General features: G+C 36.1%; 6 protein-coding genes across 19 annotated transcripts; 1 reads left to right on the top strand and 5 right to left on the bottom strand.

The window, feature by feature from the left end:
• Positions 1-30,826: 30,826 nt before the first annotated feature.
• aspg (asparaginase homolog (S. cerevisiae)) lies at positions 30,827-68,308 on the bottom strand. 11 transcript variants are annotated; one of them, XM_067366678.1, is made up of 20 exons: positions 66,117-68,308; positions 52,162-52,312; positions 48,704-48,833; positions 48,296-48,331; positions 44,953-45,064; positions 44,578-44,703; positions 43,024-43,107; positions 42,427-42,553; positions 40,224-40,336; positions 39,880-40,065; positions 39,693-39,806; positions 38,912-39,031; positions 37,747-37,842; positions 37,376-37,539; positions 36,002-36,088; positions 35,574-35,673; positions 34,543-34,608; positions 33,368-33,391; positions 32,916-32,942; positions 30,827-32,514 (listed from the first exon to the last, which is right to left on the bottom strand). In XM_067366678.1, exons 1-20 carry the CDS (start codon positions 66,174-66,176, stop codon positions 32,473-32,475), a joined length of 1,965 nt encoding a protein of 654 aa, XP_067222779.1. In that variant the 5' UTR covers positions 66,177-68,308; the 3' UTR covers positions 30,827-32,472. The 11 variants fall into 11 exon arrangements, 9 of the variants coding, with proteins under 9 accessions (XP_067222779.1, XP_067222782.1, XP_067222774.1 ...); XM_067366681.1 differs by lacking the exon at positions 66,117-68,308 and adding an exon at positions 52,626-54,452; XM_067366673.1 differs by lacking the exon at positions 66,117-68,308 and having other exon boundaries at positions 52,162-52,596.
• On the top strand, positions 55,286-65,247 carry arf6b (ADP-ribosylation factor 6b). Its single transcript, XM_067366687.1, has 2 exons — positions 55,286-55,407; positions 55,599-65,247. Exon 2 carries the CDS (start codon positions 56,211-56,213, stop codon positions 56,736-56,738), a length of 528 nt encoding a protein of 175 aa, XP_067222788.1. The 5' UTR covers positions 55,286-55,407; positions 55,599-56,210; the 3' UTR covers positions 56,739-65,247.
• A 1,014-nt stretch (positions 68,309-69,322) lies between the features above and the next one.
• LOC137006152 (calpain-1 catalytic subunit-like) lies at positions 69,323-84,476 on the bottom strand. Of its 4 annotated transcripts, XM_067366686.1 has the most exons (15): positions 84,374-84,437; positions 83,839-84,097; positions 83,506-83,578; positions 83,250-83,368; positions 83,034-83,167; positions 82,610-82,784; positions 82,329-82,403; positions 79,210-79,295; positions 76,780-76,854; positions 76,536-76,696; positions 75,881-76,047; positions 75,775-75,786; positions 73,903-75,656; positions 72,833-72,955; positions 69,323-69,439 (listed from the first exon to the last, which is right to left on the bottom strand). In XM_067366686.1, exons 2-13 carry the CDS (start codon positions 84,073-84,075, stop codon positions 75,423-75,425), a joined length of 1,548 nt encoding a protein of 515 aa, XP_067222787.1. In that variant the 5' UTR covers positions 84,076-84,097; positions 84,374-84,437; the 3' UTR covers positions 69,323-69,439; positions 72,833-72,955; positions 73,903-75,422. The 4 variants fall into 4 exon arrangements, with proteins under 4 accessions (XP_067222787.1, XP_067222786.1, XP_067222785.1 ...); XM_067366685.1 differs by lacking the exons at positions 69,323-69,439; positions 72,833-72,955 and having other exon boundaries at positions 75,576-75,786; positions 83,839-84,093; positions 84,374-84,476; XM_067366684.1 differs by lacking the exons at positions 69,323-69,439; positions 72,833-72,955 and having other exon boundaries at positions 75,576-75,786; positions 83,839-84,093; positions 84,354-84,466.
• An 8,012-nt stretch (positions 84,477-92,488) lies between these two features.
• On the bottom strand, positions 92,489-96,345 carry vcpkmt (valosin containing protein lysine (K) methyltransferase). The gene is made up of 5 exons (XM_067368127.1): positions 96,079-96,345; positions 95,796-95,909; positions 94,441-94,513; positions 93,197-93,316; positions 92,489-92,829 (listed from the first exon to the last, which is right to left on the bottom strand). Exons 1-5 carry the CDS (start codon positions 96,333-96,335, stop codon positions 92,722-92,724), a joined length of 672 nt encoding a protein of 223 aa, XP_067224228.1. The 5' UTR covers positions 96,336-96,345; the 3' UTR covers positions 92,489-92,721.
• Positions 96,346-103,147: 6,802 nt separating this feature from the next.
• LOC137006154 (calpain-1 catalytic subunit-like) lies at positions 103,148-119,348 on the bottom strand. Its single transcript, XM_067366688.1, has 14 exons — positions 119,283-119,348; positions 109,492-109,746; positions 109,260-109,332; positions 108,477-108,595; positions 108,230-108,363; positions 107,902-108,076; positions 107,372-107,446; positions 106,705-106,790; positions 106,109-106,183; positions 105,739-105,899; positions 104,521-104,687; positions 104,178-104,189; positions 103,864-104,069; positions 103,148-103,788 (listed from the first exon to the last, which is right to left on the bottom strand). Exons 2-14 carry the CDS (start codon positions 109,723-109,725, stop codon positions 103,764-103,766), a joined length of 1,542 nt encoding a protein of 513 aa, XP_067222789.1. The 5' UTR covers positions 109,726-109,746; positions 119,283-119,348; the 3' UTR covers positions 103,148-103,763.
• A 1,453-nt stretch (positions 119,349-120,801) lies between these two features.
• On the bottom strand, positions 120,802-129,138 carry LOC137006288 (calpain-1 catalytic subunit-like). The gene is made up of 12 exons (XM_067366921.1): positions 128,914-129,138; positions 128,510-128,588; positions 125,208-125,350; positions 124,966-125,099; positions 124,301-124,475; positions 123,491-123,559; positions 123,224-123,309; positions 122,709-122,780; positions 122,454-122,614; positions 121,658-121,843; positions 121,095-121,293; positions 120,802-120,829 (listed from the first exon to the last, which is right to left on the bottom strand). Exons 1-12 carry the CDS (start codon positions 129,136-129,138, stop codon positions 120,802-120,804), a joined length of 1,557 nt encoding a protein of 518 aa, XP_067223022.1.
• Between the last annotated feature and the right edge of the window lie 1,384 nt (positions 129,139-130,522).

The following is a 130,522-nucleotide window of genomic DNA, read 5'->3' as shown; positions in this document are numbered from 1 at the left end:
TATGTTATTATACTTTCAAAGCTGCTTATTGGAAAAGAAACATGAGTGTGTGCTTGAGACAATATAATCTTATTAATTTTTAGACATAGATGTAGGCCTCGACATTTCATACAATTATAAATGTATAAATAAATTAATTTGAACCAATTATTTACTGGAAACGCTATCTGTGTTATCTGTGAAAGAAACTTCTGAAACAGTAACATTTATTTGTTTGTTTGTTGTGTAGCAATGAAACACTCATTTTAAAACTTGCCTTTATTTTTGAACGCCAGATCCTTGAACACCAAAGCGGATCCACCAGAAGGCTCCCTGGTGCGTGATTTCTGAGCAGCCGAATGCAAAACCGGGCTGTTATTGAGCAGTTTAAATACGAGGCTTAATACGCTAGATAAAGGCGGTTATTTGCTGTGCTTTGAAAGCCGAACACAGGACATTACTGCTGCCCTCTTAATAAAAAACTCTTATCTCGAGCATACAGAGGAGCATGCTGTAGATAAGCAGGCAGCATTATTGCAATAATATACTCGTTCCTGTGGACTGTCTTTTGAAGGAGCGGGGTTTTGTCGGTCCGATTAAAGGGCATTAGGCAGTTGACTGTTGACAAGTCTGAATGTGAATTAGAAGTGATATTGGCTCATCAGCTTGGCCCAATATACTAAGTCGTAAGTTGCATTGATAGCCAGCGCTCGCGCAAGGAGTGTTTCAGATTAGTTTTTGGATGGGGAAGGGGGTCGCTCATGCATTAGTCCTTTAGGGCCTCATGATTACAATCCATTGTAAAGGTGATTTACCACGTACACAAGCCTTTCTCTCACTGTCCTCTCCGGGATAGCGCAGGGTCATCCCGACACGATGATGAAATTCTGCGGATCGAGTCTCGCGGGAGCGCTGCTCGACATCTGCTGCCCTTGCGCATGTACGCAAATCGCTCCGGGCTCCTCATTAAGACTGTTGAAATATCTTCCACCCGGACTCAATACTGAGCTCCGCCAGTGGGGTGCAAGACGGAGCGTTTAGCGAATATTGCCGCTATTTAGGACGCGCCTCTGAGATCAAGAAGAAAGAAAACGACGAGCGCCTGAGAGGACTGGGATAAACAGAATAACTGATCGGATTGAACGCTCATGAATAATTTATCATTAACAAAGGACACCACTGAAGCATTCGATTGGAGCGAGTTTTTTGAGTGAATTATGAGCTGGGGGTGGTTTGGGGGTGCCATATAAGCTTCAAACAAAAGGTTGTGGTGGATCTTGAAAGTTAGGGTTAATTTGTTTTTGTTTTTTTCCAGTCATCCCTATGGCAAATTCTGTCCCAGTTTACCTGAATTCACTGTACTTTCATTCCTGTCAAAAATTAAATTTAAATATGGCGCTACCCTAAGGTCTATTGGTTCAAAAATCAATTTGATGTGTAGCTGCGACGCTAGGGGGCGCCAAAAAACGACAAATCATTGATTAATTATTTTCCGAAAATTACTTAAAATTCCTTTAAAAATTGACCCTTCGCAAAGACCCGCCCTTACTGTTGCTTTGTCCGACAAGCCATGGTGCTGTCACGCCACACAGTGAAAAATACATCGCGAAGCAAAGAGGACACTGGCAACACGTCGACAGACAAGCAGGTTACTTATGATATTAAACAAAGTCCCAGCTTTCAAACTGTGTAATTTTTAAGAAATTCGAACAATAAAAACCTCTTTAATGTGTCATGACAGATTGCTGTAGTGCCTCAGCTCAAGCGGCTCGTGAACCGATCATCTCTTCCAAATAGTTCATTTATAGCATCAAATAAACATGAATGAACATGAGAAAGAATGTTGTATCAAACGCGGAAAGACATCAGTACACAACATTTTTCAAGTTCAAGTCCACCAATGTTAATCTAACTCCTGACTGCTTTGTCAGACAAAATGGCGGATTCTGCATTATGATTGGTTAGATCGCTTGTCAATCAAACTCCCGGTGAAATTGACTCCATGAATGCATGTTTTTGGGCTAATTAGCCCCGCCTCCACTCATTGGCACAAGCTCAGAGATCCACTTGGTCAGCTTACTGATAGCCTAGGCTAAACGCTGCACAATGGTATTGCTTTTTACAACGTCAGACACATAACAGTAATTAATATGAGTGTTCCTTTTCGCGAGTCGGACAGCTGTCTTCTAAAAATCCGTATCCTTAGAAACGCTTTGAACATCTTAGAACATCAGTGGAAAAGGGCATATCCATCATAACATCGTAATACATCATACACCCCCTATATTGCGAAAAATCTTCATGATTTTTCTTATCAAAAGTAAAATATACCGGGATAACCTGCAGGGTATCTGCAGATATTAACAAGTTAAATTTAAGACTTTTTAAGACCTTTTTAATACCACCTCACATGAAATTTAAGACCAAATCTGTGATGGAAACACACACACACACACACATTATATATATGTGATCAGCTAGAGCCACATCCCGGCACCTTTCTTTTAAAAAAAATATATTTTATCACATTAAAAGATATGTCATATATTGTAATAATACATACTATTGTTCTGTAAAAATAAAAAGCAGCATTTAATAAACATGATAATAATTAATATAATATAATATATTAAATGTATGAATAGAATTGTTATTATTAAAGTACCTGCAAAATGTTTGGAAACAACTATGGATTAATCTTAAAGAGTTCCACTTTAATTTGCAATTCATGCGATGTTTCTCCAGTCCCCTCTATTTTGCCCCTCTTGATTACGAGACACAAGCACAATCGATTTGTCCGCAAACAGTTTGATATGTGTACAGTGGGTGTTAGATGCACAGCTTGGAGCCTCTCTGTACGGTTTAGTCTGACTCTTTAATTAAAAGCAGGGTCACGGGTCGGTCTTTTGCTTGCTTAATGAACTGATGAAACTGTTGAGACGCGATAATTGTGACTATTGATTTGCATGACAGTTTGCGCTCATCTGTGTTTGTTCGCTCTCGTTACCTAGGCGTGCCGTTGTCAAAGCATAAGACAAAGTGTTAAATCTTAAGTCTCGGACAATTTAATCATGTAAGCGACCGAAGGACTAGCAAATGCCGTCAATGGTCCCCAAGAGACTTGGAGGTTCAGCACCACGGACAGCACACCACTGAAGACACACGGTCAGTTTGGTGTGCGAGTGTCCTGTTACCCTTTAGCTGTGAAGAGTGTTTTAGGGTGCACGAAGCTGATATGTTGATACCGAATAGGCAAAATGAAAATACAAGATGAGCAACTAATTAGTAGTCAGTATTAGGAGGATTAGAAGTTCCACAGGGAAACACAAGGGGGCACAAGAGAGAGAGAGTCTTTAAAAGAGAAATTTATTTTAGGTTTTAAATGTCTTTAATGTGTAAGACGGACCTATAGGGTACACATGATGTGTAAAAATACTTAAATAAATAAATAAATAAATAAAAGTCAATTTAAAAAAAGCTGACAACTTAAAAGGGAAACTGTTAAACTGTTCTGGAATAGACTAACCCTATCCCAAACCCAACCCCACCTCAGTTTTTAGGATTTTAAAAGTAGGCTATATATAGGGTAACATGGGGTAAGATCAGATGGGGTAAGATCAGATGTCCCGTCACTTTTAATAAAAAATGCTATGCTATTTTTAATTTTGTAATTTTATCTGAATATTTTTATTTTGAAGTAAAAAGATAAAATTAGACCCTTGGGGTAAGATGACCCCCTATGAATTCCATGTACATTTCAGACATCTTGGCTTTCATTAAAACCTATTGGTTAGTTGGGTAAAATCATCCAATTTGATTTCACTGTTTCTATTATGACATATCTTCAATTAAAATATGGGCAATTGATGCCTATAAATAAGTCATACAATCATTTTACCTTTCAGATTAATCTCTTATACATGTTTTCTGCATTTTCTGTCATTGGTTATTCAATAATTCAACTAAATTGTAAATAAAATTTTAAATAGAATAGTAGTTGATTTAGTATTTTACATTAATTCCACTTTAAAAGTATATACATATTAATGAGAATTATATCAAATTTAATTTATACAGGGGAAGGAGGGGGTCTTCTTACCCCAGGTAGGGGGCCAATTTACCCTAGTAGGGGCCATCTTACCCCTCTTTTAATATCTGACATTTTGTGCTATAACAACTAAATTAGCAAACGTTTCTATGTTTTCCCCTATAATAACACATTGGCTGATGTAACATCATCCTGCACAAGCTAAACATATATGTAAATATATTAGAGTTTAAAAGTAAATCCACATTGTTTTTAAGGGAGGCATCTTCCCCTATGTTACCTTATATATATATATATATATATATATATATATATATATATATATATATATATATATATATATATATATATATATATATATATACAACAAACACACAAACTGTTCTCTAATTTCTCAGGACATTGTTAGCAAATTTGTCCCAGGTTTTAGCTAGATTAGAACAGACACCTCCAATTCCCCTAAAAAAAAAAAAAAAAGACAAAAAAACATTCAGACTTTTTAAACAGAGTGAGTCAAAAGCATACAGTTTACACTATATCCTATACACAGTCAGCAAGTCTTCAGCGTCAACAACCAGCAGCCTACTTTTAACAAAAACACTTTACTCTTTATAACAATGTAAACAGTTTTAGTGGACAAATGATGTCATAACCCCATCTCAAGCGCTGGACTGACACCTGTTTAAATACTTCAAAAATGTTGTTAAACATTTACAAATCGTCCCAAAGCATATCATGACGTGATCTTTGTCCTAGAATCAATGGCAGTGTCTCCCTGATCAAGTGGTCCTAAACATTTCACAATTTTGAGATAGAACTGTTGAACTGTTAAGAACCACTGCACCAGAGAGACCAGGAAAGACCAGCGACGTCCACATCTGAAGCAGTCCAGGACCTCCTCTTCAGCTATAGCGGGGCTGTTCACACAGAACGCGTTCTGCTTTCAAAAACAGCTTCTCAAGACACGTTTCCAGGAGTTGAACTACGTTTAACGTAAAAACGCAACGCTCGCGGTAGGCCTAAAAACAGCGAGACGTACGTAGAATGACGATTAAAAAACTGCGCCGACGGAACCCGAAAACACGTCCTGTGTGAACGGCCTCTTTGCGTAGCTCGCGCCGTAACTTTCGGGAAGGCATTTCTTCTTTTAAAAACAATCTCTTCGATAACAAATATCTGCTTCACATCACCATCCGGCGTAAGCGTTCCAAGACAAGAAACGACTGATTAAAAAGCGCAAGCAGTTCTTCTGGAACGGTCTGGCCTCGGCGATGCAAAACTTGGGTGTGCAGTCTTTTATACTGTGTGGTAGGTGGATAATTCACTCTGGGCTTTTCATTCAGACTGGAATGACGACTCTGCAGGTCCGACCGGCTTTTCTGGGTTCCTGGGCAGAAAGAGCAATCAGCACTGCATCTTACACGTCCGTTTTAACTCATGCATACCGACTGTTCCCTTAAAAGTTAAAGTTTAGTTTATAATCTTCACTCTTTTTATCAGCTTGGTCCAGTCAATATATACAGTGCCCCCCAAAAGAATTTGGACACTTAAGCAGCATTTGAATGTCATGTGTTAAATAACAAAATATATAAGTGTCAGCAAACAAATAATGCAGTAACCACAGATGTATTTAATGGCATGTTACACTAATCTTTGACCACCAGAAATTGTTTAAACACTTTCTATTGTTATATAATAAAAAAGAAATCTGAAATGTTTATTGAAATGTGTTATATCACGTGAAGCCCAAATTATAACATACAATCAGAAAACTTCAATGTCATGATGTCCAGGTCATTTGAGTCTTCAACAGAATTCCATAGGCTGAAATTCTTGTGATCAAAGGAATTTGAAGAAGTTGAAGGTTTAAATCAAATGGTGTCATTGAGAGATCAGAGTTATTTATAGTTTTTCTTCATAATTGGGTTTTGATAAAGCAACACCTAACTTTGCTGATTGTTTTAATGTGAAAGAAGTAAATCATTTCGAAAATCCCTTTAGTCTCTGTGCAAACTGCAATTTGTTGAAGTGTATTGAAGTAAATGATTTTGGCAATAAGTATTTGTGCTTAAAACATGATCTAATAATGTTGAAATTAGAAACAAAAGTTTCACTAGTAAATCATTTTGTGCTTGGCAATTATATTTTTTAGCATCAAATCATATTTATCCTACTCTTGTCTTATACTGACAGTACAAAAGGAACAAGATAGTAGAGATGTGCTGAAACATTGGTATCTTTAAGAGCATTTTATTGATGCAACAATTTAAATTTGGCTCAAACTTCTCCTTTAGTAATCATTTAAACATGACACAGGTGACCACTAAAAAACAACTGACATCACTGAATTTAATGTCAATTCTGGTTTATGAATATATTTTTTTATAGTTACCCAAGGATAATTTGTTATTTTACTTTTTAAGGAAAATCCAAATAATTAATTAAACAAATTTAATATATTAAAACAAATTTAAATTAGTAAATGAAGTATGTAAAAACATACTTTTTTTACTGCAGCAAATGCTGTAAATTTTAAAATTAATAAATACAAATATATTTTTTAATGTAAATGTAAAGCATTTAAAAATACAATAATCTTTTAAATATATTCACATTAGACATCGCTGATTAGCAAACTTTCCCTGAAGAAAAAAACAAAAACAAAAAAAAAACAATACTTTCTCTTATTATTTTACAAAAAAATTCCCAAATATAAACAATATACATTATACATCTAAAATTTTCTTTAGTTCTGCTAAAAATGAGAAACTGGATGGACAATAATGGCAGGAAGTGACAGCAAGCAGGACGGCCTCCTCGAGATCTTGTTGGACAAGCAATAAACTCGATAAACTTGCCGTTCTAGAGAACAGACAGACAAAGAACAAGCGTGGCCACGGGGCTTTATTTATTTGTTAATGTGTTCGTTTTTCCTGAATTTGTTCTTTAAAACTATATATATATATATATATATATATATATATATATATATATATATATATATACAGAGACATTCTACTCATTAACGCTAATAACTTATCAGCTAATCACATGGCAGCATCTCAATGCATTTAGTCAAAACGATCTGCTGAAGTTTAAACTGAGCATCAGAATGGAGAAAGGTGATTTAAGTGACTTTGAATGTGGCATGGTTGTTGTGCCACACGGGCTGGTCTGAGTATTTCAGAAACTGCTGATCTACTAAAAGTTACACACACAGAGAGTGGTCCGAAAAAGAGAAAATATCCAGTAAGCGGCAGTTCTTTGGTGAAAATGCCTTGTTGAGGCCAGAGGTCAGAGCAGAATGGTTGGAGCTGATAGAAAGACAACAGTAACTCAAATAACCACTCGTTACAAACAAGGTTTGCAGAAGAGCATCTCTGAGTGCATAACAGTTGGTTATTTTAGATATGGTTATGTTTTTCATTAACTCAATCAGCATCTTTCCATCATATCCAGACATGGTTGTGACTGGGAGATATGACTGCAACCTCATTTTATAAACGGTTTATTCTGACTGGATGAGCCATGTTCGAAGTCACTGACTTATTCAATTGATGCCACTTATAAATTGTAAACAGCAGATTGTTCAGTAAACTAATAGTGCAATACTATTTGGTGGAAAATTGATCATTATGATTATTATTAATAATACTCTTTGAGCATTCTTGCCTTTTATCATATAGTCATCTGACCACTGTTTGCTTTGATGACACAGTTCAACCATGAGTGCTTTGGTGAGATGTCTTTGGTGACATATTAGTGTTGACTGACTAAAGGTTTGATAGGCCACAACACACTTGTTGTCGTGATTAGAGCCAAATTCCAGAAATATCTTTTTTCAATGTAATGTTGTTTGGGAGCATTTTAAAAGTTCACAAAAGTCCCTGAATGACTGGTCAGACCTGAGTGAATGCTACAGAAGAAGAGGGTAAGAAGAAATGTGTGTGTATTTCTGTGAAAGAGAGAGAAAAAAAAGACAGGCACATCTCTGTTTCAGTATCCTGCAATTCATCACAAGAGAGGTGAGATCCAGCACCTCCACAACATCCTTACTCATACAGACATAGAAATGTGAAATACAGAAAAAGAAATTAATTGTTGAAAGTTTTACAATTTGTCTACGACCCTCTAACGTCCATTTAATTGAATCTCTATAAATTAACTACATTATTACATTATTCAAAGAAAATGTGAGTGGTGCTTGATCATACAAAAGTTGCCACTATGATGCTCGGGTGTTGGTGGTGGTTTTGAGAATTTAGGGTGGGCTCTTTTTGGGTCACCATGAGAGTCAAGGCCCAGTTTTTCAACAAGTTTGGGATAAATCTGGATCAGAATAAACTGGAATTTGGAAATAACTTGTTTTGCTCTCCAGGATTAGGTAATCCATCTTAGTTTTGTGATGGTTTTTCAAACCAAGATTGGATTGGATCAACCTGATCGAGGTTTCCAGATGACTAAATATCACAATGTAGGCTACTAGCTATTTAACTATATATAGCTATGTATTTATATTTGTACATGCGCACACACATATATATATATATATATATATATATATATATATATATATATATATACATACATATATATATATATATATATATATATATATATATATATATATATATATATATATATATATATATATATATTTATTTATTTATTTATTTATTTATACAACAGTGCTGTCTGGTTCTCGAATCTGATTGGCTGATAGCCATGCGATATTTCAGTGATAACAGCACTCCTACTGCCTTTTCACCGTTTGTATCACTCCGCTTGAAGTGACCGTCATGGCGGCCGATCAAATCAACCGTAATTTTTACAAATACTACTTCTTGTACCACGAACTGTAGTTTTAATAGTTTTTTTAGGCGAGAATGTAGTTGTTTAGAACTGAAATATGTGACTCATATTTAATAACAGCGCCTATTTTACAATTTGTTTTGACGTTTTCGGGGATGCGAAATCGGCCGAGTGCCGTAGGTAATCACAGCGTGCTGATATACAGCCATATCGCAGGGCTACTCGTGTTATATTGCTCATTTATATATATATATATATATATATATATATATATATATATATATATATATATATATATATATATATATACACATTCAATAAGGGGTGCAATTATTAGAAACTATTTTGACTGGTTCATCTCTGATGATTGTGTAATGGTGATTAATATACAGTGATAAATGACAGGAAAAAAGAAATGTATTAATTTTGATTGACAGCTGTTTGAGGAATTATTTTTATTATATATTTATTTTTCCCCCCATTTTTTTTTTTTTTTTTTTTTTTTTTTATTATAGCCTACTGAAAGGCTTAATAGTGTCACGGACGTGTGTAGTTTTAATTTCAAGAATGACAATGTATGACACAGAATGACTGAACAAAGAGAACTTTAGGGTGCTTTCACATAAGCACTTTTGGTGCGCACCCGGGTTCGATTGACGTCAGAGTTCGGTACGTTTGGATGTTGCGAACACTGTCTTCTGAACTCGGGTGTGCACCCGTGAACCGTACCCGAGTCCGCTTAAAAAGAGTGGTCTGGGGTGCGGTTTAAGTGAACTCCGGTACGGTTAGCTTCGTTAGCTTCTGATATTGATGCAAACTACCAAATGGCGGAAGTAAACCGCTATTAATGCCGTACTTGATAAAAATGTTTGTTTGTGCGTGTGTTTCACTCACTTTCCCAACGAGCCGTGCTGCAAGCAGAGAGCTGTAGTGTAGCCTTTCTTATTTCTGCTCACCTTCAGCGTACTACAGTCGCGGCAGATAGAGGCAAGTGTCGTTATGAACAAAACCAACGGTTCAAAAACAAAAATGAGGAGAGCAACGTTATGCATTTTGCCGCCTACTCCTGCGCCGTCGTTACTAAGCAACGGAGTAAACAGCTGCTGGTTTGATGACGCAAACGAACCGCGGGTCGGACCCAAAAAATACAATGTGAACACAGTCCAGTGGGGGCAGGGGGAGGGTGGAGCAATCGAACTCGGGTTCGGTCCAGGCAATCGAACCAAGTGTGAAAACACCAGGTGAGAACTCTACACATTCAAATTTACCATTAATGCGAAACGAAGAACAGAGAAAACCGAGGATATAAATACACTAAAAAAAATCAAAATAGGGATAGTGTGCAACTAATCAGAAATAATAAAAACGAACCAGAACTCAGGCAAAGACAGAGGTTGTTACCATTTACAGTTGCAAAATTTGAATATCGCACAAAACATTTGTGAAAAAAACATCTCGTGTTCAAGAGAACAAAATCATCACATCCTGGGAAATTGGCGCAAAATATCTGTAACAAAAATGAAAGTTGCTGCAATCAGGGAAGAAACTGGCTCTTTTTTCATACTTCATAAAGGACTTGGTCTCAGAGCATGCAGACCAAATGCAATAAGCGCAATAATGTGAGACGCTTCTACCAGGTAATTATACCAAATCATTCTGATGACAGACTTTGGCTTACGCATTTCAGAATGATCAAACCAACATTTGAGATGCTGTGCAATGAAATTGGTCAGCTGGTTAGTCCAGTTATCCAATCACATCCACTGTGGTGAAGGAAAGAAATAGGTTACACATGATTTTACAGTGCTGTAGTTGTTGTAATTACTCAAAGAAGTACTGAGTACTATAAATTAACCACACTATAGACTTACAGTTAGGGTTAGGGTTTTGGTTAGATACTGGTAATTATGCATAATTTACTGTTATTACTATAGTAAGTACATGTAGTAACATGTAACTACGGCACTGTAAAATAAAGTGTTACCAAAAAAATTAGATGAGAGGAAAAATGATTTGTCATTGCTTTTGTGTTCTCGTGCAGTTGTTTCGCATTCCCTCGGGATCCTTTGCTTTTGTTTACAAAATGTTTGTGTAACGCAAAGTTTCTTGGGGGAACACAAACATTTTGTGAGAGAACGCAAAGTTTCTCGGGGGAGAAAGCAAGAGCACTGAAATATATTTTTCCTCCAATCTAATATTTATTTCCATCACCATGTCCCTTTAGGGCAGGGGTGGGGAATGTTGATCCTGGAAGGCCATTGTCCTGTAGAGTTTAGCTCCAACCCTAAACACACCTGAAGCTAACCAAGGTCTTCAGGATTACTAAAGTTACAGGCAGGTGAGTGTTTTTTTTTTTTCAGAGTTGGAGCTGAACTCTGCAGAACAATGGCCTTCCAGAATCATCATTCCCCACCCCTACTTTAGGGGCACCATAAATGTCTTCTTATAGGATACAATGTATCTGCCTCAATTGAGAGCTTAATTTTTTTTATGCATATTTTTAGAATTTATGCCTTTTTTAATGCAATACCCCAAAATGTGCATAAAAACTGGTGGATGGAAACATAGCTAATGACAATGAAAACCATGACCTAGAAACTAAAAAGAACATGACAAAGAAACTAAAGAGAAAATAACTATGACATTAAATATGACATTACCATGACAAATGGACTGGCGATTTTTTTTTTTTTTTTAAACATTGATCACATACACACACAGAGTAATACTATATATAGTTATATACTTGGCTTAGTAAACCCACTAATAAACATTGCTAAAGCAGATAACTGCTCAGGTTTTAATGAACTGTTGCCCATCACACACTGGCGGCAAATGTCTAGACACACAGGGACAAGCAAGGACACCTGAGAAATCATTGTTACCTCAGTTTAATTGCATTTAAGTGCCATTTCAATACCAGCCATAGGATAAGGGTGCGGCGCAGAGGTGTAGTCTGCAATTAAGAGAATATTGAAGCATAAATTTATTATGAGATTCCTTGCTGTCATTGGTTGTACAGACTTGATTAGAAACCTATCAATGCAAATATATTTTACATTTTAAAAAGACTATGCATGTAGCTAAGCAATTGCCACAGAGTTTGTTGCAAGGGTGATATTGGTGGTTGCTTAAAATTAAAAAATCCCACTCTAGTTCAGTGTGCCCAATGGTTTGGGTCCCTCCTTCAATGTAAGTATGTCTGCTGGATTTTGTTTTATTGTCCATACGATGAAAGTCTAATTGCTTAGAAATGTCATTAGCAAAGACCACAAATTAGACCTTATATTCATCTTAGTAATATGACTAGGAGTGGCACTTAGTTTGTGCTAATGTGTAATAATGCAGCAGTCTTACGTGGTATCTGGGTGTAGTTGTTCCCTTATCTATTTCAGGTACTTCAGACCTCAGTTTGGCCCTTCCCAGCCAAGCTCTGACAAATCTGGTGGCAGTCACCCTTCCAGTTTGTTCTGTTTCTCTTCACTAGTCAGAGTATCTGCCAGACATGAAACTTGAATCAGGTAGGGCTGGTTTAGAAAACACACCTTTTCTTTCTCTTGTTTCAATTTTTTCAGATTTGTCCTTGTTATTTTATTATCTTTAATAAAAAGATTGGATCCAAACAAATCTTGTGCGCCCAGACAGTACCAACAGGAAGTTGGGTCACCCTATGTCATCCTGTGTCACTGTACATGTAAAGAAAAGGGTTTTCCATCCAATTCCAATGACTCAGAGCGAGATTGAGTGTTGCTCCCAGGTCAGTTGAACCTGTCATTGTTTTTAAAAAGGGGCGACATGTTTGGACTTGCATGGCAAACAGAAAAGACGTAGCGTTCCATTGATGACTTGATATATTACCTACATAACTCGAGCAGCAGAACGCTCATTTTGAGACCTGAACCACAACTAGAATTTTCATGTTTTTTTTGTTTTTTTTTTTCAGCTTCTTTAATGGCTTTGAACACAAAAGAAGGCAATAAAGAAGGCAATAATATAGATTCTAAATGTTCTACCTCATTATTAATCTAATTAAGCATTTCTAGTCACTTGAATCCCAATCTGTCTCTCGACATGAATTTACTGATGGCCCATTCTTAAACTGTCTTAATGAGGTTGACACCACATGCAGTTCTGATCATGTGTTGCTCCACGGAGAGAGACTGAATAAGACATTTACAGGCTGTTGATGGTCCATAGAGAATTTGAGTACAAGGGGGAGATTTTATCCTACTTTCTTGTGTTGTGCCATAATTTGCTTTGCTCGACAGATTACAATATGCTCATTAAGATAAATTCTTATTATCTGAGGAATTAGGCCAGATTTAACATGCATTCAGGAGAGGTTTGTAATTGCAGCGTAGGTCACGGTGTAGTCTAGCTAGCAGTCAAGAGCTAGAAAGATGATGAAGAACACAGTAAAATGAATTACAGGAAGAGCAGGATTTGATTTTTTATTATTATTATTATTATTATTATTATTATTATACCTTTATTTAACCAGGGAAGAAAATCACATTGAGATAGATATCTCATTTACAAGTGATGATCTGTATAAAGCTACAAATAATATTTGAATCTCAAAGAATCTTTGAGTTTGTCATTCTGTGGATGTGCAAAACTACATATTTTTAAAAAATCAACTAAGAGTCATGGCTACATACAGTAAGCATGCACAGCCCTTCAAAAAGTTAACTATGTAGCAAATTATAACTTGTTACAATTAATTATAATTGAGCTAATTTGATAATTGGTTGACACAGGTTAACATAAGGTCAGCAGGTTAAATAACTATTCATTTTTATTGCACAAAACTATGGATTACACATTTTAACAGGAACATTACTCACAGCAGGAGCTTTGAAGAAATTATAAAAGCCAATAAAATCTAGTTTAAAATGTGTCAAGTGTAATCTTTGCATTCATGTTGGTTCCTAATTGTTTAAAAACAAGTTTTATATTTGTCAAGGTAAATGTATTTAATTATTTGGTGGACAAAAAAAAAAAAAATCAAAATGTGTTTTAATTCAGAATTTAAATTAATAATTACATTTAGCATAGAAGAGGTGTATTCAAGTAATAGCTTTGAATTGCATTTTGAATGCATGTTTCAATAGTGTTTGAACCAGATGACTTGAATTGTGTAAGATGTTGAATTTTTACAAAATGGAATTTTAATGGCTGTGACAGTGGTGTGAGTTTTGAATCATTTAGAAAAAAACTGTGGATCAACCAATTATCGATTGAGAAGGAACATATCTTGATTACTCAGAATTACAGGAGATTAGCAGGAAGATTGTGAGTTTCCGCACATGTTCTGAATAAATGTTGTTTCCTGAATACTTCGGGACTTTGTTTTCTTATACCCAGGTGAAAAAAAGGTACATTTCTATAATGTACTTAAAATGCTCTATTTTCGTGCACTAATTTTGTACTTAATATACTAAAAATTCTTCTTTAGTTCTAAATAAGATCATCTTAAGAACATATAAGTGTACTCAACTGTGCTATTTTGAGACCTTGAAATATGAACTTAAATGTGCTTTTAATATACTATCTCTGTATTTAAAAAATGTATTTAGATACCACTTATAGTACATTTGAACCCATAGTGTACTACAAGTGGTAACTAAATATATTTTTTAAATACATAGATAGTATATTAAAAGCACATTTAAGTTCATATTTCAAGGTCTCAAAATAGCACAGTTGAGTACACTTAGATGTTCTTAAGATGATCTTAATTAGTACTAAAGAAGAATTTTTAGTATATTAAGTACAAAATTAGTGCACGAAAATACAGCATTTTAAGTATTGAAATGTACTTTTTTCACCTGGGTATGTAAGAACAAAAGAGAAAGATAAATAAAGAACCATGGAAAATGAATAATTTTATACAGTAATGGACCTATGAGTTATGTTTAAATAAAGCTTTACAAGAAAAGAAATGGCATGGATGCTATCAATGGCTCTATAAATGAGATAAACGAAACTAAAATGGTAATCACGTTTCAGCCCGAATAAAGGGAAGAAATGTGTTACGTGAAAAAGACCTGTCATACAACATGCCCATACACATCTCCACACCCGTGCACTAAGTGAAAACAATGGCATATGCACTTGCAGCATTCAGTTACATGTAAACATTCAGTTACATACACATGTAAAAAAAAAACGTTTAAATGCTTAAGGTACCACACTAATCCATTTAGCCCTATCTGAGGTGAATGCTATTGCGAAGTGACGAAAGCAACTTATTGTATAGACGATGGCCCCTTTACTCAACAGATACTCAACGATGTACGCTGTGGAGGGAAGTGTGGTGATCATAATCTGCCATGCTCAGGTATGAATGAAAATATATCAGTACAATTTTCTATTTATCAAATAGTTGTTACGTTTGCTGGTGTAGAGATGAGGCAGATACGGATTTCCACAATACATTCAATACTTTAATATAAACGAAGGCAGAGAACACCAATAGTCTTGAAAAAAGTATTACTGTCACAGGAGGTTTCTGTTTTCCCTCTGTTAGTTTTTGTTTCCTTTGTCCCTATTCATTAGTTGCCATGGTTACTCATTTGTTAATTGATTAACCCCACCTGTTCCTTGTTTTCTCCTTTCTCTAAGGGGCCGTTTACACGACATTGCTTTTAACTAAAAACAAAAAACTTTTTTATGCGTTTTGGCCGTTCATTTAGTCCTGAAAATTCAAACTTCTGAAAACGGTTTCAAAGTGCACGTTTTTGAAAACGATACCATTATATTATCATCTCTGTGTAAACTACAAAAATGCAAATTTGTGAAAACAGTGACATCATGCGCATGCATATTACATGTTCAGTCTATAGGCGCGTAATGTTTCTTTACAAAGTGACATCGCCAACTACTGGCCTGGTAGCATAATACATCATTTTTAGTAGTTTTCACAGATCCATTTGAACAGGAATTGTGGCCTCTAAATCCTCACTGTATGGATCTCATCTATCAGGTTAGTGTGGTTGTCTGGGGCCTTACAGGTCACCAAAATCACACCCTCCATTTTTTATAAATTCACGTGCCCTCGTAATATTTCATCAAAATATCTTCCCCTCCCTCTTGCAGCATCATCTATTCTTGTCTCGGATTACATGTTTACTGGCATGAGGACGGGACAACCTGTCACTCACATGAGATCACAGCAATAAAGTGCAACAGTTGGGTTCCAGAAGTAAAAATTCCATTCATTTTGAACGCCCTACTGTGAGCTGTGAAGATGTTATTCCATGGTATTTGTTTCTGCTGAAGCCATCAGCCTGAATTATTTCAGCTTATTTTTTTTTAAATAATTATGTTTAACAGCAGAATTCAGGTGGAAAACTACATTACCCATGATGATTTACACCAATCAGAGTCAAAAAATACATCGTTTTTAGTAATTTTCACAGATCCATTTGAACAGGAATTGTTTTTACAACATTGTCGTCTATATGTGAGAATCACAAGTATATTTTTAGTATATCATTGTCGTGTAAACGTATTTACAGCCCACGTTTGCTTTGTTCTTTCTCATCCATGTTAAGTTGGTTGTGTTTCTCGTGCGTTTATCCTGTTCTCCTGTGTGTTTGTTATTTTGTTCATATTGTTAAAGGTGCCCTAGAATTAAAAATTTAATTTATATTGGCATAGTTGAATAACAAGAGTTCAGTACATGGAAATGACATACAGTGAGTCTCAAACATCATTGTTTCCTCCTACTTATATAAATCGCATTTGTTTAAAAGACCTCAGAAGAACAGGCGAATCTCAACATAACACCGACTGTTACGTAACAATCGGGATCATTAATATGTATGACCCCAATATTTGCATATGCCAGCTCATGTTCAAGGCATTACACAAGGGCAGCCAGTATTAACGTCTGGATGTGCACAGTTGAATCATCAGACTAGGTAAGCAAGCAAGAACAATAGCGAAAAATGGCAGATAATAACTGACGTGATCCATGATAACATGATATTTTTAGTGATATTTGTAAACTGTCTTTCTAAATGTTTTGTTAGCATGTTGCTAATGTACTGTTAAATGTGGTTAAAGTTACCATCGTTTATTACTGTATTCACGGACACAAGAGCCGTCGCTATTTTCATTTTGAAACACTTGCAGTCTGTATAATTCATAAACACAACTTCATTCTTTATAAATCTCTCCAACAGTGTAGCATTAGCCGTTAGCCACAGATCACAGCCTCAAATTCATTCAGAATCAAATGTAAACATCCAAATAAATACTATACTCACATAATCCGACGCATGCATGACGAACACATTGTAAAGATCCATTTTGAGGGTTATATTAGCAGTGTAAACTTGTTTATGCTGTTTAAGGCAAGCGCGAGCTCCGTGTGCGGGGAACTTGAGCATTTAAAGGGGCCGCAGCATGAATCGGCGCATTTCTAATTATGCCCCAAAATAGGCAGTTTAAAAAAATCTATGGCGTATTTTGAGCTGAAACTTCACAGACACATTCAGGGGACATGGAAAAAGACAGATGACGATGATAAAAAAGCCAAAAAGATCATTTCAAAACAGGCCTGCCCGTCCCCTGCCTGATGCTTCGCGCACACCACGGCTTCCTCTTCTCCCCGCCCGTTGATTCCTCGAAGTCGCTGTGGGTGTGAATTCCTTGTCGGAGTCCACTGACTCGGTGTCAAAACTCTAGCCGCATAACATACAGATAAAATGTCACACACTGTGCAAAGCAACTATTGAAACTTACTAATTCACTGGCTTGTCATGTTGCTGAAATAATGTACTAGCAAACCTTATTTAGCATTACATATCGATAGAATAATTACTTGCATACTGTAACGTTAGTTACCGTTATATTATCATACTAGCCATTTATTACTTATAGAAATAGTGCAACGTCATATAGTTACATTACATGTATTACAAAATACGTAATGTTTTGTGGACCAAGTTTGTAGTCAAAGTATGGGCAGGCCATAGTCAGTGTAAATCATATTGTTGATGTTTTGTCTGTACCAGTGAATGTGCTATAACTGTTTATCCGCTTTATACTAGCCTGCGCGTTCACGGCAGGCTCCGTTGTGATGGGGAAGGAGCTGTGGAGGGAGGGCTGTAGCGCAGCAGAGAGCAAGGGGGAGTGACCTGTGAGTTGTGCTTGTTCAAATTATCAGGCTAAGTCAACGTTTTCTAAAAACTCCCTACAGCAGCTTTAAAATGATTGTCAGGACAGGTCTTAAAACTCAACTGAAACAGGTATTTGGATATTTGTTTAGAGGAAGTGGCTGTATGACAGACTGACAGTTTGTGTTGCAAGGAAATTTGAAGAATCAGCCCATATGCAAACAACTTCAACAAAGCGTTACATAGTACAGTCATTGCATAGGCATGTTTTGGTTTAATGGTATGTTAACACAAATGCTTACCATTCTCCTTATGGCCTCTAAATCCTCACTGTATGGATCTCATCTATCAGGTTAGTGCAGTTGTCTGGGGCCTTACAGGTCACCAAAATCACACCCTCCATTTTTTTAAATTCACGTGCCCTCATAATATTTCATCAAAATATCTTCCCCTCCCTCTTGCAGCATTATCTATTCTCGTCTCGGATTACATGTTTACTGGCATGAGGACGGGACAACCTGTCACTCACATGAGATCACAGCAATAAAGTGCAACAGTTGGGTTCCGGAAGTAAAAATTCCATTCATTTTGAATGCCCTACTGTGAGCTGTGAAGATGTTATTCCATGGTATGGGTTTCTGCTGAAGCCATCAGCCTGCATTATTTCAGCTTATTTTTTTAAATAATTATGATTAACAGCAGAATTCAGGTGGAAAACTACATTACCCATGATGATTTACCAACGTGATCTCATGAGAATACGTGTGTATTTTTACGTGAAGTGTGGTTCTACCACACGTACATTTACTAACGTTTTCATACACACAAAAACGTACAACATTGACGTATTTATAGCACTAAAGCGTACAAATACTTACGTATTAGCAGCTTAAAAAACGTAAAACATCTAACGTAAAGTGTGAATGTATATGAATTACCATGTATTAATATTAAAATCGTGGCTTTAATGATTCAAATATGTTGTGTTCAATTGTCATTAACGTTACATAATGTTAAACGAGACTACACTTTGAAACCTTAAAATGAATAACATTTCTATAATCGTTTTGTAATATTTTGCTGTGCGATTTTTTTCCTATGCAGTGACTGACAATACAACCATAAGATACACCAAAGCACAACATAAATTTGTTTGCTGTACTACATATCTTTAGAATCCATATGTTTGCGAGGAACAGATTCAAATTCAGCCCTTTATCTGTCGATCTTCACCTTCATTCTCAGCAAAGGCGACCGTCACAGTCAAAGCCCGCGCACGTTATGATTCAAATTTAAAAAATAGCGCCAGTGCGCCTGCGCCACCCTCGATATGGGAAGCCAAACACACCAAAAGTGGTACGAGGCAGCGGGGTGTTACAAAGCTCGCGCCGCGCTGACATGTCATCTGCGCGGATCAATGGGCCGAGCCGCGCGACCGACTCGTCAGCGCAGCGCGGACGTGTTTTCTAGCGCCACCCAATGGGCAGCGCGGCGCGAGCTAATCTCATCCAATAGTATCCAGCTGCAGACCCGCAGGCAGCACCAGTTTCAGAACCGCAGTTTCATGATGTCTACAGTATTTAACAACAATACTTTTAAATAAAGTCATTTTTCTGTTCATATAGGCCTAATATGCATAAGATATCATGATGTACAAAGAGCAAAATTTTAAAACAGCCTATATGCTATGCTATATGTCAATGAATGGATACAAACACAGTCGTGTATAGGCTACTGCGAGAATAGGCTACAACTACGCCGTTTTTATTTTTAAATTATTTTCTCCACGTTTTAAATAGGCTAATACAATGACAGAGTTTGAGAAGATTTATTTATTATTTTTTTAATTAATTCAAACATATTAATACATGTGTAACATCTGACTGTATATTTGATCGTATTATTTCCTTCATGTTCAAATTGTTACACATAATACTTACATTATGTAACGTAGGCTATTTAATGTCAAATAAAAATAACCATTTAAAAAAAAAAGCCTTGAACAAGTAAAACGTGTGTTGAAAACAAATAGGATATAAAACATTTCTAAAATAATAGGATTAAAACATATTTAAACTGCTCATAATAAAATAAAAACAAGCAAAAAACAAATAATCATCTTAAAACACTTAAAGATTATAAGCCCATATCATGGCATTTCTGCAGAAAACCCTGTCTTCATCCCTGAAAACAAAATGAATAAGTTTTATTAATATTTAATATTAACACGATACATCTTTGACAAATGCAAAAAAATCTTTAATGATAAAATGTAAATGATTCAATAGCCTAGCAGACACTTAGTAATACAAATACTTAGTAATATAAATATATAAATATAAATTCGTTCACCACATCATGACAGAAATATCATACACTCACCATATACACCTTCTGATGTCTCATTGGCTTAAATGCATGTTTCACTTGTTCAAGGATTTGGAATGATTAAATACATGTAGGCTTATATTTTGACATTAAATGCCCTCTGTGTCTTTATATTATTTGTCAGAAGTTCACAACATGACCATAAGGAAATAATATCACATACAGTCAAGGGAGACATTTTTCTATATGGTTACACATTTATTAATATATTTTCAAAATTATATGGTTAAAAGTATTTGTTCACAGTTTATACAAATTAGTTCATGCCTTAACAAAACATAGTTTGCATTATCGAATAACTTGGTAATTAAAACTCCTCTTTGTACATCATGATATCTTATGCATATTAGGCCTATATGAACAGAAAAATGACTTTATTTAAAAGTATTGTTGTTAAATACTGTAGACATCATGAAACTGCGGTTCTGAAACTGGTGCTGCCTGCGGGTCTGCAGCTGGATACTATTGGATGAGATTAGCTCGCGCCGCGCTGCCCATTGGGTGGCGCTAGAAAACACGTCCGCGCTGCGCTGACGAGTCGGTCGCGCGGCTCGGTCCATTGATCCGCGCAGATGACATGTCAGCGCGGCGCGAGCTTTGTAACACCCCGCTGCCTCGTACCACTTTTGGTGTGTTTGGCTTCCCATACTCGAGAAGCGTTACGACATGGTTCACGGCACTGATATCGAACGCTCATTGGTTCTCACCTGCTTCGTCGCAGATTGCGATATGCCGTGTTTCAGTGGATTGACATTTGAAATGAGTGCGCGCCTTCACGGAGAGAAGAACAGATTCATAATTTCACGGATTAATAAATTATATTCTGCTCTGTACCCTATAAAAATTATTACGTTACAGCCAGAGAGGACTGCGACTGGAACTCATCATCATTTTAACTTTTGGTACCACTTTTGACATTTGCAAATAATAAATGATTGTAATTAACGTTACGCTTGTTTGTCTGTTTTTCATTTATTAACAGTATGTAGTTTTAAGAAAGTGTTATGGGTAGGTTTAGGGGAAGGTGTAGGATAAGTGGCTCAAAATATCGTTTTAATGTCATATTTTTACTAAAATTGTCAGTTTCCTACACATTTCTGTCCATTATGATTTATTCTTTTAACGTTATGTATAAAATGGGTAGGTTTAGGTTCGGGTGGGGTGGGGTTTAGGGATATTACATTCATCTAAAAATGTTAAAAAGGGAACATTTATATATATTTTATACATATATTTTTATGACATGAAAGATTCGTAAATATTTTACGTTTTATTCGCAGTAAAAACGTAAGTATGTTTACGTTTTGGTGCCATAATTATGTCAGTATTTGTACGTTTTAGCACCATTCAAAACGTACAAATATGTACGTTTTGTGTCTTTTAAAGTTACGTATTAATAGCTACGTATTAACAATGAGACCAGGCTGGATTTACACCAAATTAGTTCCGCCCATTCCCATGAAGCTGCAAATGTCTTAATCAAGCCAATATCCCTATATATATACACATATGCACATTTTGCAATAAACTTAAAAGATTTTGTTTGAATATTTTGTAATGAACATATGCAAATGAGTAGTTTTATATTTCTCCATTTGATTATGCTGTCTGCAATGCTTCATGAAATTCTTTCCCTCACTAAAGCCTTCTACCTTTGTCTTTTTGTCCGATTCTCAAAAACTTGTTTTGCTTCAAATTAAAGGTTGTAGTTTTGTGATTCATCTCATAGCTGATTGGCCTGGTTCATGGCTTATAACTCTTTAAAGACTTTTTTAAAAAAAAATAAATTTAAAATAAATGGAAAAAATGCTTCAGGAACCAGTGCTGCTGAAAAAGGAGGCCGGCACTGTTGAAGTAGCAAACCACAAAGATCCAAGAATCCAATCAATTCCTGATGGATATATTCAAATCCAGCCCTACATTTTTTCTTTTTCAAAAATGAAGCTGTTATACTTAGATATACACCACAAGGCAAATATATAATTATATTATAAAATTCAACATTATTTTAACCAAATAAAGTCAACATGAAACAATAATGAGCAAGAAAAAATGTACAGCGGGATTTGATTGTATCCATAGGGATTGGTTTATTCCAGAGGTTATGCTTCTAAAACGCTTTATTGCCATAATTTTAAGTTTATAAAATTACAGTCATGTTAACACACATTACTTATCTATTCAAAATACATTAAAATGCAATGAATACCTTTTATGGTTGCAGTTTATTTTACAGTATACACTTATTTCCACAAGTGCACTTATGTGTACTTATCTAAGAAAGTACTGGTTAATATAAAAGGCATGGGTTAAGGTTAGGTTTAGGGATAGGTTTAGGGTTACTACCTAGTTATTACCCAGTTATTGTAGTTACTATAATAAGTACATAGTATGTACATGGGGAACAGGACTGTAAAATGAAGTGCTACCCCTTTTATGATAAGCATATTTTATTTCTTAATTAAAATTAATTTTGATTAAAAGAAAAAGTCACGATGGTACAATTGTCTTGACATTCCTGCAGACTGTGTATTAAGGTAAATAAATCTAAAAATGCAGTTATGTTTATATAATATATATATAAATTTATTTTATGAATATAATATGTGTAATATGAAACCTAAATAAATAGTGGCGGTATGTTTCTAAGAAATGTATTTTAAACTACATTAAAAAAAAAATATTTTCCTTTTTTTCATGGACACTCTTATTTGTCATTGATCCACAATAACAAGTAAGGTCAATTTTGATTTCATGCTGACTTTTCATGCTCATTTTATGTAGGATGCATCTATTAACAGACACCACAAGCTTTTTAATGTTTTAATTTTACACTTTCTTGTGAAGTGTCCCATTGGGATGGCTAGCCCATCACGTCGTCACATTGTTATACTTGAGGGTGTGTGTGGCCCAATAGTCCCACCGAGAAAAGAATTAACGACGCTGAAGATTAAATTAAAGCCCCGGCGGACCCCATGCCTGCTATGGCACATCTGGAGCTGCTACCAAACATCAGCATGCTCAAGGACATTTCAGAGACACTGTAGACACAGGTCCTGTGGTTTAAGATCAAATCGAGGATATATCTACTTGATAGCTAAGTTAGTAAGCCAATAATAGTTCACTAAACTCCAGAAATGGCATATATAATCCAATAGGTATCTGTGAATGATTACTGAAGCTTTAGTCAGCACCTAAAGGCATCTAATATGAGGTCATTTACAACATTTCACATGCAGCTTTCTTTGTGTGATAAATTGTTTATACTATATTGTAACAACCAAAAAGACCATATAACCCCAATAAAATGTAAGGATTTCTCCATATTTCCATTGCAGTGCAATATTAGGCTTTGGACTCTAAATGAATGTGAAGTGGAATCAGAAGCATATTTAAAGGATCTGCCATAAAACTGAGGTCATAAAGGAAGATAAAAAAATAAAAAAAACAGAGGCACCGCATGGCAAAAGAGCCAGATTGAGGTAGTAAATACTGTACCTGCTCCTTCCCCCATGCTGCTCTTAATAGAGCTGGTGTAAACCCTAATGCCAACTCCTGGCTTTTTTGTATAGAATTAGACATGCTTCATAACTCTGTCTCATTACATACAGACAAAATAACAACATCTGACCAAATAATCCACTATGGCAAATCTGAAGTGCTCAAAAAGCGGAACGTTTGGCATGCAGCAGATTTCAACTCACTACAGATGTTTTGTCTCTCAATATTATTTTTATCTCACAATTATGTTTTGATATCTCATGTTTTCGACTTTTTATCTCACAATTAAAGGTGCCCTAGAATTAAAAATTTAATTTATCTTGGCATAGTCAACAAGAGTTTAGTACATGGAAATGACATACAGTGAGTCTCAAACTCCATCGTTTCCTCCTTCTTATATAAATCTCATTTGTTTAAAAGACCTCCAAAGAACAGGCAAATCTCAACATAACACCGACTGTTACATAACAGTCGGGGTGTACGCCCCCAATATTTGCATATGCCACCTCATGTTCAAGCATTACACAAGGGCAGCCAGTATTAACGTCTGGAGCAGCACCGCTGAATCATCAGACTAGGTAAGCAAGCAAGGAAAACAGCGAAAAATGGCAGATGGAGCAATAATAACTGACATGATCCATGATAGCATGATATTTTTAGTGATATTTGTAAATTGTCTTTCTAAATGTTTTGTTAGCATGTTGCTAATGTAATGTTAAATGTGGTTAAAGTTACCATTGTTTCTTACTGTATTCAGGGAGACAAGAGCCATCGCTATTTTCATTTTTAAACACTTGCAGACTGCATAACGCATAAACACAACTTCATTCTTTATAAATCTCTCCAACAGTGTAGCATTAGCCGTTAGCCACAGAGCACAGCCTCAAATTCATTCAGAATCAAATGTAAACGATATAACAGTGTACAATACTCACATGATCCGACGCATGTATGCAGCATGCATGACGAACACTTTGTAAAGATCCATTTTGAGGGTTATATTAGCTGTGTGAACTTTGTTTATGCACTGTTTAAGGCAAGCGCGAGCTCTGGGGGCGGAGAACGTGCAATTTAAAGGGACCACAACCTGAATCGCCACATTTCTAATTATGCCCCAAAATAGGCAGTTAAAAAAATTAATTAAAAAAAATCTATGGGGTATTTTGAGCTGAAACTTCACAGACACATTCAGGGGACACCTTAGACTTATATTACATCTTGTAAAAAAAAACATTCGATGGCACCTTTAAGACTTTTTATGTCATGTTTTTTTCTTATGTGGCAGAAATGGGCTTCCATAAAATCCTTTATTTTTATGACCTAATATTAACTGAGAGACTACATGGAATATTTGTACTTTTGTAAATATTTTTTTTTCACTACAGGACTATTTAAGTGAACAGCAATAAATAAATAGAAGGGGAAAAAAATAGTAAAAACCTTAAAAAGTGTTTATCAGTTGAAACACCTATAGGCTTACTGTATATTACATATTTCAACTTGTATTCATATAAATAATAAAATAAAAATAATAAAGGTTAGTTAAGAAGGTATTAAACTGCCCAACAATGATTTTTTGCTATTTATGCTCAGTTTGTATTATATGCATCCAACAAACGTATCTTTGCATTTCACTAGTTGTTGTCAAACATCAGTAACTTAACAGACAGATTTCTGATTGCAAAAGTGCATTAATGGAAAAACTGGAATCACTGTCAATTTTGACTGCATTGGCTAAAAGCTGCAGGTTCGGTGACACAAATGTTTTCAAACTTCCAGAATCCATTTTGGTGACAAAGAGTGAGAGGGCTATTTTCTTCCAAAAATTTTTTTAATAATTGTACAGATCCTTTATTGTGGTCATAGTATTTTCCCATGGATTCTATCATTTCAGTTGTCAGCTTTCATTAGAACACCTTATCATGGGCCGACTGAACTTGTACGGGCTTGTTCGACGAGCTGTGTACAATGTTTGTACTGTCTGTGTTTACAGTACGTCACTCTGAGCAATAGATTTGACAAATCAAACAGTTAAATATGAATGTCATAATCAAAAGTTCAAAATTTGTTGTGTAAATAAAGAGATTTTGGTCTATTTTTGATTTGTCCAACACTGAATAAACTGTTGGGTAAAAAACTTATTTCCTGTGTGTTATGCAAAAAAAAAGAAAAAAAAAAAGTCAGATATTTGCCTGTATATCACATACTGCACCTGCAAATGCCACAAAAACATCTCTGTGAACACACACCTCTCTCACTTCGAGGATGATATACTGTCCTGCGATCAACATCGCCCCCAAGAGGTTGATCCTCCTGTCGCTCCTCATCTGAAAGATGGGCACATGAAAAGAAAATAACACAGAATTTTAATTGCTGTTATGAAAAGTCTTGAAACCCGAATTATTACAGTATATAAAACATTAACTGTACCTACTTCATAAAACATCCAAATCTACCATGCAAAAAAAAAAAAAAGTTTGTTTTGTTAAACACTGCTATAAAGATTTAGTAGGCAGAGGTGGTGTCTGTGCCATGCGGAATGGCAAAGTCATCATATTGCTGATATATTTCTGCAAACAAGAGATTTTTTTATTATTATTTCTCAGCACTGACTTATGGTTTGTTTTGCTGGCTGAATTGTTTACAACAAATGCATACATTCCCTACAATTAGGCTATTATTACACAACTTAGTAATTAGTTATTAAAGGGGACCTATTATGTCCCTTTTCACAAGATGTAATATAAGTCTCTGGTGTCCCCAGAATGTGTCTGTGAAGTTTCAGCTCAAAATACCCCACAGATCATTTAGTATAGCTTGTCAAATTTGCCCCTATTTGGGTGTGAGCAAAAAACATGCCTTTATGTATGTCCCTAAATGCAAATGAGCTGCTGAAGAGGGCGGAGCTTTAACAGCTTACGCTTTGGTTGCTCAACAACAACAAAGCTGGAGAATCTCACGCAGCCAAAATGTAGGATTGTCAGTAACAGTGCCTTACATTGAGTCGGACACGAAGAAGTTACAACTTTTAGAATGCAACTGGAGGTTTCTGAATGGTTAGTGGATAATTTTATGTAGTTTCTGTGGAGTTGATTCAACTCAAACTGCAAATGCAGCGTTGAATTTACCCTCATTTGTGAAGCAGCGTAAAATGACGGCATTGCAACTGCAGTCAACACTCATTTGATATTTGCTTCAAAAGTAAAGCAAGACTCATTTAGTTAAATTAAACCAATTAAACAAACAAACAAAATCCCAATTCTTTTCAAATGGAGTAATGGACATATTGTTTGTAGACGATGAAAAATGGATTAACGTCAGGTTTTTACAAAAAAAAAAAAAAAGAAAGGGGGGAGGTGGGGTTAGTCCATTTCAGGGGCTCATCTGCCTGAGCAGCGGGGCGTCCCCTCAAGTGAAAGGCAAAGTGCAGACATGACAATTACAGGCTTCAGAGAGCGAGAGAGAAGATGAGCAAATGTTGTAAAGATGCAAAATTCTGATTTTTCTGGATGTGCATCGTGTCAGTGGGGGGAGCTCTGAGGGATTTTCCCCATTTAAGCACAAATAGTGGCCAGATTTGCATGACCTCCATGTCCTAATTAAAAACAGACGGCTTATCCTAAAAGCGCATAAATATTCATGTGGCCCCAAAGTGCTGTTACATTGGGCCACCCTTGTTAGGTGCACAGATGAACTAATAGAGTCATGTGGCTGCTTATAGCTTGTTGAAAAGATTGCTTTAATCTCTCCATTTTTAAACAGAAATCCCTCCCAGTGAATAAAGACAGGGAGGAGGGTGCAGTCCAGGCCTTGTTCATTGGATCAATAGAACAGCAGGGGCGAAAGCAGCCCAACACGCACACGCAAGAGGGCCAACTGTTCAAAGCAGCCTCCCCTCAGAAGAGCCCAAACATATGTTAGTGATCATTTAAATGAAAGGGTGCCATAAGAAAAACATACAGTGTGCTTAAAAGTCAGTGTCGTTTACAAACAATGTTGCTATGGGTACGAATGAGACAGTGTGCTGTCTGACATGTCATTCAAAAAATAATTCATCTTTGATTATTAGTCATTTGATCACTTTATAGTCAGTCATCTGATGTGGAAACTCCTATATAACATTAATAATACAATGTAGTCACAATTTACAATTCATTAGCATTAGGTAATGCATAATAGGTGTTATGAATTAAACATTTTGCCATAAGACTTCATTAAAGGTGCCATCAAACATTTTTTTTACAAGATGTAATATAAGTCTAAGGTGTCCCCTGAATGTGTCTGTGAAGTTTCAGCTCAAAATACCCCATAGATTTTTTTTAATTAATTTTTTTAACTGCCTATTTTGGGGCATCATTAACTATGCACCGATTCAGGGTTGCTGGCATTTTAAATCTCATGCTCCCTGCCCATTGAGCTCGCGACTCTATAATACAGTGCATTTATAAAGTTCACACAGCTAATATAACCCTCAAATGGATCTTTACAAGATGTTCGTCATGTATGCTGCATTCATGCTTTGGGTCATGTGAGTATAGTATTTTTTTGGGTGTTTACATTTGATTCTGAATGAGTTTGATTGTGCTCCGTGGCTAAAGCTAACATTACACACTGTTGGAGAGATTTATAAAGAATGAAGTTGTGTTTATGAATTATACAGACTGCAAGTGTTTAAAAATGAAAATAGCGACGGCTCTTTTCTCCGTGAATACAGTAATAAACGATGGTAACTTTAACCACATTTAACATTACATTAGCAACATGCTAATGAAACATTTAGAAAGACAATTTACAAATATCACTAAAAATATCATGATATCATGTTATTATTGCTCCATCTGCCATTTTTCGCTATTGTCCTTGCTTGCTTACCTAGTCTGATGATTCAGCTGTGCACAGATCCAGACGTTAATACTGCCTGCCCTTGTCTAATGCCTTTCATAATGTTAGGAACATGGGCTGGCATATGCAAATATTGGGGGCGTACACCCCGACTGTTACGTAACAGTCAGTGTTATGTTGAGATTCGCCTGTTCTTCGAAGGTCTTTTAAACAAATGAGATTTATATAAGAAGGAGGAAACAACGGAGTTTGAGACTCACTGTATGTATTTTCCATGTACTGAATTCTTGTTATTTAACTATGCCAATATAAATTCAATTTTTAATTCTAGGGCACCTTTAATAATTAATGTATATAAACTTTTCACATCTATTCTGTTCTTAGAGGACTTTGAGTGTCCTGATGTTTGATGGGGAGTGTTGCTCAACTTGTCTCTACAAAATTCCCCACAGGTGCCCAATAGTGTTAAGGAGGGGTGAAATAACAAGTGACAAGGGAAAACAAATGAACATCGAAAAGAGTAAATACAAGAAAGAGTCTGTTAGTCGCAAGCAGCACACCAGCTCCAGACAAACAATAACAGTGCTGTTACTATAGCTAACATTACAACAGCATATCTTGGTTCTGTGAAACAGCAACAAGAGCAGAAACAAGGCAAACTTGGCATCAGTTTTCAGGCCTTCCCGCTTTGATCTCTCCAGCACTGGAAAGTTATATATATATATATATATATATATATTTATACACACCGTTCAAAAGTTTGGGGTCAGTAAAATCTTTTAATGTTTTAAAAGAAGTATCTTCTGCTCACCAAGCCTGCATTTATTTGGTTAAAAATACAAACAAAAACAGTAATAAATATTATTCCAATTTAAAACAGCTGTTTTCTATGTCAATATACAGTAAAGTGTAATTTATTCCTGTGATCAAAGCTGAATTTCCAGCATCATTACTCCAGTCTTCATTGTCACATGATCCTTCAGAAACCAATCTAATACAATTGATTTGATGCTCAAGAAAAATTTATGATTATTATCAATGTTGAAAACAGTTATTTACATTTTTATTTCATGATGCTATGATGAATAGAAAGTTCAAACGAACAGCATTTGTCTGAAATCTAATTCTTTTGTAACATTAAACACTACTGTTCAAAAGTTTGGGGTCAGTAAGAATTTTAATTTTAAATTTTAATTTTAGTTTGGGGGATAGAAATAACATTAATCAATACTTTTATTCATCAAGGATGAGTTAAACTGATCAAAAGTTACAGTAAAGACAATTATAATGTTAGAAAATATTCTATTTTAAATAAATGCTGTTCATTTGAACTTTCTATTCATTGAAGAATTTTGAAAAAAAATTGTACACAACTGTTTTCAACATTGATAATAATAATGAATGTTTCTGAATACATCAAATCATCATATTAGATTGGTTTCTGAAGGATCATGTGAGGACTGAAGTAATGATGCTGAAAATTCAGCTTTGATCACAGGAATAAATTACACTTTACTGTATATTGACATAGAAAACAGCTGTTTTAAATTGGAATAATATTTCACAATATTACTGTTTTTGTTTGTATTTTTAACAAAATAAATGCAGGCTTGGTGAGCAGAAGATACTTACTTTAAAACATTAAAAACTGACCCCAAACTTTTGAATGGTAGTATATAAATATGGTCCTAAGATCTTGCCTGATCATAAACCTTCTTCTTCCAATTACAGTCTCTCAGCTGTCTCTCTTTCTAGAGTCTTTCTTCAAATCTTGAAGAAAGTTGATTTAATAGATACTGCTATAAGTCAACTTTTATTCCATTACTGACTCCTTGTATATATATATATATATATATATATATATAAAAAAACTTTATATCTGTTTAATTTGCTTGTTTTAATCAAAGATCTGAGCTTGTAAAACAACACTGCTCAATAAATTAGAATATTGATAACGATTCTCAGTTTGAGACGTCACCGTTCTAACCGAACAAAGCTGCAAACTGTTCCAAACAGAAAAGGTTTGTACTTCACAAGATTTTTACAGGTTTGTTCCAGTAAATGTGCAGACAGCAGGGAAAAACAAAGCTAAACAATATAAAAAACAACAAAAGTACGTTGTTTTATTCATTCGTTTTATTTGTAATTTCTGGTTTTAATTTATCTTCATTCAAACAAGATCTGTTATAGTTTTTCATAACTTTACTTTGTAATTTATTTATTTTTTTTACATCATTTTCTCTTTGCACATGAGAAGTTAATTTTACATTTTAGCAACACAACACATTTTTTGCCCTTTCCTGTCATAATGACACAAAAAAGAACAGGAAAAGTAAAGGAAGGCATGTGTTAATTTTCATGTTTTCAGTGCTTTTGTATTTTTATTGCTACAACAATTTAAAATGGATAAAAAAAAAAACTATCGACTGAAACTTTTACTGAGGTGAACTAAAACTCAGCAATAACTCTAACAAATACAAAACACAGATTTACTCAAGAACAAAACTAAAGAACAGGAAAAACACTGACATTCCACTACATTTTGGCTTACAAACACTGTTTCTGATAGTCACTCACAGGGCAATTGGTTATTTTAGTTAACCGACAACTCGACATTTATAATTTCTGAAACATCAGACAATTTTTTGGTTTGCTTCTCTGTATATACAGGAGTAAGACCATTCTTACTCTTCATTGCAATTACAACTGTATTTGCAATTAAAAATACATTCACATAAAGTGGACAACATTGAGGTGATACTGAATCTGATATATGTGAACACATGAAGAACACTGGATGAAGACATAACAGTCATTAGTCCTGACAACTTCAAATATATCTAAATTCATTCTACATCTAAATAATAAATATATAATATTCAAATGATTACATATTGTTTGACATCAGTAGTTACAGTATCATTTACTGTAGTGTAGTCTGAATGTGCTTGTACATAAATAGTATGTATGATTGTTTTACTTTCAACATCACAATACATTCATATCTGATTGCTTACTGTTTTAGAAGGAGGGATCTAAAAAAGTATGGCTTGTGCTCTTCATGCTTTTAAAGAGGTCATATGATGCTTTTTAATGTTTAGTGTGCATTTATACAAACAGATACATTTCAGTCTCCCACAAAGCGATTTATTCTATTTAACAGAAAACACTGATCCAGATCTGCCTAAAACGCCTTGATTGATATTTCTAAGACAAGTCATTTCACTCAGTGATTTATTTTATTTATACCACATTCTGTTGAAGTCTTACTTGCAAAGATGGTTTCAATCGATCGGCTTGATCATCTACATTTTCATAACCGGAACCCGAACTGATACGGTAAAGCTGACAACATTATTATAAACTGTTTGTTTATGAATTCTTTAGAAGCTGAAACTCACAGTTATTGTAAGGGGTGTTAAATTTTCAACACACGCTTGAGGTGTCTGTCCAGTCACAATGCACTGGCTCAGCTAGCCAATCACAGCACTCTGTGCTTCTCAGAAGGATGGGTTTTGTAGAAATGAGCGCGTGGGAATAGAGGGGCTGCAATAATGTAAAGTATCAGTATGTGAAAAATAATGTTCTTTAAAAAAAACAAAAAAAAACATTAAAGTACCTATTGTATTACACTAATAATCAAAATAATGAACTTTTAAAATAGCATCATATGACCCTTTTAAGAGTATAATTGTCCAAGCAAGAAAAATCTACTGTACGTCTGCTAAAAATAAGAAACGGGATGTATGATAAGAGCAGGAAAGGACAGCCTCCTCAAGATCTTGGACAAGCAGTAAACTCGATAAACTCTCCATTCTAAAAAACAGACAGAAAGAGAATAATGTAAGCATTACATGATTTTTGCACTTTAACTGCAACAAATTATGCAATGTTTAATATGCAAAATGCAGATTGCAGTCACAAAGTCTATTAATATTATATAGAATGATCTGGATGCACATTTTAATGTTTGACCGGTTCAAGAAACATTCATGCCATTTTCAATACTATCCTTTTTTGTCTAGACCAACATCTGGGAAATTTCAGTATGTCATGATGGCAGCTAATTCACAATCTGTTTCACAATTTATGAACAGATAAAATGGTCAAACCAAAGAACCGTCGAATCGCAGTACAGCACAGCATAAAGTACAACTGCACCTGAACAGATAAGCATCAAGTGTGCTCAATAATATACAGCTCAACACACAATTTACCTCCTCCTCATTCTCCTCAAATACTGGCTGCAAGAAAAAGATGAGGGATTTTTTGTTAACTTAAAGCTGTTGAATTTTGGGAACTACAATTACACACCAATCATGCCACAAAGACTGAACACTTCATGAGCACATTCCCTTACGTGACACAGAAGTGGATGTTTCACTTACAAGACAGGACCATTCACTCACTGTATATCTAAAGGTAACATCAAGATGCCTTTAAAGCGATTATTACTGCATGCCTGAACCAGTATCTTTTTACCATAGGAGATCAACTCACAACCATACTAATATGACATGCACTTCCACCTCATTCTGAAGCATGCACATTTAAAATAAATAAATCATTTATACTATGTACATACATATGGATTTTTTTTTTTTGACATGAAATGATGACAATTGTGTTTTCATTTTACTCTGAGTAAAATGACCTAAACTGTTTTTACCTCATTACCCTCTTCTGTCTGATGCTAGAAAGTGAAGAGCATCAGTAAAGATTAATTATATAAAAATATAGTTATTCTAATATATATATATATATATATATCTTAAATGTTTTATGTAAAGAATACTTTTGAAAGAAAGGATGCATGCACCTCATGAAATACACGCACTTCTAAAGATTCATGTCATACTGCAGAATTGTTTAAAAACAAGGCAAAAACTTGAATAAAAATAGTTAAAAAAAACCCTGTTTCATTCAGTTTTGAAAAATTTGAAAAGTTTCCATGTAATGACATGTGGTGTAACCATTAATAACATCCTTATCACTGGGAGTGTATACATCTATTTTTTTTTAGATGTATTTTTATGGAGGTGTATACATTATTATTTTTTATAGAAGGTTCTCTTTTAAAAGTTAAGTATTTGTATGTAATGTTAAAGTTTTAAAATATTTTATGTAATGTATGTTAAAATGTATTAAAAGTGATAGAGAGGATTTTTTCGTCGACTGAGAATCCAAAGACTGTTACTGAGTTTTTTTAAATGAGCGCATGCGTATGAACAACCCCCCTCCTTCGAAGATACGCCTCCCAAAACTCGTAAACACTCGTATTGGAACACGAGTGTTCACCACCGGCATTCGCTGTATCGTGTTAGTGGATTCATTATGTCGGACTCACCGCAGGTAACTCATAATCTGTAGTTGTTACTCCTGTCTCCTGACAAAAACATTGCATGCAGCGTCTGTGGAGTGTGGAAAGTTACTGGAGCGCGCAGCCACGCTTGTCTCTCACAAGGAACGTCACGGCAGTGATTGACAAGCCAGAGGGCCAATCGTTTATGCGATTGGCTGATGTTTTTAAGGCCCTAGCTCGTGCATAGATGATGTATATTAATATTATTCCTTTCAGTGCACCTAATAAATAGTGTTTTATCAGTTAGTAAAGACAGTTTCAAGTAATATTGCAAAAATGTATAAAACAAAGCATCCTCTTTAGCACCTTTAATTTATAAGTATCTTGAAGTCTTCTAGGAGTTGCGCCACATGACATTTTACATCAAATTCTGCATTTTTTATGTAATTTATTATTTTTGAATAAATTAATAGATATGGAAAAAAGAGTGAAATAATATAGTTACTAACTATAGACCCATATAGTTAGTTTATGTTCCCTACCTGAATTTGGTACTGAGCCATCTGTTTTAAGAACTCAACAGCCTCCTCACATCCAGTGGCTCTTGCCTAAATGTGAGAGAAGCTCATTAATAAAAGTGTACAGCAGGGGTGTCCAATCCTGCTCCTGGAGGACCACTGTCCAGCAAAGTTTAGCTCCAACCCCAATCAAACTCAACTGAATCAGCTAATCAAGGTCTGTGTCCAGAATCGCCCCCTATACCCTTATATAGGTCACCATTTTATTTATTTGTAGTGGTGTCCAAAACCGTAGTGGACAATATCGAGTACACTCATTCAATCCCACAATGCATCAATAATGCAATAACGAGTGTACAAATTATGTACACTCAACAGCCAGAGAATACCCATAATGCACTGTGAGATTCCCGATAAATGAATTCCTGCATCTCGCCAGAAGATGGTGCCAGCAGCTCAATCATCCACCCATCCATTTTCCAAACCACTGGTCCAAAGCTAAAAATCATTCAGGTATTAATTCCTTTTTAATTGATTAGTAAATTGTTACAGTGACAGAGTTAAAGATGAATCTTTTCATTACTACTGGAGCTGCCAGTTTGCCCAGTTTCAAATGATTATTAAACAGCAAGCACAAACTATGCAAAAGCAGCCCCTTCCAGCGCACTCCGTGTCCGAATTCAATCTCTCGTTTTCATGTATTACTATATTAGTGGCGTAATGTAGGGAATAGTGAATAAGGCTATAGGGGCAATTTCGAACACAGCTAAGGTCTCACTAGGCATACCAGGAATTTCCAGGCAGGTGTGTTGAGGCAAGCTGGAGCTAAACTCTGCAGAACAGTGGACCTCTAGGACCAACTTTGGACACCCTTGGTTTACAGCAAGCATCTTTAAAGCATATTACCATTTTTGTCACTGCTTTGACAGTACAGAAGACATTCCTTTTAGCCAATGCAACACTGACTGCAACAAAAAATGTCTTGTATCTCCATTCATACAATTTTAAGAATAAATATTTGGTTACAATTCTGTATTCCACACAGCTCAACTCACCACTTCAATGGGCGTCTGTCCATCATAACTGGTCACGGTCAAATCAGCCCCAGCTAACTGCCAAATCTCCAATCCTTCCAAGTCGCCACTTGCCGCAAGACTGTAAAACACATTGGAATCTCTGAATGAGAAATCATCAACCTTAACACAGAAAGTTCATAAACTGAAGACAAACAGTGTTCAATACACCGATCTGTACATTCATTCAAATTAAAAAAAAAAAAACCCAGATATGCTCATATTTGTGACCGCACATCCGTTGAACTTTATATTAATGTGCCACTTAACAATCCACCCTAAGCTTAACTATACTACTGGAAGAGTTGTAATGAAATAAATCAGTACTAAAAATATTGCTGTGTCCACAAGTTTATAAAAGCAATAAGAGAAGGATGGACTGAGAAGAAAAGTGTGTATGTAAATGAGACCTGCACAACTCCGTTCCAGCATCAACTATTTCATCTCGAGAAAAATGAGCTCCAGTCTTCCTTAGCAACTTCACAACTTCCTTATGCCTACAGAGAGAGAAAAATGACATCCAGTAATGTGTTTAATTACCTTCCAAGTCACATTTTGTGTGAAAGTCATATTCAGAGGCTGCATCTTTCGAAGATGCAGTGGTGAAACAAAGGCTGTCCCACTTCGAAGGCTCCTTTGAATGCGGACAAAAAAAAAAGCATCCTTCTTTCCCTAGCCCATGAAGGATAGAACGAGTGGATCCTTTGCGGCCTAGCCTATCCCAAGATTCACTGCACGCTGGTCACGACTTTTTTTGAGAGAAAATGCTGGATTTCACTTTTAAATGCAAGTATTGGGTTTGAACCTAATATTACACTAACTTACTTGTATCTTCCTACAATTTAGATAGTTTATACTCTTTATTATGTAGATAAATGGACCAAGGTGAACATATTTAAACAGGTTGTAAACCCTGTTTTGTTTTCATACAAATTTAATATAACTTTCAAAAAAGTCCAGTACATACTGGCGTTTGTCAACGGCTAGTTGCTAGGCAGCAAGAGCAATCCTGCATAGGCTAGACTGTCCCATTTAACAACACTCAGTTCGACTTTTGCAAACTTAAGGCATGGCCTTTGAAGTTTGTGTCTTTTGAAGTTTGCAGCCTCTGAACTGGGACATATTGTCATTGTTTTGGAACGAGGTTGAGAAAATGCTATGCTAACTATGAATGATTATATGGCAAGGTGCATTTAGCATTGTTTTTTACCCATCAGAACAGACTCGTGACCCATTTATGGGTTGCAACCAACAGTTTAAAACCAGTGGTCTACTTTGCCTTAAAGAGCAGTGTTGGGGAAAGTTAATTTTAAAAGAAATACATTACAACATTGCGTTACTCCCTAAAAAAGCAACTAATTGCATTACTTAGTTACTTTTTATGGAAAGTAATGTTACGTTACTTTTTCTCATCTGGGCTGGGCTGTTTGTTTGTTTTTATAACAACAACAAAAAAGTTATTTTTGACAAATGTAAAGGCCTTTTCACCAAAAGTGAAATGAAAAAGCATCAGGCTGAAGGAAATGCAAATTCACCCCTTTACAGTAGAGGGCGCAGTTCAAACAAACAAGCCTTTCAGCTGTGCTGTCATTCTGGAATACAGACAAATAGGATGCAGGAGAAGAAGTAAATGAGTAAATATACAATCACAATCAAGTTAGTTGTAATGCATTACCCTAACACTGTTAAAGACTGTCTGTATAAATTAGGCAGCAAATTGTTAAGTCTGTTTGACCTGTTTGAAATTGGCCCAAGAAGTATTTGAACACCTAAATCAGTTCTACCTGAAGCGAACAGCATTGCGAAGTGGTGTATCACCAAAGCGATCTCTGGCATAGACTGTGGCCCCTTTACTCAGCAGATACTCCACCACTTTCAGATGCCCCTCACATGCAGCGATGTGGAGAGGAGTGCGGCCATCATAATCTGCCAAGCTCAAGTCAGAGCCCTATATAGAAAGAAATGAATCATAACCCATATCTTGATTTGCTAGACTGCATTTAATACTGCAAACTGTATGCCTGCAACTTTATATTTATATACCGCTACCGCAAACTGTAAAAAGTTTGAAATAGGCTGCATTTATTTGATTCCACTTTTTACTGGTAGTGTTTGCTTTTCTAAATAGGTTTCCAAACAGGTATCGATATCTTACCATTTCCCTTATGGCCTCTAAAGCTTCAATATCTCCGATCTTAGCAGCAACGCAGACCAGAGTGGGAGTTAGTGCATCCCGTATGGCTTCAAGCTCCTGTGAACATCAGTAATATTATCGTTATATGGTTGTACCGTTATGTAATCATCATAGTTTACACTACAGTGCACCAAACTGGCACAACTGTTTAGTGAATTCGCTCCCAAGTAGGGGTGTACACTATATAGGGGCTTTCACACCGGGTAGTTATAGGAACTAGCCACCAGGGTGATCCCCCGAGAACTAAAGTTTCCCCCAGGACCATTTTCCTGGTTGCATTCGCACCGCCAGTAGGAACTCTGATGTGACGTAAGTCAGCCGACAGCAATGTCATTTAAGCACTGCATTCAATAACATCAATAACTGGAGGATGCCATGATCATAGCTGTTTTTGTTGTGCATCGTGGGTTTTGTGATAACGGAGACAGAATGTGGACATATAAGTTATGCAACTGAAAGAGCAAAAAGGAGGGCTAAAAGACAGTACTACATATGGTATAGCATGTGTTCGGCCAATCAATGTACACTTACATCACTGGTGGATCTTATTGTGCTGGGTTAGATCCTACTCTGAATTAGGAAATAATTTAGTCCCCCCCAAAAGGTGTTTCTATAACTAAAATCCTTCCCAGTTCCTGCAGTGTGAAAACGCAAAAAGCAGGTACTTCCGCCATTAGTTATAAGAACTATGAAAACTTTCCTCCGGTGCGAAAGCCCCTTATGTACATATGTACGAAACACAGCAATTTTGTTACAGAATGATTCAATGGTTTTGAACAAAGCATTAAAGTGAATGACTCAATGACACATTTATAAAGACAGGTGGTGCATCCAAAATCGAATACTACATAGTATATGAAAAACAGTAGGCCAACAGTCAAGTATGTCGGAAATACATAGTATTTGCCGACCCGAATGACCTACTACTTCCGGCGAGATTCTTAAGTATGCATTTGATCAACACTTTACGAACCCGTGAGGCCAGAGGTTAAGATTTATTTGGCAGATGTAGTGCGTCCGAATTTAATTCTTATCACTTTTTTACTCCCCAAACCACCCCACCCCCCCAATATCGTTTAAAGTGCAAACCAAAAGTTAGAAACAGAGAAAGTGCCAGTTACATTACCTCTTTACAGCTAATGCTGAGGGACTTGGCGATAACCTGAATAAAGCGACTGTCGTTGAGAGAAAGCTTTGCCCCGCCCAGGTCAGCTATCATCTCACCACGCAGATTGCGACTCAGCATCTTATGAACAAATAACATGTTTAATTAAAGCGTAAGTTCACCCAAAAGTGAAATTTATGTCATTAATTATTCACCCTCATGTCGTTCCAAACTCGTAAGACCTTTGTTCATCTTCAAAACACAAATTAAGATATTTTTGATGAAATCCGAGGGTTTCTGAACCACACAATGTCATTGCACATTTTGAGGTCCAGAAAGGTAGTAAAGACATTGTTAAAATAGGAACGACATGAGGGTGAGTAATTAATGACAGAATTTTTGGGTAAACTAACCGTTTATTATTATTATTTGAAAAAGTTCAAGTCAAATTCATGTGGTACAACCAACATGCAAAAAAAAAAAAAAAGTGTGAACTTATACCTATACAAAGCAATGTCAGTTCAGTTTTGTAAAATATAATGTAAAATGTAATGTGACTCCCCCATTAATTACATTAGTTACTATAAAATATTAGCTTAATATATTGAAAAACATTTTTATATTTTCAATACTATTTATTTAATGGTTACACCACATGACATTTCTTAAACTTTGCTTGAAAGTGGTGTACAAGTTAAAAATAATATGAAACACACATGAGTACATGAGTATATGGATAAGAACTTGGCATTCTGAATGGTAGTATATATAAATGTATTTTTTAAGAGAAATTTTTCCATACCTTCTTCTTCTCTTCTGTACTGAGGTCTTGTTTTGCCAACACATAGGAGAGTTTCGAAAGAGCAGCTTCTGGGGTCATATCACACCCAGCGACCAAACCGGCATCACTCAGAGCCTGAGAGGGAAAATTACATTACACACTACTGGAATATAACCACATAAGGCCTTTCTTAAGCAAACTCCCATACCTGACCAGTGGCGTATGAGGTTGTGACCGAGCCCCTGAGGCACTGGGTGCAGTTGATCATGATGAGTCCTCTCTCAGTCGCTTTACGGATCTCATTCAGCAGGTCAGCACGGTTGTCAGGCGCATTACCACTGCCGTAGGTCTCCAATACGATCCCATCCATAGGAGGCTGCAAGAAGGCCCTGACCTGACAAGAGAATGGATCTCAATTAAACATCTGAAACTTCCAAATGTTTACATTATTTACTAAAAAATGTAAAAATAGTGAACATGTTCATGCACTGAATGAAGAGATTTGTCAAAGATATGTGGCAAATAAAGGCAGACATTACCACACGGCCTTACTGTATCAGCAGTGATTCCTGGGAAGAGTCGCAGGAGACCCACATTACGGTTCATTTGTGTTTGGACAGTGAATTTGGCAGTTGTATTGGCTCGCCACACAGTGTCCCAGTTAACTAAAGAAGAAGAAATAAAGCATAATACTCAAAATAACATGTCTGAATAAAAAAAAATAACACTGCAGAATCACCAATTAGGGATTTGTCATAAAATTTCAAGCAGTGTCCTGCAATGTGACATAATATACTTCACCAAAAAAAAAAAAAAAAAAAAAAAAAAAAAACTTACTAAAACTAAAACCATAAACAAAAAATAATTTTCATTACTTAAAATAAACATTAACTGAAATAAAATATATATTATATATATATATATTATATATATATATATATATATATTATATATATTATATATATATATATTATATATATTATATATATATATATTATATATATTATATATATTATATATATTATATATATATATATATATATATATATATATATATATATATATATATATATATATATATATATATATATATATATATATATATATATATATATATATATAAATCTTATTTTCATTTAGGTTACCTTGATAAAAGTGATTACATTGACTAAAATAACTAGAACTAAAACTAAAACTGACATTTAATGATTAAAAACTACATAGACATTTTGAAGAAAAGCAAAAACTAGTAAATGACAAAAGGTACTAAAAATGTAACTAAAATTTAAAATAAAATTGAACTGAAATTAAAAATTTATAAAAAAATTAATTTAAAAAAAAAAAGATATATATATATATATATATATATACAGCTATGGAAAAAATTAAGAGACCACTTAACATTGATTTCTGAACTTGGAGTGGTCTCTTAATTTTTTCCATAGCTGTATATTATAATAGTACCTCAATGATACTAAAACAACACTGCCAGTGAATCTTCTTCTATACATTAATATAAATTGTCAACTACCAATGGTGAATCTTTGCAGTTATATGCCAAATATGGGTTGCATTTACTCAACATTTCTTACTCCACATGTTTGTGATTGCTTCTAATACAATTGAGTTATAGTTAAAGTGTCATCAGTGTCTCACTTCAATGTTGTTCCTAACCATGCAATTAGGTTAATGCTCAAAAGCAAATGCAAATGCTCAAAAGCACCAAAGTATCATAAAAGTAGGCTATATGATTTATGATCTATTCCAAATCTTCTGAAATCATATAACAGCTTTAAGCAAGCAACATTCATTTAAGTGATATAAAAATAAATCATATGGACCACTTTTACGATAATTCGATAGTGTTAAAAGCATCAGTCCTAAATCATTGATGAAATCATTCTATAAATGAAATTACATTGAAAAGAGCAACAAGTACATACTGAATTTCTATGGCAGGAAGTAAAAGTGTGAATTTTCATTTTTTAGGAAAACTAATCGATGAATAGACCCAAATTGGAATAAGACTGTGTGTAAGGGTGCGTTCACACTTGTAGTTCGGTTCGTTTGGTTCATTTGGTCCGGACCAAAGAAGAAAAAAAACATTTAGTCTTGGTCCGGTTAGCGTTCACATTGGCAATTTTATCACCGAACCAAAAGATACCGAACCTTAAGGCATAGGGATACATTCACAACCTGATTGGTCGGATTTTATGACGTATTGCCTATTTTGAGACGGAACTTACCGAACATCCAAAACAGTGCTGTTTGCCGAGGTAAATGCGCTCGTTGTGTGTGCGTAGCGGTGCGTAGCCTGCATGCGATGGTATTTTGGCCAGCTGGGAACTCGTGAAGAGCTTATAAAATGTGTAAAGTAGTCAAAACACCGAAAACACACACAAATAATCTGCTGCATGGAGACGCGCATCTGATGCCTGTGGTGGGCAAACTCGCGACTATGACAAGAATAACCGACATGCGTGAGGATTCTGTTTTTGGTTCAGATACATGTCTTTGGTCCGTGTTGTGTTCATATATCATTCGAACCGCACCAGAGTTCGTTTGGAAGCGGACCGAGACCCATATTTCCAGTGGTCTCGCTCCGCTTGTTTGGTGCGCACCAGGGTTCGGATGGCAGCACTCACATATGTTCAAATGAACCGCACTAACCGAGCAATCGCACCAGGGTTCGTTTTAATCTAACCAAACATGATAAGTGTGAACGCACCCTAAATGTTGGCAGAACTGGAATTACTTTTGATGTCGACTTCTGCGTTGGCTAATGGTGGCAGGTTTGGTGAGTTAAATGCGTTAAAGCTTCCAGCATCCACTTTAGTGACACGATTGCCCCTGTACAGCTTATGATGAAAATACAGGCAAACCTGTGAAGAAAGACACAAAGGGTTTTTTTCCTTGTCCTTTACTCAATTTAAACTGTTTTATACCCACTTTTATAACAATAATAATTATTATAAAATATCACAATACATTTATAATAAAGTATCTTTTTTCATTAGCATGGCAAAAACAAAATGTACTGCAAAACATATAATCATCTCAAAGGACACTTAAAACCATATATAATCAAATATTATTTCCTGTATTTTATAAAAAAAAATAAAATAAAAAAAAAATAAAAAAAAAACTATATTCCATATCTTAAAAAAATCATAATTAATTGATAATAAAATTACTACTGTCAACTATTTTATAACTGCAGTCCTAACATCCTCCAAAACATGAGTCTTAAAAACATCATAAATATTGGACGGTATCTTGCACATACTGCATTTATAATGGCTTCAAATGCATTATTCACAGAGAAAAAATAAATAAGTAAATAAAAACTTACCTCAGGGATGACAAACTGCCCTGCTATCAACAAAGCCCCCAATAGGTTATCCCTCCCATCATTCCTCATCTCATAGATGGGCACCTGCAACATACAAAATGGTTGTGCAGCTAATAGGCTTTTTTGATGACCACTAGTTAAATATAAATATTGGAGGTAACTTTTAAGGTAGTTCTCCCAAAAATGCCAATTCTGTCATCATTTACTCACCCTCAAGTTGTTCTAAACCTGTATGAGTTTCTTTGTTCTGCAGAAGAAATAAATTCAAACAGGTTTGGAACAACTTGACAGAGAGTAAATAATGACAGAATTATAATTTTCCAGGTGAAAAATCCTTTAAAGGGGCCCTATTATGCTTTTTTACATTTTCAACTTTCTTTAAAGTGTAATGTTGCAGTTTTAGCATGGAAAAAGTCACTCCAAAGGGAGTTATTCACTATATCAGTAAGCACTGATTCCGATCTCCCTGAAACACCTGGATTGTACTCTTGAGTTTTCTTCAGAGAACAAACACATCACAGTATTTATGCCTCATTTAAGTTGAGTCGCATTAGTAATGTGTTGAAACTTGCAGTTATGTTAAGGGATGTGACATTTGTGACAAAGCGGTTGACCAATCCCAACACACTGGTCCAGCTATCCAATCAGAGCACATTGCGCATTTCAAAAGGAGGGGCTTCATAGAGACAGGAACAAAACAGAGCGTTTCTGACAGACTGGGTGCTGCAACAATGTGAAATGTGTGAAAAATAATGTGAACAAGCATGAAAAACTTATATATATAAACTCATAGAACCCAAACAACAAAAAATTGAGAAAAAAAAAAAAGCATAATAGGTCCCCTTTAAGACACTTCACTGATATTAATGTGGCTGAATAGAATCAAATCTGTATTTAGGCATAAATAACTCTCAGGATGTTTGGTGGGCTGAAAATTGATTGCTAGAAACATCTGAGCCATAAAAACTGTCCTCTTATTAGTCAGAGTTTCTTCTGTGACATTCATTAAGATAGACTGACAAGTTTGCTTGACAAGCTTATTGTGGTTTTATCTGTAGCTGTCGAGACACATGCAAACACTTATATGAATGTAAACATCATTCTGCTCTAACTGATAAATGAAGTAAGGCTTTGTTAGGACAGCATTCTTGCAATGGATGGAAAAGATCAATTACACAACATTTTAAGATGAAGAGGCGCTCTTTGGTTTTCAACTATGATAACTAATGTGCTCACTCACAGAATCAAACACCGCTTGGTTCATTGGTGCGTTGGGTCAGGTTGCTTTCTCACCTCAACCGAAGTACCCCAGAGTTAATTTTCAATCTGACCAAGACCACCTCGTTCAGGCGATCTCGGAGCGATTGTTTTGGCGCGGATTGCCATGTTCATATATGCCTAAACAAACTGAACCAAGGGAGAAAACCCACCAGGTTCTGAAACAAACGGTCTAAACGAGACGAGACAGATGTGAAAATACCCTAATCTATTCATTAAAATGCTCAATTTGTGCAACACAAAGGTGAGTAAAGTGATCCATTAAAAATGTGTTACCTGTGAGCCAGTGAGGATGACAGGCTTTCCCAGATTCTCACACATGAAGGATAAGGCAGAGGCGGTGTAAGCCATGGTGTCAGTGCCGTGCAGGACGACAAAACCATCGTATTGCTCGTAGTGTTTCTGTGAACATGAGGGAAACAACTTTGAAAATCTCAGTACCGATTTTGACATACCAAGTACAAAAAAATGTATCAGATCAGTACTGCTCACAAAACAGTATATTCAGTCGTTTCTCAGTACTCCACAGTGCAACCATTTCAGTCGCATTCACAACACAGCTAAATTTATTAAAAAAAAAATAATAATAAAAAAAAACCCTGCAACTCAAAAACCAAACATTAATTTTATTAATTGTTAAAAAGGAAGCACCTCAATGTCTTTTCCAATAGTGGCCCAGTCATCTGTGGTCATGTTACAGGAGTCGAGGAGGGGAGAGTACTCTAAAATTGTATATACAATCCTCTTATTCTGTTTGGACAGTCTGGGGTGGAAAAAAAAGAGAAAATGTTTTAAAACAGCAGCATTTTAAAGTTTATTCTTTAAAATAAGCACCCAAACTTGGACAACAAGCTCTAAAAGTAAAGCAAAACTTCTTATTTAAACCAGCAAAGACCATTAGGCAAACATGGGTTAGTTTAGCTAGCTCAAAAAAAAAAAAAAAAAAAGATTATTTATTGACTGTGAGAGTTAGACTCATTTCAGGGGTGTCTCCTGTAGTTAAAAAAAAAAAAAAAAAGAAAAACACGAGTGCGTCAATGGATAAGTAAATGTTCTGAAGCAGCAGACTTCAGACTTTGCTCATCGCTCTGGGGCGGCTCATGGTGTTATTGTAATGAAGAGGGGAGCACTGGGGGATTTTCCACATTTAAGAACAGAGAGTGAGCAGATTAGAATGAACTGGCATATCCTAAAACCATGATAATGTTACACTGGGCCACCCTTGTTAGTTGAGCTAATAGAGTAATAGATCTAATGGATTTACCAAAAAATCCCAACCCACATGACATCCACTAAAGACATGAAGGAGGATGCAGCCCAGACCTTGTTTAGCAGTGTATGAGTTATAAAGCTCCTTTAAGTGCCCCTATTATGCTATTTTAAAGGTTCCTCCTACATGCTTCCAAGGTCAAAAAACACTATAATTTTCTCATAATATATATAGTCTGCACAGTAATTTCCTTCTGGAAATCCCGAAAAAAATGACAGTGACTATTTCGCTCAGAGAAGCTGTCAATCATTATGTCAAAACCCTGTTTTTATAGCATCAAATAAATAAGTAAAACCAAACTTATTTAAAACAAACAAACAAAAAAAAAACACTTGAATTTACATCAGCGAGATAAAAACAAACTAAAATGACAGAAACCATCTTTGCGAAAATTGTATTTAAAGTGTAATTTGATTGTTTAGTTTATCTCACGACCCATTTGATTACATGAAGAGGGTGGGGTTTATTAGCTACATGTAAACTGCATCCAGCCACCTGGGGGCAATCTAAACATTTTGGCTTCACTTTTCAGGACTTTTCACACTTAGGCTGCATCCATAAACTTAAAAATGCTGCCTTCTGAGGACACCTTCCAATGTAGGAAGGCATCAAGCCACATCCGAATCCAATGTTAGCTTCACTTCCTGTCTCCTGAAATACCCTTATCTGATTGATGGCTCTTTAAGATCGGAAAATACGTGGAAAAAATGTCATATATATAAAATTATTAGTTGCATTTCCTTCAAAGCAAAAAGTTTTGCATTGGTGCATCTGTAGCATGCTCTTACGTGCACAACCATGACATATAGTCCATTCAACACATATTACATTTAAAAAGCGAAATCATGCACCTTTAATGTGCAGAATACAGAACAAAAGCACCAAACATAAAATTGACTTGCTTGTTACTTTCTATTATCAAGATATTATTTGACATATTTAACTCATCTATTTGTAAAATATAGGCTGGTATATGCAACATTTCAAAAACAATTTCTTTATATAATTTAAGGTTTTAAAATAAACCTGTGAACAATATTTATTTGATAAAGCAAACATTTCTAATAAAATTCTTTACAGACCAAAATTACAAACATATATGCCTCATGCAGCGGTGGTCAGAATTACTGGCACCCTTGGTAAATATGATCAAAGATCGACTATAAAAATAATTATGCATTGTTCATCCTTTTGATCTTTAATTCATAAAATTAGCAAAAATCTAACCTTTCATTGAAGGAAAAGAATTAAAATTGTGAAATAAATGTTTTTCTCCAAAACATGTTGGCCATAATTATTGGCACCCTTTTATTCAACACTTTTTGCGACCTCCTTTTGCCAAGATAACAGCTCTCACTCTTCTTCTATAATGCTTGATGAGTTTGGAAAACACCTGACAAGAGATCAGAGACCATTCCTTCATGCAGAATCTCTCCAGATCCTTCAGATTCCAGCTCCATGTTGGTGCTTCTTCTCTTCAGTTCACTCCACTCATTTTCTTTAGGGTTCAGGTCAGGGAACTGGGAAGACCATGGCAGAAGCTTCATTTTGTGCTCAGTGACCCATTTTTGTGTTGGTTTTGATGTTTGTTTTGGATCATTGTCCTGATGGAAGATCCAACCACAGCCCATTATTGGATTTCTAGCAGAAGCGGTCAGGTTTTGATTTTTATCTTTTGATATCTGTTGGACCACCAGCAGAAAAGAATAGGCCCACAACATTTAAGATCCAGCAGTATATTTAACTGTCGGCATGGGGTAGTTTTTATCCATGTGTGCACCAAACCCACCTGGTGGGTTTGCTGCCAAGAAGGTAGCTGAGAAGGTTCTGAGACTCAAAGTTCAACTAATATCTGTAATTCTCCAGCTGATCCTTGGAGAGTCTTTGTCCACTCAAACTCTCCTCCTCACTTCACATTAGGACAATTTAGACACTCGTCCTCTTCCAGGCAGATTTGTAACATCTTTAGTTGATTGGAACTTCTTAATTATTGCCCTGATGGTGAAAATTTTCTTACAGCCACTTTCTATTTTGTGAAGCTCAACAATCTTTTGCTGCACATCAGAACTATATTCTTTGGTTTTACTCATTGTGATGAATGATTATGGGAATTTTTGTGTTTCCTCATGTTTGTACTCCTGTGGAACAGGAAGTCATGGCTGGACAATTTCATGTTCATGATCACCCTGGTGTGCTAAAAAAAAAATGTAAATATGAATGGGAATATACTTCAGAGATATTTTACTCATAAATATTCTAGGGTTGCCAATAATTGTGTCCAATGTGTTTTGAAAAAAAACATTTATTTCATAATGTGAGTTTCCCCCACTTTCAATTATTTTCCTTCAATGAAATATATATATATATATATATATATATATATATATATATATATATATATATATATATATATATATATGAAATTACTTAACCTAAACACATGAGCCTCTTAAAACACTCATTTTAGAAGAAAATATATAAAATTACACGGGATGAATTTGTTGTCAGCTTACACAGAAAGCAGCAGCACACTTCAACTTACCATCAATCATCTGCCATTCTCACAGCTTGAAAATTTATTGTACATACATAACCATTGTGCTAAGACTAACAAGCAAATATACTGCAAAAATCAAGCAAACTATTTATACGTAGTTCAGCAAACATGTGCAATTACATACACATCCCACATGGGCAAACATTATGCTACCAGTACTACAGTACCCCTGAAACAGAGGATCAGATGAATGAGTGGACTTCCTGTCAAAATAACACACATTTTTACTGTCTGTAATAGTCTCAGATGTGTAAATATGAAAGAAACAGCATACTCCATGGGTTACGAGACAATTTCAATCATTTTTATTTTATTTTTTAAAAGACTTATTTTTAGGTTTATATTATAAAAGAGTGCACAGTTTTTAAAAATACAATGTATATAAATAACAGAATTTTAAGACTTTTTTTGGGAGAACTATTCTATTAACTGTTATAAAAGTAGACACCAGCTATTCAAATCTGCTTTTGTATATAAATAGATAAATACAGCTAGTGTCTGGATCTATAAATAGGACAACACCTCCAAACTTCTAACTTGATCGCATATTTGTGTGCATCTGCGTGGGAACTTACGGCAGCACCAGCGTGTTCTCCTGAGGCTTGTAGTATTCATACAGTCTGGTTTGTTGGGCGTACTGCTCATCATGCAGAATGGGGAGTTTGCGTAGAGTTCCAACAAGAGCATTCGGCTCTGGAGACAGAACTGCAAATATAGAGGAAAAGCCTGTAAGAAAGTTTTGAACAAATGCAAACTCATATATGCCATACAAATGGACAGATTTTCATGTTTTTTGACCATAATTCAGCATCAGCATTAAAGCCAAAATACCATCTTTAATAATTGATACTGTATATACTATGCTAATATTGTACCATTTTGCACATTTTGATATTCTGTACCACATTCCCTCTTACAAGGTAGAATAAAATAGTATTGTATCTAGTATTAATAATTTTATATGATTTATGCTGAAAGTTAAAAAAAAAAATTGGGTCAATGGTTTATTTTTACATTTTTTTGTCTAAAGGCCTTAATAATAATCCAAAATAAAGATATGACATCCAAAGTATGTAAGGTAGCACAACTAGATCTCTTTTATTGAATCCAAAAGGTTTAAATTATATTTTGCAACATATAAAGGTAATTTAAAGATTTTGAAGTGTCAAAAGGTCATTCGGTTTAACCGTAATAAATGTATATATTTTTTATTCTGGCAAGATTTTATAACATCATATATCAACATAGTGCAAAATTATATTAAAATTATGTGTAGAAGTCATTGCTTTGTTATGAGAAAGAATGTCCAGAAAAATGAATTTCATTGATGTCATTCGGAGTAACCAATATAAAGGGACCATTTTAGATCAAGTCATGTGGTCAGTATCATGTGACAGGATGTGACATCAGTCAGACACCTGCGAAGGACCACATGATCATGAAGCAAAGTAACTAACTCTCTTTTAACTATTTGAAAAATATATGTTTTCACTTGCTCATGCGCATGTCTCGAAACATCAGGTCATTTGGTACAACCGCTATAAAAACATGGAAAAATTTGTAATATTTTAAAAACTTGTACTAAATATAAAATGTTTGATTGTCCTTTTGCTAGGCATCTAGCTGGATATCAGCCTGTTAGCAGATATCGTCATTTGGTATAACCAAAATTGTCATTCGGTAAAGCCAAAATTTTGGTTAAACTGAATGACTTTGAGACATATTTTGTCCATATTGTAAAAATCTGATTATAAAAATCACAATCCCATTGTTAACACTTAATAAAACTTCAAAATTAATCATATCTCCATTATGTTTTTTTATACTTTTAAAAACCTCATTCGTCAATGATGAACCATGTATATATGAAATAACTATGTGTAGACCTGTCATGACTATTGATTTATCGCCTGATTAATCATACGCAATTATTTTTATGCCAATTAATCGTCAGCTTAAAATGTATAATCTTGACAGGCCTAACTATGTGGTAATGTCTATTTATGATCTACTCCAGTAAAATTAAATACTTTACAAATTAAATGTAACACTGAAACACTAAACATCTCATCAGAAATCTCTTGAGTCCAGAGATGTGAAAGCAAAATTGCATCATGCAGAACCGTAACGGCAGGAGTCAGGCTACAGAAAAAAAACAGCAGACTGTTTCTCATATGACTAGTGTTGTGCATGTGTTTAAAAAGCCAAACCAGCTGTATGGAACTGTAGAGACTTGTGTCCAAGTTTATAATGGAATAAACCCTGGACTTGCAAGCAGAACTTCTTTCCAGGTTAATTTTCAGAGAACCTGTGTTTGTGGCAGAATGAAAGATAAAATCATGTTTAGGGTGGAAAGTAAATGTTTACTATATTTCTGTTATGTAGTACACTCTCTGTCCTTGAACTCTGATACACTATTAAATAGAGCTGAATGTTTTTGTGTTTGACTTTCCAAATTGTTTAAAAGATGCTATCATTTTTTTATCAGTGTTTGTTCTTAGATAAGATACTTTTTAAAGATAAAGATTGACATTTGCAAGTCAATCCAAGCAGTATTGTGCAGGAAATGGTACTAAAGCCGAGTGTCGGGAAAGATAAACTCCTCTTTACAAAAGGCAAATATTTGACCATCTATTTGCTAGCCATAAAACATGATCAGCATCCTCTTCAAGCACTCTTGAAGCACTCTTCCCATTCCAATTTATTACTTTACATAATCAAGTCACCATGTATGCATTATTCAGACTTTTAGCTGTGTAATCCATTCCTCCTTCTATTATACACTAACAGTCAAAGGTTTGGAAACATTACTATTTTTAATGTTTTTGAACGAAGTCTCTTATGCTCATTAAGGCTGCATTTATTTCATAATAAATACAGAAAAAACAATAATATTGTGAAATATTACTACAATTTAAAATTATGGTTTTCTATTTTAATATACTTTAAAATATAATTTATTTCTGTGGTGCAAAGCTGAATTGTTAGCATATTCATCAATGAATCCTGAAAAAAGTATCACAGGTTCTAAAAAAATATTAAGCAACACAATTGTTTTCAACATTGATAATAACTGAGTATCAAATCAACATATTAGAATGACTGCTGAAGGATCATGTGACACTGAAGACTGGAGTAATGATGCTGAAAATTTAGCTTTGCATCACAGAAATAAATTATATTTTAAAGTATAATAAAATAGAAAACCACAATTTTAAATTGTAGTAATATTTCACAATATTATTGATTTAAAGCTCAAAACAAAAATGTTACCATTGGACAGGACAAGTCATATTTGACATTCATGAAATGATATTATTGATAATCATTAACATTATTGGACTGACCTTGGGGCAATTTAAAGATGAAGTTACCAAATCATCCAACAAATGAATGCATAACAGGTAAATGACGATTCATATGTTTTAGCACTCAATGTGAAGTTGAAATAGTTAATGTTAACCTGTCTAGTACTGCTATTTTAGTTCTGACTTGAAAATAAACTAATCAGACTATCCCCCAGAATACTTATGCAAACATAAAAAAAAAAACCATTTGTGCATAATCAAGTGCAATTTATTGTAAGATTTATAATGTTTTCATAAAATAATTTTGAAAATAAATGATGTATTTTAATTATAATATATACTTTATTAAAAAATAATCTTGTTACAGGTTAGTAAGTCATGTCATACATGCTCAGAAAATTGGAATTAGCTCTAGAAAGGCAGAGCATCATTTATTTACAGATGCCACTTGGTTTGATACTGATCATACAAAACGGCATTAATACATTGTGTTCATCCTAAAGATAATCATTACATTCCAAAGACCAATGCATTAATATTACACCCATGCATTAATATTTACACCAACTATTTAAACTGCCCCCTCACAGTTTTTTGTTGTTTTGGGATATGAGATCAACAAATAATCCCATAAACGTGTCATAATACTGTGTATTGGCCAATATTATTCGTATATGGTGAAACCTCTTGCAGGCAAATGTGTGAGAGCTGCTGATAGTGTTTACCGTTATTATGATACGTCATTCCAATGGTTCCGCCGGTGTTTATGACCAGGACCCTCGCCTCGACATTCGGGCTGATGTCAGGAGACTCCGAGCTGCTCGAGAACCTCCTGCGACTCTGACTCGCGACGCTCCGGCTGAGAGATTTCTGTGACTGAAACACATCAGGCTGACTTAAACTGCTACGAGAAAGAGCTCGTCCCAGCGAGGTCATACTTGTTGTGGACGGAGGCGAGGTAGTGTGTTTCCATTCCGCCATATCGGACTCACTTGACTACCCAAAAACCGAACGACGCAGTTTCTTAAAGAGATAGCGCATTGATTTTGAACGCTGATAAATGCACACATGCTGGAAACGTACACATGAACGTATTATTTGTGACACTTTAGAAGAAATTGTCTTTATCAAAACAATTAATTGAAATAAAATATAATGCCAATAAATAAAAAAGACTTGTTAGACTTACCAAGCAATGAGAAGCCATGGCATTTTATTATTATTAATAGCCTCCTTGACCTTGACCACATACATAATGAAAAAGATAGCATTTACTCTATTATTTGTTGCATACATGATGTAATATGTTTTTGGACCAATGAGAGAGCAATGCATAACCAACTATATTTGGCTCCTCCTTGAATGTTGTGAGAATGTTAGTGCCTGGTTCTCAGAATGAAATTTGAGGGTAACTTTTGACTAGCCATGAACCTGTTGCTCTTTCTTAAAGGTGCCGAAGAACATGTTTTTAAAAGATGTGATATAAGTCTAAGGTGTCCCCTGAATGTGTCTGTGAAGTTTCAGCTCAAAATACCCCATAGTTGTTGTTTTTTTTTATTAATTTTTTTAACTGCCTATTTTGGGGCATCATTATAAATGCACCGATTCAGGGTGTGCGGCCCCTTTAATTCTCGTTCTCCACGCCCCCAAGAGCTCGCGCTTGCCTTAAACAACATAAAAAAAAGTTCACACAGCTAATATAACCCTCAAATGGATCTTTACAAAGTGTTTGTCATCCAACATGTCTAATCGCATAAAGTATAGTATTTATTTGGATGTTTATATTTGATTCTGAATGAGTTTGATTGTGCTCCGTGGCTGAAGCTAACATTACACACTGTTGGAGAGATTTATAAAGAATGAAGTTGTGTTTATGAATTATGCAGACTGCAAGTGTTTAATAATGAAAATAGCGACGGCTCTTGTCTCTGTGAATACAGTAAGAAACGACTGTAACTTTAACCACATTTAACAGTACATTAGCAACATGCTAATGAAACATTTAGAAAGACAATTCACAAATATCACTAAAAATATCATGCTATCATGGATCATGTCAGTTATTATTGCTCCATCTGCCATTTTTTGCTATTGTTCTTGCTTGCTTACCTAGTCTGATGATTCTGTTTTGCACATCCACACATTTTGCCCTTGTGTAATGCATTGAACATGAGCTGGAATATGCAAATATTGGCGGCGTACATATTAATGATCCCGACTGTTACGTATCAGTCGGTGTTATGTTGAGATTCGCCTGTTCTTCGGAGGTCTTTTAAACAAATGAGATTTATATAAGAAGGAGGAAACAATGGAGTTTGAGACTCACTGTATGTCATTTCCATGTACTGAACTCTTGTTATTCAACTATGCTGAGGAAAATTCAATTTTTGAATCTAGGGCACCTTTAAAGGAACACTCCACTATTTTTGAAAATAGGCTCATTTTCCAACTCCCCTAGAGTTAAACAGTTGAGTTTTACCATTTTCAAATCCATTCAGCCGATCTCCGGGTCTGGCGATACCACTTTAGCATAGCTTAGCATAGTTCATTGAATCTGATTAGACCATTAGCATCTTGCTCAAAAATGACCAAAGAGTTTCAATATTTTTCCTATTTAAAACTCGACTCTTCTATAGTTACATTATGTACTAAGAATGACGGAAAATTAAAAGTATTGATTTTCTAGGCCGATATGGCTATAGCCAACTAGCTATAGGAACTATACTCTCATTCTGGCGTAATAATCAAGGAACTTTGCTGCCGTACCATGGGTAGAAAATGAGCAATGGTTTCTCTAGATAAGACCCTTATTTCTTATCTGGGATCGCTGTAAACTGTAATTTTGATCTTCAACTGTTTGGGCTCCATTGAAGTCCACTATAAGGAGAAACATCCTGTAATGTTTTCATCAAAAACCTTAATTTCTTTTCGACTGAAGAAAGAAAGACATGAACATCTTGGATGACATGGGGTGAGTAATTATCAGGAAATTTTAATTTGAAAGTGAACTAATCATTTAAGGCCCATTCACACCAAGAATGATAACTAACTATAATTATATTAGTGTCAAGACCTATCATTGTTATTGTTATAGCTGTAGTGTGGACTCAGCTATTCTTGTAAATTAGGAAAGACTTATAAAACTATATCTTTATCACTAATGATATCATTTTTGGTGTGAATGGGCCTTTATTTAGATCTTATTATACCTGTTTTATTTTAGTTACTTTGCTAGCAGCACTACTGTTTGTACTGTATCACTCTCATTTTTTGTGTATGTTCTAGTCTGTACATGAAATGTGTGGGAATTGATAAATGTGACTCTTTCTGTAGGTTACTTTGTTAGGCCAGTAGATGGTGACAAGTGACTGTTTTCAGTTATAGGTCTTAGTAGGTGGACGCCCTACTTATTTATATTTGTTTATTTATTATAAGTCAATGGTCACTTTTGTTTACCAACGTCCTTCAAAATATCTTCTGTTGTTTTAACAGTTTTGTGTACAGTTTTGAAACAACATGTGGGTAAATAAAGACAGAACTTTTTAAAGGGATAACATGTCAAAACGACTTGTTAACAAGTCAAGCCATTCATAAGCACAATCCACTTTTCCCATCACTATTCATAAACACAATGGTTTATTGGTTAACATCTTTTCCAGTTCACTTTTAGTGTAGAATTGTCTTGTATTTTTGTTAATTGTATTGTAATAACTAAAACTGTCGCTATTGCTAATTAACTCGTTTTCTCAGATTGTGTGACACTGAAAAATACACGTGTATATATTGTGAAATATGTGCTAAAGTTAAAGTCTAGCAGTTTTGACGTTTTATAAGACCTTTATTATGAAATATGGGCTGCAACGTCCATTTCCGCTGGTTTGCGTTGACGTAGTCAGTTTCACACAGAACTCGGCTGATTTTAGGAGTGAACACCGGGGTTGAGACTGCTAGAGAATGGTGGGCCTCCGCAGGTAACTAAAACGCATTTAGTCGCTCTAAAATGAATGAAAATAACTTGTTAATGGTTATATTTTACATATACTGTCGAAAATATGTGTAAAAAGTCTGTGGTGGCGATTTTATTTGGGTTATTCGGACGGCTAAGCTAGCAGGCTAAGTTGCTCTTTTCTGGCACTCCCTCTGAGCCTCTCTTGTCTCTCAGGGGCACGTGAGACACTCGAATTCAGGACGGTTGAAATCGATGCGGCTCTGCTTCAGACGGTCCAGATGACAGACCCACCGGCTGGCCAAATGAACGCTTTTCCGCCAAGGTTCTGAACGTCTTCTGCTGCTATCCGGTTACATTTTGGGGGAAGGACGTGAGAGAGCCCCCGAGACGAACATTCACACGCCAAGAGGAAGTCTTGAAAGACCGCAGGCTCTTAAAGCGGCCTCACAACACTTAACAGTCACACAGGAAAGCACCGAAATATCGCTGCTTTTGTCACATTTCAGTGGATTATAAGCGTGGCATTTTTCAAACGGGTACCACCCTACAACCGAAGCAAAAATCGAGCTTTGACCTTTTCGTCTAGTACTGAAACTTTTCAGTACTGTCATTTAATCAGCAGTACAGTGGCCCATATCGGCTGGAAATAAATTTTATAACAGTGACTTTACGCCCAGCAGCGTGATAACTTAACACACGTGTTCTGTTCACTTTCAAATTTGACATTTCCAAAAAGAAAAACCCCATTTATTTTACTTTTGAACTACCCATATAAAAAAAAAAATTATTTTGGAGGGAAGTAACCATTTATGAACAGTTTGCAAGATGGGGAAGATGCTGTCAAAGATATTTGGTAACAAAGAGATGAGAATATTGATGCTGGGACTGGATGCCGCAGGGAAAACCACCATCCTTTATAAGTTGAAACTCGGCCAGTCCGTGACCACCATCCCAACTGTAGGTTTCAACGTGGAGACGGTCACCTACAAAAACGTCAAGTTCAACGTATGGGATGTGGGTGGACAAGATAAGATCCGTCCCCTCTGGCGACATTACTACACGGGCACGCAAGGGTTAATTTTTGTGGTGGATTGTGCTGATAGAGATCGCATAGACGAGGCCAGGCAGGAACTCCACCGCATCATCAACGACCGTGAGATGCGGGACGCCATCATTTTGATTTTTGCCAACAAGCAAGACCTGCCGGATGCCATGAAGCCGCACGAGATCCAGGAGAAGCTGGGACTGACACGCATCCGAGATAGGAATTGGTACGTGCAGCCCTCGTGTGCGACCACCGGAGACGGACTGTACGAAGGCTTAACTTGGTTAACATCTAACTACAAGTCTTAATGACACTGGCACTGACTGTTTAGGACAAATGAACTCAACATGGGGAAAATCAAACATCTCCACTGAATTTTTGTGCTGTTTTGATTTAGAGTTAACATTTATTTTTGGTTAGTTTTCAAACTACCCTTTTTTTGAAATAACGGAATGGGTTTGGCTTGCTTTTAGTTCCCTGTGTACTGTGACATACCTGTGTCACGCACCTTGGACTATTGCTTAACATTATAAAGCATTCCTGAATGAAGATTCTCTATTTTTTTTTTTCTTTGATTGTAAGTTTTCTATATTTGTTGTCTCTTCTTCAGCTTCAGATTTCAGTCAAAAAAAAATGAAGTTTGTCTCCAGCAAACAGTCCAATAATGTGTTAAAGGCATTTTATACCGAGTATCGAAACTGTCCAGGCATCCACTGTAGCAAAGCACAGTTTTGCTGAGGAGGTTGTAGCATACTAATCGTAGGTAGCTATGTGGTGTAACAGGTTTTAAACCGTGCCATAGTTATGATATCACTGACATCCAATGATAATCAACATGTAAATGAATCCATGGAACATTTTATGCAAATCTAATTGTGGAAGGCGGGCTTACTACCACAGACATAACTTATATTCAAACGGCATAATCGAAACAGGTGATGTCTTGTGCTCACGAAAGCTTGAAAATCCACAGAGGGGGTTTTGTCTGCATTGCAGTGTAGCCCAAAACAAGTTCAACGTTAATGAGACTTTATTTTTTAACCATCGAGGGATGCCTTTTGTAGCCCTTTTTCCATTTAGGCTAATTGCATTGACCAGATTGTCTTTGACTTACACTCATATGTCTCTAAAATGTGGGATTGTTACATTCTTGCATTTCAAGTGTAGTGCTTGCGGTAGAGTGGACTGAATTTTTCATTTTGGAGAGAAATGCTTCATTCTGTTCATTTCCTCTCTTTGCTTTAATCATTTTGAGAAACATGTACAGAAACAAGTATGTAATTGTAACTTCAAATTAAACTTAGTCATTTTAATGCTTTTAGTTCATTCTTGTTTTGACCAATTCATGCTGTCTTTGATGCCTATCAACGCATGGGAGTTTCCACTGTCACTTACAGAGCCAAACCAAAGTCAGATGGAAAATGCGTTAAGCGTCGCTAGAACATTCTTCCTCGTTTCTTTTTGGTTTTGTTATAGGTAGTGCACATGGAAAATCTCTTCTGTTTGCTTTCCCTGAGTTTACAAAAATTTTCCAAACCCGAGCACTTTGGAATCCACTGCAGATAAGATTCTAAAGAATGTGTGTTGGGTTTAATGTTTGACCTCATCATGTGCTTTTGCACACAGGACTCGGGACACCTTCCTAAGGGAAACGCCAATTCTAACGCTTAGTTCTACCTTTAACGTCTTATCACAAATATTTGTTATATGAACACTGTAGTTAATCTCCCAAAATAAGCTGTATCGGCTGTGCTGTTTTGAAGTGGCGTGTTGGAAACAGGTCAGCTTTACACACCCCCCAGCAAATCCCACTGTAAAAACAGGATGTCTCCCGCTTGCTCTCTAAAGGCCGCACAGCTGCTAAACTATCACACACAGAGAAGAGTAATGGGCGGTCGGCACTGGACGGCACAAATGCTGCTCTTGCTGACACAGCTGTTAATAACAAGTGCTGCGCTCACTTGTTGCTTTGCACGCCATCTTGAATGATTGTTAAACCGCTAGGCTGTTTCTTCTCTTTTGACGGTATTCAAATCAGTTGAAGCCACAAGGGCCACATCAGCAGCTCACATTGCCGGAAATGAGCTTGACTGCTAACATATTGACAGTTGATTTTTTTTTTTTTTTTTTTTCAGTAAGAAATCATGTATAGGAGCAGATACAAATGTTCAGACTGTTACCAATCCTGAGGGATAAAGCAGCTACTGTTGCAGTCCAGCTTGTTGAGACTCGCTGTTAAACCATAATACAGACATTTGCATGTTTGTTAGTCACATTTACGAGATCAGAGCTGTTTGAATTACAAAGCAGGTGATTGTCAAACTACATGTGTTTTATGGCTGCGTCTTATCTATCTTCTTTGCTATGTAGTGTGCTGCATATGGTTTATGAATAACTGTGGAGGTCATAGGTGTGGATGATCTCATTCATTCCCCTTTTAGATGATGATGTTTAATTCAAAACCATGTGTGGATATATACACTACTGTGCAAAAGTCTTTGGCACGTCAGTATTTTCACCACTCAATAAAGGTTTTAAGCTGGTTATTTACATATTTTGCTGTAGTGTGCAATAGGAAATATCAGTTCATATTTCCAAACATTAATTTTTCTATTAATTGTAATAATCCAGTGAGATTTTTGAATGCACAAGGAGTCTGACAACAGCTGGAGCTCAAATCGGAGAGCTGATCTCACCATCATTGAATCTGTCTGAGATTACATGAAGAAAGGTGAGACAACTGAGACAAACTAAATCCAGGAGAACTGTGGCCATGTCTCCGAGACGTTTGAAGAAACCTTCCTGCAAAGATACAGTACTGTGAAGAGTTCAAAAATACTGTCATAAATCGATTTTATTTATCAATGAACTTCTATTAACCAAATCAAATCAATGTTTGGTGTGATCACCCTTTGCATTTTAAACCGGTATCTTTGCAGGAAGGTTTCTTCAAGCGTCATGGAGACACAGCCACAGTTCATCTGTTTGTTCATGTAATCACACAAAGATTCGATGATGGTGAGATCAGATCTCTGTGTGGAGCACAGGCTGTTGTCAGACTCCTTGTGTTTTCAAAAATCTCAATGGATTATTCAAATTAATGAATGTTTAGAAATATGAACTTATAATTCCTACTGACACACTACAGTAAAAGATAGAAATAACTGGCTTAAAATCCGTTTTGGGTTGAAAATACTGACGTGCCTAAGACTTTTGCACAGTACTATATATATATATATATATATATATATATATATATGAATGCTTACCAAAGCTTCATATATTTTATCAAAAATATAGTAAAAACAGTAATGTTTTCTATTCTTGTGATATCAAAGCTGAATTTTCAGTATAATTTCTCCAGTCTTAAATGTCACATGATCCTTCAGAAATCATTCTAATACGCTGATGTGGTGCTCATTTCTTATCAGCATTTAAACAGTTTCTTAATATTTCAATGGAACATATGCTTTTTTTCAGGATTTTTTATAAATGAAAAGCTCAAAAGCATTTATAAGATATAAAAGTACACACACTCACACACACACATACATGATAAATGAACTCAAAAGTACAGTATCAATGTTTCCTCTACATCTTCATATCAGCAGTTTTTCCATCATATTCTGTGTGTGTGTGTTTGCCTGCTCAGTAACTTTTAGTGCAGAGCTGGTTTCATTGTCATGTCTAAAAGGGAAGTGGTCAGTGTGATGTCAGGCCTGAGGTAGGAGGTTGGGTGGTGCTCATGTGGCTCTGCTGATGCCGGTGTTGCACTAATGATACACACTCTATTAATAGTCTCTAAGTGTAAGAGGGTGAAAATTCACACCTCAGAATACTTATGTAGCTCATGTGGCCTTAATTTATTTCTTTTTTAAATACTTATTGAACATTTAAATTTGGATTCAAACCCACTCTTTCTTTTTCTGTGTACTGCTTGCACCTTTGGAAATGAAATGCCACTTCTAACCTACACGTACAGGAACACGTATTACGTGTCATATTAAAGAAACAGTTCACCCAAAATGAAAGTTCTGTCATCCTTTACTCACTTTTATGTGTTATGTAGATGGAAAAAAAGCCATAAAGGTTCGGAATGACATGGTGGTGAGTAGATGACAGAATTTTCATTTTTGGATTTTTTTTTTTTTTTTCACCTATCCCTTTAATGCTCAACATAGCCTAATTCATTGAGGATAAGTACCCATTGAATCAGTATTTGACTAATTAAAAAGATATCAAAACAAGTAAAGGTTTATGTGATTGTAACTGTTGTGTTCATCTGGACCCTCTAATTGAATAAAACCGTTGAAGTAGTTTGTTGTTTCTCTAAATGTTTTAAGATTCTATTGTATTGATTGTAGAATTATATTTTTGTTATTTTTTCCAGCAATTTTTGGTTCTCTATGTTGAGTCTGGCATCAGTGTGATTTTCCGCATCAAAGTAATTCGGGCAAAGGCTTAGTTATATGACTGTAGTCTTTTAGAATGAAATGATCATGTCAGAAAAAGCTAAATGGATAAGGGCTTAACTTGCCTGTTCCAGCAGGGCACAACAATAAGGATTTTATTCTGCTGATTTAAAATTGCCCCACCAGTATTTTCACTGGCCCCACCTCAAATAAAAAAAAAGGGGGAAAAAAAGATAGGGGATTGGGATGCTACTGTCTAACATTAAGTTTATTACTATTGATGAAGTCAAAGTTTTATGTAGTTTGTGGTTAAACTGGTCCACAATGTTCTTAAACACAAGTTCATTACTGTTCATTATTATATAGTCATAATTGTGTGTCACTGTGTGACAATCCTAACCAATCTAACACAATAACCTAAGTAAATATGATTGTTTGTACAGCTTGACTGTTGGCTGCTGCATGCTAGTTTCTGTAGGACAGGTTTAGTAACTGCAATACTTAAAACTTATGTCATATAAAAGCTATTTGCCATTAATAAATATATATATATATATATATATATATATATATATATATATATAGATATAGATATAGATAGATATAGATATATATAGATATAGATATATATAGATATATAATTTCTTTTTGGCTGCTATTAACACATGTGCATTATTATTTGCAAAATTTATCCCATTCTGCTTTGAACATCACTTATAACTGTATCAAATTGGATGGGAAGTGATCAAGCAACTTAGTTTGGAATTAAGTGTAAAATTAAAACAATTTTTGAAATTTGATTTGAATATTTCTATGACGATACTATGTGCAGAGCGTTATTTTTTAAGAAGACCTGAAAGTATAATGGTGCATTATTATTATTATTATTACTATTCATTAGTGTTAGTAGAAAAAGCTGACGTGCAATTGCAAAGTTACTTCAAGTCAGTTGAATGTCTGTTGGGGAGCATCAAAATAAAGTGTTGGCAAATATCAAGCAGACAGTCTACCAATGACTGCTAGTTGACATGAAGTTAGTTATATGTAGAATGTCTGAAGTGGGCCATCAAGTGTTTCCCAAAGGTTTTGGTAGCAGGAAATTTACACAACGATAAATGCTCACAATCTTATTAATATCACAGAAATGGAAGTGTACCTCACATGAACATGAGCTGAGTTTACATTCTGTGTACTCTGGCCCTAGTGAACTTTAGCTGCAGATAACACTGGATATGGAAAAGCGGATGATGGGAGAGGTCAAAGGCCAACCTCTAGGATCAATATTAGCAATGATGATATTGGGAAACCACCATTAGCACAGACTCCAGCTCACTTCTCTGGAATCTAATGAATGTTTTATGGCACTTTCCAAACTATTGAAGGCTACCTCCCTAAAATCAAGCCTATGTACACAGAAACTCTTTGAAAGAATCTCTATTAAATCACAAACAAGCTGGAATGCTCTTTTATAATATTTAGCAGCCTATGGGGATTGCGACATTATGCAGCAACTTTTTTCTTTCTTCTCACAATTTGTCCTGCTTATGTTGTGCAGCTGGACGATTGTTGGCTAGAGGAAGCATTCCTTTGGGGATATTTGGAATTCTGTAGCTGGATTTCCTGAGCGGAAAATAGTCAGAGGGAAAGTAGATGAATGGGAAGGTGGAATGTGGGAATTGTTGTTTCACCGTTCAGACATGATGGATGGATGAAGTAACCAATGAGGTTCCTCCCAGCTGACTCACTGATGGATCTGTTAGCCAGTGAGAGTTGAACACTTTATTATTTATTCCTTTAATAGAGAACTGTTCCCTCCCTAAAAAAATTTGATTCACAATCAATTCCATAACCAATATTTAAAGCTGGGCTTTCATTGAAACAAACGTGCCATAGCATACTTGCATAATTTTCCCATCTCTCTGTCTACAGTCTTTACAAACATGATATGTTTGTACATGTGAGTCAACACACTGAGCCAAAGTACGTTAATGTCATGTTGATTCGGTTGGCGTTTCTTTCTCTAACTCACTCTGGTCAAAGGGTGTAACCATGAGCACATGCAGACCCACCCATTTTACACTAGAATACACTAGAAAGACTCATTCAATGGCCTGTTTGATTTCCCCATTACTGTGGCAACAGTCTTACAAGACTCTTTCTGTAAAGTGTGAGTATGAGTGAGTCAGATGATTCCCTTTCACTCTGTTCAGAGGGCTGGTCAGGTCAAACCTGTCCTTGTGAGTCTACAGTTTAACAATGTCAGATCCGTCATCTGAACGGATACTTCATACATGCTTTAAATTTTGTAGAACTAGATTGTCTTGCAATTCTGACTATAACTTTTAATGTGAGATTAAAAGTTGCAATTACCTTTTTTATTTTTATTTTTCAGTGGTGGAAACAAACTTCCATAAAATGTATTAGGTTTAAAGGCCCGCTGAAGTGTCTTAGAACGCGCAGCATTATTCAATGTGTTGACGTAATTTCAACTGAAACAGGAAGACAGGGTAGGACATATCTAACAGCCCCGCCCCCTTTTTAAAAAATAGCCAATAGCGTTTTGTTTATACCACAGTTCGGCCAGAGCCGTTAAACTCAGTAAAACCTCCGTTTCCTTCTAATCTCTAACTGTTTTTCCTTCTAATCTCTAACTTCATTTGCGTCAATGGAAAGCATATTTACACTGTCTGAATCGTTCCCTATTCTCTATATAGTGCACTATGTGCCATTCACCATATAAAAACTGGTAAACGTGTGAACAAATGACAGATTTCCGCAGCAGCTTCAGCGACTTTGACACTTCAAAAAGTTCGTAAAGAGATTGTAAAACTAATCCATATGAATTGAGTGCTTTAGTCCAAATTTTCTAAAGAGACTTGATCGCTTTATATGATGAACCGATTTACTTTAGGCTTTTATTCACATATAAATACTGATCCGCGAACATAAACTCAACCGAACCTGCTTGATGCGAGAGAACAAACCTCTTGCTGAAGCTCAAATGTGCTGCGTAACACATGAGAATGAACCTTATTGGTTCTTGTACGTCTCAAGCAAACATGCTTGAGCTTCTGTTTGCCACAACTGATGTGTGAGTTGATGGATGTTTACATGTGAATATAAGCCTAAATTCAATCTGTTTATCATATAAAGCGATCAAGTCTCTTCAGAAAATTTGGACTAAACCGTTTAATTCACATAGTTTAGTTTTACGATCTCTTTATGAATATAGGCTGCCTATGGAGGGACAGAAAGCTTTCCGATTTCATCAAAAATATCTTAATTTGTGTTTCAAAGATAAAAGGGTGTGGAACGACATGAGGGTGAGTAAATAATGACAAAATTTCCATTTTTGGGTGAGCTAACCCTTTAAGCCAAGTCTGCCCTGAAATATTTTTTGTAGTACCTCATATTTTCTCATTTTTATTATGATCTCATTGTTCCATCTTGCTAAGTTTAGGTTCACGTTTATGAAGATATACCACATGAATCAGATTAGATACTTTCATTAAAATCTGTATACCGACGATGGCATCCATCTGTTTCAGCTGTAAGTGTCTTGCCCTGCTCAAGTGCTCATAAACACTACATACCATTACTCCTCATGTGACACAGGAAGTGGTTTATAGTTAGCGCTCTTCCTGTTGTGGTTCATAAGACTGAATGGAGACATCTGTACTCACTGAAACCCCATAGCAGGCTGTAGTCGAACTGAGCTGTTACTGATTTAAAAGAGGAGTTAGTGCTAGATCTTTCACACCTAACAACTCATAATTACAGACCTTTAGAAAACTCGACCTATCCACACGCAAAGGAAAACACTGAGATCATTTAAGCCCCCGCGTTTCCTTTCATGTCAGAGCCTTTCATGCAAATTATAAACTGGAGGTATTAAATTGATGCAAAGGATGTGTAAATGTTGTTTGGGGGTTAAAAGTGGAATAATTCTTCAGAAAGAGTATCTTAAATTGTCAAAAAAAAAAAAGATTTGCCCATGTCTAATCTGCATTCTATAGTGGCACATTCCTATGTGGTAACCATGCAAACATAACCCAGTTTATAGACATTGATATATGCCAAAAGTCATCCACAAAGAGCTTAGATCAAACAGAAGCCACAGACAGGAAGGGAGAAGGGAGTTTACTCTTTGCACTGACGTTACAGATGCAGAGGGAAAGAGTTCTGACTGGTTGGCCTAGAATACAATATTTTTATTGAAATTCTGTTTTGGCCAAGGCCTTGAGAAAAATCTGGCCCTCTGCTGCCAAGTATTTGTGAACTATGAATGGAGAAAACAGTGTCCAGTGGGGAATTTTTTTTTTTATTCTTTTGTATGCTGTACACTGACAAAATACCTTTGTGCTGTCTGTTATGCATTAAATCTTGCATTTATTTTACAAATGTTCCCCATAGCGCTGTTATATCTTACATTCAAGAGTTATATATATATGCATTTAAATAATCTCAAGTCAAATCACAATGTATTTAGACATTTAAGTCACATTTAATGTATGAATGGGGCCACCTGCAAACAAATTGTGATTTTCTTTGACTTTTGCAGTTATTTTTCAAGATTATTTATAGTGGACATATAAAGTTAGTTCCCTTCAAATTTCAAAGAGGTGTCTAGGCAGCAGAGTAAACATATGTTCCACTAACATTCGACAACCAGAAGGTATCCAAATACGTTTTGTCTTATGTTTGAACGTTTTGTCTTTTTTCTTTTTGATCTTATTTAAAGCGCCCCTATTATGCTTTTTCCGATATTACCTTTCATGTAGTGTGTTATATAGTTTTTTTGTGAATGTAAAAGGTCTGCAAAGTTTTAAAGATCAAAGTTCACAATAAATGGAGGAAAGAGCTGTGTCTGAAATCAAATACTTCCCTACTATATAGTATGTGAAAAACCAAAAGAATAGTATGTCCGAAAACATAGTATTCGAAAAACAGTAGACAGATAGTCCCCGAATGACCTACTACTTCCTACGAGATACTGAAGTGCACATTTAGTGGACACTGTACTATCCCATGAGGCCATGGAAGAGGATTTATGAATGAAAATACAGTGACAGTAACAACATGGCGGATGTAGTTCATCCGAATTTCATTCATACTACCCATATTCATACTATACTTTTTTAACGTTCACAAAGTAAAATCAAATTTATATTTAGTACCTACTCAGTACGCAATTTCGAACGCAGCAATGGTCTTTTAAAAGAAAGTACAGATTCTGAACTGCCTGAAACAAGTCATCAGTAATTCCAGTCTTACCATGAACCTACGTAGGTTTGTAATACATTTGCATAATGCGGCTGGCATTATGATCTTCATTGGATTTCCTGCAAAAACGTCCCTCAAACACTGTAGTTGTAGCTGAGACTTGGAAGAGATGGAAATTCAGATATGGGCTGCATCCCAATTCAGAGGCTGCATCCTCCGAAGGCCGCATTCAAAGGCAGATTGCGTCACCGTGATGTGACGAATGCTCCTTTCCTGTGAAATGAAGGATACAACATAGATGAATCCTTTGTGGCCTTGCCTACCTCAGGACTCGTTGTGCACAGATAATGACAAGATTTGTTTGAGAGAAATTGCCAAATTACACTTTTAAACATAAGTATTGGGCTTCAACTTAAATATCTAATGATACAAATGTGAAAAAAAAATAATAAACTTTAAATTGGTTCAAATGTTGTAACATCTTACTAAGTTGCAATTCTATACTCTATTATATGCAGAAATTGACCATGGTGAGCATATTTAGACAGTTTGTTAACCCTGTTTAGTTTCAGACAGTTTTAGTAAAACTTTAAAGTTACTGCCAGCAGCAGACCGTCCCATTTAACAACGCTCATTCCTTTGTGGCCTTCTAAGGCGTGGCCTTTGAAGTCCGGGTGATTTGAAAGATGCAGCCTCTGGATTGGGACACAGCCATGGTAATATAGGCATTTCTGCCTGCTGTCAGTGGTCGACCAATCACAACAGACTGGGCCATCTGGCCAATCGGAGCAGAGTAGGCTCACGGAAAGGAGGGGTTTAGAGTGACAGTATCCTATATAAAACTGTTTATTAGACTCTATGAGAACAGAGATGAAGCTGCAATGTATATTATGAGAAAATATTTTTTGACCTGCATGGATGCATATAAAGCTACTGTGGGAGACCTCCAAAAGGAACCTTTAAATTAGCATTATAAGGGCACTTCTCACTGTTTTCACCTGCTGTAAGTGCCCAAGTTTTGGGGTGAAGTTCAAATATATCAACCTGTAAACTGTACAAAATGAAAGCATTACATTAACAGTCCTAGTGTGCAGTAGTGTTTTATAGAACAATTGAATACAAAAATGACAGTTGGGGAATTACGGTTTTGAGGATCCTATCAACCACTTCCTTCAGACTGTGGGTTAAGTTTCATAGTTTGATTATAACTGCCTTGCCCACACACTCTCAGGCACACAGAGGATCATCAGGCTTTGACAGGCTCCAGCACACTCCCTAATGTTAATTCACACACACCAGCAGCAGTCTGTGCTTGACAGGAGCTTTAGATGTGTCTGTAGGCCACCCACTGACAGGCATATGTAATGCCACATTGCCGACGCCACCGCTTTGTGATGTTGGCTGCGTTATATAACTTTGTCAGGGCTGCCTTGATTCTAGTCATTGTGCTTGTCTAGTATACTGTAAGATATCTTATTTATTTCTTAGCAGGACTGCAATTAGGACTCTCCCTTCTTCTGAAGGTTGTGTCCTGAAGCAAGAGCAAAGAACACTGCATTAAAACATTATTTCTACAGTAAACAATAAATTCAGTGTTAGCAGACTTGCATGCAGAAAGCTTGCGGCTTTAATTCCCCTTAACGCTATTCTAAGGCCAATGTAATTGTTTTGGGCATAATGGCAATGTTGCCATGTATGCTTATTATAAGCACCTTTTTTTAACCAGGTTGCTTATTTTTTCTGTGAGATCTGGCAACCCTGCATAACGGATAAGGCCCTGTTTGGGTGTGTCTACATTGGCTGTGGTTGACAGTTTATGTCAAGATCTTGATCAAAGCTGTTTCTCGTGTTGTTTTTGAGGTGTACTTCACCCATAAGTCAGATTACTAGTGCTGCATGCTAATCACTATAACTTCATTACTGCTTTTACAAAAGTATTACATACATTATGTGATTAAGTTATTAATCACATATGTATAAATATTCTGGATTTAATACAAGTTAAGCTCAATCAATAGCATTTGTTGCATAATATTGATTACCACAAAAAATAATTTTGATGTCAGTCGTTTTCAATAATAATAATTAAAAAAAGAAAAAAAATACAACACTTATATACAAAGTAAAAAGGCAAATTTTAGAGTATTTAAAAGCAGATATATAATGATTAGTGCTGTCAAATCGGTTAATCATGATTAATCACATCTAAGTGTGTAAACATTACATATACATACACTCAAAAAAATGCTGGGATTAAACAACCCAAATTGGGTTGAAAATGGACAAACCCAGCGATTGGGTTGTTTTAACCCAGCAGTTGGGTTAAATGTTTGCCCAAACTGCTGGGTAGTTTTATTTAACCCAACTATTGTTTGAAAATGACTATATGGCTGACTTAAAATTAATCTAAAATGAAATTAAAATGTTCATTTATTAAACATATTAATAAATGTTAATTTTCAAGATATTTTGGGTTCATTTTAAGTAAGCAATACTGTAATTTTTAAACAATAGTTGGGTTAAGTAAAACTACCCAGCAGGGTGGGCAAACATTTAACCCAACTGCTGGGTTAAAACAACCCAATCACTGGGTTTTGTCCATTTTCAACCCAACTTGGGTTGTTTTTAACCCAGCATTTTTTAGAGTGTACACACACACACATTTATAAACTTTTATGTTTGATGTGATTAATCATTATTGATTTGACATTAATAATAATGATTAATTTTAATTTAATATACATAATATATAATTTATAAAATTTCTTAAATAATTTCTTCTGAAAAACTAAAGTATTATTTGAAGTATAAAGTTGTACCAGTAACTGTTATGGTCAGTTCAGGATTTTAGGTGTTATGCTGCCATGACAGCAAAGTTGTAAAATCATCTGTAAAATCATGTTAACCTGCATTAGGTCATGTGGCTATATATTTAAAACTGCATTTTTAACATTAATGGATAGGCCCCATTCACTTCAATTGTACATGCTTTTTGCTGCTTTTTTTTTTAAACAATATTTTGTAGTAAACAATATTATGCCACAAATACTGTCGAGTGAGCTTAAACTGTATTGACCCCAGAATATTTAAAAAAAAAAAAAAAAAAAAAAGCTTATGGATGGTGCATGTAATGGGTTTCTAAGATTAGATGCATTCTTTCTGCCCAATAACATTTTTTTTATTTGTATGTATTTAACTTTTTTAAATATATTTATTTATTTTTACATTTTGTATGTGTGATTATGCACATTTTCACACCTGCCATCACCCAGTTGGCTGCAAAACAGAATAGAACCATACCACATGATGTCACTGTCCACCAATCAGAAGCCCAGATGGCCCATGATGTAAAACAGTATGTCACAGATCCTTTCCTGCTGTGTTGAGTAATCACATTACAAGTCAGTGTCAAAGCCAGCCATCCAGTTGGTTCATATAATTAATAATTTAAGAAAAACAATCAATTATCATTTTAATAGGCTCTGTTTGTGTACATACTTTAATTAGTGATCTGTGTGTATTCCGCATGTAAAAGGATTTATTATTGTGCTTCTCTGTCTGAGGCACAGTTTTCACTGCCCTGTTAGGGTCATTGCCCTCAGCTAAGTGTGTTTCATTCATAAAGGCACAAATCCCAATTTTTGTAGCTAGAACTAACATAAAAAATTGGCTAGTTTTTAATGAATATGTATATTTTTGGCCAGTTCAAGAACTCTGTATTTGAATTGTACAACATATATATAAATTCTTGGGCTCAGATGTAATTTTCAACCCTGTGACCCATTCTGATGTTGTGTTGTGTCTTGTTTTAGTGTATATTTATTGTCTATTGCTAAAAAAAAATGTCAAAACCACACATATCTTATTCGATCTAATATAAAGTATGGATTAAGCACCTCCTTTCACTGTACGTTTGTTGAAAAAAAACACATAATTGGGCTACATTAAGAGTTTCAGTTCCTGTTTTGTACCCTATTTGCAGAGAGTGCCTTTGACGTCTGCCTTGGTTAAGCCAGAGAGAAAGAGGAAGCGTTTGTTTTCCATAGTAACTGTTGCAGGGGAAGTGAGATGACATCTGGGTAAAACTGTGAGCTGTTATTGTTAAAAAATGAGAACTAGTGTTGAGTCATAACCACTTACATGAAACCAGAAATTTTCACTCTGAATTTAACCTCATTTAATTTTCTAAAGCAATCTTCAGTTCTCTCTATTTCAAGTAGCCTAATACAGAAAACATGCAGGCTCCACATTCACGAGTTGCACGTATGCTACTGTTGCCTATACAGCGCCATCTGTTGGTTGCCTTGAAGAGAAGCACAAGGAGTTTACTTCGTATAAATGGTTTTACTTGGAAAGAGGTGGATACTCATCCATAACGGTATTTATTTATAATTATATTATAAATAACTATTCTTATTCATTGTTTTATGCATTTGCAGTATTTTTTGGGTGCATGTGTTGCAGAATGTGATGAGATATCATGAGATATATAAGATATAATAACATGGTTTGACCAGCCTTAAATATGATTTTCCAGTGTCTGTAGATGCAACAGAAGCACTAAAACCTGAGAACGAGTTGCGGTGACAGCACAGATGGCTCCACTTGGGCTTTTAATGGGGTTTAACCCCAGCAAACTCTATGACCTGACAGTCCTCTGCAGGGTGCACAGAGTTATTAACAGCTGATGTCCAGCAGTGAGAGCCCGAGGGCTGACCAGTCACATTCTGAAGTGATTTAGAAGTGGATAGAAGTGGAAAAATGGATATGGTGGTGAAATCAGATTTATTCATTCATTTATTTTTTATAATGCAATTTCTATAAAAACAACACAAAACCAAAAGCGCCATTTTAAATTGCATTTTATGTATTCTTATATGCACCTAAGAGAAGCCTCATTAAAACACAACTTTCGGAGGCCATCTTTATTTTTTAGCTCAACTGTCACAAAATGGAACACACAGGATTGTGGGATATCAAAGGCAGCGAAGGATACATCTATGCTGCCTTCAAAAATCAATCAGATGAAGGTATCTCAGGAAACTTTTGGATTTGGACGTGCCTTGAAATGTGTCCTCCGAAGGCAGCATTTTCCAGTTTTTGGACGCAGCCCTTGTGATTCATTTTAAATCTATATATGGAGAGTTGGACTTAATGTATAAATATAATAATTCAAGTCGGTTTGTTTTATTGTTATAAATTTAAGAGCAGATCAGGAACACACACGCACAAAGCATATTTTAAAAACGTCATAATAAATGTACATTTAATATATTACATTAAAGGATTAGTTCACTTTCAATTGAACATTTCCTGATAATTTACTCACCCCCATGTCGTCCAAAATGTTCATGTCCTTCTCTCTTCAGTCGAAAACAAATTAAGGTTTTTGATGAAAACATTCTAGGATTTTCTCCATATAGTGGACTTCAATGGAGCCCAAACGGTTGAAGTTCAAAATTACAGTTTCAGTGCAGCTTCAAAGCGTTCTACACGATCCCAGACGAGGAATAAGGGTCTTATCAGACACTTTAGACACAATTAGACACTGCTAAGTGTATTACTGCCCTCCACAGGTTAAAGTTTGAACTAATTGTTATATACTTGCACTAGCATATTGTATGACATTTAGTTCAAACTTTGACCTGTGGAGGGCAGTAATACACTTAGCAGCGTTTAACTACACTGCCGGAATTCTAATAGAGAAGAAGAAGAAGAGAGCTAGTTCAAGATGAGCATTAATGGTTAAAATGTATAATTTATTTATTTTTATTTTTTTAGAAAATGAGTGATGGTTTCTCTAGATAAGACCCTTATTCCTCGTCTGGGATCGTGTAGAACGCTTTGAAGCTGCAATGAAACTGTAATTTTGACCTTCAACCGTTTGGAGAAGAAAGACATGAACATCTTGGATGACATGGGGGTGAGTAAATTATCAGGAAATTTTAAATTGAAAGTGTACTAATCCTTTAATAGCAATAATAAGATATTCCTGTTGTCGCTGCCTAGCTTTGTCATGGTAACATTCCATGTGAAGCTAATAAGGAAGTTAAGAATGTCGTGGGTGTGTGTGAAAAATCACATGATATACAATCCTTACGAACGTGAAAAATGTGAAGGCGCCCCCGGTGGCCAATTTCTTTTGAATTTCTCAAAGGCCACTAGGGCAGTGAGTCAAACAGGCCCAATGAGTTAGAGGCCTGCGTTACCTCGTCTGATAGCTGCTCAAACTTCATTGGCCGCTGCCGGCTGCGTTTTTCAAGATGCGAAAATGTCCTAAAAGGTAGTCTTGGCAATCAGACTTAGGGTTGCACAGTTATAAGTTTTTGCCATGTTATAGTGCCATCAAGTGGCCAGTCGGCACACAGTTTTTCATGTAACCACAGAATGTGCTCAAGCATAGGTGCACCAAGTTTGGTGAAAATATCTCATTCCGTTCACAAGTTATAGCCATTTTAGTAAAAGTGCTCAGCCCACTTCGAAAGTTTCAGCGGCCCATACTTTTAACCACTGTAGCATTGGTGACGTAGTAGATGGTGTGAGTACTACCAGCCCTCAAAGTTTCAAGTATCTACGCCTTACAGTTTGGTCTGCCTGATCACTTTTAGGGGAATTACAATAAATATATATAAATATAACAGATAATAAAGTTACAGCAGTTGCATATGACTGTTTCTTTGAAATGGTCCTCTGAACTGCAGAGGCCGCCTCTGTGTGGGTGTGTGTGTGTCACAACAAAAGTTGCACCACTGTTGAATCTATCCTACCCGTTTCTTCATGAGGTTGCTCTGAAAGTCCTCTTTCAGATTCTGTTTCCTGTGCTTGTGTTGGCTGAGGAGGTCAGGAGGTCACTGAGATTATGACCTGAGGTCATCTGAGGGTCAAACTTTCTAAAGTGACATGAAGAAAAAGGGGTAATCAAGACAAGTTTAGTTTTCTGGAAAAATTGAAGTGTTTGTGAAACTAATAAAGTTAGAAGAAACCCAAACATTAGTTACATTAAATATGGAAGTAAATTGACTTAAAATGACTAGTGTCTAAAGGAAAGACAGTACAACAAAGAAAACAAGTACATGCTGAACACGTGCAGTGGCTTATTGTGCTTTGTGTGTTGTGTCAACATACACACGTTGTCATTGTAGTAAGAGGCCCATGCATACAAACGGGAGGCTTTGGGTCTGTAAAACATTATCCCAGTGTTTATATACCCTCCATATGGCCTCCTGTCCACCAATGAACACAGGTTTACGCCATCATTATATATGCTGCACTGTTGCACTGCACTGTTATTTAGTTTTAAGGAAGTACCGTGTCTAATAATGGGTGTAACTATAGTAACATCTTCAGCTAGTCAGCTTGAGATCCTTTCCATCTAAACTGGTTGTATCTCTTAAGCCTAGTAGTGAATGTTTACGAACAGTAGGATAATCTCTCCTGTTTTTTAGTTATGAGAAAGAACCATATTCATCCACACAGTCAAAGAGCCAAAACAGTGTTCTTCCATAAAATGCATGCAGTTCTATTTTTAACCGTAAAAGTAACAGTGTAATATTAAAAATTTCATTTAATAATAATTTTTAAGTAGTTTCTTTCAATTCTATTGGTCCTTCTAATCTAAGGCCTCATTTACACCTGGTATTCAAAAAAAAAAAGGCCCAAGACGTTTTGTGATCGTAAAATTAACCTATAATGTTCACAATAATTAAATACTTGAAAGTAATATGTGACTTGAAAACAAATGAATAAATTAAATACTTTTAAAAGCCGTTACTACGTGCTTTTTGCCATTATAATGCTGGCATCTACCAGCAGAGGCTACGAGGAAGACGATAACAACCTGTCAATCTCTGACGGCCGGCAACACTTTGATTTAGCGATGATTTAGCTTCCTCGAATCCGGCCTGGTCAACCGTCAAAGCCAAAGGAGACGCATTTAAGACTCATGTTACAGGTGTAAACAGAGATACGTCTCGGCTGACCACTTGTAAGATCACAAGAGACGGATCTCAGTGCCAGCCCTCTGTGCGGCGGTGCTCTCACATGTTGTAATGTCATTGTTTTAGTAAATTACTGCCCTCTACTGAAAGGAAAGCGTAACTGCAGCGTTAGTTCACTACAGGCACTCTTCACTTACAGGTGCATCTCAATAAATTAGAATATCATGAAAAAGTTTTTTTTCTTTCTGTAATTTAATTCAAAAAGTAAAACTTAAATATATTCTAGATGTATTAGATTTAAAATAAAATATTTCCAGACTTTTTTGTTTTCAGTTTGATGATTACAGCTTGCTGCTCATCAAAATAAAAATCTGTATCTCAAATTATTAGAATATTTAATTTCAAGTTCTATTAAATTACCATTCTCAGGGTATAAATACTGGGTTTAATCCAAAGAATTGAGGCAGTAATTAAAGCAAAAGGAGCCCCTAACAAGTATTGAGTACATATACAGTAAATGAACATACTTTCCAGAAGGCCAACAATTCACTAAAAATTTATTTTTATTATTATTCTTATGAAGTATTCTAATTTATTGAGATTTGAATACTTGAATTGGTGGGTTTTTGTTAAATGTGAGCCAAAATCATCACAATTAAAAGAACCAAAGACTTAAAGTACTTCAGTCTGTGTGTATTGATTTTATTATAATACACAAGTTCCAAATTTGAGTTGAATTACTGAAAATAACTTTTCCATGACATTCTAATTTATTGAGATGCACCTGTATTTCTCCAGAAACTAGAGCAAAAACACTAATATCCAATAAATAACTAGTTTTATGGATTTGGAGCAATTTAGCTGGAAAAACACGACACAGCCGCACAAGCAGTCTTATAGTATAGCAAATATTAAAATTGTAATCAGACATTTGAAATTATATATGGAAAAATAATTGTTTGAAAAAAATTGTTTATTTTTTTTAGTAGTGTACATTTCCAGAATGTGTTTTCAGAGTTAACTGTAACCCTGTAAAAGTAACATTACGTGTATAACATATAGAAAACCCCCTTTTTTACAATTTTGAGTAGATTCTCACTGAAATGACATTAACAAGGTTTCTTTATTTTACTGACTGACCTGACCCAAACACAAAGTTACAACATGACAGAACATCAAAAACCTGACAATTAAACAACAATAAATGTGACTAAGAACACATTAATTTCACAGCTCACAAATGCAGATTTTTCATCAAATAAACAAAATAAATACAGTACAAGAGAAACATTAATGCTTGTAAAACCACCACCAAAGCCCCAGGGGAATGTATATAGCACTGGATATATGAAACTGTCAGTATTTAAGTAGTGTTTTCTCATTGAACTGGAATCCCACTGATCGGTCACTGATAATGACCTCATACATATGTCATCTCAGGTTTCTTGTTTATCTTGTGGGATTCACTCTTTGAGTAAATGCACAACCTGAATTTGGCACACTCGTTAGGATTGAAAGTGGATGGTACAATGAGATACTCTCCTGGTTCCAGCTTGAAGAATCTCATCACATGTCTTGTATTGATGAAGTTCCCGCTATCTTCCACAGGGCGTTTGCGGTAGAAGAACTTGGGTGGGAGCTTCTCATCTTTCATCTAAAGGAGAATGAAATAAAACTTGCATTCAAGCAACCAGTTTATTTTGTCAATGTCATGTAATTTATGTATTTTCAAAGCAAAAACACTTTTGAGCTTGAATTATGTTATTACTTGCCTCTGGTGGTATCTGTTAAAGAAGAAAATAGAATAGCACACCATTAATAAGTGGAAAATCACTGTATTCTGTGACATTTTCTCTGAGTTATTTTGTTAATACTGACCGCATAAACACTGAAGCCAATGGCGTAGTTAGAAACTTCACTTCTGTATCTTTTTTCATGATTCTGCATGAGGGACACCAGTATGTTTTCAGGGCACTGGCCACTAGCACACGCCTTATCAAGCTCCTCAATCCTCACCCGAAACTGAGGGTTTGTCCAGAAAGAGTCTACAAGACATCCATTGAATCAGACCTTTGTGGTACATGCAGTATAGGCAGATATATGCACACACACTTGTATATGTGGTTTTTCGGGAACTATCCAAAGGCGTAATCGTTTTTATACTGTACAAACTGTATATTGTATCCCCTTACACTAACCCTACCCCTAAACCACCATCATTAAAAAAAAAAAGAAAAAGAAAAACACAGTTCAGTATTATTTTAAGGCAACTGGTGTACAAGGATTATATTATACACATTTGTGTCCTCATAAACCATATATACAAGAACACACACACACCATATGGCCAATGTTAAGACACCCAAAAACACAACAGTGTATTTACTTGTTGAACATTAAATTTAATCATCCATTAGTAATTTCATGTTGCATGCTGTATCTAATATTTCCATTAATAAAACATTCATGCTAGTATGCATTTGTATGGAAAAGATCACTTGCCACTTTCTCTCATTATAAATATATGAGCTACCTTTATTATTGAGGCAGCCGCCAGCTGTAGTCCCAGCAACCCAGCTGTCATTGTAGCATGTGGAAGTCCAGCTGCATTCAGAGGAATTGTCCAGAAAATCAGGACTGAGGCAGCAAATATCAGCGTCTTCGAAGTTTTTGGAGAAGTCCTCCATTGACATCCTGCAGGAAAATATGAGCTACTGAAAACTTTTGATTCATTAATGCAGCAAGAAATCATATCTGAAACTACAGTTCATGCCCACCAGAACTCCCCGTCATTGGCCAAAGAACGACACTTGGATCGCTGCTCCTCGCTCACTTTGTTCCACATCGATGACCTAGTTATGCAAAGGCATATATTAAATATTACATGGGGTTATGTTAACCGAGAAACCAACAGCAGTAAATAAATATATTGTACCTTTTGAACTGAATGTATATGCTTCTGTTGTTATTTTTAAAGGATTTGTTTGCCCTCAAGCCATCCTAGGTGTATTTGAATTTCTTCTTTCTGATGAACACAATTGGAGATATATTTATCCTGACACGTCCAAGCTTTATAATGGCAGTGAACAGAACCAACGAATATGAAGCTGAAGAAAGTGCATCCATCCTTCAATAACATACTTGTGTAATGCTTTTGTGTAAAATAAATATCCATATTTAACAAGTTATGAAGTAAAATATCTAGCCTCCGCCAGACTGCCTTCCGTATTCAAGTTACGAAGAAAGTGTAAAACTCTCGCAGTTCAAAAAGCTTGCGTTGCGTCCTACGCCTTCCCTATTCAACTTGTGGAAAAAGATTAACTGACCCAATGCCAGTTCCTCTATTTCAATAATTTGAGTATGGAAGGCAGTCTGGCGGAAGCTAAATATTTTACTTCATAAAATGGAAGGATTCATAATATGGATATTTTTTTTTTACAAAAGCACCTCGCTTTAGAAGGCCTTTATTAACCCCCCGGAGCTGTGTGGAGTATGTTTATGATGGATGGATGTGGATGAATGCACTTTCTTCAGCTCATACTCTTTGATCCCGCTTACTGCCATTATAAAGCTCAGATGTGTCAGGATATTTATTAAAGGTGCCATAGAATCAAAAATTGAATTTACCTAGGCATAGTTGAATAACAAGAGTTCAGTACATGGAAATGACATACAGTGAGTCTCAAAATCCATTGTTTCCTCCTTCTTGTGTAAATCTCATTTGTTTAAAAGACCTCAGAAAAACAGGCAAATCTCAAAATGACACCGACTGTTACGTAACAGTCAGGATCATTAATATGTACGCCCCCAATATTTGCATATGCCAGCTCATGTTCAAGGCATTAGACAAGGGCAGCCAGTATTAACGTCTGGATGTGCACAGCTGAATCATCAGACTAGGTAAGCAAGCAAGAACAATAGCGAAAAATAGCAGATGGAGCAATAATAACATGATCCATGATATCATGATATTTTTAGTGATATTTGTAAATGATCTTTCTAAATGTTTCGTTAGCATGTTGCTAATGTACTGTTAAATGTGGTTAAAGTTACCATCGTTTCTTACTGTATTCACGGAGACAAGAGCCGTCAATATTTTCATTTTTTAAACACTTGCAGTCTGTATAACTCATAAACAACTTCATTCTTTATAAATCTCTCCAACAGTGTGTAATGTTAGCTTTAGCCACAGAGCACAATCAAACTCATTCAGAATCAAATGTAAACACCCAAATAAATACTATACTCACATGATCTGAGGCATGCATGCAGTATGCATGACGAACATCTTGTAAAAAAAAATGAGGGCTATATTAGCTGTGTGTACTTTGTTTATGAACTTTATTATAGTCAAGAGCTCGGGGGGCAGGGAGCGCGAGATTTAAAGGGGCCGCAGCCTGAATCAGTGCATAGTTAATGATGCCCCAAAATAGGCAGTTAAAAAAATTAATAAAAAGAAATCTATGGGGTATTTTGAGCTGAAACTTCACAGACACATTCAGGGGACACCTTAGACTTATATTACATCTTGTGAAAAAACGTTCTAGGGCACCTTTAATGTTTCTCTGATTCTGTTCATCAAAAAAAGAAGAAAGTCAAATACACCTAGGGTGGCTTGAGGGTGAGTGAACTAATGAAAGTGAACTAATCCTTTAAGTATTTCTCTACAAGGGTATATCTGAATTTTTAATGGCATAGAATTAAATAGGTTGCCAAATTAGCAATTGTATCTCAGGGATTGGTGGATTGATGTGTGTGTCAATTTTAGGATTGTTCAACCATCTTTTTATATATTATCATACAGATTTCTGTCATTTGAACAGGCAGGAATGTATGACCACAGCACAAAAACTAATTTAAACTAATTGATGTTTGTGCTTTTGTGCTTTGTTCCCCACCAAAAGAAAAATGATGTCATTTCCCAGAAGGTGATGTCACCTGGCATTTGTTTTTAAAGGGATAGTCAATTACAAAAGACTGACTAAACGCAACCCGTCAACAAAAGGCAACAACAATTCATTCATTGAAAATTTCATTCGGATTGATTCCGGTGATATGAATGACAGTGACAGTTGATGTAGCTCATGCAAATGAAAAACCAACACCACATGAAAACATCCAGTGATTTAATCTTTGTTAGTGTGAACACCCCATTAACAAGAATGTAATCAGTGTTGATCAGTGTTAGTGAGCCTATTGTTTCTTACTTGTCACTCCAGGCACCGTTCCACTCGCCTTTTCCCCAAGGGTTCAACACTCTCACCAGCCTTACTGGTTTTCCTTGGCATGTCACCTGTCAAATACAACATGACATGACACTTTTAATTCAAAAGTCTTTAAAACCTTGGTGTGTGGAAGGTCACCAATCGTTACTTTCGAACACCCCAAATCGTAGCCAAATTTAATTCAAATCAGTTCAGTTCCTGTTGGAGGGAATGTGGAGAACAAGTAGCTATGCATACACATATCTTTTGGGACTGTCCTATTATAACTCCTTACTGGACAAATGTATTGTGTTTCATTAATAAAATTTTTCAGGTTAATTTGCCCAGAGACCCCTTAATAGCAATTTTGGGAGTTAAACCAAATGTAATAAAAAGCGAGAAGAAAAGGTACCTCCTACGAATAATCCTAGTGGCCGCAAAAAAAGAACATTACAATTAAATGGCTCCAGAAAGTGCCACCAACACTTGAGGAATGCTTACGGACAGTGTGAGAAATGGAAAAAATAACATACAGCTTACGACTTAAAATGAGTCTGTTTGTTGAACAGTGGAAACCCTTAAAGGAACACTCCACTTTTTTTGAAAATAGGCTCATTTTCCAGCTCCCTAGAGTTAAACAGTTGAGTTTTCGAATCCATTCAGCCGATCTCCGGTTCTGGCGGTACCACTTTTAGCATAGCTTAGCATAGTTCATTGAATCTGATTAGACCGTTAGCATCGCGCTTAAAAATGACCAAAGAGTTTTGATATTTTTCCTATTTAAAACTTGACTCTTCTGTAGTTAAATCGTGTACTAAGACCGACAGAAAATGAAAATTTGTGATTTTCTAGGCTGATATGGCTAGGAACTATACTCTCATTCAGGCGTAATAATCAAGGAACTTTGCTGCCGTATCATGGCTGCAGCAGGCGCAATGATATTACGCAGCGTCTCTCACAAACGTCTCCATGGTTGCAAGGCACGTTCCCTGTGCAAGCAGGGGCTCACAGGTGCTGCGTAATATCATTGCACTGCTGCAGCCATGGAACGGCAGCAAAGTTCCTTGATTATTACGCCTGAATGAGAGTATAGTTCCTAGCCATATCAGCCTAGAAAATCAAAACTTTTATTTTCCGTCGGTCTTAGTACACTAAGTACAGAAGAGTCAAGTTTTAAATAGGAAAAATATCAAAACTCTTTGGTCATTTTTAAGCGCGATGCTAACGGTCTAATCAGATTCAATGAACTATGCTAAGCTATGCTAAAAGTGGTACCGCCAGTTGTTGTTGTTTTATTGTTTTAGATGTGGTGTACTGGAATTTAAAAAAAAATATATTAATATTTGTTTTTTAATACTCTGTTTTTCATTTTTTTTTGTCATGCATTAAAAATGCAGTAACATTACAAATGTTTATGTATAATTATAACTATGTACGTTTGCACTTTGTACATGTTTTGCGAGAAGTTGTTTAATAAAAAATAAGTCAAAAAAAAAAAAAAAACCTTAGTGTGGGCTGCTTGCTTCTTCAGTGGTATGTCACCACCACAGTGTAAATACAGAATATGGCATTGGTATTTCACCAGGGACATAACCTTTTCACTTCAGGACTGAAGTGTCTAAACACAATGCTTTAAGTTACATAAAGCACAAACATTATTTCAAGAAACTTCTCTTGCAAAATCCCAGGCTTGACGTAAGAGATGCAGGAATGTTTGCAAAGGACGTACCAAAGGGTGGAGCGCATATGGGGCTGAAGGCATTTAGTAAATAAATACTGGCGTACACAAATACATCAACGGTTAACATAAGAACAAAGCAAGTATGTTGTAGTTCAGGGGTGCCCAATCCTGTTCCTAGAAACCTACCACCTACCTGCAGAGTTCAGATCTAACCCTGATCCACCACACCCGTCTGTAATTATCAAGTGCTCCCGCGCTGGTTACATTGAGTTTGATCAGGCTTGGAGTTGAACTTTGCAGAAACATGAACAGTATTGGGTGCCCCGGTTGTAGTTAAACACTTGTATTTTTATATTAGAAGTCTGTCAAATTGGATGGATTATCATCATATTATAGAATTATTGGGTATTAGGGAAAATCAGCCTCATGCTTATTGAAAATATTTACCAGAATCTTGAGATGTCAACACGTGATGTTATATTTGGAGCTGTTCACATCCTTGGAATGGGAATTATGTGTTTCCATGGCACCACTATCAATGCCTATGAATCTACAGTGGTCAGGTGGTACAGCGGCCACGTGGTACATCTGGGAGCTTTCAGAAAACTCCCAGCTTACAAGTTGTAATTACGAGTTAAACAAAAACATGAACGCTTTTTACAAGCTAGAATCTCGTAACTACAGGAATTACGAGGCCGTGTGAACGCACCTTTATTCCCAGGTGGTTACATGTCAAGACAAGTCCCAGAACAGAACCTTGAGGACACAACTTGGGAATGCAACACAAAGTTAATGTGCAGGAGGTTTTAAAACAAAATGGACTGGAAATTATCCAATGGAAATAGTGATGTTCCTATGGTGAACAAATTCAGAAAGTTGCTTGACAACTAGATGTTGACGTGTCTTAAAGTGTTGTTGGTTTCTTTGGGGGTTTTTTTTGTTTGTTTGTTTTGTTTTGTTTTTTGACACCTGGAATTATCAAAGCAACCCTTTACTTGCAGTTACATATTGGAACGGAACGCACTGTTCTTGCCTTTCCCTTAGTTCACATTTCATTTCACATTTCACATTTCTTTGTATAGTGCTTTTCACAATACATATCATTTCAAAGCACAACCTGTACAATGTGGTCTCTAAAGTAATCACAAAGGCCCAGTTTCACAGACAACGCTTAGATTAAGCCAGGATTAGGCCTTAGTTCAGTTAGGACATTTAAGTAGCTTTTATAAAAGTGCCTTAGAAAAAACATTACTGATGTGCATCTTGGACAAAACAGTGACACTGACAAATTCCAGTTAAGACAGCTCAAACATGCATTTTAGTTTGGGGCTTAAGCCTTTTCTTTTCTTTTCTTAAGCCACACATTGTGCTAATGGGCATATTATTGAAAATGAAAATCTTTGCCACAAGTGATCTGACATTTGATTCTGTGCAGACTTACCTTGTGAACCCCCGTCACTGTGTATGCATGACCTTGAACAATGCCACTGGGTAATACGGTGTTGGCAGATGATTTCTGATATGAAAAACAGACATACTGTATCAATAATGCTGCCAGGTGAAATATGTATCAGGAAATAGGAAAAGATTCCTTCATGTATAATTAATGCTCTACATTGTTAAAATGTTCCATTTAATTGAACATTGAACTCTCTAATACAAAACCTAACAAAATACTTCAATGATAATTTTAAAAAAAAAAAGCTTGAGGTCACTGCTTACCCCCTGAAATGTACCGCAGGCCATCAGAGCCTTTGCTTTGGCTGCACGGTACATCAGGCTCCACAAGTCAATAGAAGTTTTTGCTGGTTCGAAGCACACGTGAATGCCACCAGTGAAGTCCAACAGAGCCTCAGATACAAGACCAGCATGCATGTCAGCGTAGGAGCCACACAACCTGTAAAAGTCATTCTACATTTCAAATATATACTACAGTGGACCAACAAGCCTTTAATGATTGATTCTTTTGGTTTATTCAAACTGTTGATGATTAAAATGTCAAATACTTCGATCAATTAAGGCAACTTCAAAATTAGGATACTTACAAAAGATAAAAATAACCTCTTGTAATTATGCTTAAATCAAATTTTATGTTCAATAAACAAACATGCTTTTATACTATGAAAGAAGAATCTTATAAACCTACTTGGCATAAGCTTTCTCCAGCAAGGCAGGCCAAAACTCATTAGATGTTTTTGAATGAACAAAAATGAGCTTGCCATCGATTGTTGGCAGTTTGTCATCAATGACAACATCAATCCATTTCCCAAATCTCCAGAACTATATGAATTAAGCAGAAGGCTTAAGGATTGATCATTTGATTTCATAAAATGTATTCAGGTTATTTTTCCAAAAAACTCACTCTAAAGTGAAATATCCCAGCATAATCTTCACCAAATGACTGGTCAACTGGCATGACCTGGTCCATGACATCCTTCTGAAAGGTTAAAGCTCCAACTGAAGCAAGAAACCAGCAGTTTCCTACAGTGAAAGAACAAATATAAGCAAAATGGATCTTTCACTGAGTTGACAAAAGGCATTCTAATGCTATTTACTGCAGTATCACTCAAAAGCTAATGTCTACTAGAGTATGTGAATAAACACAGAAATAAACATACCCAAATAAGATCCTTGGGAATAGTCAAACCTGGAAACCCCCTTTACAATGAGTTGAGGATCTGCCACTATTTTCTAAAGAGAGAAATTAATTAAGTTAATACATCATACAATGAAATTTGATCTGAGGATTTGGGAATACTAATAAGATGTCTTGCCACAATTGTAAATCAAAAATGTTCGGAAATGTGACAGATGAACCTGTTCTTACAAGCCCTAAGAGACATTTTGCAGCAGTTGATGATGACAGGTTATTTTCAACAAGTTCTTTTAGATATGTTCAAACATTAATGGCTATATACTTTGAAGATGCAAAGTCAATACAGGTAACTTACCGATGGCCTCAACCACTTGATTTGTTCCATATCCAATCCAAGTTTCTTCTTTGGGTCAATGGAGCTGCTGTCTGAAAGGAACTTATCATCAACATATCTCTTTTTATTTGTGATGCATCTCTTCTGCAACTCCTGGTAGTCCTGATCCAAGAAATTCAAAGGGACGTCAAGTGTGCCCAATTTGGCTTTTGTCGCTGGTTCATTCTTGGGTATTTTGTTCACATGAGGTGGAGGCATTTTTTCAGTTGTAGAAGTCTGACTTTTCGGAAAAAAATATGAAGAAAAACGAATAAAAGTGTCACATCTGGCGTCTGTTACCGGTGAGATGACACAGCATTATGCTATAGTCCGTTGTGTTTTCAAAGACCTAAGAGATAAGAGACTCTAGGCTTGTTAGACCTGTTTGGGAGTGAAATCTTGTCCCTTTCAAAGACATATCTTGAGCAATTCAGAGACTTACAATATAATTAGTGGATAAACTAAATTTTTTTTTAGATATAAATGATATACTTTACCTTCAAGGATAACAACTCACCTAAATGAGCAGTTTTCTTTTACTAGGTTTGACCTCTTCTCTTTGTTCTGCCCAAGGCTCTGGAATCCCGTGCACAGACCGAATGATGTTTTCAGGAAGGGTGCAGTGTATTGTGTGTAGGTTTTGTTTTTGCAGAGTACGTCACTGCACAGGGGCACTGTTGCGTAAACTGAAATAGACTTCCAAATTACTCCCACCTGTGCAGTTGCGTAACAGTTTGGTTAATTAAGCCTTAACTCTGAAAAAAATAATATGTAAATGAGGGCTGAAAGCAGTGTGAACTTCAAATGTCTTTTTAAGAATGTTGCTAAGCCAATTAAGGTTTATATAATAAAGAATTAATAAAGGAACTTCATCTGACATCCTTAATATGGTTAAAATTATATATAAGATCATGAAAATACAGAAACTCTGATCTCTTCACAATTATCACTCTGTTCTCTACGGAGCCCCTAAAGGGACGTGGTGGTGGGGGGAAAAAAATAGGAAGGAAGGAAATTTTAAGTGCTGGTGGAAAAAAAAATTTTGGGATGGGAGGATTTTTTTTTTTTTTTTCAAATCTTTTGCATTCCCCCGAGAAACTTTGCGTTCCCTCGCAAAGTTAAAATCGTTCCCTTGCAGTGAGCTCGGACAAACACTTCCTCTTTAATGTCCCACTGGCTGGCAGTAGTGATTCAGTTAGTTCCATACGTTAATAATGCACACAAATAATGTGCAGCTCGAGTTTGAACTTTGTGGACTCAAATATAAAGAAATGCAGTCAGTGCTTATGTCAAGCAGTTCAGTAAAGTTGCCAATATATTCAAAGATTCGAGCTTCCTGGATTAATAACTCGTGAGCTAAACGTTGTTAAAACACAAATGCAGCTACTTCCAATCATAGTAACCTAGACAAGAAGCTACAATAACCCAATTTTCCTCAAATATGCTTTATAATAAATTGGTCTCTATGAGCAGGCGGCGGAGATACACATCTGAAGGGACCGTCTGAAAAGTGGGTAACATTTTAGAATACTGATCCTTCATTAATGAATAACACAGGAACAAACGAGTAATGCATTATTAACACTCTAGTAACTATTAACTAATAATAAACTCTGATTAATAAATTAGTAAGTAATAGTGCTCAGTTGAAGGTGGTAGTTCACTATTAACTAATCAGTAACTACTGTTTTTTCATTCCTCCCAGAGAACTACTACAACTACTATATACAGGTTCATAATTAATGTGAATGATGCATAATGTATAATTAATTCTAAAGTAAAGGCCTTAATAACCCACTAGTAATGACTTAAGTATTAAGAAGGAATTACTAACTATTTGGATCAGTACTCTAAAGTGAAAAGCATGATAACTCTCTAGTAACTACTGAAGTCTTTGTAAACTTTTGATGTTTTTGTATGTTTTTGTACAGTAATTCCTTATGATATATTTGGTAACAAGTAATTACTAGTGGGTTACCATGATCTTCACTTTAGAATACTGATCCAAATAATTAGTAGTTCCTTTAGAAGGATGTAGTAACACTTAAGTAATTACTAGTGGGTTACTATGATCTTCACTTTAGAATACTGATCCAAATAATTAGTAGTTCCTTTAGAAGGATGTAGTAACACTTAAGTAATTACTAGTGGGTTACTATGATCTTCACTTTAGAATACTGATCCAAATAAGAAGTAGTTACTTTAGAGTTATATAGTAACTCTTGAGTCATTACTATCCAATACTTTACAAAAACCTCAAAAGTTTACAATAACTTCAGTAGTTACTAGAGATATCATGCTTTTCACTTTAGAATACTGATCCAAATAATTAGTAATTCCTTCTTAAGTATTTGGTAATACTTCAGTCATTACTAGTGGGTTACCAAGGCCTTTACTAGAATTAATTATACATTATTCATTATTCACATTAATTATGAACATTTATATTCTTAGTTCTCTGGGAGGTATGAAAAAAACATTAGTTAATGATTAGTTAATAGTGAACTACCACCTTTAGCTGAGCACTATTACTTACTAATTCATTCATCAGAGTTAAATGTTAGTTAATAGTAGTTACTAGAGTGTTAATAATGCATTACTCATTTGTTCCTTGTTATTCATTAATGAAGGATCAGTATTCTAAAGTGTTACCGAAAAGTGCAAAACCCAAAACCCTTTTGCTCATTTTATATTATGAAAAATACTCAATAACTCAATAACTGTAACACAGTGTACTGTCACCAAATTTAGTTCATACATCACTGCTCTCCTGCTGGTTGTACTGGAACACTTAGTTTGATAAAAAAAAAAAAAAAGCATAACTTTTATTAAATAAAATCAATAACTTCACTGTTATTAATATTAATAAAAAATATTAAATAAATTGTAATGCCATCAAATCCAGTAAGTAATTACCATGAAAAAGCTATTGTATGTAAGCTGTGTACCAACATCATTTGTGTAAAGAAGGTGCTGAAGTTTATGTGCTATTGCCAAACTATGTGTTGTAGTACCTAACCGGCAGGAGAGCAGTGATAAATGAACTAAATTTGGTGACAGTACAGTGTGTTACAGTGAAGTTATTGAGTATTTTTCATAATATAAAATGAGCAAAAGGGTTTTGGGTTTATTTAGGTATGATAGAACTGTTGCAATTATTTATTTTGACAATATAGAAAGTTAAACATGTAGGGGCGGTTTCCCGGACAGAGATTAAGCCTATCCTACAGTAAAATGGCCCTCTAAACCACAGATTAACAGCAATCTGCTCTCTCTGTCATGGTTTAAAATAGTCTTAAACTTAGTCTAGTCCAGAGTTTAATAAGCTGATTTCCTGGAGGAATACTAGAGCTACACCTGGACTAAATTGAGGCTTAACTTAAACCTACCAGGAGGCAGGTTTAACTTCAGATTAACATTGTGTTTCAAAGAAGACACATGCATTACTTTGATATATATCGATATTGATATACATGTATGTGTGTATATATATATATATATATATATATATATATATATATATATATATATATATATATATATATATATATATATATATATATATATATATATTGATGCTGTTCACTTTATTTAAACAATTTATTTTGATTTAACACCATTGTTTCTGTGTTTCTGGTTCAAATGATTTAAAAGAACTGTCTCTTGTTTACTAAAGTTTTTTTATTATTATTGCAGTCTTTTACTGCTGCCATTGTTTTCATTTGGATTTGCTTCTCAGTTCCATGCAATTTTAAGCTTTTCTTGCTCATTCCATGTTTTACAGGCAACCCTTCTCAGTTGGTTTTAAATTAATCTAGTTTATTTTAATTTAGGACTCCATAGTCCAGGTTTTATTCATCTGTACTTAACCTGTGTTTCAGATGCCATTTTTAAGCCACGATTAACTATTCTTGAAAAAAAAAAAGGAAAAAAAAAATCATGAAGTGGTTAATTTTGTTTAAAAATCTTGGTGGAGATGGTGAGGGGGCCTTTTACCCCACACATGGCCTATCCTGGCTTAATTTAATTTTTTTTTAAATTAACTTATTTTATTTTTTTATTATTTAGTGGCGGAAACGGGCTTCCATAGCTGGCCCCTGCCCAACCCTATGAAAAAAGCCTGGCTCCGCCACTGACGGTAGGAGGCGCTGTTATACATTTTCTGAAAGAGTACAGATCTGAGAGGCAGCAGAAATAAGCGAGAGGAGCATTTCTTATGCACATGTAAAAAGAACGTGATCATTAAACATAAAACAGCATATAAATCAAAACTACCTAATGTTACTAAATTAAATATCGAGGCTTTTTGAAAGAAAATTGGGCAGTGGTGATAAAAGAGAATGGACAAAACCACGATTTTCTCAGATTTTTGTTCAAAATGTTGCTTTTTTAAAGAACTTAAGCCTATCCACATTCAAGTGTTTATAAAGAATCCATAAGGCTAGTATACAATGTTTTTGTTTGTTTGTTTAAAAGCAGAGCCTATTGTATGTTGAGATATTCACACAACAAAATATTCTTAAAGTTTTGTGAAACTGATCAAAAATGCTGCCGCTGGCTGGCAACTTACAAGTATACTCGCAGTATAAAACTACTGAGTATACTTCAAAGTGTACTTTTGTAAACTGCGTTTTAGTTTTTATAAACTAAAAAGTGCTACAATTATAAAAGTACTTAATTATACTTTTTATACACTAAAAAGTAGGCCAATTTAGTCCCAAGTAGTATTTAAAGGTACAATATGTAACATTTTTGCAGTAAAATATCCAAAAACCACTAGGCTAGTGTTATATATTTTGTCCAGCTGATTACAAACAATATCTCTAATGTTTTCAACTACTTGTAAATCATGAGAAAATTTCCCATTCTAAACAGTGACACGGGGCAGTGCAGTCGCCTGTCAATGACGTCAGTTACCTTTGTTACCGCCTTTACTGACGTAGAAACCACATGACAACAGTGCCGTGGACAAATGCGGAAGTAGTGTCTAGCGTCCAGAACACCACTAGCTTGCTACAAGCAGTTCCTTATTTACTTCTTGCACGTTTTATGGTGGATTGTGTTGCTTATTTATGGAACATAATTACTGTTTACCATCTGCCGCTGGTTCTGTCGACAAGGACAGCTCCCGTAAACTCATGACCGGAAAAGCGGAAGCGGCGCCGGCGACTGTGTCATAATAAAAGTCCCGCTGCTCGTGAGGCGTGTGTTGATCAATCGCTCCAGCTCCTCGTTCAGCTCCCGCAACACTCGGTCCTGCTCTGCTTCATACTACAGTAACGTTAATAATCGCATCCACGAACATGAGTTCTTCCAGACTCCAATCCCTATTCTTTTGCACCGTCTGTTGAGATGGAGACCAATGCTGCGTTCCAATTCGCCTACTTATACTACTTATAGTATGTACTCTTTCTGTGAACAAAAAGTACTTTTGCGAGTGTAGTAAAAGAGTAGACAAGCTTTGGGACATACTAACACGTCATACAATCGCGTCTTTCCTCTCTGTCGCATCCTGTCACCGTAAACTGGCCTGTCAATCATCTTACATCCTCCACATTTCATTTAGTTAATTTCCTACCGTATCAGAGTGAAATGCAGCACGTTGATCTGCAGTCGCGAGTCTTTCATGTGGAGAACTGTCCTCATATTAATGCATAATAATGCATTTAAAAGTTAATGGCCATTCGGATCTTTATAAAAGTCCACATTGGTATTTGCAGATGAAAAATAACACGGGTAACATTAAATATATATTTTCGATCAGGTTAAACTGATTATTATGGTGCGTTCAAGTCCTCTTGGGAAGTTCGTATTTACGAGGTGGGAAGTCGTGTGTACGACGGTAGGTGCGTTCAAGTCACTTTCCTCGGAGTATAATGGCGGTGTGCCTTCTCTAAATGAATTACACAAAATAACACTTGTGTGCATTAGTTGTATGTTGTTTTTTTATGTTTTTTAATTCATTTATGAAGCCATTGTAAACTTTATTGTTACATAATACATTTTTATACTGTGATGCTATCATATTTTTTGCTGGGAATCAGCTTACTTCGTTGTAAATAGAAAAGCCTGACAATGTCACTGCTAAATACCTGCAGGTATTGTGGTATTTCGCTATGTTTCTGACTGACACGCCCCCAACTCGTACAGATCGGAGCTTAAAGAAAATTACGAGCTTCCCACTGGTATTTACAACATTATGGTGGCGTTCATGTCGGTTCTGCTCGTAAATACGATCTTTCCGACATGACTTGAACGCACCATTAGTCACTCAAATCTCTCAGCGTCGATCGCGTATATCCGCCATGTTTTGTAGTTTTTTTACACTTTATACTCGTGTTTGTAGTTCTGAACTGAATCCTCGTCAAAATGCGCAATGGGTTGTGGGCAATATTAGCCTCTATAGTGTGCACGGATCCACACTTCGAAAATCTACCGGAAATAGTAGACTATCCGGGGACTTTTGGCATACTCTTTTCAACATAATATGCTTTGGGACACACTGACTGCGTCCCAATTCGCATACTATGCATCCTAAATAGTATTCGAAAAAAGAATTAGTATGTCCCAAATCGTAGTATGTTGAAATGAGTATTCCAAAGATACCCGGATGGTGTACTTTTTCCGGTTAGAATTCGAAGTGCAGATCCGTGCACACTTCTAACGGCTAATATTGCCCATAACACATTGCGCTGTGGACGAGGATTCGATTAGAACTACAAATACGAATAAAAAGTGTTTAAAAACTACAAACATGACGGACGTGCGAGGTACGACGGTTAAGATAAAGTGGCTTGAATGATTAATAAGCAGTGTCTAACCTGACAAAAAGATATTTATTAAATGTTATCCACATTATATTTCATCTGCAACAGCATTGTGAACTTTTATAACGATGTGTTTGGTCATTAACTTTTAAATGCATCATTATGCAAAGATGAGGAGAGTTCTCTGCATGAAAGACCCATGACTGGCAGATCAACGTGCGACTACATTTCTCTCCGAAACAGTAGGAAAATAAATTTAATTAAATGTGGAGGATTTTAACTGTGACATGATGATTGACACGGTAGTTTAAACAGTTACAGGTTGAGTAACTAAGCAACAGAACGTCCGTTAAAGACGCAGTTATGACGAGGTAGTATGTCCCAAAACTTGCATACTCTTCTACTACACACTCAAAAGTATGTACTTTTTCTTTACAAAAAGAGTACATACTTTTAGGACGTAGTATAAGTAGGCGAATTGGGACGCAGCAACTTATTTTAATCTCACATACTATTTAGGATGGATAGTATGGACATTGGAACGCAGGGCACATGTCCCAAGTTTCCGCTCTAAAACTTGGCGTCATGAAACTACGCCTTTGTTTTGAATAGGCTTCTAGCGACCTCTAGCGGAAAAAAACAATATCACAGATTGTACCTTTAATTGGTACACTTACAAGAATACTACTAGTTCATTGATATGAGTATACTTACCACATAAAGTATACTTATAGGATTAGTTCATGCACTTTCAAATAAAATTTTCCTGATAATTTACTCACCCCCATGTCATCTAAGATGCCCATGTCCACCTTTCTTCAGTCGAAAAGGTATTTGGTAAAAACATTCCAGGATTATTCTCCTTAATATAGCAAAATTCAGTGGCCTCCAAACGGTTGAAGGTCTAAGTTTAGGTTGAAAGTTTAGTAAGAATTAACTTGGGGTAATATAAGCATCCTATTTTAACTGGGCTTCCACTTCAGGTCATGGCCAAGTATGTTCACAATTTAATAAAACAGTGGTGTTTATCTCTTGCAGTTATGAGATGAACTTGCGGCATTGTGTCTATGGGCCAAATCACTGCCATGCTTTTATACAGCTATATCATACTCCTGCTTATGTGATATAGAGCATATAAAATTGCTCTAACAAAATACATCAGTTCACAAATGGGAATGAGAATGTATGGATACTGAAGCTTAATAAATTGGATTAGAACATGGACTAGAAGACATCTGACCTAATTTGCCATTAAGAAAAGTGTTGGACTTTTAAAAGCTATGAAATGTAATCTGATGGCACAATGATGTGACATTTAATTCTGTGCAGACTTACCTTGAAAACCCCTGTCATTGTATATGCATGGCCTTGAACAATGCCATCGGGTATTGATGCTGTGTTTGCAGATGTATCCTGATAATGTATTAAAACATTTTTAAAATATATATATTTTTTGTCCCGAGACTTCCACAGACGATATATGAACTTTTAGACCACTTCTATTATTGATTGCTATCAGGATGTGAAGAGAGTTTTAACAAGTATAACAAAAAGTGTTTATAAAATGCCTACCCTACTTTTAACTCTGGACACCGAATGTTAGTAAAACAATTAATGTTGTTTGTATAACAAAGAATGAATAAAGAAATTCAATTCTCAATCATGTTCCCACTGGAGACTTTATATGAGCCCATAAACCACTAAATCCAGTCCATGATTTATTTTAAATAAACATCTAGTTTATATTTGGTTTAGAAGAGGGGAAACCATTTAGGATCAAGTGGTCTGAAGTAGAATCCTTTGAACAATCATAATTATTAGTATATGGGCAACTTCCTTATATTTAGTTATTATAAATCACACTCAGTATAACATTCTCTGAATTGGTGTGTAAAAAAAAAAACACACCTGAGATTTATTGCCAGTTTAACAGTGCACAATGCACAAAACCATTCACTTTCAACTTTTTTGTCTGAAAACACACTTAGGCTCACATTAAGGCCAAACTTCCAGACCACATAAAATGCACTTATATATATATAGGTATTGCAAACAAATTGAATCACAAACATACACAACACATCCTCGTAAATGGCATTCAGTCGACTCTTCGTCGCAGGTGGAGAATGTGAATGTCAGGACTATTGAACTCGGGGTCTTGTTTCTCAGGTGGGATCTCCTCTGACTGGAACTCTTGCAGAAGTAGCTATGAAACAGTGTATTAGATGAGGAATTAGACAATAACACATCTAGCCTGACAAGAAAAATTTATTTGACTTTTTATTCATGCAAAAACATGGTGTTTGAACATAAATGTGTCAGCAGTGTATAAACAACCAGCCTATAATAGTCAATTAGGAAATAGTCATTTGGGAATGGTGTACTAAATGATCTGTGGGGTATTTTGAGCAGAAACTTCGGACACATTCTCGCATATTACATTTTGTAAAAAGGGGCATAATAGGTCCCCTTTAATAAATAATCTACTGGTCTAATGCACTCTCATAGTAGTGTGCCACTAAATTTGACAATGTATAGGTGTAATATAAGCTTTTATAGTTTATTTCTCTCACCTCAAAGAATCTCTTCTCTATCTCAGGATTGACACCAACAGTGCGCTGCTCATAGCAACAGATGATGCAGGTCTCTGGTCCAGCCAACAGTTTCAGAGTCTCCACTAGTGGCTCCACAGACTGTGGAATATAAAACACAGAGGCTATTAAACCTAGTACTGTTAACTGTTCTGAACTGTAAAGCTAACTATTGCTGTACGAGTTACAAATGTTTTGGATCTAAAAAGAAATATATATATATATATATATATATATATATATATATATATACAGTACAGTCCAAAAGTTTGGAACCACTAAGATTTTTTATGTTTTTAAAAGAAGTTTCGTCTGCTCACCAAGGCTACATTTATTTAATTAAAATACAGTAAAAACAGTAATATTGTGAAATATTATTACAATTTAAAATAACCGTTTTCTATTCGAATATATTTCACAAAGTAATTTATTCCTGTGATGGCAAAGCTGAATTTTCAGCATCATTACTCCAGTCTTCAGTGTCACATGATCCTTCAGAAATCATTCTAATATGCTGATCTGCTGCTCAAGAAACATTTAATGTGTACAATTGTACAAAATATTTGTGTACAATATTTTTTTTCAGGATTATTTGATGAATAGAAAGTTCAAAAGAACAGTGTTTATCTGAAATCTAATCTTTTGTAACATTATAAATGTCTTTACTGCCACTTTTGATTGATTTAATGCATCCTTGCTGAATAAAAGTATTAATTTCTTTAATTTCTTTTCAAAAAAATAAAAATAAAAATTCTTACTGACCCCAAACTTTTGAACGGTAGTGTATAATGCTACAGAAGCTTTGTATTTCAGATAAATGCTGTTCTTTTGAACTTTCTATTCATCAAGGAATCCTGAAAAAAAAAAGTACACAACTGTTTCCAACATTGAAAATAATCATACATTTTTATTGAGCAGCAAGTCAGCATATTAGAATGATTTCTGAAGGATCATGTGACACTGAAGACTGGAGTAACGATGCTGAAAATTCAGCTTTGCATCACAGGAATAAATTACTTTGTCAAATATATTTAAATAGTACACAGTTATTTTAAATTGTAATAATATTTCACAATATTACTGTTTTTTACTGTATTTTTACTTAAATAAATGTAGCCTTGGTGAGCAGACGAAACTTCTTTTAAAAACATTAAAAATCTTAGTTGTTCCAAACTTTTGGACTGCACTGTGTAATATATATATATATATATATATATGTACAGTACCTGCTCATAGTAGATACAATCAGCCATCAGAATATAATCAGGATGAGGTAGAAAATCTTCAACATTTCCTCCCCTTTTAAAAGGAAAATAAGGAAAAGTTTCATTAGTCATTTTAATGAAATGAAAACCTTTCATTGTCAGGATAAAAAAAAAAGAATTAAAAAAAAGTTGTGTGTGTGTGTGTTCCACCATTGAAAGCAAGTCATAAAGGTTTGGAATGAAATAAGGGTGAATAAATGATCACAGAATTTTTAATTTTGGGTGCACTATGGTCATGCGGTCACGATTACTATCATGTGGGGGTGACCCACTTTATTTGAAAGAAAACTTTGGTAACACTACTTAAAACCTTTACGTATAATGCATCATAAAGGTATTCATAAATGTACTTTATAATACATTATACCTTTTCGTAAATAATTGTAACCAAAGTTAAAATGCATTATAATATTCACATATTCCTTGTTACGGAACACAAATTAAGATATTTTTGATGAAATCCAATGACTCAGTGAGGCCTGCATTGCCAGTTAACGATGTTAGGATCCAGAATCCTCAGGATCCAGAAAGCTACTAAAGACATATTTAAAACCATTAATGTGACTACAGTGGTTCAACCGTAATATTATAAAGCAACGAGAATACTTTTGTTCACCAAAAAAAACAAAATAAAAGACTTTTCAACAATATCTAGTGACGACCAATTTCAAAACACTACTTCGAAACTTTATGATTCTTTTGTTTCGAATCAGTGATTAGGATTGTGTATCAAACTGGCAAACTGCTGAAATCACCTGACTTTGGCACTCCGAACAACCGAAACAAAAGATTTGTAAAGCTTCAAAGCAGTGTTTTAAAATCAGCCGTCACTACATATTGTTGAAAAGTCCTTATTTTGTTTTTTGGCACACTAAAAGAATTCTCGTTGCTTTATAATATTAAGGTAGAACCACTGTACTCACATGATTTAAATATGTTTTGAGTACCTTTCTGGATCTTGAGAAGTTCACATTGCTGGCAACGGAGGCCTCACTGAGTCATTGGATTTCATCAACAATATCTTAATTTGTGTTCTGAAGATGAACAAAGGTCTTACAGGTGTGGAACGACATGAGGGTGAGTAATAAATAATATAATTGTCATTTTTGGGGGGAAATAACCCTTTAAAATACTTTTATAATGCATTATACATAAAGACTTTAAGTAAAGTAAAGTTTAAAAGAGTTTATTAATTTATTTAGGTGTAAAACATTTATTTAGTGAACCTTGAATGTAATGAATAAGTAGGTTTCATAGCTAAGAATGGAAACACACCCCTCCCAAAAAGATCCTGTAGGATGAAATGTAGTACAAACCATTTCAGTACCTTGGCTGTGATTGAGCCTGTACGGATGAGTTGCTGATTTTTCTCAATGTTCAGCTTAAGGAGAGGCTGCAGGTCCTCTAGATCTGTCACTGTGACATTTGCCCTAAGAGTGCACACATTACTCAGGTTAAAAACCAGCCAAAATACTTTTAATTGAACAATATTTGTGCATAATACTTATTATCAGAACAAAGAATCGTTAATAAAGATCCTACAACTTTCAGTACATAATAAATACATTTTCTTCATATGAAACAGCATTCATAACTCACCCCAGAGTTGCAGCCACGAGACCAACTACTCCTGTTCCTGCGCCCAGTTCAATAATGTTCTTGGAGAACCACGTACTGATACCAGACTGAATACTGCAAAATTGTTCCGTTTCGAGGTATTTTGACAGGACAATAGCAGCGTCCCATACTACACAACCCACGTCCCCTTTGCTGCACTGATACATTCTTAACACAGACCCGTCATTCTTTTCTATTTCTCTAACAAAATAATGTTCAGAATCCTCGTCAGTCGCCATGTTCTTTGAACACAAGATTCTACGTCACGCATCTACGTGACGTCTGATTCGCGACTCGTTCTTTTGAACCGATTCTTTTTTCAGTGATGGACTCGAATCGTTTGAATATTTATTGGTAGGCTGTTCCTGGGCTGTTTATGTGATGTTGCTATTTTATTGGCTATGCGTAAGTCTTTTAGTTGAACTGGCATTCAAGTGGTTTTCAACTTTTTCACCGTCACAGAATTAGTAAACACTTTCCGTATGTGATAAAGAATGTCTTTCAGCCTGACATCTAAAAAATCCAACATTTATAAACAGAAAATTGAAATACAAAGAACGTTAGCTAATCTAGTTAGTTGTCTTTTGGAAGCCAATCACGTTTTCAAGTTGCCATAAAGACCCGACTGATGTCAAAATATTGTATTATTATGTCGTGAATTTGAAATGGCTTACTGTTATTATTTATCTGAGTACGTTAATTGTATTGTTTATTAGGCTAATTGTTCAATTGTAGCTTAAAGACTTAATAAATAACAGATTAAACTTAATTGAGTTCATTGCCAATCACATGAGTGTTTGTGTACAAGAGTTTCCGTACCATTTTGATTGCTTGATCAGTAGTTGTTCATATCGCTTCCGTTTCCCCCAGATGCAGTGTTTAAGTTTTCACATACGTACATAATGTTAAAGGTGCAAGAATTTTGCAGTAAAATATCCAAAAACCACTAGGCAAATGTTATATATTGGTGAGGAGTCGCCTGTCAATTGCGTCATACCCGCGTTACCCTCGGTTTCCGGCTTTATTTTGTAGAAATCATGGAAACACCAAAGACGCTTTAATATATTACATGTTTTAATAGACAAGGGAACAACTGTTTTGATATATTTATAGACAGAAAACTAATTATTGTTCTATAGCTCAACACGTTTAGTCTTATTGTTTAAATCTAATTTTCTTGATTTTTTGCGAGTACCATGCCTCAGAGAAATTTTGTGTGTAGCTAACATAGCTTACTCAGATGCAGCTTTATTTTTAGTAAAAGTAATACAACATTTTTTTCCATCATACAATACGTTTTAAAATTAATTGCATGCCATTTATCAACACAAGCCATCCAGCATTTAATGATATTCTAAAATCGATCTTACTACAGTGTGCAACAAGTGTCTCACAACAGCCGCCGAGCGAACGCACAGAGTAACGTTATAACATAATTTCAACACACTCAAATGTATCTAATATGATAAACAGAGCTCTGTTACCCATAGACTGTAAAAAGGTGTTACCTCATACTCATAACCGGAAAAGTGAAAGCAGCTCCGGCGACTGTGTCATAATAAAAGTTCCGCTGCTCGCGGCGTGCGTTGATCAATCGCTCCAGCTCCTCGTTCAGCTCCAACACTCGGTCCTGCTCTGCTTCATACTACAGTAATTATCGCATACATGAACATGATTTGTACCCGAGTCCTATCCCTATTCTTTTGCACCGTCCGTTGAGATGGAGACCACATGTCCCAAGATTCCACTCTAAAACTTGGCATCATCAAGCTACGCCTTTGTTTTGAATAGGCTTCTAGCGACCTCTAGCAGCCAAAATTATTACATATTGTACTTTTAATGCATCTTTGTGACACATAACCCACATTTGTTTGATGTGTTCGTTGTTAGTGATGCACTATTATACAGTTTTGTGCTGCGTTCTTCCTAACATGGTGGTTTTATATGATGCCACTAGATGGCGGTGCAGACTCATTCACACAGGTTTGTGGCCTATATGATGACAGAATTGTCAGCTTATATTTACTGTACATATGTAAAATGGAGTAATTTAGTTTAAAATTTGCTATGACCAAAAAATAAGCTGTATTTAACTCAACTACACTGTGCTCATATTCAGAGAAAATGGAATATGTAAATGGTATATCAAATTCAAGTGTCTCTTCCAGAATCTTCACATGGGACTTTGGTGTGGAAGTAGGACCCTGAATTCTTCCTGATGAGGTCCAGACATTTTGGTGGTCCATTCTGACTGACATACGTAAAGAGAGCACTCAAATTTGGTAAACGTAAGCTCAATCATAGATTTTCAATCGCCTGGCTGCTGAGAAGAGACTGGCAGGATCTCTGTGCATCTAGAATAGCATTTAATCTGATATTTACAAAGTAGCTAATGGCATTTATTGTTTACAAAGATCAACTGCTGTTTTCTCTCATGGTCAGCAGGGTAATAGCATGAGGTAAACAGTTCCCCACTGAGCTGTCTGCTGTGCTTACAATATACCAGTGGTCTCCACACATCATTACTGAAGTAGCCCATACTTGCCTGCTGACAGTCCTTTTAGGGTTACAGAATGGCAGGAGAGCTCAGCAAGGCATTTTTCAGTCTTTAAAAAGCCACATCTTGGCATGACCCTAGATTGTTAGAAGATTGTATGGCTGTCCCTACTGTGGCTTTTCAAGAACAATATTCGCCTTTATTTCCCAAACGTCTTCCTGGAGCCCCACGAACCCTTCACATTTTGTATGTCTCTGTATTCACAACATAGGCAGAGGGTGAACCAACTCTTGGGTTAGGCTAGATGCAATTCCTCCATAAAAACACAGAGTCATGAAATAGTTACGTGTCGGCTATCAGCAACCTGCACATCGAAGCATAAATGGAAAAAAAAATGTTATATCTTCAAATTCTGAATTAGGCCTATATCGCCTAGAAAGCATGCATAAAAGCACTCCCTTTACAATCACAAAGCTCTGCTAATCGATTAAGCTCACTGTATCTCATTTGGCCTACATAATAACTATATTTTTTGTTATAAGTTAAATCATAACAACAGGAATTGAGTGTGCAGATCTCAGCACTGGACAAAAACTCATGCGTTCAAGAAATCATCAGATATGTTTGTGATTGGCTACATTGCTCAATGCTGCAAAGTACGATGTTAGAAAAACCTGTTTATATTAGTTTCAATGCTCTCAAGAGCACAATCGCCAAACCTGTTCATGTTTATCAGTTTATGATGAGACTGAGAGCATTAGTGAGAGTGCAGAATTCAGTCAGAATTCAGAGTTCAGCTCGCACACTGAAGAAAACTCCGGCGTAATCTGAACACCTCTGATTGGCCATTGCAATTGTAAGCTCAACAGAATCATGTGTGACTGGTTATAGTGTGCAATGCTGTAAAACACATAAAAAGTATAATGCAACATGAGCAGATCTATATTACAGGATTAGTTCACCCAAAAATGAAAATAATATCATTTAATAATGTCAAAACTGCTTCAGGAAGCTTCGGAGTGTTATGATTCTTCTGTGTCAATCATGATTCGGATTGCGTGTCACACTGCTGAAATCACGTGACTTTGGAGCTCCGAACCGCTGATTCGACACGCTGATTCATAACGCTCTGAAGCTTCATGAAGCAGTGTTTTGAAATCGGCTATCACTATATATATTAATATTGAACTACTGTACTCACATGAACTGATTTAAATATGTTTAAGTACCTTTATGGATCTTGAGAGAGGAAATGTCATTGCTCCCTATGCAGGCCTCACGGAGCCATCGGATTTCAACAAAAATATCTAAATTTGCGTTCCGAAGATTAACGAAGGTCTTACGGGTGTGTAAGACCCATTTTTTCATTTTTGGGTGAACTAACCCTTTAAAAAGGTGCCGTAGAATATCTTTTTAAAAGATGTAATATAAGTCTAAGGTGTCCCCTGAATGTGTCTGTGAAGTTTCAACTCAAAATACCCCATAGATTTTTTTTTTATTCATTTTTTTAACTGCCTATTTTGGGGCATTAAATATACGCTAATTCAGGCTGTGCGGCCCCTTTAAATTCTCGTGCTCCCCCGCCCCCGAAGATCGCGCTTACCTTAAACAGCATAAACAAAGTTCACACAGATCATATCATCCTCAAAATGGATCTTTACAAAGTGTTCGTCATGCAGCATGTCTAATCGCATAAGTACAGTATTTATTTGGATGTTTACATTTGATTCTGAATGAGTTTGATAGTGCTCTGTGGCTAAAGCTAACATTACACACTGTTGGAGAGATTTATAAAGAATGAAGTTGTGTTTATGCATTATACAGACTGCAAGTGTTTAAAAATGAAAATAGCGACGGCTCTTTTGTCTCCGTGAATACAGTAAGAAACGATGGTTACTTTAACCACATTTAACAGTACATTAGCAACATGCTAACGAAACATTTAGAAAGACAATTTAGAAATATCACTAAAAATATCACAATATCATGGATCATGTTATTATTGCTCCATCTGCCATTTTTCGCTATTGTTCTTGCTTGCTTACCTAGTTTGATGATTCAGCTGTGCACAGATCCAGACGTTAATACTGACTGCCCTTGTGTAATGCCTTGAACATGGGCTGGCATATGCAAATATTGGGGTCGTACATACAGTATTAATGATCCCTGTTATGTTGAATTCGTCTTTTAAACAAATGAGATTTATATAAGGAAGAAACAATGGTGTTTGAGACTCACTGTATGTCATTTCCATGTACTTAACTTTTGTTATTTAACTATGCCAAGGTAAATTCAATTTTTAATTCTAGAGCATCTTTAAATGTTGCAATCGACACTTTTCATTTAATTTTCATTTTCACTTTATTATTAGATTTAATTTAAATGTACAGCTGCATTTTTAGCCAAGCCCCCGTTGAGGCTAAGCTTTCCCCAGCCTTACACACGCTCCGCCTATGTCAAACATTCATATTTGTAGACACTCCAAATCCTAAAATACTGCATGAATGCACAATATTGTGCGATGTGATGTACTGGAAAGTTAGCTATGATGCTGATCTTTTCTGAGCTCAGTTTTTGCTTTTTAACTTTAGTCCAGTAGACTTCCGAACTCTCAGCACTTTCTTAAGTTACTAATTTTTCTGTTTCAGTAAAGACAACAACATTGTCTATAAACCCTAGTCAATGTTTTATCAAATGAGAAGCCAAAAGCTTAAGTTTTTCAATTTTCCTTCCTGCTAAAACATCTTTTATTTTATTTAACTAGACTCATCTCTCTAGCTGCTGCCCAGTTTGCCTACTGAGGCAAACCTTTACATTAGCTATACTGCGTACTACTCAATTGCCTCTGCATGAAACTGACCCTGGTATTTGAGACTGCCTGCTGGGGTGGCAGGGTGCTGAGTGAAGCCTTTTCTGGGGATAGTTATTTCTTTGGTGACAGCTGTTTAAATGTCTACTTAATTATCACTTGTCCATCTGCTCCTAAATCAGTATTAAAGTTAAGCGGTTTCTGTCCTATTTTCATTAGTGCATTATATACATACGTACATACAATTTATCTCTAAATTGTTAATCTTACAAACATGTTGAGGGGATAGTAATTTCTGCAAAATTATATTAGGTTGCTTTTTTTCACATTTTCACAATGCTTTTCAAAGTGAAATATCCTGTGAGTGGTGCAGTATTATTCAAACAGATGAATGTTAATCTGGCAACGCTTTATGATGTTGGTTGTATTGTGGCAATTCTTATAGGAAATGAGTGGCAATGAAAGGTTAATGCTCCACCACATATTGAAAATAACATACAGTACCTAACCCATATTGTTAAAAGTAAACGTGAGATAAAAACACAGTTTAGCTTGCTTCTACAAGTCTACAAGTATTTGTTTTGTTTTTTGTTGTTGCTTTACTAATTCAAGAACTTGCGTGCAATGCTGTACCAGGTGCTCTATGTGATTGGACCAGACAGGCTAGCCTTTGCTTCCTACGTGCATCAATGAGCCTTTTGTTAACGACTTTTCTTGCACCACTTTTGGTACCACTGCATACCGGGAACACCCCACAAGACTTGCCATTTTTGGACCCAGTCAGCTAGCCTTCACTATTCAGCCCTTGTCATAGTCACATCTTTTCGCTTGCATATTTTTCCTGCTTCCAACACATGAAATTCACCAACTGACTGTTCACTTGCTGCCTAATATATCCCACCCCTTGACAGGTGCCATTGTAACAATATAATCAGTTCACCTTAGTGGTTTTAATGTTGTGGCTGTAGCTTTGTGTAGGTAGAAGCAAGTTTTTCCTATGTTGCAAAAAGCAAGACAACAGCTATTGTTATTATTGATGTAGTAATTTTTTTGTTGTTGTTGTTCTTTGCAAAATTAGCACTAGAAATAATAATAAAACAAAAACTTTGGAATGTTCTTGCACACACAAGATACAGTTCAAAAGATCAGCCAGGAAAATACTGAGCAAGTAAGAGCTAGTTGTTTGCTGTTAAAAATAGACAAATATTACCCAGACACTTAAAGGGAGCAGTTCAAATAGCTGTTTAAGCTAGCTAACATTCATTTTGGCTCATCACCTGGCCTTGCTTGCTATTATATAGAACAGTTCACAGGTAATTGAAAGCTGAAATATGGGTAAAATCAGGCGTTATGCCATAGAAAGGACAATGTATTTGTTTCTTTTGAACAGCCCCGCAAGTTGTATAGTTTTTATCTACATTTATGCATTTAGCAAACACTTATACAAATAGACTTACATTGCAGTATAAATTTAATCACTTCATGCATTCCCTGAATCAAACACATAATCTCAAAATTGTGAGAAACAACATTGACATTGACACAACACTGACAATTTTTAGAATGTGTGATGCTTTGAATTCATGTCATATGGTTTTCCTGAACGGACAGCCAATACTTACAATCTGGAATCCTGGATGCCAGATTTATGTTTTTTATTTTATTTTTTTTTACTTATTTGGATTTATTATATTATAAATTCTGTCACCATTTTCACAAAGAAGCTGGCAATTAATTTCTGAAGGTTTACTGATTTTTATTGCGGCTATCCGGTTTCTTTGAAGAACAATATTAAGAAAATATATGGGAGCTTTTCCATGCAATTATACATTACATATTATCCCATTCTGCAGCAGTATATTATTTGGAATTAATACAAATAATAATTATTACATACATATAACATTTGCTGATATCATGCCACACTTTCATTAATCTATTTTTACAGCGTTTCATTTCAAGTCTTATTTTGACAGGATTACAATATTTCTTATTTCCCGATATAGAATCTAATAATGTATGCTAACATAACTGATCAATCCTGAATACAGACCAGTTAAAAAAACATTACTACTGTTAGTACATCACCCACCCAACAGATGACACATTTACTTTACAATTGAAAAAGAGTTAAAAGGTTTTAAAACATTATATTATATTCCACCATCTCTTAGGTGGAATATAATAATTAATAGAAACTAATACAAATTTTGTTTTGTTTTTTCCTGAATTACCAGTTGACAGGAAAATTTAAGCACAAAAAGTAAAAGCAGAGCATATTGATACCCATTCATATGACAAATAATAAAGACAGCAGACAATAAAGGGTTTACCTCACCCTCATCAAGAAATGTCTCCATTCTACTCAGAAGTCTCCTGAATATGTCTGTTGGAAAGAGAAGAACTTATACATATGCCTCAAACAGAGTATTTAGGGACCAGGGCAATGCTTTAAACTTACTCAAAGTGTGTCTCATTCTTTGAGAAAACAGACAAGACGAAGGAGGCAGCTTCACCAGGATTCTCTGTGCACGGTACAATCAGGTACTCTCCTGGCTCCAGCCTGAAGAATTTCATCACCTCTCTCAACCATACTAAATCAGTTTGTGCCACAGGCTCTCTGTCAACGAAGAACTCCAATGAAAACCTCCCGCTCTGACTTCTCATCTAAAAGAGAATAATAAAATGTGTCCTTAGATGATAAAATGTGTATATAAACAGAATCTCTTCATAAAAGGGACCATATGAGTATAATTGTATTAATTTTTCACTTGCCTCTAATGGTATCTGCAAAAGTACATGGGGAAAAAAGGAAAAACAGCAATTATGACAGGGATATTGCAGTTGATGCATAAAACACAAACTACACGTCATTGAAAGTGCAGAGACTATTACACTTCTTCCACAAGCGCTCCACAATCTTAAACCAAGGCGCAGACAAAATCCTCTTTCTAGCTCCCAAATCGTGTTCTAGCTTTTTTCATAATTGTACATTATGGATATTAATTGCTCTGTGACATATTGCTCACATTCCTCAATTTTAAGTCACTTTGGATAAAAGCATCCGCTAAATGCAAAAATTACATAAATATGCATCAATTTATTTGCCAATACTGACCTCAAAGACATAGAAGCCAATAGAATAATTATTTTGGCTATTTCTGTTTCTCTTCTCATGGTTCTGCATGAGGGACACCAGTATGTTTTCAGGGCGCTGCCCACTAGCACATGCCTCATTAAGCTCATCAATTGTCACCCGAAACTGAGGGTTTGTCCAGAAGGTCTCTATAACACATTAAAAGAAGGTTTGTGCATTATTTCATTCTTTATGCATTATTTTAAGTTGTATCTGTCTTACTTACACACCTTATCTATATACGGCCCACTTGCCATGCTGGAATTGATTGATATGCTAGGGCTTTATGTGCAAATAAGACACTTTATTAGGTACACCTTGCTAGTACCGATTTGGACCCACTTTTGTCTTCAAAACTGCCCTAATTTTTCATGGCATAGATTCAACAAGGCTGGAAACATACCTCAGAGATTTTGGTCCATATTGACATGATAGCATCACGCAGTTGCTGCAGATTTGTCGGCTGCGCATCAATGATGCAAATCTCCATTCCACCACATCCCAAAGATGCTCTATTGGATTGAGATCTGGTGACTGTGGAGGCTATTTGAGTGTAGTGAACTCATTGTCATTTTCAAGAAACTAGTTTGAGATGATTTGAGCTTTGTGACATGGCACGTCATCCTGCTGGAAGTAGCCATCAGAAGATTTCCCTGTTCTTAGCTGACAGGAGTGGCAGCCGGTGTGTCTTCTGCTGCTGTAGTTTTGATGTGTAATGCGTTAAGAGATGCTCTTCTGCAGACCTTGGTTGTAACGAGTGGTTATTTGAGTTACTGTTGTCTTTCTATCAGCTCCAACCATTCTCCTCTGACCTCTGGCATCAACAAGGCATTTTCGCCCACAGAGCTGCCACTCAATGGATATTTTGTCTTCTTCTGACCATTCTCTGTAAACTCTACAGAGGGTTGTGCATGAAAATCCCAGCAGATCAGCATTTTCTGAAATACTTAGACCAGCCCGTCTGGTACCAACAACCATCCTACATTCAAAGTCACTTAAATCAACTTTCTTTCACATTCTAATGCTCAGTTTGATCTTCAGCAGATCGTCCTGAACATGTCTACATGCCTAAATGCATTGAGTTGCTGCCATGTGATTGGCTGATTAGATTTTTGCGTTGAAAAAGCAGTTGAATGGGTATACATAATAAAGTGGCCGGTGAGTATATATATATGCATATAATAATAATAATAATAATACCTGTCTTAATTATGTTACCACCTGCGGTAGTCCCAGCATTCCATCTGCCAAAATACCGTTTTGAGGTCCAATGACATTCGGAGGAACCATCCAGAAAATCAGGACAGAGACAGCAGATATCTATGCTTTCAAAAATTGTGGTAAAGTCTTCCATTGACATCCTGCAGTTAAAAAAAAAAGTTTCTAAGTTAATCAGCCAAAATGCAACATATTACATATACAAACAAGTCATTTGCAGTTTTTCAATTGAGGGGGAGCTGACAGGGGTCCCAGACCATAAGAGTTAATGGGCATTAACTCTTCTCAAAAAACCCTTGTCATCTTCCAAAAAGTGTGTCAGGGTGGGTGTACCCAACAAGGTCATGCTTACCAGAACTCCCCGTTATTTAAAACTTCATGGCAAATTTTGCGGACCTCCTCACAAACTGTGTCCCACAAAGGTGATCTGTAAAATTTATAACCAAACATGGGTGCTATGTGATATCATGTAGCAAATACAAAGAAAAGAACTTTCAGTATGTGAGGTGATATGCCCATGTGATGACATTTACAAGCAATGTACAACTTTCTGCCAAGTTTGTGGACTAATTGAAGCTGTTACTGTAAGGCTGCATTCACACGGGGCGCCGGCGTTAACGCTTCTCGTTTACTTTGAATGGGTGACGTCATGAGTTGCCGAACTGAATTGTGGGTTCCGTCGCGTCGCTTCACTCGCGTTGCAAGCGGCAGTAGTTGAAGATTTCTCAACTTTTCAAGCGCCAACGCAGGCGTCATCCAATCAGATCGCCCTATGCAAATACCCTAGAGCAGTCGCAGCCAACTGCGTTCATGCAACACCGGAAAGTAATGTGATTGGCTGTAATCACTATAACGGTTGCGTCAGCACAAGCTTCAGACACGCCCTCCGTCAAGCGTTGACGCTGACGCCCCGTGTGAATGCAGCGTAACTGTTGTTACAGCTCTTACCCATCACTCCAGTCTCCTCGCCACTCTTCTTCACCCCATGGGTTTAACAATCTCACCAGATGAACTGGATTTTCATCACTTGTTACCTGTTGTACAAAGCCAGGAATCAATGTTAGTTTAAAATGATATATTAAAAGTAAAAGAGTATTAAATTGATTAAATTAGGAGAAAAACAGCTGAAAAAAACACTATAGTTGATTAATTTTCACACAGTTCACTCACAGCTCAAAGACTTGTAAAGCAAACTAAAATGGCATGATTGTTTCAGCAAAAGGATTTTAACTCATTTACTTTTGTCATTGCTAAGTTTAAGATTTAAGTTTAAGTTTAAGATTTGTCATTTAAGGGTTTATTGTAAGAGGTATATTATTTTCAAACGTGATAAGAGTATTAACCTTTTAGCACCACTCACCGGACATTTAATTTCTAAACTACTGCAATACATACAATAACCAGTGTAATAAAACGTTGCCAGATTCAGATAAAAATGAGCATGCTTTCAGCGACACTCACTGGAAATTTTACTTTGAAAGTGTTGTGACACGTGCAAGAAGCAACAAAGTATAATTTTGTTCAAAATGTTTCTGAATCTTAATTCCAGTGGGAAATATTTCCTTATCAAAACTCTGAGACAGTCTGAAATGGCCAGATGGTTTGGCAGTCTCACCTCAAAAACTCCTGTCACAGTGTAAGCATGTTCTGCAACTATGCCATGAAGTAGCTCGTTTTCTTTAGGTGTTGTCTATTGTTACACACACACACATACACAAACATTACATAATAGTACAAAGCTGATCATGCACAATATATAATTAATGAAATAATTATTTCATATTAATACTATGAACGTCTAATTCTTTAAGCTGTTTTAAAATCATAATATATATACTTAGTGATTCACCAATATTGCTTCTTTTTTTTCTTTTTTTCTTTTTTTACTTTATTATATAATGAGTATAATTAATCAGTTGCAAGGAAAAGTATATGAACCCTCTGATTTTACCTGGACTTTTGCATATATTAGTCATAAAATTATATCTGATCTTCAACTGAGTCATCACAAATACAGCCTGCTTTTCCCTTTATTAGGTGGTACAGTCGAGACAGGAAGCAATAGAATAGGAGAGAGGACTCAAATTTAAAAAACTCAAAAATTAACAAAACTATGAAATACTGCATGAAATATTAATTTCTTACCACTGTATTAGAGCCACAACCCATAAGTGTTTTTGACATAAATGCACATTCCATGATTTTCCACAAATCAGCAGGAGCTGTATTCAGTTCATAATACATATGCGTCCCACCAGTGAAGTCCATCAGGGCCTCAGATATGAAACCAGCGTTCAAGTCAGCATAGGAACCACACACCCTGTAAAGACAGTTTATTTGAATTCACTACTCAGCATAATGTAAAACATTTGTAAAACATAATGTAAAACATCAAATCAGTGAAGGCTGGCATGCAAAACAAATCAATAATTCAGTTGTTGATAGATAATGAACCAGACAGAATGGTACCCACTTTGCATATGCTTTTTCCAGTAAGGCAGGCCAAAATTCATTAGATGTTTTTGAACACACAAAAAGTAGTTCGTCATCAATAGTTGGAAGTTGGTCATCAATAACAACATCAATCCATTTCCCAAATCGCCAAAACTGTAAGATATATTACAAACAGTGGAAAATAAAATAGAAACAAATGCAAAAAGGGGGAAATATGACTTTCATGTGCTCAAATAAATAATGAATTACTGAACAGGTATAGTCACCCTGAAGTGAAATATCCCGGCATAATCCTTGGTGAATGATTGTTCAGCTGGCATGATCTGTTTCATGATATCCTTCTCAAAAGTTAGAGCCCCAATTGCAGCCAAAAACCAACAGTTTCCTACATAAATTGAAAAAATAGTCACATATCTGAAATATATAAAAAATGTCATATATTGTGTATATTATGATGTGTCATTTCACACCATATTGTGCATAATGCCAGTTTGAGTTGATGTGAGTTGATATTGTGTGGAGAACAATAACAAAGTCCCTTTAAGTCAATTAATTTCACTCGGCGGCCATCTTTGAAACGCCTCTCGGGCATCATGCAGCTCCAAAGCCGTTTGCCAAGCTTTCGATTAACTTTCATATTTGAAATCACCAATGAAATCTGACAACAACTGTCTCATAATTTGTTTTCCAAACGCTTGAATCATGACAAACAAACCTGTATTTTTATGCTGGACCAATCTAATGCGCATGCGCAGACCTAAATGCACGTCTCTTGTGCCTCATTTCGGAGGCACGTGTCTGACTGTTTCTATAGAAACCAGTGCTTCTAACGACCGCTGCAGTGACGCGATGACTTTACCAGTTGCCGATTGGCTCTTATTTAGAAGGCGGGACTTATTCCGCCATATTGGGTGTTACACTTTCTCCCTTTCAAAACAATACGAGCGACACGTTTTGTGTTATTCTATAGTCTTTGACAATAATGGCCCAGGAAACATTGTATAGTAGACATAGCATATGATACCAGTATGTGAATAACTCAAACTTACCTAATACACTCCCCTGTGCGTAGTCAAACCTGGACACGTCATCTACAATTAATTTAGGGTCTGAAACCAGTTCCTGATGAGAGAAAATTAAGTGCAGTTCAATACCAGAACATGGACAAATAAAATTTTCCAAAATAAGAGATTTGTTGTAATTTTGACCAAAGCTGTAAAAGCCATTATAGAAGAAGATATAAAATATTTATAGAGAGAGTATTCTGTATGGTTTACATACGGATGGCCGCTTCCACACAACTTGGGACAAATCCACCTCAGGCAACTCATCATCAAACAAGCCAATAGAGCTGTTGTCTGGAGGGAACAACTCATCGCTGTATAGTGTGTTTTCAGCGAGACAGTTCTGGTGGAGCTCCTGGTAGTTCTGATCCAGGAAGTTCAAAGGACTGGTAGGAGAATTTTCATCATCTTCATTTGGGTTGTGGTGGCACCCATCATCAGGAGGAGGCATTTTTCACTCAGAATACTTTTGCTGCATGACAAACAAATACAAACACAGTTTGTACAGTGTGCACCACCTCAATTATGTATAGTCACAAAAGTATCAGTAATGTTTATTAGCATTGTGCTTGTGTATCAACATCAGTGCACAAGGCTATGTTCTTTTACTATACACCAGGACCAGGGGTGGCCAGTCCTGGAGAGCCACAGTCCTCCAGAGTTTAGCTCCAACCCTGATAACAACTCACCTGCCTGTAGCTTCCTAGTAACCCTTTAGACCTTGATTAGCTTGTTTGGATGTGTTTGATTAGGGTTGAAGCAAAACTCTGCAGGACTGTGGCTCTCCAGGACCGATGTTCGCCACCCCTGCTATACGCAGTCAAATTAAACTAAAGTGCCCTTTCAAAGTGAATGTACTCGGCTCCACCTATAGCTGGTGTGAGGAGAGCGCACTGGCGCTGTTGCACCGTGGTTGCCGTTGCATCATCCACGTGGATGCTGCACACTAGTGGTGGGTGAGGAGAGACCCCTGATATAATTGTAAATTGTGTTCAACAGTACATAATAAAAGAGCTATATAAATCCTTCCTTCCTTAATAACACTATTTACACTAAATGTAAAAGAAAATAATGTTCTTGCTATATACACTAAGCATCTAGCCTCTGCCAAAAAAAGGAATAAATTGGATTTCTGAAAGAAAACCCAAAACTAGAACTGCCTGAAATTCTAGACATTAGCAGATGTCTATGCCAAAGTGCACTGCAGCAAAAGTTTTTGCCGCATGACAAAGCACCTCTTTTGCAAGCCCTTGTGTTTTCCCTCTCTGATGCAGCACCGCTATTAAAATTCATGTCACATTGATGGGCATGGCACTGGCCAAAAAAATCTATTTAACAGCTACCAATGATGCACTGGTGACACTTTACAAAGAGAAGCAAGGCATCTGCTCCACAGTTGGCCAAAGGCTTGTCTTTTTTTGAACCCCCATTCACAATCACTTTCTGCCAATTGTTTTTTTTACATAACTTCTCGCTGCCTTACATTGGAAGAGGAAAGAACAAACCTGGCTGATCGCCAACTTAATGGCACCTAATCCAATCGGATATCTCAGTCAATTTCCATATGAGATTTATTGATTGCATCCTTCACATACCTGAGGAATCAAATCCGCAACATTGTTCTCCCCTCTTTACAATCACCATGTGACATTCACTGGGTTTTCTCTGACAGCATCTTTATAGTAATGTATAAAAAACATACAATAAAATCTCACCAACCCTAAACTTTTGAACGGTAGTGCATGTACACTTAGGCCATGTTTACACATAGTATTAAGATGTGTTTTGGTTAATTTGATCACAAGCGGACAAAGCTAAATTTAGGTGTAAACAGGGTCTAACAACTTGTCCACTTTCAACCACTTCTAGAGGTAGTCGAAAGCTCATTTTACCACATTGTTTTCATAGTGTAGACGCTCATGTAGTCGAATAAGTTTGAACAGTCACAGAAGACCGCCTACTCTCTGCTTACTGACTTAAAGCGTAAACATTATGGCAAACACCAGATGGGATTTAAACTTTGTCGGCTGAAGACCCAAGTCTGGTTTGAAGATGAAAAACATACCAATCATAATGTTCTCTCAACATTTTTGATTTCTAACACACACACTCAGTGTTCGGCGTGGTCTTGTGGCTGTCAGCGCAGAAATGAATGCTGATGCTCTCTGTATGTTTCGCCGTCATTTCAGTGCGAATTCATATGTAAATTGCGCAAGCTTATTTTGTCCATTAGATCGAATGATTGCTGGTTGTACTTTATATCAAAGCTACTAAAATGCTTGCAGCCTGCTCAGCAACATCATTAACACTACTCTTATAGAGAGCAGGGTTACATTTTCTTGCCAGCTGTTACGTCCCGTAGCGTTTTTCTCTCTCTCTCTCTCTCTCTCTCTCTCTCTCTCTCTCCTTCACTCTCACTTGTTACAGATCCCGTAATTGGATGACGTCGCTGCCAGTCATTGGAGTCTCGTGAAATCCTGAGAACCAATCGGATGCTAGTGGGCGCGTATAAAGACCCGGATGTGACACGAGCGTGGGAGAAGCGCTTGCTTTGTTTTTGTTTGCTCTCCTGCGTTTGCTGTTGTATTTTTGCTCTTGTTTAGTTTGATTTGTTTATTGTGTGTTTTCTTCATTTGAAACTTTGCTTATCATGCTTTACCATTGATACTGTGATTATGGCGTGACTCGACTCTCGATTTACCAGAGTTTGTTCAGGTCCTTCTTCGATACATGGTGATGGGACCAGGTTAGTATGTCACGTGACCTACACCTCGCAGCACGTAAAGTTGTTTAAACACACTAGTTTAGGAGCGGGTGCCAATTTATGTATTTATGTTTGTTAGTTAGTGTAGATAGCGGTGTTCTACACTGAAGATGTTATTTTCCTTGCTTTCTTTTGATTAGTTTAGAATTTGTTGGGGTTTAGTTAACTTGTTTTGTTTTATTGATTTCTTTGTTTTAGCACCGCTCTCGTCCCTCGCTTTGTTATCGTTTATTTTACTTTTGTATATAATTTGTAAATAGGTATTTGTTTGTTTTGGATGTATGTTTGGTTCACTGCTTATTGTATCATTGGGTATTTTGTTACATTGAATTATTTTCCCTTACTAAAAGCAACTACAAATTTAGTTTTTCTCTGCCTGTTTCTTCACTACACACATCACATCTCCTTAATAAATGAGTCCATTCTTTTAACAGCATTTTTAATAGTTAATCTTTTCTCATGTTACGTCTCCATATCCTCTAGACGCCAAGGGGAACGTAACATAATTGGGGGCTCGTCCCAAAGCGATGCTGTCTCCTTTGTTAAGGAATAAGATGTGTGTGGTTACAGGCAGAATTTTGTGTGAATGCAGGTTGAGCAAATTTAGTCTTGTGGCATATGTTGATGAGTTTTGATGGCGTTTAACTTGCAGAGCTTTGTTAGTAGTCCCTCATTAGAGGTGATTGAGAAGTGCAGAAAAGATGAGTTGTTAATTATAGCTAGCCACTTCCAAATTGCGATTCCAAAGCAAACTTTAAAAAAGAAAATTAAAGCTGAATTGATTGACTGTTTAATTGACTCTGGAGTGTTAAGCTTGCCGGTGGTAGACCGAGGGGCAGATCTTGCGGGCGTGGAGCAAAATGCTGGGAAGGTAGGTGAAGGTGAGGGCGAGTTAGTCACAGCGGAGGCGGAGGCTACCGTTGGGGCAACTCTTCCACCTTTTGAACCTTTTTCACCAGTCTCTCCCAGGTCAACAGGGGAGGTGCAGTTGAGAGTGCGGATTGAACGGCTCCGTATGGAAGCTCGAGAAAGCGCACAATCCCGCCAAGCAGAATTAGATCTGCGTCTACAGGTGCGCAAGCTCGAAATTGAAGCCGATAAGGAGGTTAAGCTTCGATAGTTGGACATCGAGGCGGCGAAGGCTGCTGCGGTTTCCTCTGTTTCGCAGAACTCTTCATCGGTAAGTGACAATTCAGCTAATTCGACTTCAGCCACTTTTGATGTTGGCAAACATATTGCCTTAGTGCCAAGTTTCTCGTGAAGCGGAAGTGGATAGCAATTTTAACGCTTTCGAAAGAATCGCAACTTCTTTGGGTTGGCCAAAAGAGGTATGGTCATTGTTGTTGCAATGTAAATTAGCTGGGAAAGCTTTAGAGGTTTATTCAACCCTGTCTTTAGAAGACAGTCTTAAGTATGAGGTGGTTAAGCTAGCTGTGCAGATCAAGAGGCTGAGGGAAGTCTTGCAGATGATGGCAGTGATCAGGGGAATGAGGTTGTAGTAAGCGACCCATTAATATTTACGGTAACTCGTGAAAAACTAATCGAAGCTCAGAAGAATGATATTTCACTTGTAAAATGTTTTAAACTGGCTGAGAAACCTGCACTTAACAATGTCTCATTTTTAGTGAGAGATGGACTGCTGATGCGGAAGTGGCATAAAAATAGTGCTGTCGAGGATGAGTGGAACGTTGTTTATCAGGTGGTGGTTCCTTACATTTTTCGTCAACAGGTACTGTCATTGGCGCACGATCATCTGCTCTCCGGACACAGCATTTCTTTTGGTACGGTTTGAAACGTGACGTTGTAAAATACTGCAAGACTTGTCATGTTTGTCAGTATGCTGGGAAGCCAAACCAGGTGATTCCACCAGCCCCTTTAATCCCAATTCCCGTCATAGGCGAACCTTTTGAACATGTGATTGTGGATTGCGTTGGTCCTTTGCCAAAGACCAAATCTGGTAATCAGTTTTTATTAGAGATGCTCCGATCAGCATTTTTGGGGCCGATCACCGATTACCGATCACCAAGATCATGATCTGCCGATTGCCGATTACTGCCGATCACAGAATGGCAGGGGAATGGGAATCTTTTATCTACAATCTATCAGAGTTTGCACCATTTGTAGAAAAGAAACTAACTCTAAATTAACTGTATTGAGAAAAAAAACTTAGTTTTGGATCTGATATAGTTAAGGAACCAACTATATCAGATCCAAAAAATAAAATAATGTAAGCTACTGTATGCCAGTGCCATCCTTCCTAAATAACAAAGCAGAGAAACAAGGAGGCCAAGCAGATAGTTACCAACCAAATGAAGTCCATAATTCTGAACGTGATATCTTCGTACTATACTTGCTGTATGTTTCACGTCGTTTAAATGCATCACTCAAGCCTCGTTTACACTGCACGCGTGTGCGGTGCAGCTACCGGAGCTGATACGCGGCCACTCTAGTCAATGCTCGTGTTTACACCAGCCGCGCCGCTTCGCTAAAGATAAGCGCCTCGCCTATTGTTGACGGATGCCGCGTCCAAGACGCGCAGCTCAAATACAAAATAAAGACGTAAAGTTAGCCGTTTGCAATGTATGTCGTGATGAAATCCCTCGAGGTGGAAGCAAGCAACGTCATTTTAACACCACTAACATGATTAGGCACCTTAGAACACGCCATACAACTGAATATGCAGAGTATGAGAAACTAAACCAGCCGAAGCCAACAACATCCCCATCCCCAGCCGACTGTGTGTGAAGCCTCGTTTACACTGCACTACATTGCAAACGGCTAACTTTACGCCTTTATCGGACAATTTGAAAAACTTCCAGACGGGAGAACTCATGACAAGCTCCGCTCTGCTGTTGTGTACCTGTGCGCCGTGCATGCACGTGTGAAAAAGCTTTTGGGGTTTTGGGGTTCGCCGATCAAGCTATTTTTAGCCAATATCGGCCGATCATGATCGGTGGCCGATCAATCGGAGCATCATTAGTTTTTATTGACTATTATGTGTTCAGCTACCAGATACCCGGAAGCAATTCCACTATGCAAAATTACATCTCAAGCAGTTGTTAAAGTTTTAACAAAGTTCTTTACTACTTTTGGTTTACCAAGAATTGTCCAGACTGATCAGGGGACTAATTTTCTATCTAAGTTGTGTGCTCAAGTTTTTAAGTCACTCAATATTACACATCGCATAGCCAGTGCCTATCACCCAGAAAGTCAGGGGTCCTTGGAAAGGTTCCATCAGACCCTAAAGGCAATGCTTAGGAAATACTGCCTCGAGACAGGTTCTGAGTGGGACAAAGGTGTTCCCTTGCTTTTATTTTCAATCCGTGAAACAGTGCAGGAGTCCCTCAAGTTCAGCCCATCAGAGCTGGTCTTTGGCCATACTGTTAGAGGACCATTGAAAGTCCTAAAAGAGAGGATGTTAGGCATTGAGGACTATGTTAGCAGATTCCATGATCAACTTCAGAAATCATGTACGCTGGCTCGTGAGACGTTGGCTAAAGCTCAAGGTAAGATGAAAATGTGGTATGATAAATCTGCTGTCAACAGATCTTTTGCAGTTGGCGATCAGGTGCTGGTTCTACTTCCTGTTCCGGGGTCCGCATTAACTGCACGGTTTTCAGGGCCTTATGAGATCTTGGAGAAGAGAGGAGAGACAGATTATGTATTGCGTACACCAGACAGGAGACGTCAAAAACGGAACTACAATCTTGAGATCCGGTACAAGAAAGGTACAGATAACATCGTGGCAGATGCTCTGTCTCGGGTCTAAGGAAGAGTACCTACTGGTCTAGGTTGGTTCTAACAAACATGTGTATGTTTGTTTTTTTTAAGGGTGGGGGTGTTACGTCCCGTAGCGTTTTCTCTCTCTCTCTCTCTCTCTCTCCTTCACTCTCACTTGTTACAGATCCCGTAATTGGATGACGTCGCTGCCAGTCATTGGAGTCTCGTGACATCCTGAGAACCAATCAGATGCTAGTGGGCGCGTATAAAGACCCGGATGTGACACGAGCGTGGGAGAAGCACTTGCTTTGTTTTTGTTTGCTCTCCTGCGTTTGCTGTTGTATTTTTGCTCTTGTTTAGTTTGATTTGTTTGTGTGTTTTCTTCATTTGAAACTTTGCTTATCATGCTTTACCATTGATACTGTGATTATGGCGTGACTCGACTCTCGATTTACCAGAGTTTGTTCAGGTCCTTCTTCGATACATGGTGATGGGACCAGGTTAGTATGTCACGTGACCTACACCTCGCAGCACGTAGAGTAAAGTTGTTTAAACACACTAGTTTAGGAGCGGGTGCCAATTTATGTATTTATGTTTGTTAGTTAGTGTAGATAGCGGTGTTCTACACTGAAGATGTTATTTTCCTTGCTTTCTTTTGATTAGTTTAGAATTTGTTGGGGTTTAGTTAACTTGTTTTGTTTCATTGATTTCTTTGTTTTAGCACCGCTCTCGTCCCTCGCTTTGTTATCGTTTATTTTACTTTTGTATATAATTTGTAAATAGGTCTTTGTTTGTTTTGGATGTATGTTTGGTTCACTGCTTATTGTATCATTGGGTATTTTGTTACATTGAATTATTTTCCCTTACTAAAAGCAACTACAAATTTAGTTTTTCTCTGCCTGTTTCTTCACTACACACATCACATCTCCTTAATAAATGAGTCCATTCTTTTAACAGCATTTTTAATAGTTAATCTTTTCTCATGTTACGTCTCCATATCCTCTAGACGCCAGGGGGACGTAACACCAGCAATCAACTGGACAGAAATAAACTATTCTTACTGTTCGCTTAGTGAAATTACTGATATTCAGGCATGCCATCGACATGTACTTAAGTCCAAACTTGAAGAGTACATGTGAAGCAGTTTATGTCATCATGACAGTCCACTGATGCCTGTACACACCGTCCACATGCAGCTGGTTTTTTGTTTCCACGCAGAAAACAGCATGTCCGAGTTGACTGAACACTCGAAAGAAATCTTCATTCATAATGGAGTATACTTTGAAAGGAACTTTTTGCAAGCTCGAAAAGAAGACAATGAAGTATACCTGATCCTTTATGTCAGGTCAAGGTTGCTGGCTTTGAATAATCCACTGAGCTGAGAGACAAAAAGGCCAACAGACTTGGAATACAGGGCCACTGTCCTGAAAAGATTATTTCCCACGAGAATTAATTACAAGCACTCTTGTTCCTGGCATATAGTCTTCCAGTTCTGTGGGTGAGTCTGTAAAACTGAGACTGTGACTGAAAGCAATCTGAAAGAGTCTGAATCAAAGTCAACCTACTGCTTTTTAATCCATTCCCTCTTGTCTCCAATGGGTCTTAAGAGAGGGTGCAGCTGAGAATCCACTTTGCATGTTTACAGATGAAGATAAGGAGCTATTTCTTAAAATAGAGTGAGCAAGTGATACAATTAAAGTTGCCGTGGTACGGCTGCAAAGATAAACACTGCTGAGGTCTCTGGTGGTAGTCCTTCCCCCATCCTTCATAGTCAAAGGCAGCCAGACCGAAGTCTAAAAAGGTTTTGGAAATGCTTTTACTGCCATAAACATGGATGTATCATCAATATTACTATAATATACTTTACTATACAGGGCTCGACAGGACTGACCCTTGGTCATCAGTACACCAAGACACTTGGTACAGTTGACGGAATTGTCATACAGTATCTATTTGAGTTCTATTTTGTGTCTTCTTGCACTTGCAGACAAACATACACAAAGTTATATCAAAATGCCCAACTTGGCAAGTATCCTCATAAACGAATAACTTTTGTAGCGAATCTCAACATAACGCTGACTGTTACGTAACAGTCGGGATCATTAATATGTACGCCCGCAATATTTGCATATGCCAGCTCATGTTCAAGGCATTACATAAGGGCAGGCAGTATTAACGTCTGGATGTGCACAGCTGAATAATCAGACTAGGTAAGCAAGCAAAGACAACAGCGAAAAATGGCAGATGGAGCAATAATCCATGATATTTTTAGTGATATTTGTAAATTGTCTTTCTAAATGTTTAAATTCTAAATGCTGCATGACGAACACTTTGTAAAGATCCATTTTGAGGGTTATATTAGTTGTGTGAACTTTGCTGTTTAAGGCTCGGGGGCGGGGAGCACAAGAATTTAAAGGGGCCGCAGCCTGAATCGGCGCATATTTAATGATGCCTCAAAATAGGCAGTTAAAAAAATGAATTAAAAAAAAAATCTATGAGGTATTTTTGAGCTGAAACTACACAGAAACATTCAGGGGACACCTTAGACTTATATTACATCTTTTGAAAACATGTTCTACGGCACCTTTAAAAAGGAGCAAACAGAATAGATAAGACTTGAGGTTTTGTGGCCTGTTATTTCCAGAAAAGCAAAATCATTTATGTTATTAATGCCTGTACTGTCAATATTCCAAAGCATTAGTCTGTTCTCTGTACTGTAGTCCTTCAGAAAAAAATGCAGTGAGATGCAGAATCCCTGACGGTGCACTAAACTCCTGTACTCACATTGCTATGCTCAAATGTGATCAGCTGAGCAAAAGGCATTTTCATATAAGAAATAAAAATGTAGGGCTATTAGGGGAGCAACTCTGGCCAAACTCAGTTTTGGGCAGTGACTGGTAACATCTTGATGCAAAATTAGTGTTCAAAATTTTTGTAATGTTTTTTGTTGTTGTTTTTTTGTTTTTAATTTTCATTACACAATATTGCCAAAACATGTCTCCATAAGAAGGGAATAGTAGATTACGTTAATACTGACAGAAATATTAAGTGCTGAGTGAGATAAAAAAAAAATGCGTAGTTTAAAAGATGAAGAGGGCCTCACCCTATAGGGCCATGCTTAAAGTATTATAGTCAATATCGGTCTTTCTTATGTTGACAAATTAATCTTTTGTAAAACTTTTACATCACCCCTGTCAAAACCTGTCGGTTCTGCATAAATCACATAAAAGTTTTAAATATTTTAATTTCACCAAAAGGTGACAAATTTGTGACATTAGACGTTGTTGTTGTTTTTGGAGTTTCAAACTCCACTTGCCTCAAAAATGTAAGAATCTAAATTGGCATGATGCGACAAGGCTAAACAAAAAATACACAGCTCGTTATTAAAACTCCGAATATCCATAAAACTAACGTCAATAAAACACGTGCATGTTAACAATCTAGCATTAAAACGAATATTGACTGCACCGTTCACTTTATATGACTCATTTCTTTACTCTCGTGAACAGCTCGGTAAAACATACCTGTCTCTCTCGGGCTCGGGACCGTCTATGCTCGGGACGCTCTGACTGAAACAGAAGCGCACTCACGGGGCGCAGCACGGGGCTAATTTTAATGGTGATTACGTAATGACGTCACTAAAAGGTCAGCGCTTCAAAACTTTAAAATGTAATACAAATCAAAAACACAAATTTTTATCATGTTCTGGAGAAGGGGTGCTTAATAATTTACACAGAATAAATGAAAAAAATAAATAAATAAAATGAAACAGATATAAAACAAAACATTTAGCAAACAAATAAAAAAAAAAAAAAAATCCTTCTGTCTTTGAGATGATGCATGTCACATTACAATGTAATCTTTTTCAAGCATAATGCATGCATATAGCCACACATCATAAGAAAATGATGTAATGGAGAAGACCACTGTTCTGCATTATGTTGTAGCTTCAGCCCAAATGAGGAGGAACTTGATGATGCAGGTGAAATACTAGCTGTGTCCATAAAAACAGTCAGTAGACAGTTATTGAAACAGAGCCATTGGATTGGTATAGGTCAAATTCCTGGGTTCCACAGGTCCAGGGGAACCACAATATTTATATATATATATAGCCTATATATATATATATATATATATATATATATATATATATATTATATATATATATATATATATATATATATATATATATATATATATATATATATATATATTCTAGACAACTAATCTATACTGCTAGTTTTTTTTTTTTTTGTGTTTTTTTTTTCATAACTTAGCAATTTGTTTCTAGAAGCTTTATGTCTGATGATAATTTAAATGGACTGTTAATGCCATTTGGTGGACATGTTATTACTGAATGTATAGTAAAATGTGCCTGTTAAGTGAGTGAACTTAACTGTGAGATGAAGAGCACAGTTTAACCTTACTGACTTTACGAAGAATAAATTTAGTTTGCGTTATATATTTAAGATACAGTTTTAGTCTTAATCTGAGCTCTTAATCTGAGAGATGCGCAAAGTTTCGACAGTGCCAATTTCATTAGTTTGTCCATATTCTTTCTTTTCTCTGCAAAACCTCTAAGAGCGAATAAATCTAAACATATCCTTAGGCATCAATATATGACTTTGTCTGATGATAATGTTATGGTATTATTGGTATTTGTTAGAAATGTTTAAATAGATAGGCTAAATACAAACAAATAAAATGACAAAAATTGTATATATTTATTAAAATGCAAGTAATAGTACACCACTAACAAATCAGTTTCTGGGGAAAAAGTATATAACTACACAGTAAATCAATCACCAATCAGAGAATTCATTAGAATGCATGTGCTGTTAACAGTGATCACACATAGAGATAATACAAACTGATTTGTTTTGGTTTTTTTTGATAAAAAAAAAAAAAGATAAAAAAAAATAAAACTAGATACTCACTCTGAAATGAGCATTAATCAACAAAGAAAAAAGTGATTAAGCATAAGCTGACTTATTTCTCGAAGAAGTCATTTTGTGTGTAGATTCACTTTCATCAGGGATCGTCTTAATTCTCCTCAGTCTCTTCAATGTATCTGATGGAAAAAGACCTTTAGATGACAGAAGCTAACAGACAAACCCCAGGATATGAATCACTGAATACATAAAATTAACTTTGTATACCAAACATTTTATACTGTAATGTAATGCACATCAAAGTTGTATTTTATTCATTTATTTGATGGTTGTTATTCACACAAACAAGCCTTAAACAGAATATTTGAGCATATGTGTTTGTGGCCCTGGATAGTCTTTTTTCATTTTAAAAATTAACAATCTTTTGACTCCACCACAACTTACTCAAAGTGTGTCTCGTGCTTTGAAAAAATAGACAGGACGAAGGAGGCCGTTTCACCAGGATTCTCCGTACATGGTACAATCAGATACTCTCCTGGCTCCAGCCAGAAAAATTCCATCACCTCTCTCAAATATTCGAAAGACTTCACTACAACAGGTGTTTTGTCATTGAAGAACTCAGCTGAGAACTTCCCACTCTCACCTCTCATCTAAAGAAGAATGCAATAATGAATCAATACTGTATATATATATATATATATATGTCAAATATTATTAGTATCTGTATCTGTAAAAGAAATCTTATCTGTATATTAAAAAAAATAATCTAAACACCCAATCTATATTTATTACATTCAGTTTCTAAATATATATATACAAATAGCTACAGGGTTAAAATCATGATCATGACCACAATTATCCAGAGACTGAAACATATTGTAAATTCCTATTAAATAAAATGGTTTCATGTTAAAGGAATTGCAATGAAAAATTAAAATAGTAAAAATAAAAACAAACAGATATTTTTTAAAAAAGTGTTACAACTCTGCCCTAGGTACATGCAGAACTACATCTGTCAATACTTACCTTAAAAATATAGAAACCAATCTTGTAGTTTTCTTGGCTACTTCTGTTTCTCTTCTCGTGGTTCTGCATGAGAGACACCAGTACGTTTTCGGCACCCTCCTCATGAGTACAGTCCTCACTAAGCTCCTCAATCCTCACACGAAACTGAGGGTTTTTCCAGAAAGTACCTACAACACAGCAAAATAGTTAAGCTTGTGCACAGGTCTTTTTATAAATCAAATCCACATGTTCAGGGATGTATAAAAATAATTCTGGCAGGCAGTGCGGGGCTGAGAGCCGTGGGAACGGAACAAGGCCAGTGACGCGAGTGCTAATGAGCCCTCGAGTTTCACGCAGGAGCTCCGGCAGTATAAAAGGAGGAGTGACGACAATGAAGGATGAGAGAGGACAAGGCCTGGACTTTATGCTGCTGTTTTGTGTTTTTACTTTCATTTTGTTGTTTATTTATGATTAAAGTTATTGTTAAACATTCGCCGGTTCCCACCTCCTTCTTCCCTATAACTTTAAACTACCTTACAATAATCATCTGCACACTTTGTATGTGGAAATTAATTGTAGTTTATGCTCAATAAGTATGAAATATCAGCTACGACTGAAATACAACTTTATCTGTACAAAGACAGAATGTCAGGGCACTTTGTGTAAAGTTGCACAAAGTCCATAAAGTGTGTGAGAAAAAAATGTCTCATTACTAAAACCAACATTTACACATAATGTTTTGTTAATAGCATATAGTATATCACTAGATAAATAACTATTTATATTATACACATGTACCTTTATTGTCCATGGAACCTCCAGCTGTAGTCCCAGCAATCCATTTGCCAAAATTGCGTTGTGATTTCCAGTGACATCCAGAGGATCTATCCAGAAAATCAGGACAGAGACAGCAGATATCCAGGCTTTCAAAGTTTCTGGTGAAATCTTCCATTGACATCCTGCAATACACTGAGCCTGAGTAAATCATACCCAATATGTGATTCATACATTGGATATTATGGTGTCATATATTACAACATGATCAATACTAACCAGAACTCCCCATTGTCAAGATTTTCACGCCACTTGAGGTCCTCCTTACTCACTGTGTCCCACAAAGATGATCTGAAAGAATTACGTGCAGTATAGACACAAAATATATTTGGCGTGCCATACCAGCATCACAGCAACCCTGTGATATCATATATAGCAAATACAAACAAACATTCAAGTATGTGTATGTGAGGTGATAGGACAAAAGTAATGCTTCACAATCCACATTACTCCCTAAAAATTAACTATTTCCATTTAAAAAGTTATTTGGTAAGTAATGAATTTTATGGTAAGTACCAATTTCTTCTAATTGGAAAACAAAGTAACTTGTGTAACTTTACTTTTAAAAAGTAGCTCTAATTATTTTGCTGTAAATTTGAAAGTAATGCGTTACTTTAGTTACTTGGAAAAGTAATCCGATTGCGGAAATTGTGCTACTTGTAATAATGTGTTAGTATACAGATGCAATACTGACGCTGTTGCTCAGTACATAAAAGCAAATAAACAACACTTACTTGTCACTCCAGGCTTCAGTCCACTCTGTATCTCCCCATGGGTTTAACACTCTCACCAGATGAACTGGATTTCCTTTACTCATCACCTGTTCAACAAAACCATGAATGATGCTGTGAGATTTAAATATTTAAGAGGGCAGCTAATAGCTTAGACATAAATAAGGACAAAAAAGTACAAAAGTATATTTTCACACATAATCAAGAAGATGGAAATGGTTTGGGGATTTAGAATTCGTGGAACTAGACAAAGAGTTTCTGTGTTCTTACCTTGCAAACCCCTGTCACAGTGTAAGCATGACCCCCAACAATGCCACTGGATGACACAGCTTCACGTGACTCCTAAAATCAAAAAAACATACTAGATTACACATATCAATCTTTTTTTTTTTTTTTTATAATGTCAATATTATACACAGCTGTACACAGTAGATCACATATATAATTATGAAAGTAAAAATTTGTTAATTTTATTCAGTCCCTTGAAGTATTTCCATAAAAGTTGAGTTTTCATAATACTTTTAAAGACACGTGTTTGAGATTTTTAAGGGGTAGTTCAACAAACCGGTTCTTGCATGTCAGGCAAGCACGGTTAAGCTTCATTTGCTAACCACATTTGATGTGTGAGCTCATGTGTGAGCGATCATGTCTCTATAACATGTGAATTGAACTGTTTGATTTATATGGATTAATTTTGTGTTGTCTTTTTGTACTTTTTGAAGTGTGATAATGTGATTTAGGGTAAACACTAAACAATTACTTCTGGTCATGGAATGTGATTGGTTGAGCAACATTCCACTGGTGCTAATATAACAATCTGACCTCTCTGGGACTTTTCTGTGTTATTATTACTTTATTTTTTGGTTAAGTTTATATGCATGTTTCTTTTGGAAACACTTGTATAAATCCTAAGTGCGCATATATATATATATATATATATATATATATATATATATATATATATATATATATATATATATATATATATATATATATATATATATATATATATAATGGTTTATTACAACAATATTTGTTAATGATATATTAGATCCAGGATTACTGTAGGTGAGGTCTTACCCCGTGGTAAGTACCACAGCCCATAAGTGTTTGTGACTTGGCTGCACGATTCATAATGTTCCACAGATGAGCAGGAGCTTCATTCAGCACAAACTCCATGTGCACCCCACCAGTGAAGTCCATCAGGGCCTCAGATATGAATCCACCATCCAGGTCCCCGTAAGATCCGCACACCCTGTAAAGGCAGAACCATTTTATGGGGCAATGTAAATGTCACAGACATGATTTAATGGGTTGGTTCACCCCAAAATGAAAATTATGTCATTAATTAATCACCCTCATGTCGTTCCAAACTCTTAAGACTTTTGTTCATCTATGGGACACAAATGATTTTTGTTGAAATCTGAGAGATGTCTGTTCCTCCACTGACTGCAATTTGAACTAAACTGCTCAATTCATATGGATTCATTTTACAATCTCTTTATAAACTTTTTGAAGCTTTTGGTCGTTGCAAAAAATGTCAATGGAGGGACAGAAATTTCTGATTTCATCAAAAAGATCTTCATTTGTGTCCTGAAGACACAACAAAAGTCTTACAGGTTTAGAACAACATGAGGGTGAGTAATTAATGACAGAATTTTCCTTTTGGGGTGAACTAACCCTTTAATGAATATATTTACTGACCAATTTTCAAAGTTTATTTCAAAGCATCTACTGCCACCTACTTTGCATAAGCCTTCTCCAGTAAGGTAGGCCAAAACTCATTAGCTGTTTTTGAACCCACAAAAATGAGATCGCCATCGACTGTTGGAAGTAGATCATCAACGACAACATCAATCCATTTCCCAAACCGCCAGAACTGTAAGATAAATTACACAGGGGAAAGATAAAGGGATAAAAGAGTGTTTTTCTAATAATCACACTTCTTAAAAGATCCATTACCATTAAAATGTCTAATTCAGCTCACCCTGAAGTGAAATATGCCTGCATAATTGTTGCTGAATGACTGATCGGCTGGAATGACTTGGTTTATGATATCTTTCTTCAAAAGCAATGTCTTATCATCAGTCGAGGTTAAAGCCCCAATTGCAGCCAAAAACCAACAGTTTCCTAAACACAAATAAGAATTTGCAAATCAGAGTTTTGACTAATGTATACATGCAATATAGGAAACAAAAAATGACAAATGTAACAATGTACTGTATATTTATGTTGTGAGCAGGTTGGGGCCGAGAGCTGTGGGAACGAAGCGAGACCAATGGAACAAGTGTTAAAGGAATAGTTCACCTAAAAATGAAACTTATCCCATAATTTATTCACCCTCAAGCCATCCTAGGTGTATATGACTTTCTTCTTTCAGCTGAACACAATCAGAGATATATTAGATAATATCCTGGCTCTTCCAAGCTTTGTAATCGTATTGAAAATTCTCTGAGTTTTTAAAGCTTCAAAAAGAGAATCAATCCATTATAAAAGTAATCTATACAACTCCAGTGGGTTAATAAATGCCTTCTGAAGTGAAGCAATGGATTTTTGTGAGAAAAATATCCATATTTAAAACTTTATAAACTATAATCACTGGCTTCATGCGTGTTCATAAGATATAGGATGTATGATGTAGGCGTAACATAAGCTTAGGTGAGAACTGAATGCACAGAGGATAGAGCCAAACAAAATGGAGGTCATGAATCAGAAGTCTAAAATGAGAAGTTTTAAAGAAAAATGTCAGAGGATTTTGATATAAGAGAAGAGGAGCTATATCAGGTCAAGCCAAATCACCCTTCCACCAGAACTAGACTCTCTTGTAAATGCATGAACACAAATTTTCATAAAGTTTTAAATATATTTTTCTTAAAGAAACCAATCGCTTCACTTCAGAATGCATTTACTTGGATTACATTTATGATGGATGGATGCACTTTTTGCCTCAAAAACTCACTAAAACACTATTCAATGCCATTACAAAGCTGGGAAGAGCCAGGATATTATTTAATATACAGTGGGTACGGAAAGTATTCAGACCCCTTTAAATTTTTCACTCTTTGTTATATTGCAGCCATTTGCTAAAATCATTTAAGTTAATTTTTTCCCTCATTAATGTATAAACAGAACCCCATATTGACAGAAAAACATAATTGTTGACATTTTTGAAGATTTATTAAAAAAGAAAAACTGAAATATCACATGCTCCTAAGTATTCAGACCCTTTTCTGTGACACTCATATATTTAACTCAGGTGCTTTCATTTTCTTTTGATCATCCTTGAGATGGTTCTACAGCTTCATTTGAGTCCAGCTGTGTTTGATTACTGACTGGACTTGATTAGGAAAGCCACACACCTGTCTATGTAAGACCTTACAGCTCACAGTGCATGTCAGAGCAAATGAGAATCATGAGGTCAAAGGAACTGCCTGAAGAGCTCAGAGACAGAATTGTGGAAAGGCACAGATCTGGCCAAGGTTACAAAAATATTTCTGCTGCACTTAAGGTTCCTAAGAGCACAGCGGCCTCCATAATCCTTAAATGGAAGATGTTTGGGACGACCAGAACCCTTTCTAGAGCTGGCCATCCGGCCAAACTGAGCTATTGTGGGAGAAGAGCCTTGGTGAGAGAGGTAAAGAAGAACCCAAAGATCACTGTGGCTGAGCTCCATAGATGCAGTCGGGAGATGGGAGAAAGTTGTAGAAAGTCAACCATCACTGCAGCCCTCCACCAGTCAGGGCTTTATGGCAGAGTGACCCGACGGAAGCCCCTCCTCAGTGCAAGACACATGAAAGCCTGCATGGAGGACTCCAAGATGGTGAGAAATGAGATTCTCTGGTCTGATGAGACCAAGATAGAACTTTTTGGCCTTAATTCTAAGCGGTATGTGTGGAGAAAACCAGGCACTGCTCATCACCTGTCCAATACAGTCCCAACAGTGAAGTATGGTGGTGGCAGCATCATGCTGTGAGGGTGTTTTTCAGCTGCAGGGACAGGACGACCAGCTGCAATCGAGGGAAAGATGAATGCGGCCAAGTAAAGGGATATCCTGGACGAAAATCTTCTCTAAAGTGCTCAGGACCTCAAACTGGGCCGAAGGTTTACCTTCCAAGAAGACAATGACCCTAAGCACACAGCTAAAATAACGAAGGAGTGGCTTCACAACAACTCCGTGACTGTTCTTGACTGGCCCAGCCAGAGCCCTGACTTAAACCCAATTGAGCATCTCTGGAGAGACCTAAAAATGGCTGTCCACCAACATTTACCATCCAACCTGACAGAACTGGAGAGGATCTGCAAGGAGGAATGGCAGAGGATCCCCAAATCCAGGTGTGAAAAACTTGTTGCATCTTTCCCAAAAAGACTCATGCCTGTATTAGATCAAAAGGGTGCTTCTACTAAATACTGAGCAAAGGGTCTGAATACTTAGGACCATGTGAAGACTTCTATGAAGTCTCCCGTTAGAGCGGCCCCCAGGCTGGTTTGTGCTCCCCTGGGTCAGGGGTCTTTTTGGACTGGCATTCTCCTCTAGCATGGCGGCGTGGGTATATCGTTCCCCATAGCGCAGTCAGCGCAGAGTGGAGTTCCCTTTCGAAAGGGAACGTCTCAGGTTACGTATGTAACCATGGTTCCCTGAGAACAGGGAACGAGACTCTGCGCTTTCATGCTATGCTGCGGGATGCCTGCTACAGTCGCTCAAAGACAAGAAGATGTCGGCTGTTTCCCCAGGCGCTCCCTTTATACGTCACGGTTCGCGCCGTTTGACGTGATAGGCTGTCGCCGGCCAATAGGATTGGAGTGTGGTGATTTTTGGCATTTCGAGCACGGGTCACGGAGGACGTTCCCCATAGCGCAGTCATCGCAGAGTCTTGTTCCCTGTTCTCAGGGAACCATGGTTACATACGTAACCTGAGACGTTTTCTGTCAATATGGGGTGTTGTGTGTACATTGATGAGGAAAAAAATGAACTTTTATGATGATTTTAGCAAATGACTGCAATATAACAAAGAGTGAAAAAATTAAAGGGGGTCTGAATACTTTCCGTACCCACTGTAACTTTGACTGTGTTCGGCTGAAAGAAAGTCATATACACTTAGGATGGCTTGAGGGTAAATTATGGGATAATTTTCATTTAAAAAATTAAGTTCAACTATGAACTTTGTTACAGATTATTTATGCATTTTTATCACATTGTTCATTTTAGATGATGTGTGACTGCTTAGAAATTAAGTTAAGGAACACTAAGAGCCTCAGCCATACTATATATTCAAATAAACCCAAACTTACCTAATTTGGACCCTTGTTTGTAGTCAAACCTTGAAATTCCATCAACAGTGAAGAAAGGTTTACGAGGTGACACTAATTCCTGTTTAGACAGAATGATCAAAGTATCCTTAATGCTTTATTTATTTATTTTGCTTAATCTGTTCCTACCTTATTAACCTATTTCTAGACACTGCATAATTATAGAGTGCATGTTAAGCATTTACAAATATGAAGTATATACATAGAGATGTTTAGACATACATGCATACAAAATCGTACATGTCTCAGCAGATACAAGTCACCATGATAACATCTTAGTATTTAAATTAACAGGATGTAGAAGCTTTCAATGATTCTTAATTGGACCATGGATATGAAGAGAGAGAAATATAATGTATTATTTTTAATGAATATTTTTTACATACCGATGGCCTCTTCCACACAATGTTATTGTAGTCCAAATCAGCTTCTTTATCCAGGGTGCCAATAGAGCTGTTGTTTGGAGGGAACAACTCATCAATGTACAGCTCATTTCTACTGAGAGATTTGTGGAGCAGCTTCTGATAGTCCTGACCCAGGAACGCCATTGGATTAGTTGGAGAACCCACATTATCAGTTGTGTAGTCATGGCGTTCATGAGGAGGAGGCATTTTTCACTCTGAGAAGCCTTTCTCTAAATACAAACTACAAACACAAAAAGGTCCCAGATACTCAAGTATAAGTGACAAAACATAAAACTAAAAAAGTTACAACTATATTAAGGCTTGTCCAGCATTGTTCAGTTGATCAAAAAGGATAATATTTACCTGTAAAAAACTGGTTGGTCAGGAAGTTGCCATATGCTTTCTCCCCTTGTGTGTCTGGATTTATACTCATGCCTGTGAATTTTTTTTTTTTTTACATCCCACCCACTTATTTTGTTTAGAGATATTGTTTTTCCTGCCATTTAGAAGACTTCTTAAGCTTGTCACTGCATGTCTAAAAGCTTCAAATGCCCATGAAATGTCATGTTCCACAACATTCCAAACTTGACTTCACTGATAGACTGACTTAAGATAATAATCTTGCATTTTTAACCAACAGCATTATGGCTATAACAGGTTGTGAGCTGTTACATAACAAAAGATGCATAGGTACTTAAATGTTTTACTGTTTGTGACGTGCATCAGGTAATTTTCTAAAAGGCAATAGCACAACAACACAGGTAACAGTGCCATATTTTGTTTTTGTCAGGAATGAAATCAAGACCATGAGGGACAGAAGTACAGCTTCTTCACTGGTTTGTACTGTTGTTTATTGATGTCAGCGAAACATCTTTCCAAAAAAAAAAAAAAAAGTAGACAGTGCTTAGTAGACAAAAACTCCTTAAAACAGTGAAAGTTGTGAGTTTTGAAAATCACAAGTAATCTAGTTCCCTTACACAGTGCCAGTGTAAAATCTGTGAGTCCATTCTTCACGTTTTCATCTACAAAATTCAATATGCTGTCTACCATGACAGAGACAGGACTGCACAAGTCTCGAATTTTAGATTACGTGCCATCTTTTTTCCCAAACCTAGATTTTTTTCCAGTGATATAAAAAAAGTGATGTTAAAAACAATCACATGTGTTCACATACAGTACTAATAACAGTGACAGCAAACAATCTGACAACAGTGACTCCAAGTGGTTAACATGAGAAATACATACATTATATTAGCCTAGCAAAATAAAAATGAAATGAAAATTAAAGAAGAAATTATTAAATTAAATTATATTAAACTGCTGAGTTGTTTTGATCACTGGGTTAATCTTTTCTATTTACACTGCTTCTTTGTTGGCAAACTTTGTGGTACATGTTCCCTCATGAGTAGTGAGTATGTTTCCCTCAATTCTTCTGCTCACCCCAGCATTAAGGTAATCCTGCTTTTTTGTCATTTAAGGAAATCATCTTGTCTCAATTACAAATTTGACTGGTAAATGATAAAGAATGATTTTTCTACAATTTACTATAGTATGGTTTAAAAACAGTAAATTAGTATAGTATTTTCTAATG

This window comes from Chanodichthys erythropterus, chromosome 18 (assembly GCF_024489055.1).
Source record: "Chanodichthys erythropterus isolate Z2021 chromosome 18, ASM2448905v1, whole genome shotgun sequence".
In the NCBI taxonomy this organism is placed as follows: Eukaryota; Metazoa; Chordata; class Actinopteri; order Cypriniformes; family Xenocyprididae; genus Chanodichthys; species Chanodichthys erythropterus.
Note: the sequence above shows the minus strand (reverse complement) of the source record. Positions and strands in the feature narration are given on the sequence as shown.

Bases quoted from the DNA above. Each gene is read 5' to 3' on its own strand.
- vcpkmt (XM_067368127.1), bottom strand. From the start codon at position 96,335: ATGGCGACTGACGAGGATTCTGAACATTATTTTGTTAGAGAAATAGAA. The intron at 95,910-96,078 runs GTGAGTTATGAA...GTGCACTCTTAG, and splicing joins CTCGTGGCTGCAACTCTGGG to GGCAAATGTCACAGTGACAG. The intron at 92,830-93,196 runs GTGAGAGAAATA...ACTGTTTCATAG, and splicing joins TAGAGAAGAGATTCTTTGAG to CTACTTCTGCAAGAGTTCCA.
- LOC137006154 (XM_067366688.1), bottom strand. From the start codon at position 109,725: ATGCCTCCTCCTGATGATGGGTGCCACCACAACCCAAATGAAGATGAT. The intron at 108,364-108,476 runs GTGACTATACCT...TATATCTTACAG, and splicing joins CCGGGATATTTCACTTCAGG to TTTTGGCGATTTGGGAAATG. The intron at 106,791-107,371 runs GTGAGACTGCCA...TTTGTACAACAG, and splicing joins CTGTGACAGGAGTTTTTGAG to GTAACAAGTGATGAAAATCC.
- aspg (XM_067366673.1), bottom strand. From the start codon at position 52,417: ATGGCGGAATGGAAACACACTACCTCGCCTCCGTCCACAACAAGTATG. The intron at 39,032-39,692 runs GTATGGAAAAAT...TTTGTTCATAAG, and splicing joins GTACAGAAGAGAAGAAGAAG to ATGCTGAGTCGCAATCTGCG. The intron at 34,609-35,573 runs GTGAGTTGAGCT...TCTCACATTTAG, and splicing joins GACAGACGCCCATTGAAGTG to GCAAGAGCCACTGGATGTGA.
- LOC137006288 (XM_067366921.1), bottom strand. From the start codon at position 129,138: ATGCCTCCTCCTCATGAACGCCATGACTACACAACTGATAATGTGGGT. The intron at 128,589-128,913 runs GTATGTAAAAAA...CTGTCTAAACAG, and splicing joins TTGTGTGGAAGAGGCCATCG to GAATTAGTGTCACCTCGTAA. The intron at 123,310-123,490 runs GTAAGAACACAG...TTTGTTGAACAG, and splicing joins CTGTGACAGGGGTTTGCAAG to GTGATGAGTAAAGGAAATCC.
- arf6b (XM_067366687.1), top strand. From the start codon at position 56,211: ATGGGGAAGATGCTGTCAAAGATATTTGGTAACAAAGAGATGAGAATA.
- LOC137006152 (XM_067366686.1), bottom strand. From the start codon at position 84,075: ATGCCTCCACCTCATGTGAACAAAATACCCAAGAATGAACCAGCGACA. The intron at 83,579-83,838 runs GTAAGTTACCTG...TTCTCTCTTTAG, and splicing joins TCAAGTGGTTGAGGCCATCG to AAAATAGTGGCAGATCCTCA. The intron at 76,855-79,209 runs GTAAGAAACAAT...TTGCATAACTAG, and splicing joins AACGGTGCCTGGAGTGACAA to GTCATCGATGTGGAACAAAG.